The sequence below is a fragment of the Podarcis filfolensis genome, assembly GCF_964270895.1.
Source record: "Podarcis filfolensis genome assembly, chromosome: 3".
Lineage (NCBI taxonomy): Eukaryota > Metazoa > Chordata > Lepidosauria > Squamata > Lacertidae > Podarcis > Podarcis filfolensis.
In genome coordinates, this window is record NC_139606.1 from 13,822,280 (window position 1) to 13,927,270 (window position 104,991).

The following is a 104,991-nucleotide window of genomic DNA, read 5'->3' on the forward strand; positions in this document are numbered from 1 at the left end:
CCTTTACCTTTTACACATGTAATACAGTGGTACCTCAGGTTAAGTACGTAATTCGTTCCGGAGGTCCGTTCTTAACCTGAAACTGTTCTTAACCTGAAGCACCATTTTAGCTAATGGAGCCTCCCGCTGCCACCGCGCCTCTGGAGCACGATTTCTGTTCTCATCCTGAAACAAAGTTCTTAACCTGAGGTACTATTTCCGGGTTAGTGGAGTCTGTAACCTGAAGTGTATGTAACCTGAAGCGTATGTAACCCGAGGTACCACTGTACTTGTAAGATGTAACAGAGGCACTGTTTGTAAGAAGGAAAATGTGGCCAGCTGCAAGAATGATGTAACGGAGATTGATGGATAACAACTGAAAACTAAATAACAAATGATGCAGCGATGGGATGAAATGATGGACCTATGTTTGCAACAGGCGCAGGAAACCTGATTCTAAGAAATTGTATTAAAGTAATTAGGTTGGATTTGTAATAAGTTGGAAAATTAATAAAAATAATTGGTGGGGGGGGGGGAATAGTGGAACAAGTATGAGTCAAAGTTCGCCCCCTGTGAACCTATTTCCTTAGACTTGTAGTCCTGTCAAACAGTTCATGTCTATTTTTAGAATGCTTTTAAATTATTTTTAGAAGGTATATAATTGTACCTGTTTGAATGCTATGTTTCCTGCCCTGGGCTCTTTTGGGAAGAAGGGTGAGATATAAATACTAGTAGTTGTTGTTGTTTGTTTGTTTTCATTGGGGCTTAATGAAAAGACCATTCTGGCTTATTCCTCCCCTAATCTGTGAAGCATATTTTTTGTGGTAGTAACGTTTGCTACACTTTGTGATGGCTAGCAATATTACTACAGACACCCCCCCCCCTTTCTCTCTCTTTTTTTGGCCAAGGGGATTTGCATATATGACATGAGATTTTTTTTTTTAATACATAAGACACATTTAATAGTGTCTAATAGCAGATATGGAAAGTTCTAATGATATTGCTGTTCAGAGGCACTCCCCAAAAATAATCTTACATGGCCTGAAATTGTGTTTGTGTGTTAGGAGACTCACCGCTCTATGAACAAATCAACGTGTCATATCTGGTCCATTTCAGAAAGGTTTACATAGTTATGTGCCATTTCAGCTTATGGGTTACGTTTTTCTGGGCTCTCCAGCCTCCTCTTCCTAATCTGGCCTGGTTTGTTCCTACCTGCTTGATTTAGTTCAGGAGATAAATTTTGAGTTGTGCCAGTGGCCCATTGGGCCTAATTTTAAATGTACACCCAGTGCCTGGATAATTAAAGGTGATTTCCAGAAGTTAATGTGGGGTTTTTGAAAAGCGTGGGAAGGAGATCCACTTCTTAGTATTGTCTCCCAACTGAGACTTATTGGAGCTTATTGTGCTTCTATTCTTCTCCTTAGTGTATGTGTGGGGTTTTGTGTCAGCGTCACTTGTGTGGGTTCTCTTTCTATTCGCTTGTTGTGTTTCCTTGGTGGTGAGACAGGTGGCCTAGGGTGTGGTTGGTTGTCTCTGGTTGGCTGTAGTGAGATTTCTTTTTGTGTGTGAGAGGGTGGGTTTTTGGGTCAGGTCAGCCATATTGATTCTTATGCTATTGTTGTTATCTTGTTGGGCTGTGTAAGTGATAATGGGGAACCATACTGGGGTGAAGGTGTCTTCTTCTATTTGTCCGCGTGTCAGTTTCAGTTTATTGGTTAGGTTGTTTTTTTACTAGTAAGGCTGTTTCCCATACTATTCAATACCATTGATCCATATTTACTCCCGACAAGTCTCTCTAGTACTGGCAAGGATGCTTCTGGCTGCTGAGAGTAGGTGGGTTATGAGCTCTTTATGATGTGAGTGGGCATTATTATCTTGGAAGATGTTCAGTAGGGCCAGTTTTGGGGTGACTTCTAATACTCACTTAGTTATTTTGCATATTTCTTGTGTGACTGATGTCCAGAAGAGTTGGATTTGGGGACATTCCCACCACACATGGAGGTATGTGAAGGCCAGACAAGTTACTTTGATGGCTGAGACAGGAAATCCTAGAAGCATTCCCTTTCTTCCCATCCCTAACAAAGGAGGGAGGGAATTATAGTAACGTTACTACATTAGGCATGTAATGAATTTGCTGCCCTTTCATGAAACCCCAAATCAGCTGCCTAAAGCTGATTTCAGTGGATGTGACCTGTGCCTAAACACCTGTCCTGTACGTAAAAAAGGTAAAAAGTAAAGGACCCCTGGACAGTTAAGTCCAGTCAAAGACGACTATGGGGTTGTGGCACTTATCTCACTTTCAGGCCAAGGGAGTCAGAGTTTGTCCACAGACAGTTTTCTGGGTCATGTGGCCAGCATGAGTAAACCGCTTCTGGAGCAACAGAACACCGTGACGGAAACCAGAGCTCACGGAAACACCATTTACCTTCCCATCACAGTGGTACCTATTTATCTACTTGCACTGTCGTGCTTTCAAACTGCTAGGTTGGCTGAAGCTGGGACAGAGTAATGGAAGCTCACCCCATTGCACGGATTTGAACCGCTGACCTTCCAATCAGCAAGCCCAAGAGGCTTGCCTGTATAATACAGTTTTGTCCTGTATTTCAGGCCTTCTCTCTCTCTCTCTCTCTCTCTCTCTCTCTCTCTCTCTCATTCTCTCTCTCTCTCTCTCTCATTCTCTCTCTCTCTCTATCTCTCTCTATCTCTCTGCCAAGTTAGGCATCCTCTCCAACTGCATATGTTTGAAAGGGTGTGTGAAATGTCATATATTTAAGCTCCGAGTAGCCAAGCACAGACAAGAGTTACACATTCATGTTTATGTGCGTGTGTGACAAATTCCAGAGGGGCCATCCTGTTAGGCTGCAATAGATTGTAATGGATTGCTTTGAATTCACTTCAGCACCCAGATGAAAAAGAAAAAATCGCCCCCCAACTGCCCCGCCTGGCCCTGTCCTGTACTTTGCCAGAACAAAGGTGGCAGCCCTAGTCTAAATGATAGCATGAACTGCTATTAAATGTGGTTATCCCTCATTTGCAGGAAGGGCAGCAGAAAAAGCATGTTGTATCGATAGCTGTGTTGTAGAACATGGATGATCTGGAAACAGCATGGCTGTGTCTGCCTCCCTTCCTAACCTCTGATTTGGCAATCCTTTCAGTCTGCTCCTGGGAAAGAATGAGGCTTGACAATGGAGAGGATACAAAGCCTCAACCTTCAAAATAATTTTGCTTCCAGTTTGTTACCGTCACAGCAGCCCCTTTGCTTGCATTAAACGTGAAGATCAAGGCCCACAGAGAGAAGCAGCAACTAAGCGCCCATCCCTGGCAGAAGGATAACAACTTGGGTGAATGGCGTTTGTTGGATCTTTGCACAAATGGTACAAAGCGAGCTTCACCACCCACCCCAAAACCACAAAGAATGAAAAGGGTCTGGCCTCAGTTGTTCTAAAGCTCACGTTTAGCTGCCAGAACAACTGAAACAAAGAAGCAACAGGATTTTTAAGAAAGCCCTGGGGTAGCCATTCTCAACCTTGGACTCTTGGCACAGGTTCTGGTTATTCGGTGATGAAAGAAATGCCCTCTGCGCATGCTCGCAGGCACATCTTGCTCAAGTTCTAAAGCCGACACTGAAACCTGGTTTGAGCACTTCATCGAACCCAAGACACTTCTCCTGAGAATTAGGACATACAGTGGTACCTCGGGTTAAGTACTTAATTTGTTCCGAATGTCCATACTTAACCTGAAACTGCTCTTAACCTGAAGCACCACTTTAACTAATGGGGCCTCCTGCTGCTGCCGTGCCGCCGGAGCACGATTTCTGTTCTCATCCTGAAGCAAAGTTCTTAACCTGAAGCACTATTTCTGGGTTAGTGGAGTCTGTAACCTGAAGCGAATGTAACCTGAAGCATATGTAACCCGAGGTACCACTGTACTAGGACATCTCCTTATTTGGGGAATGTTTAAATTGTATCTCTCTTTTTTTCGGTGCACTATTAGAGTTGCTGCTTTATGCAACTTGATCCCTATAAGCCTGAAAATCTTTCTGCTTCCTTAAACATTTGCATCATACTGTTTCAGATCCACGAAGAAGGCGACCCTCCTTGCAGTATCCTATCCGGTTCCACGGGGAGAGTGTTCTGCTAGAGCTACTGCCCTGTGAAAGTTGCAGGGCTGAGGAATGGCTAGCACGTTGGGTGATCTGCTTTCTTTCATTTTGTCACTTTCTATTTGTCCTACCATTTATGCCCGCACAGAGCCCTCCGCTTTGGCCGGGAGCCTCCATTGAGCATGCAAGGGAGGCAGATCTGATATTGCCGTATTTGGCTCTAGTATAAATATTGCTCGCTTGGGTAGGTGAGTTTTGGTCAGGAAGGAACGGGCTGGATTTCACAAGAACAAAGTTGACAGAAAACAAATTTGTTTATGAAGTAACTCTAGAAGCAAACTTTTTCCAGCCTCCAGCTGACTCATTATCCAAAGCACAAACATTCATTATTCTGTGTGAGGCCTCTCTCTGACAGACAAAGAAAATCTGTGGGTGCCTCTTCCAAACTAGTATACTGTGAAACAGTAAGATGCAATTTCCACTCAGATAAACACAGTCAAGTCTTGTTTCTTAAGCTGAAACATTCTTTGCTTTCTTTTTTGTTTCTGCAGCAGAGGAAACAACGAACCGCAATAGTAGTTTCATATTTCAGAATCCTTTATTTTGAGTTCTCTCCTGCAGCGGTCAAGTAGCTATGTGAATATTCTATCAGTGGTCCCTCCATTATGAATTTGAATTTAAGGCTGCTCTTTGTCTTACGTTCTTTATCTTGTTTATCTTCCAACTGCAGCCCCAAACGTCTTGCAGACGGGGAACTGAAGCTAATTTACTCGGCCCAATAACCACATCTGTAGTTGGGATGCTGGCAAAGTTCACCAAGCTCAGAAAGAGGCTTTTACAAGTCCATCTCAAAGCAAGGAGAAGCTCTGCCATCCCCGCATTTCTCCAATAGCTCAGGATTTAATCCGAGCCAGAGAAGAATTCCCAGCTTCCTCTGTAAAAGGAGCAGCCAAAGTTGTGCCTTCCAGGTGTTGTTGGATTACAACTTTCATGGTTATGCTTGGCAATGCTGGCTGTTGTCGATAAAAGCTGTATAGTCTAACAACTAGAGCAGGGGTCGGCAAAGCACGCATGCGCAAACGCTATTTCCGGCGCTCCTTTTGGCATGGAGGAAGCGTGCGCAGCTTCCCATTGGCTGCAGAAGCAATCCCAGATGTCCATTGGGGAAAACCTCCACTTTATAGGGAGGTGAGAGATGTAAGAAGTGGTCCACATGGCCTTTTAATGTCGGGATGCCATGAGCCTGCCACACCAGCATAAGGGACCAGCATAAGGGACTTTGCAGCAGGCACACCAGCATAAGAGACTTCGCTCTTCAGCTCAGCATTCACACTGTACAAGCACTGCTTGCTACCCTGCAAAGGACTCATTATCTCTAATTGGTTTGTTTGAACCTGCAGTGGGAGGCAGCTACAAAATGAGCAACTGTCCTTGTGACTATGGCAGATACAATCTGATGGGAATGAATGAAGCCAGGGCTCTTTGCACTCCAAAGCTGGGAGTGGTGCTTTTAATCTTGAGAGCCATTTCCTTAGGAAGGCAGCAGGGCTACTGTAAGGAAGGCTTGCAGGAGGCAGCTGAAACATTACGTGATCCAGTAATTTAAACTCTCTTAAGGCCATTTCCTAAGAGCAGCGGGCCAGAATGCTGTTCACAAATCCTGTTTTGGATTACAGCTCCCATCATCCTAAAACAACATGGTGTGCTGGCTGAGGCGGATGGGATCTGTAGTTCAAAACACCTGGAGGGCAGCAAGTTGGGAAAGGCTGGTCTTAGATAAGAGAAGCGCCCATTCCCCGCAGCTATCTTAAAACTGGTTTTTAATGACGGGCTCATGCTTCTCCAGCGAGTTGTATGTTTAGACGTTTTGGCAGAGAATTCACTACCTTTATAAACCGGTTTGCTGCCACAGAATCCAGAGCAAGCTGTCGTGTGCTTTTTTGGGGGGGGGGGTGTTTGGGGAGAATAAATCTCAAAGTGTATTTTAACAAGAGCGACACCCCCACATCTCTTTACTGCTTGTAAGGGCGGCACTTCTAGCTGTTGGTACACATGGGGAATAGTAGAAACTCCTGACTCTTCAAGCTTAGTCACTTCAGTGCAGTAATTTTCCTTACCCGCTTATATTCCATTGCAGCAACAGTGTCTATCACAGAGGTGACCATTTTCCAGAATATGTGAGAAGGTTGGATCTTCTAGACCAGCGTTTCCCAAACTTGGGTCTCCAGCTGCTTTTGAATTACAGTTCCCATCTCCCCCCTGACCACTGGTCTTGCTAGCTAGGGATGATGGGAGTTGTAGTCCAAAAGCAGCTGAATTGGGAAACACTGTTCTAGACTAAGTTTCTACAAAACCAAAGTTCACCTGAGTCTGCATCTAACTCAGCCTTTCTCAACCTTGGGTCCCTAGGTGTTGCGGGACTACAATTCCCATCATGCTAAAGGGTTGTAGATCAAGAACATATGCGAACCTAAGGTTGAGAAAGGCCGAACTCAATGACTAGCTGCAGCACTGGGATATATTCTCTCCACCCCCCATCCCCCACCCATTCACATTTCAAAGTCAATATCAAATTGCTGTCGGCCACCATGCCCAATTTCAAGTGTGCCTGCCCTAAAACATGGAAGGATGAAGCTACCAAGAGTGGCTTTTTCCCTGCGGTGTGTTTTGCTCAAAGATACCCAATTAATCCAGAGCTTCTGAGTGAAGGTACAGATTTCAGAAGGGCAAGTTCCTGCTCACTTCCTACCATGATAATAAGCACTTTGCTGGCAAAAAGGATTCTGGGTTCAAGGCTTTCTTGAAGAAACCTTACAGAACAGCCTCAAGGGCATGCTAAGAAGGTATGGGATACCCCAACGCCACTGAAACTGAGCACCTCTGCTCAGTGCCTGGGCCACCTTGTGACCGCCATCTTGAGCTCCACGATGCAAGAGAAGTGAGACAGGGCCGTTGAAGCGTAAAAGAAACCAGGCCAAAGACCGTTAAGAGATAAATAAGGCCGTTCCACTTGCATCCATCACCAACACAACCTTGTTGGAGACAGGACTTGGAGAGCCCACAAAACCAGATTTGGAAAGGGGCTTTAGCCACCAGTGCTTTCAAAAACTGGTCATTAATACACTTTCATTGAGTCATCCTCTCAATCCCAGTGAGAACAATCCAAAAACAAACCAAGTTTACAGCCCTGACAGTTCTCCTTCTGGACCCGGGGTAGGCGGTGGGAATCCCAACATGCACATTATGTAGTCCACCGAGTATACCCCAATGAAACCATTGGGTTGCCCCATGGTAGGAGCTGGAAGTGAACAGCTTTATATTGCTTACTCCTATAGCGTAGCTCTGGGATGCGGGTGGCGCTGTGGGTTAAACCACAGAGCCTAGGACTTGCCGATCAGAAGGTTGGCAGTTCAAATCCCCGCAATGGGGTTGAGCTCCCGTTGCTCGGTCCCTGCTCCTGCCAACCTAGCAGTTTGAAAGCATGTCAAAGTGCAAGTAGATAAATAGGTACCGCTCCGGCGGGAAGGTAAACAGCGTTTCCGTGTGCTGCTCTGGTTCGCCAGAAGCGGCTTAGTCACGCTGGCCACATGACCCGGAAGCTGTACGCCGGCTCCCTCGGCCAATAAAGCGAGATGAGAGCCACAACCCCAGAGTCTGCCACGACTGGACCTAATGGTCAGGGGTCCCTTTACCTTTATAGCATAGCTATTGTTGGGGGTGGGGGAAGCATTTGAAGACATTCATGTTGGAAGCATCTCAATGAAGCTCAATCTTCACGCTATTTTTATACAAAAAAATTTAATAAATATTTTTCAAGATTTATTGCCAGGAATAAACACATCAGAGATGTATTTTAATGTCCGTGTAACACTAATATTACCATACAAGATATCCTCGTGATCCCGGTGGTTTACCCAGCGAGATTACTCAGTTTTAAGCCTTTTTGTTGTCTTTTTTTGCAATTTTGATTTTTTGATCTTCCAACTTTTTGTAATAGCACTTTGATTTCCTCACTCCTTAAGGCGGGCAGTGTAATCTATGGCAAATCTACACAGTGATCTTAACTGGACACTCTACTGTTCAAGTATTCAACAACTAGCTTATCGGAATACTTTCTACATGCAGTAGATTACAAAGAAAAGAAGTTTTTAAAAAAACCTACAAGTGGTTCAGCACCACCTATCTGTGCTGGTGGATGGGGGTGGGGGAAATCAAGAGTTTACAAAATAAGATTTCGGTGTTTCCAACTCCACACGCTAATTCAATATTTTTTTTCTCTTTAATTACATGCAACCGGTCACACGTTCATCTACAGAAGGTTATCGCTCAGTTGTGTTCCCTTAAACTGCTTCGCGGCAGATGATCTGCCTGCCCTCCTCTTTCCCCCTCCCTCCTCCCCCATGCCCCAACTTCTAAAGCAGCCAGGAGGGGGGGAATTAAAATAAAATTCTAATCTAATTCTAAACTGCCTCAGCTGGTACTTAAACAAATATTCTTAAAGTGATACTATCAAAGGTGTTCTCAAAGAATAAAGACAAAACGCGCACTCAACATCGTACAGAAAGCCTGTTTCAAGGCCCCAAAAGCCTTCTCTATCCTTTAAAAACAAACTGATTTTCAGAACACCTTAAATTTTGGCATGTAGGCAAACATGTAACAAAGGGGTGGGGGGGTAGAATAAAAAAGATTTTTAAAAAGATAAAGAAGCCATAAGCTTACAAATGCTATGGGGGGGGGGGGAAACACCTTCAACTCTAAACACATACATATAAATAAAAAAAAAGGAATGATATTTAAGGCTCTTGATTATTAAGTTAATAAATCAAATATACACAGTGATTAATAAAAAAAGGAATTATTTACATAACTATACAAACTTCTACTTTTGACACATTTCCTCTCAATTCTTCATTTTTTTTACCAGCAACTGCTGACAAGAAGTCCCCCCCAATCCCTCCCCACTTGCCCTCCCCACAAAAAAATACAATTAAAAAAAATAAATAATAAACTTTTTTACTTTTTTTTTCTCGATAGTTGCTGTGGTTCCGAGCTGCAAAGGCACTTTCAAATACAGAACTAGTTGTACGTCATCATAAAACCAATATACAAAAGAACTCTAATTTCAATAAATAAATAAAATTTATCTCCTTCCCTCCCCACAGGGACTGTATAAATTGTGACATCGAGAGAGAGAGAGAGAGAGAGAGAGGAAGGAAGGAAGGAAGGAAGGAAGGAATTCTTTGCTAGGGGAGGGAAGGCTAAATAATAAAAGGCTACATGATACCTTGATGAAACTTGCCAGGAGATGCATCAGCGGCGGCTGAATTGACGGGGGGGGGGCACTTTCGACTAGTTTTGCATAGATGTGGAATGCAGCGCTTGGTATTCCAGCCAACCACAGCAACTATCACTGCCAGTGTAAGCCAGCTTGTCAAAACTTAAATTAACACAGGGATTCTAAGCAAATAATAGCCTTAGACTCAAAATATTACACAACCGCTTTGAGAACTACAAGCTCCGAGTTGACTCCAACTGGTAAGTATGGATTAGGAGGCGGCGCCCGGCTGCCTGCTATACAATGTACTCCATGCGGTTCAAGCTCTGCGCGCTTTCCAAGTCCCGGTTGTCCTGCTTGTTTGTCCAGTTCGGGTGCTTTGCGGGTGTGCCGTTGGGGGGCTTTTCGTCTCTGTCGACCAGCGTGTAGGTCGCCTGCTTGGCAAAGCGGCTCTTCTGCTGGTGCTTGTCCATGTCGTCCTCCTCCACCTCGGAGTTGTGTGTCCTTATTTTGGCAATCTTGGAGTTCTTGTTCTCGTAGTCCTTGATGGGGATGGCGTTGGCGCCGTGCTTCTCAATCGGGTTCTTGATCTGGTTCAGCTGCTCCCGGACGTTGTTGGTGGTGTTGTCGTCCGACGGCGTGTGCGTGTGCGCGCTCTGCTTCCGGCGCTTGCGGATACACCAGTAGAAGGCCGTGACCAGACAGCAGATCCAAGCCACGGTCAGAACGGAGCTCAGCAACGGGACCAAGAAATCTGGAAGGCAAGAAGAGTTTGGATTTGATATCCCGCTTTATCACTACCCAAAGGAGTCTCAAAGCGACTCACATTCTCCTTTCCCTTCCTCCCCCACAACAAACACTGAGGTGAGTGGGGCTGAGAGACTTCAAAGAAGTGTGACTAACCCAAGGTCACCCAGCAGCTGCATGTGGAGGAGCGAGGAAGCGAACCTGGTTCACCAGATTATGAGTCTACCACTCTTAACCACACTGGCAAGGGTGACTCTCGTCAACAAACCCACCATCACTACTCAGCTCAGATAGCTCAGTGGTAGGGACGCGGGTGGTGCTGTGGGTTAAACCACAGAGCCTAGGACTTGCTGATCAGAAGGTCAGCGGTTCGAATCCCTGCGATGGGGTGAGCTCCTGTTGCTCGCTCCCTGCTTCTGCCAACCTAGCAGTTTGAAAGCACATCAAAGTGCAAGTAGATAAATAGGTACCGCTCCGGCGGGAAGGTAAACGGCGTTTCCGTGCACTGCTCTGGTTCGCCAGAAGCGGCTTAGTCATGCTGGCCACATGACCCGGAAGCTGTCTGCGGACAAACGCTGGCTCCTGGGCCTATAGAGTGAGATGAGCGCCGCAACCCCAGAGTCGGTCACAACTGGACCTAATGGTCAGGGGTCCCTTTACCTTTAGGGCATCTGCTTTGCATGCAGAAGGTCCAGATAATGATAATAAGAATAATAATAATAAAGGTTAAAAAAGGTAAAGGACCACAGATGGTTACATCCAGACAATGGCAACTATGGGGTTGCGGTGCTCATGTCGCTTTCAGGCGGAGGGAGCCGGCGTTTGTCCACAGACAGCTTTCCGGGTCATGTGGCCAGCAGGACTAAACTGCTTCTGGCGCAAGAAAACACCATGACAGAAATAAGAGCACACGTTTACCTTCCCGTCAGCAGTATCTGTTTATCTACTTGCACTGGTGTGCTTTCGAACTGCTAGATTGGTAGGAAATGGGACACAGCAATGGGAGGTCACTCCCATCGCAGGGATTCGAACCGCCAACCTTCTGATCAGCAAGCCCAAGAGGCTCGGTGGTTTAGACCACAGTGCCACCCACATCCCTACAACAACAATAATAATATTATTATTAATAATATTTTACCTAATAGTATATGCTGCCCATCTGACTGGGTTGCTCCAGCTACTCTGGGTGGCTCCAACAGAACCATATAGCACTGGTTCTGGAAGACCTACATTGGCTCCCAGTAAGTTTCTGAGCATAATTCAAAGTGTTGGTGTCGAGCTTTAAAGCCCTAAATGTCCTCTGTCCATATACCTGAAGGAGAATATCCACCCCCATCATTCAGCCTGGACGCTGAGATCCAGCACTGAGGGCCTTCTGGTGGGTTCCTGCCTGCGAGAAGCGAAGCTACTGGGAACCAGGCAGAGGACCTTCTTGGCAGTGGCACCCGCCCTGTGGAACGCCCTCCCAACAGATGTCAAGGAAATGAGTACAGTGGTGCCCCGCAAGACGAATGCCTCGCAAGACGAAAAACCCGCTAGACGAAAGGGTTTTCCGTTTTTCGATGCGCTTTGCAAGACGAATTTCCCTATGGGCTTGCTTCGCAAGACAAAAACGTCTTGCGAGTCTTGCGATTTTTTTCGCTTTCCCCCCCTTTTTCTAAGCCGCTAATAGCCTTTTAGCCGCTAAGCCGCTAATAGCGCTAAGCCGCTAATAGGGTTGCTTCGCAAGACGAAAAAACCGCTAGACGAAGAGACTCGCGGAACGGATTATTTTCGTCTTGCGAGGCACCACTGTAACTATGTAACCTTTAGAAGACATCTGAAGGCAGCCCTGTATAGGGAAGCTTTTTAATGTTTATTGTTCTTGTTTTAAAAACACAATAAAGCATCAAATGTCAGTTCAAGCCATTCGTTAAAGCTCAAATCAGCACTATCCTGTATTTGGAGGTTGTGTCTAACAATGAATAAAAGTAATTTTAGGGCAAACTTGAGATATGTTAGAATTTGTGCCGAAAAGCAAACTTGCATAAGAATAAGCCCTGCCGGGAAGTCTGGAAACAGGCTATGAGTGAAACGGCTTCCTATCCACTTGCAATTTCCATTCCTACTGCCAGCCCTCAACCAATGCATGAGAAAATGCAGTCCCCTCTTTTAAAAAAATTACCTGTTTTGCTTTTAATTGGTCGCCTCTGTACCCGGACTTCTGCAACCGCTGCGATAAGCGTGCTATTCCCATCACGCTTGCTCACCAGATCAATAATTTTGTCTGTTATTTCTTTTATCGGGTTCTCTTCCTCCTGGATATCTTCGGCAGACTACGTGAAAGAATAAGATTGCGTATTAGAGACAACGTGAAGAAGAAGAATCTCTAACCCAATGCTCACAAGAAGACCAAACAAACATGGAGACTCTGGTCTAACATCAAAATATGGGGAACACTGGCTTCTATAAGTACAGGACATGCATCAAGTTATTACCAAGTGCCAATGTCAATCCAGTGAATTGTGCAGAATGCCAACCCTTTCAAAACATCCTTTGGGAGGGAAGCTAGACTCTAGAACCCTCCAATAGGCTTGTTTGGGGATTAAGATCAGCATTGGCTGTCTTGTTCTTGGTGCTATCTTGCAAGATTCGATGAGTGAGCACAAGACAGGATCTTCTTTGTGGTGGTGATATGATCCCAGAATAATCCCCCCCCCAGGTTCTGGTGGTACATTCATTTTGATGGCTGAGGACCACAATACCGTCTCTTTCCATATGAACCTTCCCTGACATCATCTTCTGAGGCCCTTCTTTGTGCACTTCCTCCATGGGGGGTCTGGAGGGTGGCAGCACGAGAACAGGGCCTTTTTCGTAGTGGCTCCCCATTTGTGGAATGCTTTCTCCAGGGAGGTTTGCCTGATGCCTTCATTATACACCTTTAGGCGCCAGGCAAAAACATTCCTCTTTATCCAGACTTTCGGCTGATTGACATCAAATACGCTTTTAAAATGTTCTGGGAAGGGGGGGCAGAATATTGGGTTGTCCTTGGTTTGTGTGTGTGTGTTTTTATACTGTGATTTTATGTTGTGAACCGCCTTAGACCTGCAGGTATAGGGCGGTACACAAATTTAACCAATAATAACATTTCACTTCCACAATCTTCCAAATGTGTTAACATCCAAGATTCACTGTTGCTCATTTTAATGCACAACACCTAGCTTTGTTTGTACATGTTGGTTGTATTTTGTCATTGCTTTCAGAACCTGAATTGTTGCATTTGCCGTTTTATTGTTTATATCACATGTATTTATGTCTATGGGCGATATCCAATTAGATCGTAGTTAAACAGAGAACCCACTCTTCCCCACTGAGACAGAGCAATGTGTCTCAACGTTTAGAGAGATAAGTCAGGCATGCCAACCGTCAGACTTACAATCGCAACATGGATTTCATCGTGTGCCAAGTGCGACGGTTCACACGTGATGTAGATGGAGTATTCGACGGACACATTCTTCAAGATACTTAGGTTCCTCAGCTCGTTACAGATATGCTCAGTTGTAAGGCCCTGTGGGAAAAGAGCAAACACGGAACATGAGTACTTTTGACAGAAGAGGACACGTGGCAAGAACATAAATCAGTGGCACTTCTCTCGTTGCCATTTGCGCCTGGCTACAACTCCACAGAGAACGTTGCCTCTTAGGTCAAGAGTGGGGAACCTGTGGTCAACTCAAAGTCCCATCCATCCCAGGCAACGTGGCCAATGATCAGCGATGACGAGAGTTCGGTTCCCTCCAAAGGTTGTTCAGCTATAAAGTTCCCCATCCCTGATCTACATTATAACAGAAGCCATAATATCTACAATTGCCAATTGGGTCACTGGCAAGGAATAAAGGTCATTGCCCAGAGAAGGTCCATTTCTCAGTGGTACAACACATGTTTTGCATTTAGAAGGTCCCTGGTTCAGTTCCTAGCATTCCCAGGTAGAGGCACGCCCCCCCCCAATTTAAAATCCTGGAGATCTGCTGACAGTGACTCTTTATATGGTGTGGTCCAAGTGTGGACTCCATAGGGAACTTCAGACTGATCTCAACTCCCTGATGAGTACACCTGGATGGGACATGTTTTTAGCATTCATACTTTTCTAAACGCACGCCTTTATAACATGTCAAATGTGAGGTAGCCCCCGGTAGATAGGCTTGGCTTTGGGAAATGGCCTCGGCCCAGTATACCTGAAGGGGCGTCTCCACTCCCATCGTTCTGCCGGGACGCTGAGGTCGAGCGCCAAGGGCCTTCTGGCAGTTCCCTCATTGCAAGAAGCAAAGCTACAGGGAACCAGGCAGAGGGCCTTCTCGGTAGTGGCGCCCACCTTGTGGAATGCCCTCCCATCAGATGTCAAAGAGATAAACAACTACCTGACATTCAGAAGACATCTGAAGGCAGCCCTGTTCAGGGAAGTTTTTAATGTATGACATCTTAGTGTATTTTTTGTCTTTGTGGAAGCCGCCCAGAGTGGCTGCGGAAACCCAGCCAGATGGGCGGGGTACAAATAATAAATTATTATTATTATTATTAATCCCTTGCTTTATAAATGCCCCATTAGATTAAGGTCTGGTTAACTACAATAACAAATCCCCCCTTTTTTTGTAATGCAAACAATATCTTGTTTCTGTTTTGTTTTCCACACAGGTACTATTTCTTGTTTCTTCAGGTCTCCCTCTGTGCACTTGTACTTTTTATTTTTCAATAAAGGATATAAAATTTAAAAAGTTCAATCCCTTGCTCAACCGAGTTGCTGTGAGCAAGTCAAACTCCTTGGGCCAAAGAGTGGATGCCAGAATACAGCAAGACATACAGGTAGCCTAGAGAAATGGGAGGGAAGGGTGTGCTACAGTAGTTTGTGTGGTAGATGGCTTTTTTTAACCTCAGGGGCGAGGGAACTTCAGGGCTCAGGGCCGAATGAGGCCCATCAAGGCCTTGAGACTTTCCCCAGGCTGCATATCCTATACTGGCCTCATTCCACACTCTCCTCAAGTGCTTTTGCCTGGCTGAAATATATCACTGATCTATGGCGGTGCTTCTCGCTCGCCTGGGTTTAGAGCGAGAGTGGCCTTCCAACTTTCCCGTGGTTCGAATGTAAACCTGATGTCCAAAGCTAAGAGTCACATCTGCTGCTGCTCCCACTATTCTACCTCTGGTCCTCCCCATGGAGCATCCTAGAAAGTTGTATATAGGTTGTATTTCCTTGACATCTGATGGGAGGGCGTTCCACAGGGCAGGCACCACTACCGAGAAGGCCCTCTGCCTGGTTCCCTGTAACCTCACTTCTTGCAGTGAGGGAACCACCAGAAGACCCTCGGTGTCTAGGCTGAACGATGGGGGTGGAGACATTCCTTCAGGTACACTGGGCTGAGGCCATTTAGGGCTTTAAAGGTCAGCACACTTTGAATTGTGCTCGGAAACGTACTGGGAGCCAATGTAGGTCTTTCAGGACCAGTGTTAGATGGTCCTGGCAGCCACTCCCAGTCACCAGACTAGCTGCCGCATTCTGGATTAGTTGTAGTTTCCGGGTCACCTGCAAAGGTAGCCCCATGTAGAGCGCATGGCAATAGTCCAAGCGGGAGATAACTAGAGGATGCACCACTCTGGCGAGACAGTCCGCGGGCAGGTAGGGTCTCAGCCTGCGTACCAGAAGGAGCTGGTAGACAGCCGCCCTGTCAGTTTATACTTTGGAATTGCTTGCAAAGGCATTTGTGCAGCTGCTCTTTTCGAGACCAACTTACTGGAGTCATCATCTTTTTATTGAAGGTGAAAGTGATGTTGGCACAGTTGTCCTGATAGTAAGCATCGGAGTTGCATGTGCTTTTCACGGGCTGCTGATTGGAAGGCCAGCATTCGCCTATGTTGTCGCAGGGACCTACGAAGCAGTGGTCCTCTTTGACAGGGTGGCAGGTATGGCCTGTGGGACACTCGCTGTGACCTTTGGCGCTTATCAAGCAAGGCTTCGGACCGCACCAGACCTAGAACGGAAAAGACCATTCAGTTGGCAGCCGGACACTTGGAACGCATTGAAAAGGAGGCAAGCCGAGGCAGCCAGGAGTCCCAGGACAGTACCTTAGAGCACGTGACTTTTCCGTTCACACACTGACAGCTATTACACTCGTCGTCCCATTTAGTTCCATCTGGAATAATGTGCCCACTGCCGATGCAAGGCCTTCCTGAAACTGAGAGGGAAAGCGGTTCAGGGATTAACTCACAGAGATGCCTTAGACTCAACATTTTATGAATTATGAGATACTTTACATAAAGGAACCCGAGTATTGGGTTTGATTTTTTAACAGATGTGTACATATGTAGAAGTTTTTTCAACAAGCTGCTTTTTTTGGTATTTCTATTATTATTATTATCATTATTATTATTTTATTTTGACAACGTAATAATCATAAATAAAAAAGAAAACTGTGCACCCCGCCACCAAGACCATTCCATCGTAACTATCCAACCTACCAAAATTTCAATGCCTCTTGCGATAGTTTGACCTCTTTCTGTTTTAACAGTACAAATTCTGCAAACATATCTCCTCAAAATCATTTCTCCTGCATATTCCCCATCTTACCTTAATGGCACATGTTAGTTTACCATTAATAGCTATATCCCACACCTCTTTATACCATTCTTCCATTTTATATTCTGTTTGCCCCTTCCACTTCCTAGCTATAATAACTCGCACAGCTGTCAGTAAATTTCTGAGCAAGTCCTTGAAAGCCAGTGTACCTTCCACCCCATCATAAATTGATAACAATGCTACCGCTGGACTTTCGGTCAGCTTTAACCCGGTGATTTCTGTTATCTCCACCCTTTGCCATAAAAAATTGTACATATTTTACACCCCCACCACATGTGAACGTAAGTCCCGGTTTCCTGGCATCCCCTCCAACATAACACTGAATTCTCCATCTTAGGGGTGGTCCTCCAAATGATATTGGGACTCCAAAATCCCATCAGCACCAACGTTCAGGATGTGCGATGATCAGAGATGATGGGAGTTGTGGAAGGCCACAGGCTCCCCACCTCAGCTTTCGCACCAGCACAGATAGACATTCTGGAATTGTTTGCTCATCCATATTAACTACTGGGAAGGAAAGGAGGCTTTGTTTTACTTTATAAGCGACGAACTACTATATATATATATCCAATACCTTCTTGGCATCTGGGGCCAATGCGGCCGGCTGGGCAGATACAACGGTACCCGTTGATTTCATCGACACATGTTGCTCCAAAAGCACAGGGCGAGGACTGGCATTCGTTGATATCTGGTAAGGCAGAGGGCGGAAAGAAGATTAGTAGGAATAACAATGGTGTAATTAATTAATATGGGCTGCATAGATCAACCCCCCACGCACCTGAATGAAGAGTTGTAAAGCTGCGAACCTTGCTCAAAAATTTAAAGAAGATTTTAAAGGAAAATCAGGACACAAGCAGTTCATAGAATCATAGAGTTGGAAGAGACCACAAGGGCCATCGAGTCCAACCCCCTGCCAAGCAGGAAACACCATCAGAGCACTCCTGACATATGTCAAGCCTCTGCTTAAAGACCTCCAAAGAAGGAGACTCCACCACACTTCTTGGCAGCAAATTCCACTGCCGAACAGCTCTTACTGTCAGGAAGTTCTTCCTAAATGTTTAGGTGGAATCTTCTTTCTTGTAGTTTGGAACCATTGCTCCGTGTCCGCTTCTCTGGAGCAGCAGAAAACAACCTTTCTCCCTCCTCTATGTGACATCCTTTTATATATTTGAACATGGCTATCATATCACCCCTTAACCTCCTCTTCTCCAGGCTAAACATGCCCAGCTCCCTTAGCCGTTCCTCATAAGGCATCGTTTCCAGGCCTTTGACCATTTTGGTTGCCCTCCTCTGGACACGTTCCAGTTTGTCAGTGTCCTTCTTGAACTGTGGTGGCCAGAACTGGACACAGTACTCCAGGTGAGGTCTGACCAGAGCAGAATACAGTGGCACTATTACTTCCCTTGATCTAGATGCTATACTCCTATTTACTTAATAGTTTTCAGCAAAGCTCATATGCTAACCTACAAAGCTGCCTTTTACAGTACCAGGGCTAGCTCTCTGGGGTTTCTTGCCAAGTATCTTCTGTCTTGGCTAGAGTCAAGTGCGCATTTTGCACATTTGCTACCAAGTGAAGATGCCCTGGCATCTGACATCTCCACCATCTGGAGGTGCATGCCAGAGGATCCTCAAATGTTGACTTTTTCCACACACTAGCAACACATCCTGTAGAATTCTACCAGTTATATTTTATCTGCGCAAGCGGAATGAATTTCAGGAACCAAAAGGCTTTTTCTGTGCAGCAGGAGCAGGAGCAGCGAACAACGTTAGTTGCTTGTTGTTGCTTGTCTTTGCCTACCCCCTTCCCACTGACCTGCTCATAGGTTGTGAAGAATATTCCTACGTTATAAATGGTCACCATTCAGAAAAAGAGGCAGGAATAGGCCAGTATATATGTAGACTGTCCCTGGATCAGGTGAGAACTTAAAGACGTTCTCAAAGTTCTTAATCTAGCTCATTGTTTCTCAACCTGTGGGTCCCCAGATGTTGTTGGACTACAACTCCCATCATGCCTAGCCAGCATGACCAGCGGTCAGGGATGATGGGAGTTGTAGTCCAACAACACCTGGGGACCCACAGGTTGAGAACCACTGAAGGTTGTCATCTGAACTAGCCAGATGTGTAACTGATCAATCAATCACAGCCAGTCCATCATTTGAAAAATAAGACTTTAGAGTCGCCTTGCCCCCAAAATGGCAACCAGGCATTTCACTTTGGCGACTGCAACCTTGGTTTTAAGGAGCTATTTGGAGCCTAGCTTATATATCTGAGTTTCTAACACTGCTAGAGAAGCTAAGGGGGTTGATTCCAGGACGTGGGACCTGCCAGCCATTTTCTCCCCTCAACAAAAATGCCCTTCCAATGTGGCCTCCATGTCCAATTTGCATTATTGGCACAAACTTTTTCTTGTTTTCTTGTTGCACTTCTTCTTAAATCCTTGCTTTTAACACATATGCAACCTCTAGTTCTGCAGGCAAAAAAACACCTCTGCTACTAATTTAGGAAACATTTTTATTGGGCAGAATTCCTCATCACCGGAGCTCTGAAAGGGCCCAGTCTAAGGGGGGCTTTGAAGCCCCATGAAATGCATCGACAGGGTTCAGCACACTTTTTCACTGTCCCTCAGACCTTGTGGGGAGCCTGACCTATATTTTTTTGGGGGGGGAGGGGGAATTAAAAATGAATGAATTTCTATGCTCCACAAATAACCCAGAGATGCATTTTAAATAAAAGGGCACATTCTACTCATGTAAAAACACGCTGGTTCCTGGACCGTCCGCGGGCTGGATTTAGAAGGCGATTGGGCCAGATCCAGCCCTCGGGCCATAGTTTGCCTACCCATGCTCTTCTTGACACTTGAGGCTTCCAATTCACAGATTGCTAGCAGTCACCAGAACCCACGGGACTCTGGGCAAGTTAAAACCAACTTAGGTAAAGGTAAAGGGACCCCTGACCATTAGGTCCAGTCGTGGCCGACTCTGGAGTTGCGGCGCTCATCTCGCTTTACTGGCCAAGGGAACCGGCGTACAGCTTCCAGGTCACGTGGCCAGCATGACTAAGCCGCTTCTGGCGAACCAGAGCAGCGCACGGAAACGGCGTTTACCTTCCCGCTGGAGCAGTACCTATTTATCTACTTGCACTTTGACGTGCTTTCGAACTGCTAGGTTGGCAGGAGCAGGGACCAAGCAACGGGAGCTCACCCCATTGCGGGGATTCGAACCGCCGACCTTCTGATCGGCAAGCCCTAGGCTCTGTGGAGTCTCTTGCCAAGCGACACAGAAAGGGCCCTATGTGCAAACCGTAATTTAGCAAAAACAACAACATATATTGCACCTCCTGTCCTAATGTAACTTTAGGCCAAAGTTAAGAGCTGAAGGATTGCAAACACATACTTATCCTGCAGTCGGGACCTGCAAAGCCTGGAGCGCATTCGCAGCGGTACCAATTGTCTCCATCCACACACGTCCCACTATTATAGCTGTTTGGGGAGAACGAGAAAGAACTTTGCTTAGCCGACGCTCTCTCACTTTCACAAATGCATGTTCTTTAAGCCCTTTAGCAAAAAGCAGCTTACACAATTGTAACTTAAGCAACACCGGCCCGTTTTGATTTTAAAGTAGAAGAGAATACTGTTGCACAAATGGGACCTGCGACAAAATGTTGCAGCATGGACTGCTTCTGTATTTAAGCTTCTGGCCACTCCAGTCCTTTCCTCCCACCTGGTTCCCCTATCCAAGAGGTCCCCTATTCTGGGTCCAATGAAAATGATCAGTGTCCACTGGGGATGTTTCTGGGGTGCTGGGGGTGGGAATAGACACACTGAGGCCAAATCGCAGTTCCATTAAAACCATGGATTTCCCCACTTATTTCTATGGGCGGCCTTCAACTTCCATCCTTTAGATCATTTAAAAGCAGCTTTTAAAGAGTTCTTATCGCAGCTAAATGGAAGAGTAATGAAATTCCCTCTATACAAGACTGGATCCAAAAACTGACAAAATATGCCGAATTAGATGGTTTATCAGAAAAAAATAAAGAATAAATCAAACCAGGAATTTGTTTCAAAATGGGAGGTTTTCAAAGAATATTCGAAATATAAATATAGTAGTTTAAACTACTTTTGAGGAACTTCAGTAATAGTTGTAAGACAGATATAAGAATTAAGATACATTAAGAAAAAGTTTAATTACGATAAAAGTGTGTATTGGCAAAAAGTAATACGAAATTGAAATATGGAATAGACGGGAGGTTGGGTCTTTAGTGTTAAGACCATTTTTTGTTTTATTGTTTGTTAACACCTCCACCCCGGTTTCCACCCAGAGGTCCCTCAAGGCGAAATCAAAAGGGGTATTTCGAAGGAAAGTTGATCAGGGTGGGCATATGCAAATAAAAGTGCAATTCATTCCCAGGCCCATCTGCTTACCAAGGATGAGGACTGCAATCGTTGGTATCTGTAAAGAGGTAAGAGACAAAGATGCACAATTAGCACTCCGGATTTCTACAGGCAGTGCTTTTTTTTCTTAAGAAAAAATAAGTTTAGAGGAACTCTCATTTTCCTACTCGTATTGAAATACTGCCCCTCAATGAGGCCAAAGAGAGTCACAAAATGTTTAGGGGTATGCGTCCCCCCCCCAGAAAAAAGCACTGTCTACAGGTGTCCCCTTCCAAAACAGGTTTGAACTAAATTGCTAAAACCCACACACTAAACAAATGCACATGGGATTCTTTGCAAAGTATTGTCAGGAAGAAACACCAACAGATTCAAAAGTGGCCAGGCTGCTGCAACCAAGGAACAGATGAGAACGAACCAGAGTTAATGCTTTTTTCCAGGGTGGTGGGTGGGTTGAAGGGAAGCGGCAGTGTGAACACGAAAACATCTGTCTCCACTTATCTCATTTGCAACTTTCTCAGGCCCAGGTCAAAGCTCCAGTCCCACAATGTCATTAAAGCCCAATGATTCAGGTGATGCGAACACCCCACATCAAACAGCTTCCCCCTTCTGGTTTTAATCTCAAATCCCCGAGGGCAATGAGATGAGCCAGTTTTCTCATCGTCAGCCACCGCCACTTCAGAAAGAGTTTGGGTATATGAGAGAGGGGGAAAAAGAGAGAAAGCGCTTACTCTGAGTGCAAGTCGGTCCCTCCCAGCCCTCTTTGCACACACACGTGAAGGAATCTCCACTGACGACACAAGTCCCGCCATTATGACAAGGGTTCGGGAGGCAGCTGCTGTTCCTTGCTGGAAAAAGAAGAGGCAAAACAGAGTTTCTGGCAAAGTTCTCAAAAACGGCACAGGGTTTTAAATCAGGGATGCCAAACATCTGGCCTTCTGAATGTGAACTGCCCTGAGATGTACGGAAGAAGGGAGGCGTAATAAATTAAATAATAATAATAATAATAATTATTATTATTATTATTATTGTTATTATTATTATTAATTTACACCCTGCCCATCTGGCTGGGTTTCCCCAGCCACTCTGGGCAGCTTGCAACAAAACATCAAAAATACAGTAAAACATCAGAGATTAAAAACTTCCCTAAACATGGCTCCCTTCAAATGTCTTCTAAAAGTCAGATGGTTGTTTATTTCCTTGACATCTGATGGGAGGGTGTTCCACAGGGCGGGTGCCACCACTGAGAAGGCCCTCTGCTTGGTTCCCTGTAACCTCACTTCTCACAGTGAGGGAACCGCCAGGAGGCCCTCAGAGCTGGACCTCAGTGTCCGGGCCGAACAATGGGGGTGGAGACGCTCCTTCAGGTATACTGGGCCGAGGCCGTGTACAAATGTTACAAGGAAATAATGATGCTGAAATCCCGACACCCGCCAGCCCCCAGCTAGTATGGCCACTGGTCAGCCAGGACAGAGAATGGGAGTCCAGTCACATCCAGAGGACCGCAGGTCCCCCTACCCATCAAAATACATTATGATGAGCAGAGCCCACAACCATTTACTAACCGATGTTGCAGGTGGCTCCTTCCCATCCTGCGGGACACATGCACTTGAAGGCATCTCCCTCGTCATAGCAGGTCCCTCCGTTGTTGCATGTGGCTTCGTCACACTGACTGTCGCCTGCAGGCGTGCAAATGGAAAAGCAGGATTAGTTAGAAGCGAACGCGCTCCCCCTCAAGCCGTATGTGGAACGGGCTCAGGGCAGACAGGCTCTCCGGGAAATCGTTGCAGAAACAGCTCACCCGTTTCCCTGAGAGTTATAAGCTCATGGTCTTATATATATATATATATGTTTTATTAAATTTTCTGTTTTACCATTTAAAGTACTCATTTTCACATCCTTAAGATATCAATGACTTCCCCTCTTCTCTTTCCATGGTTCATTTTACATATCATAAATCCCTGCATATTTTACAGAAACTATACCATTCAGTATTCCATTATTACATCCATCAAAATTTATTTACACTGTTGAAATTATCTCAACGCTACCAGCGTTTTCAGCTGTACACAATTATTTTCCCTATATTCAATAAACGTTTTCCAATCTTCTCTAAACGTATGTTCTTCTTTTCTATATGTTAAGTCTGCAAGTTGTGCATATTCTGTCAATTAGGTTGCCATTCTTCATTGGTTGGGACCTTGCTCGTTTTCCATTTTTCGGCTAACAAAACACAGGCCACAGTTGTTGCATACATAAATAGCCTTTTTTGACACCTGGGAATTTCAGTCTGAATTATCCCCAACAGAAAGGACTCTGGATTTTTTGGGGGAAAGTATTTTTGAACTTTTTTTTCAATTCATTATGTACCATTTCCCAATACTCTTTTACCCTTTCCAGCTCATGGTCTTACAACATGAACGCCAATCTCACTACATGTACGTGCATTCGAGAACTGGTTCTTGGGAACGGCCGTTTGATTGACAGGAGGCACAGAGACCATGAGCTTTGACATTCCCCCAGTTTATCTGTCCATATATAGCACCCGGGAAATAAAGAGAATAATCTTAAGGAAGAACTTTGGCATGTGTGCCTATAACGCATCTAGTTTCGAGCTCCTGATCTGATCCTTTTTTTAAAAAAAAAACCCTCAATATACTTTGGGGGACAGGAAAAATGACACTTCGTTGCACAACGCAGCCAGCCACGAACCACGGCTTGCTGTAAACAATGACTCCGGCTTCGCTCCCCTGCCTGGCGCAAGGAAACAAACCACAAAGCTTGGCTCCTCGCGATGTCCCAAACCCAAGACTGTGGTTTGCTTCTCCCCAACGAAGCACAATCGCCGAGCCAAGTACACATCTTGGCTTGCTGATCGCAATTTGTTTATGGGGAAGGGGGGGGAAACAAAACCACAATCTCAGGTTCCGACATCAAGGTAAGCCAAGCGTTGTGGTTTGTTGTTCCCATTAGGGGAGGAGTGAGACACAGGAGCGAGTGGAGAGGCTGCCTTTTCACCGTGAGCGAGTTTACGGCGCACAGCAGCGATCGGCCAATGAGGCTATTATAATAAGCCGGCCCCATTCATAGGCCAAACTAGGCACCGCTGAACTTTAGTGGTGGCACCGATTTAGGGTATCTCCCAAAAAAACACTCACGCGAGTGGCAGGTTTTCCCTTTCCAGCCATTTTTGCACTCGCAGAAGAAATCGTTCACCAAGTCTCGGCAAGTTCCTCCATTGTGGCAGGGGTTTTTGCTGCAGTCGTTGATATCTGGAAGGAAGAGGGGGGAGTTAAAGGGAGAAAAAGAAGCGTTGTGGCAAAGGAGCTTGCTTTTTATCCTCAGGCATGTTGCAGCCCTCCTTTTGGCCTCCCATCCCAAAGTCTGGATTAAGCGCCTTAATGCCACCGCTGACGTTATCATGTTTATTCTGCACCATACCCCACCGCTCACTTTCAACTTCCCTTGCCAACACACACCACTCTGGCTCCCTCGAAACAAATATAACAGTTAAGCTGAAAGCAAATGAGGCCTTATTACATAATGATTCTGTGTCAAGGCCAAAGGCTAGCAGTTCAGCCCCTCCTCTGCCTTCTCAAAGCAGCGCAGAGGAAAAGGGAGAGATTTCAGAGATGGGAAACTCTGTGTTTGGATTAGGAGCTAGTCATCATCTCAAAACTAAATGACAGCAAGAGAAAACCTTACAGTAAAGGTTTCTACTGACAGAAGCCTCATAAACCAGGGCTGGTGGATGTTTGGACTCAAATTGTTGGACTACAACACCCATCGTTCTCAAGCACTGCCCATGCTGGCTAGGGCTGATGGGAATTGGAGTCCCAACATCTCGAAGGTACAAAGTTGGGGGATGCTGTTCTACGATGCCAAGATAGGAGCAATGAGATGTTCTGTCTTTATAGAGGAAAATACATGGATATAAAACATTCAAGCCCTTTATTCAGCAGTACTGGGGCTGGCAAAAAGATCACTCTAGTTTAAGTGACCCATTCCCTTCTGAACTCAAATTACTGGCAGCCAAGGTTTCATCACGTGTGTCATCCCTAAACGTACATTTTTTTTCAACTTTTCAAAACTTCTCCAGTTTTAACAAGGCAAAAATATAGTTTAAGCAACTCCAGAGTCACTTAACCCCAGAGTCAAAGGAGCCAGCCAGATCATTTAAGTAGATTGAATGGTTCCATGAACTGTGGCAAGGAAAGCAACTTGTGCTGAGAATGTTACACGCAAGCAGACTGGCAACCCACAAAACATTTAGTCGAGTCGAAAAAGGAATCTGACATACAGAAACTTTCTTCCACTTGGGGAGCGATTTAGATCAGAACAGCCAGCTGTTTTGATTTTTACTAAAGAAAAAGTGTGGTTTGCCAATTCTAAGATGAGTTTGTGCATCACCACTGGAATACAGGTAAAGTTAAAAGGTAAAGGACCCCTGGATAGTTAAGTCCAGTCAAAGACAACTATGGGGTTGCAGCGCTCATCTCACTTTTGGGCCGAGGGTTTGTCCATAGACATGGCTAGCATGAGTAAACCACTTCTAGCGCAACCAAACACCGTGATGGAAACCAGAGCGCACAGAAACACCATTTACCTTCCCGCTGCGGCCGTACCTATTTATCTACTTGCACTGGCGTGCCTTTGAACTGCTAGGTTGTGGCAGGAGCTGGGACAGAGCAACGGGAGCTCACTCCATCGCGGGGATTCGAACCGCCAACCTTCCGACTGGCAAGCGCAAGAGGAATGCAACTCTTCTGTAGCTTATGGTGCTGCATATGTAGCAGAAACTCAGCAAGCTGGCTGTCTGCTGACCCAAATCAAGAACCAAAATCCAGGCAGAGATGGAGAGGGTGCCATCTTGGCTGCGAGTTCTAGAAGGCCTGCTCCCTGTCTGGCAGGCCTCTTTCCACCTAGCCTGGGAGGGCAGCACCCCAATTAACTCCAGCTACAAAAGCTCAGAGACCATCTTGGCTGTCTCTTAGTGCAGACCCAGGTCACTGAGCCTGAGCTTCCACAGCCGCCATCCGCCATGAACCACCATTGGCAGGACTGGCAGCAACTGCAGCAGATACATTCTTTGCTCATGATAACATTTAATTCTCTTGCTAATTATGCTGTTTTAAATGTGCATTTTATAATTAGCAATGCTTTCAATGTTCAAGGTTTTCTCGATTCACTTTGCTGTATTGAATGCGCATTCTGCAGTTAACCTCCTTTGTAATATTTCATTTTGAAATCTTTTGAGATAATCTTTTAGTTTCCTGTTAAGTAGGTTGCTTTGAGTGCATGCTTGATATTTGACTTTCTTCAGCAATGTTTTATTATTCAAGTAGACTTATAAATCATTAAATGTGTCAATACGAATGGAAGTTATAAATATTGCAGCTGCTGTATAAGGGATTACTATTATGACTGGAATGTAACTGAAATCAATAAGATTTGGGATTTTCTTAAAAATATAAAGCAGTATCAAAATGAAATGAATATGAATAAATGAATGAATGAATGAATGAATAATAGGGTAGCGTCTTTCTTTTAAGAACAAAAAACACCCATTGCTCCTTAAGATGATCTTTTCAGGACTGCAGTCCAGACAGAGGATGTGAAAAGTGTCAACACGAAGAACAACAGAGTCTCCATCCCTCAACCACCTCCCTTCCAGTAGAGAAACAAAGATCCGCTTACTGGCTTCGCAAAAGGTCCCTTCCCATCCATCGCTACAAATGCATTTGTAGGAATTGATGCCGTCAATACACGTGCCGCCATTCTTACACGGGTTGCTCTCGCAATCGTTGATGTCTGCAACAAAATTAAAAGAGATGAAGCACAAAAAAGGAAGTTTAGAAAACTGGGGCTGGATGGAGGAGGTGGGTTAACCATTGAACCCAGAGCTTGCTCTCTCTGGACCCAAACTGCAACCCAGTGCAAAAAAAAAAAAGACAAGCGAAAGGAGAAGGCTCCTAAAAAAAGTAAGCCAACTCTCCATACCTTAAAAGGTTTGAAAACATTCCTTTAAGACGGCTCATAAAACCCCCCATCGTAAAATTTGCCATCTACTGCCGGAGGCCTTTTGTATGTTTATAAAGTTGGCGTTTATTTAAAAAAAACAAAAACCCAAGGTGCACCTTCAAGGCTAAAGGTAAAGGTAAAGGGACCCCTGACCATTAGGTCCAGTCGTGACCGACTCTAGTTTTGCGGCGCTCATCTCGCTTTATTGGCCAAGGGAGCCGGTGTTTGTCCGCAGACAGCTTCCGGGTCATGTGGCCAGCATGACTAAGCCGCTTCTGGCGAACCAGAGCAGCACACGGAAATGCCGTTTACCTTCCTGCCGGAGCGGTACCTATTTATCTACTTGCACTTTGACATGCTTTCGAACTGCTAGGTTGGCAGGAGCAGGGACCGAGCAACGGGAGCTCACTCCATCGCGGGGATTTGAACCGCCAACCTTCTGATCTTCAAGTCTTAGGCTCTGTGGTTTAACCCACAGCGCCACCCGCATCCCTACCTAGGAGCCTCTTAAAACGAGCTTCCTTGAGGCCAAGGGAATACCAGCATCGACTGGCCCACCAAGGAGGAAGCAACAAAATTGCAGCAAAAGTCCAAAAGTGTCCTTGGTGACTGCAGCCAACCCCTGGCTCCCAAGGCCAAACAAGCTGTGGCGTTCAAGGTGGCTGTGGAGAAAGGGAGAGTCGGGTTCACCACAAAAGCAGGGTGAGGAGAAACTTACTTTCATGGCAGTAGGTGCCGGTGAAGCCTTTGCTGCATTCGCAAGTGAACTTGCCTCCCGCCTGGCTCTTGCACTTCCCGTGGGGACCGCAGACATTGGAAGAGATGTAGCGGACGCCTTCCGGGGTGCTGTTGGACGCCACGGCAACCGTGCAGCTGTCAATGACTGCAGGGGGGAGGAGACACGGACCATAAAGCTCTCGAAAGACCCACGCCGTCCCCGGCCTCCTGTGGGTCGAGGGCTTTGTGCTTTCTCTTAAAACAAGCAGGCCATATAAAACAGCAGGGGCCAGATTTCTTCGCCAACGGGAGCCACATTCCAGCGGCGGGGGGCACCCCACTCCCATGTGCAAGTATAGGACACACTGATATGCAACCGCCCCTCTCAGCTAAGCCACGGAGATCATCTCCTGCCTCCTCCTAACTCAAATTCTTAATAGGATGATTGGGGTGGGGGCACAGTTGTCTTCTCCTGTGGGCCAGGCAGGGAGGTTTAAACTTCCCCACCTACCCCCTAAGCTGTGTTTACTTCCCCCCTTCTGAACTGTCAAAATTCGTGGGGGTCTTGAAAGGTCTAGGAAAAATGGATGGGGCAGGGGGCTGAGGTTAGCCACCTGAGGTCTAATGCAAGCCTTTTTCAAGTACAGTGGTACCTCGGGTTACAGATGCTTCAGGTAACAGACTCTGCTAACCCAGAAATAGGACCTCGGGTTAAGAACTTTGCTTCAGGATGAGAACAGAAATTGCGCGGCGGCAGCGGGAGGCCCCATTAGCTAAAGTGGTACTCAGGTTAAGAACAGTTTCAGGTTAAGAACGGACCTCCAGAACGAATTAAGTTTTAACCCGAGGTACTACTGTACCCAAAAGCCTCAGGGCCACAGCGACTCGTACCAAGGAACCACAGTACACCATGATGACACAGCTGAGCCACGCGTGAAAGTCCCATTCTGAGCCACACATACAAGCCTTGGCCTAACAAGGGTGACATATAGTGCTGCAGAATTACTACTTGCCACACACACACACACACACACACACACACCGAAAGCCAACACTCTGCAGTTTTTGCTTTCTGTACGACAGAGCTAGGAATACGGTAGTTAAAAGAAGATGCCCTAAAACAGAGGTGTAAAACAGTCTTTGAAGCCACCATCCTTTGTGGACAGTGTTTCAGGCGCCACATACCAAAAGGTGGCTGCAGGAAAGAAAAGGTAATGGACCCCTGGACGGTTAAGTCCGGTCAATGGCCACTATGGGGTTGTGGCGCTCATCTCGCTTTCAGGGCGAGAGAGCCAGCATTTATCCACAGAACACCATGACGGAAACCAGAGCACCTTCCTGTCACAGTGGTACCTATTTATCTACTTGAACTGGCGTGCTTTCGAACTGCTAGGCTGGCAGGAGCTGGGACAAAGCAACGGGAGCTCACTCCGTCACGGGGATTCGAACCACCAACCTTCTGATAGGCAAAAGCTTAAGAGGCTCAGTGGTTTAGACCACAGCACCAACCACACCTCTTGGTGGCTGCAGGTGGGCACCCACCATGCAGGGTACGATCACAGATCAAGGACAGAGTCAAGCCAGGTGAAATTCTTACAAGAGGGCCGCCCACCTGAGGTTCCCCACACCCTTGCCTTATAGTGGGACCCTTGGCCTTCCAGGTGTTGCTATACAGCAACTCCCATCATCCTTGAAAACTGGCTAATGGGATTTGTAGTGCAGAAACACCCAAGGGGCAAATGTTCCTCACCTCTGCCATATCAAACCATTTGCCCAGTAGGTGCCAGTTCTCTCCAGGATGTCAAAAAAGGCGTTTTCCCAGTCCTGACGGAAAGTGTCAGGAATCGAACTCAAGACCTTTGAAGAACAAAGCATCACATTCCGCCAACCTCCCCGGAAAAATAGCAGGCCGCGACGTAGCGGACCGGCCAGATGCAACGTCTACCTTCGCAAGGAGTCGAGCGGCAGTGATCCTTGAGGTGCGAGCAGTTCTTTCCCTCGTAATCTTCGGGGCAGTTGCTGCAGAAGTAGTCGTTTTCGTAATTGAAGCACTGCGCCCCGTTCTGGCAAGGGTTGGGCTCGCAATAATCTATGTCCAACTAGGAGGAAAAGGGGAGGCAGGAAAAAAAGAGATAATGAGACAAAGGGCTCATTATCATTACACAGCCGCAAGCAGGAAGCGGTTACAGAATCTGACCTTTTTATTATTATTATTATTATTATGATTCCGTCGCCCCCGATCACTTGTGTACAGCATACAAAACAACACTTGCCAACTGCACTAAAACGAAAAGTTTATCAAGGAGGGGGCAAAGGTCTAGCATGCAAGAGTTACTGCAATTTTTAATGGCAATTAACTTTCTCAACACACCAGTTCTGAGAAAGTTTATGAAAGAGTACACACGTGAAATGAATTTTATATTCATGAAAAACAACAGAGGTGCTGTATAGGAAACTATAAATGTCAACTGTGAGAATGGACTAACATCAAGAGAAGGATTAAGAGGAGATTAAAGAGGAAGGAAGCGGTACATGAGGAAGCAATGGACATATGTTTGCAACAGGAGTGGGGAAACCTGATTGTTTTAGGAAACTGTATTAAATTTATATAATTTGGGCTGATTTCTAATAACTTGGAAAACATGCACTGCAAATTTTCAGTGTACTTTACGGAGCCCTGGGTTTCTCTGCCCCACAGCTATTAAAAAAAAAAAAGAGGGAGAGGGTCCATAGCACTACTTGGTGAATACAGGTATTCAGGACAGCGGTCGAAGCTTTGGGGCTCTTATCTGGAGCTTGCGTTTCAGCAGCCCTCACCTGACAGACATTTCCAGAGAATCCAGCCGGGCAGAGACACTGGAATCCATTGATTTCATCTTGGCAGTGGCCCCCATTCAAACAAGGGTTGCTTGCACATTCATCGATGTCTCTCTCACAGTGATCCCCTGCATAGCCAAGTGGGCAGGAGCATCGATAACCATTAACCAAGTCCTGAAAAAGGGCACAGAGAGGAAGAAAATAAAGAAAAACAGTCCGCAAGATTCTGAAGGAGCAGAAACGACTATTTATGTACGCGACGACAGCAGCACAAATACCACTGGCCCAGGGATGGAAAGACGATAAAGTTCCGACCAGCGACGAATGGTTGATGAAGATGAAGGACTACGCCGAAATGGCAAAACTGACCGGGAAAACCAGAAACCAGGAAGAGAAGAACTTTAAGGAGGAGTGGGGAAATTTTACAATGTACTTAAGAGAGCACTGTAAACAACTAAAAACTTTGGCAGGATTTGAGTAATGCTTGTAATATACGAAGAACTATGGTAAAAATGGGTCATTTGTTTTTAAAAATAGAGAAAATAAGGGAGGCAGTTGAAAAAAGGGGCAGAGGGAAGTCAAAGGATTCAGGGGATCCTAAACGACGATGTTTGAATTCAAATTGGTTATGTAAAACTCAATAAAAATATTTATAAAAAGGAAAAAATAGCAAAACAGTTCGCTTGGCCCATCAGAAGCATTCAACGGATACACACACACAAGCTGGAAGCAAATTAATAACGGAAGATAGTAATTCACAGTATTCCAAATGTGGGGGGGGGGGAGAACAATGATTTGACAATATCAATTAATATAGTTCTATTTTCACTTTGCATCGTGCAAAATAATTTAAGAGATCATCCTATGACACTGCAAAGAAGGCCACACCCCCGGTAAGCCTTTGGAGAGCCTACACTGTGCCTGTTGAGTCTCAAATACACACTCATGTTTGTTTTAAAACCTTCAAGGGATCAGATTGTGAAACCTCCTTGTCTCCTTAGCCCCAAGTCCCAGAAGCTTATTCAGAGAGGAATCAGTGCCACAATATGAGAATTGGTTCTCTGCTATAGGAGTGCTCAAGAAATCCGATCATCTATGCATTTCAATGCAGACCATGGGTGTAGCCGGGGGGGGGGGACAGGACTGCCCCCGCCTAAATCAATACAAATCAATAAAATACACAGCTAACTGAGGTTCTGCCCCCCCACCCAATCCTGGCTACATCCATGATTCAGACCGACCCAATCTGCAACTCCCAATCTCAACTGTCAATTTTTACACGTCACAGTTTTTTGCTGTAGTTCTCAGCTCAGAAACCATTTTTAAAATGTGCATTCCGACAGAGGGGGGGAAAAGAACCCTGTTCATTTTGAAACGCGTATTTTAAAGGTGAACTTTCAACCAGGATTTTCAAGCGCGAAGACCAGCAGATTAAACACAGAAGGCGGAATGGGGTGGGTTTCTGGGCAAACGCATTCAAAAGCAAAGTGGATCAGATGCAAGACCGATAGAATGTGGCTGATCCCTATTCTGCAGTACTGATTACTGTTGAAAACATACATGGCAACCCAATACATTTCTTGGATCAAATCATATACATTTCTACCGAGAGTCAAGTCCTGACGAGATCAATATGCTCCTGCATAATAAGTGAACGGAAGACTTAAAACTTGGTCCCTTCCCATTTAACTACGTTAAGACGAGCCTTGCTGATTCAGGCTACTGGCCCACCCAGCACCCTGTTCTTGCAGTGGCCACCCGTGGGTGCCCATGGGAAGCCTGCAAGCAAGGGGCAAGTCCAACAGCGTTCTCGTCGCTGCAATTCGCAGCCACTGCTCTCCGCAACTAATCTGCAACTTACCCTGCAAGATCCTCCATTCTGACATTGCCCAATGCAGTCGTCAATATCTGCAAGTCAGAAAATAGCATCAATCACATAGGGGAGTAGGCGAGCCTTTAGAAAGGCAGCGCGCATAGGAAAGGCACGAGAAAGAATTCAAGCGGGCTTCGAAACTCTAGGCTAGATAAATCCCTTTGTCCAGCTTCCTGCATGCTTTCCTCCGGATAAGGCCAAGATAATGGGTGGGAACCCCGAGCCATTCTTACAGTGGAGCTAAGCGGAAAACTTCACATCATTGTTTCAAGCCACCTTATCGGCATATAGCCGGTGTCGTGGACTAATGGGTTTGAGAAAAGGGCCTCTTATTCATGCCAGACGGACTACTCCCTTTCTAAAAAACATTGGCTGCTGACCACCACCCTTTGCTGGCTATTGCCAACAGCTGAGCCTCAAAACTCAGAACACAGGTGACCTCTCGCCCGCAGAAACCCAAGCAAAAAAAGCAGCAGTATCGGGAATACAGAGGAAAAGATGCCTACTTATATCACAGTTCTGGCCAGTCCAGCCAGGGACACAGTTGCAATAGTAGTTGCCAATCAAGTTCCTGCAGGAATTGGCATTCAGACAAGGTTTGCCCTCGCATTCGTTGGCATCTGAAAAGAGAAGAGAGGAGGGGGTGCTGTCAAAGGGAGAGACACAGACCACGCACTCTCGTTTTCACAGCAAACGCAGTTCGTTGGAAGACAAAACAGTTCCTTCTCGTTTTTAAGCTCGCAGGAGTGGATTAGCAAGACTTCAAAAAAAGACGGAGGCGAGGCAATAGTACAGTGGTACCTCGGGTTAAGTACTTCATTCGTTCCAGAAGTCCGTACTTAACCTGAAACTGTTCTTAACCTGAAGCACCACTTTGGCTAATGGGGTCTCCCGCTGCTGCCGGACCGCTGGAGCACAATTTCTGTTCTCATCCTGAAGCAAAGTTCTTAACCTGAAGCACTATTTCTAGGTTAGCAGAGTCTGTAACCTGAAGCGTATGTAACCCAAGTTACCACTGTACTGCGGGATTTTCAGATTTTATTTCCCCAATTATGGCACTGGCAATCACGGAGTCCTTGGCCTTAATTAAGAGCAACTTTTTTAATTAAAAAAAAATACAAAGGGGAAAAAGAGGGTGGGAGGGAGAAAGAAAGGGAGGCAAGGGAGTTGGAGAGTTTCAAAATGACAGAGCATCATCCCCAGTCATTGGGATTAATACTGTTGGATGAAGAATGCAGACAGCTCATTCTTCATGAGATCATCCACAGCTCGGAATGCAGCTGCAAATTCTCCCTCTCCTCCTCTAGTCTGAAGGAGTTAATGTGAACAGAGGGACGAGAATCGCTTTCCCACCAGGCTGACGGGGAGGTGAGGGGGGGAGAGAGAGAGGTGGGAGAGGCAGCAAAAGGACACCCTGTCTTAAGAAGAAGAAATGTCAGCAGGAGTCATAGGAACACTCATCACAGCAGATCCTGCAAAGATAAGTCTCCAGGCGGATAAGCTCTGTTGCAGCAAAGAGCCTTGTGGAAACTTAAAACTACTTATTTCAGATCCACACCCTACGTTCAAAGCACTCTTACACCAACTTCAAGAGTCAGGGCTTCCCCCTGCTCCCCAAAGAATCCCAAGAACAGCAGATTGTTAAGGGTGCTGAGTTTTGTTAGGAGAGCTACAATTCCCAGCACCCTTAAACTACAGATCCCAGGATACCTCTGGCTGGGGAAGGCAGGGAAGTACAGTCATACCTTGGATCTCGAACGCTTCGCAGGTCGAATGTCGAAGTCAGTGTTCCGGTTTGCAAATGTTCTTTGGAACCCAAACGTCCGGCGGGGCTTCCGATTGACTGCAGGACCTTCCTGCAGCCAATCAGAAGCCGCACTTTGGTTTCCAAACATTTTGCAAGTCAAACAGACTTCCAGAAGGGATTCCGTTCGACTTCCAAGGTACGACTGCAGTTTGAGAGCAACTTAAATCTGAGCTGTGACCTCAATTTGTGGCATAAGCCTTTGTGGATCGCGGTCCCTTTCACCAGACATGTGACATTTCCAAATTAAATAATAAGGGCTCGCATGAATGGCAAAGGATCGCTGCAGAAATTACTCTGCAGTCTAAAAGTTGATGGTGGGTAGCTGAGGACATGGTCCTCGATCAGAAGGTTCGTACAAGATTCGGCTAAGGCTCTTCACAAGTTTCTTTGCACATGCATCCAGCTCTCAACAAACACAATCTTGTTGTGTTATGCTATGGAGCCACTCCACTGACATACAACCAGTGTCTCCTGTTATAGCAGCTTTTGGGGGGAATGGAGAAGCAAAGCCATAGGGCCAGCACAGTCACCAAAACAGCTTACGGGAGGAAACTGCAGTCATGGAAAGACCAGGTTCATGCACTGGGTTCTCTGCACAAATTGTCCTTTGGGGACAATTGGGATGAGGGAAAGAAAATGTAGGAGGCTCTACAGATACCACACAGAAACATTTGCCCACTGTCCCCATACAAGAGCCGCCCAGAGTGGCTGGGACAACGCAGTCAGATGGGCAGGGTAGAAATGATATAATCACAGTTATTATTAAGAGGAATAGAGAAGATTGCTGTGATTTAGACACAGAAAGGCAAGAAGAAGCCCAGAGACTCCCATGCCTCATATGCTCAAGATCACACATTTGAAACATGCTGGAACAGGCAGTTACACCATTTACCCTTTACACCATTTACGGCAAATGTTAATAATGTCAATTAGAATCCCATGTGCTGAAAGGGAGAGAGAGGGACAGACATCATTGTCATTCTTTAAAAGATCCCAGTTATTCCACTCCCGGCGGAAGCATCCCCAGTGGCTTCAAAAGCACGGGCTGAGCCTGAATAATGTCAAGGTCGCAGGTTCGAGCCCCATCAGAGACAACTGCATATTCCTGCATTGCAGAGGGTTCTACTAGATACTCCACAAGGTCCTTTCGGTCTCTATGATTCTTACGAACTTCCACTAGGCCAACTTCTTCAAAGGGAAAGACGACCCCCAACACTCACAAGCACCACGTTACCCCATTCAATTCCGACACAAACATTCCTCAGCACGAAGCGCGCAGCGACAGGCGTCCCCAAATCTGGAGCAAGTTCTCCAATTCCTTATTTCCCCCTTCCATAAATCTACAGTCCAATACTTACCAATCTGACACGTTTTGCCAGTCCACTGAGGTGGGCAAATACATTTAAACCCATCGACCAGATCCTGGCAGGTCCCTCCATGGCCGCAGGGGTTTGGAGAGCAGTCGTCGATATCTACCGAGAGAGATTTCGCTTTAGTATGCGTGTCTCAGTATCATCAAGAGCAGCTAGGCTGGCAGCCACACTAGGCACAGGCCAAAAGCCATTGCTATATTCAAAAAAGTGAGACCAACGCTGTAGACAATGCAGAAGAGCAAGCCACCTCTGATGTTCCAACTCTGAGGAGATTACCCACAAGGGCCTGCAGTACCTGGGCAGGGGGAAAGGTTTCCCTGGCCCTATCCAATATGAAACCATGTCTCCCGGTTTTCATTCCCCTCCCCCACCCACCCTGCAGTTGCAGCTCCGGCAATGCTTACACATTTTGATCATCTGAAATACGTTCATGCGCAGACAGACAGCACTTTCACAACTGAGCAGCCTTTAAAGCAGTATTTCCCAAACTTGGGTCTTCGGTTGTTTTGGGACTACAATTCCCATCATCCCTGACCACTGGTCCCGCTAGCTAGGGATGATGGGAGTTGAAGTGCAAAAACAGCTGGAGACCCAAGTTTGGGAAACGCTACTTTCGAGAAAAGATGTCAGCCAAGCCATTTTTGCCCTTGCCCTCAGAGAGAGACGACTAGCCCGACAAGGCTATCCAGGTAAAATATCCATTTGTGGACGTTCACAAAGGACCATTCAGACTTCCAGATTCGAGCGGCAAGACATTTGGGATAGCGAACTGGAATTGTCAAAGATCTGGAGGCCCAGCGTGCCAATTTCAAGGAGAGAGCAGAAAGCTGAAGCGTATTACAAGCCCAGGCAGAAATTTCATCGGACCATTAGAAACCACTGAGAAAAGCCAGCACGGCAGTTTGGGTTCAGCAAGCTTCGAAGCTTTTGCTAAGCTGGGAAATTCTTGTCCACTTACTGAGTGTGCAGGTTGGTGCCCCCCAGCCTGGAGCACAGACACACTCAAATCCCGTCGAGGTTTCGAGGCAGCTTCCTCCGTTGTGGCAAGGATCCGAAAGGCAGGCGTGTTCCGCTGCAGCAAGAACAGAATCCTCTTCAGCTTGGCCAATGCCGGTGACACGGACAACCTCATTTTTTAAAAAATCACCTGTCCTACTTTCCCTGTCCCCTCCATCTCTTGGGCTCTGAGCCGGTGGGGAACACAGTGCCCAAAACTCCTGAAAGCGGCTAGGTTTAGAAGGGAAAAGCATCTATTTGTGGGGTGAGCCATCTGAGGGCCCCTGTCTCCCTTTCCAAGCAAGTAGCTCATACTTGCTTATGGCAGAGTTGCCTCATCTCATGGCGACTGTATTAAAGGTAAAGGTAAAGGGACCCTTGAACCTTAGGTCCAGTTGTGACCGACTCTGGGGTTGCAGCGCTCATCTCGCTTTATTGGCCGAGGGAGCCGGCGTACAGCTTCAGAGTCATGTGGCCAGCATGACAAAGCCACTTCTGGTGAACCAGAGCAGCGCACGGAAACGCCGTTTACCTTCCCGCCAGAGCAGTACCTATTTATCTACTTGAACTGGTGTGCTTTCGAACTGCTAGGTTGGCAGGAGCTGGGAACGAGCAATGGGAGCTCACCCCATCATGGGGATTCGAACCACCGACCTTCTGATCGGCAAGTCCTAGGCTCTGTGGTTTAACTCACAGCGCCACCCGTGTCCCTATTGGCAACTGTATTATCCCCTACTAAACCATACCCAGACAGGACACTTTAGGGATGCCCACGAGTCACAATGTAAACCTTTCTTGAGCAAAGTTAACTCGTACATGCCAGATATCATTGGCAGAACCAAAGACACATCCGAGGACCTGAACTCGGGGAGGACCACAGCTCAACAGCAGAACTATGTGTGCCAGCTGTAACTCCAACCTATTCTCCCTCTCTCCAAAACAAAATTGGTCAGATGCAACAATTCTGTCCCCAGGATGTCCTCATTACTGCTTGCTTCCCGATTTTCGCTCTCTCCTGACCATCTCTCCAGCACAGCCCAGAGCGCACAGCCCCCAAAAGCAGCCAAACCAACCAACTGCAGAGATCCTTACCGATTTCACAGTTCTGTCCCGAGTAACCCTCTGGGCAGGAGCACTGGTACTTGTCCGGTCCGGTGTTGCTGCACGTTCCCCCATTCAAGCAAGGCGGGTGAGTTCCGCAATAGTTGAGATCTGCAAGGGACCGTCCGGAAAAATGAGAAAGGAACTGCCTTCCGGGTGAGGGTTTGCGGAGCGCTTCGACAGCCGCCCCACAACCGAGCCAGAGGCCAGCGTTACAAAAGGAGAGGGGCTTTTTCCCCCGGCAGTGCATCCTTGACCTGCAGCTCCCCCCCCCCCTTCGCCGCCTCCCCCAACCTCCATCATGTTTAACTAGCATTTCAAAGCCGCCTCAAGAGTGTACCTTTATTGCAGAACTGGCCACCCCAGTTGGTTTCGCAGAGGCATTGCCACGGTTCGTTGCAAGTTCCATGGACACAGCCCGGGTGAGGAATGCACTTGTCACAGTACTGACCTTGCCAACCGTACTGACACCTTCAAAGAGAGAAAGGGAGAGGGGAATTAGTCACTCGAAAAGAAAGAAACAGGGCCGACAAATCCTTATTTATTCATTTATTTATTTGGGGGGAATTACAGTGGTACCTCGGGTTAAGTACTTAATTCGTTCTGAAGGTCCGTTCTTAACCTGAAACTGTTCTTAACCTGAAGCACCACTTTAGCTAGTGGGGCCTCCTGCTGCTGCCGTGCCGCCAGAGCACGATTTCTGTTCTCATCCTGAAGCAAAGTTCTTAACCTGAAGCACTATTTCTGGGTTAGCGGAGTCTGTAACCTGAAGCGTATGTAACCTGAAGCGTATGTAACCCAAGGTACCACTGTACTTGATTTTACAAGCATAAAATTATAACAATACAACCATACACACCCACATTTACAGATTCCTCCAAATCTCTGGACTTCTCCCCTCCCCTCTATGGTTCCTATTTTTAAACCATTTCTACTGCATCTTTTCCAACAATCTCTATTTTATGTGACTCCATTGTCTCCATAGTACTTGCTACATTGCAAGCGTTATTGCAACCTCTGCCAATGTTTTCATCTGCTTACAGTGGTCTCCTAGATAAATTATAATTTTTCCCCCATCCTTTGTTAAAAGTTTTGGTCTTCTTGGTTCCTGAGCTTTCCGGTCAGTTTTGTCATTTCGGCATAGCCCAACAGTTTAATTTGCCATTCTTCTCTGGTAGGGACTTTATCTTCTTTCCATCTCTGGGCTAGTAGCACCCATGTACAAATCCTTATTTTTATTTTAAGATTTAAAGAGAAGCCTCCCCCACTCTCTGCTCAAAAAAAGGGGGGGGGAGAGTATTTGGTGGTTTCTTGTAAACAAACCAAGTTTTTTGTTTCCCCTCCAAGGTCTCTCAAGACTCAGCCTATTCTAGGAAAAGAATAACTGTTCTGGGAGCCCCAGTGTGGTGCCACGGAAGACAATACTGTTCTGAAACTCACACAAATGGGAGGGAAGGGAGAATGGGTGCAGGCACACTATAGATCAATCCCTGGGGTTTGACAAATGAATTAATAAAACAGGGGCAAGGAGGAGAGGAGAGAGGAAGAATGAGGATTCTCCCAAGGATTCTCATGAATACAAGGGCTTAAGGATACTTGAGCAGAAAGAAAAACAAGCAACCAATATAGAACAGCAAAGTTACTAGAGAATTTCCTCTTGGACCGCAACTCAGTTTGCTTGGGCTTTTTTTGGGGGGGGGGAGAATCACATGTTCGAATTAGGAGGACAGGAAGCATCTTCTTTCAAGAGAGATATTAATCTGGCAGCAGTCAGAAGATAGTTAAAAGTCCACTGATGTTTCCACTTTGATAACATATAGCTGCATACATAATAAATCAGTTATGTGCTTAAAGAATATCTATATTCATCTGACATTTTTTTCTCCGCCAGATAATTTCAACCTAGCGAACCCAATTTTTATCCGAAGTTTGGCTCAAGTGCCTGTGTTTATGTTCTGAACGTATTACTTTAAGCTCAAGAAGCCAGGCTGGTGTAACAAAGCAAGAGATGTAATCTGTTATCCGAAAAGCTCCCTTCCTCAAATGCAAACACAGGGCATTAAGGAAAATCTCCAGTTTAAATACATTCCACACTGAGACACTGCCATTTTTTATTTGAAGCGAAGAATATGAAGGGGAGGGTGGGGGTGGGGGAACAGACAAGAAAGGTTGAAAGCATGAAATTGTGGGTTAACTGCAAAGTTCACTTCATTACTGGGACCTGGGAAGAAGTGATCACCGGCAATTACTTGCTAAGCTGGCCCTAACTTATTAAAATAAACCTTTCCATCCAAGCCAGTTGGGCTTTCGGTTTTCAAAAACTCTGCCCAGCAAATCCTTGTCATGGGAAAAGCGATAGGGATCTTTCCAAGGGCTAATTGCTTGCAGCAACTTTTAACTCTCCATCTAAAAACCTCAGACAGCAAGCCACTCCCCTAATTAATTTTACAGAACAGGAGGGGGGGGGAGAGCAAGTAGTTCAAAGCCTCTGGATATATTCAATAAAAGAGAAATATTAAAATATATCTGTTGGAAGCCCAATTGACAGAGTCATCTCTCTGGGCAAGACAGAGCAAAGGGGAATGACCCCCCCCCCGACCTTTTTGATATGGAAGTCAAAAAGAATACAAAAATTATAGATTCTTTTCTCAGCCTGAACTCTGCAAGCATTAAACAGAAGTGTGGACAAGAAGAGAGTCAGTAGCCTTCACAGTACACCATGCTCAGAAATGGAGGAGCAATCATTTCTTTACAGCAGGCATGTTCAAAGTCCGGCCCGGGGGCCAAATCCTAAAAACAGCTCAACAACTTTGGGATAAAATCCTAAAATAAGCTCAACAACTTCAATCAAAAAGCTCAACAACTTTGGGGCAAAATCCTTTAAAAAAGCTAAACAACTTTGGCCGGCCCTCACTTCATCAAATCTGGCCCTCTTTGAAAAAAGTTTGGACACCACCGCTTTACAGGGTCTCCAAACGCCCACCCACCCCCAAAATTCTACTTTTAAATGCTAGGCACAGCCCATCTTGATAGATCTGTTCCAAAGAAGCAAACGGCAGCCAATTTAAGAAAGAAAGCAAAAAAACAAAAACAAAGCAGTGCTAATTTTAGCCCGAAGCATTTATTAAGTCTTTCTGCGTTAACAACATAACACAATCGCATTCTCATGCGGAGAAGCCTGGCTCACATACAGGGCTTCATTTTTATTATTTTTTTAATCAGACCGTCTTCTTCTGCTGCGAGTGGCTTCCAAAACGAAATTTGGGGCAGGGGTGGGAGGTAGTCAGACTCTTCTATGCGTTCTTGTTTCAGATCTAGCCGGTTTTGAAAATTCTTATTTTTAAACGATCGCATTTGCAACATTAAAGAGACTGTGACTCATTCCCTGACCCCCCTCCCCAAACTTAATGGAAAAAGAGTTATAATCTTGTTTCCCTTCGAGTCCAAGAATATAATTGAGGCTGGGGTATCAGGAAGGACAGCAACATCGCTGGAGAACTTTGCAAAGGAAGTGTGGGAAAATTGCACCTTAAGTAAATAAGGGCACTAGAGCATGTCTGGGCAGAGAGTGGGAGGTGAGAGACAGAGGAAGGCTTGAACTCTGGAAACAAAGCCTGTTGTTCTGGCTAGCGAGGAATGTGGGCAAACCCCATAAGGCACTTTCAGATGGATGACAGAAGCACAAATCTCTGGGAGCTCTGGCTCCAGCTCAGGCAGCAAGCTGGTCTCCGGCCCAGACAAAAATGGGGGCGAACAAAACACTGCAGCCCAACCGAAACACACAACACACACATACACAAACACACAAGCCTCTCTTCTGTTATCAGGGCTGGTCAGATTTTTGCATCGCCCTTATCTAGGAGTGATTCATGTATGTTCTCAAGGGCTGAAAGGAAGTGGACCTGGGCTCCTCACCAAGTTTGCAGGGCGGAGGGGCAAAGCAAACCCCCCATTTTGGAACGGCATGCCGTAAGGGTTCAAGCGGATCTCATCTCCTTTGGCGTGCTCGAGTTGCACACACAACATGCGTGCCCCAAACATGCTCCATTTCAAAGCACGTAACCTGAGCTCTGTCGCCTGAGGTGCCATTTGGATTTGGGCAGAGTGCCACAAGCGCAGCAGGGATATGCCAGGGGAGTCGCTGAAATGAGGCAGAGCTGTCCGAGTGTGGCACAAGATGGGGAGGCTGCCTCCAAAAGTCTCCTATGCTACAAGGAACCATCAACAAACCAGCTTTCTGCCAGCCCCAGGACCAGCGTAAGAAAATTGCCTGATCTCCCCAGCTGGGAGAAGGAAATCAAAAATCTGTATGCATTGCCACCAGTGTTTGAACCCATGCGAAGACCGTAATTTTGGTGACAGGGCATGGGGCTACAGAAATCTGGCTTCGGGTGCGGCACACTCACAAGAGTGAATGCTACCAGGACGGGCCGGGGACTATGGGGAAAGGCTCTTTGCATGAAACACACACACACATACACACTGAGGTCCAGCGCCGAGGGCATTCTGGCGGTTCCCTCGCTGCGAGAAGCCAAGTTACAGGGAACCAGGCAGAAGGCCTTCTTGGTAGTGGCACCTGCCCTGTGGAACGCCCTCCCACCAGATGTCAAAGAGAAAAATAACTACCAAACTTTTAGAAGACATCTGAAGGCAGCCCTGTTTAGGGATGCTTTTAATGTTTAATAGGTTATTGTATTTTAGTGTTTTGTTGGAAGCCGCCCAGAGTGGCTGGGGAAGCCCAGCCAGATGGGCGAGGTATAAATAATAAATTATTATTATTATTATTATTACCTAAGAACATTAGTCCCATTTGGACTGCAGACAACCAACCAACACCATATTCGAACATGTACACAAGTCAGAGCATTGTTCCAGTTAGCTCATAGAATTGTAGGCGGGCGAAAGGTCATGTAAGTCCAACCCCCTGTGATGCAGCCAATTCTTGGTGGGCTTGGGTCACCGTCTATCCTGACTGACAGCAGCTGTCCAGAACTTTAAAAAGGGGATCCTCTCCCAGCGATACCCGGAGAAGCTGGGGAATGAACCCAAGACCAAGAAGATGCTGTGCCACCAAGCTGTGACGCTGGCACAAGCACAACCACAACCCCACGGATGGGGACACAGGTGATGTGGCACATAACTGCCGCAACAACAACAACAACAATAATAATTTATTATTTATACCCCGCCCATCTGACTGAGTTTCCCCAGCCACTCTTGGCGGCTCCCAATCAAGTGTTAAAAACAATACAGTGGTACCTCAGGTTACATACGCTTCAGGTTACAGACTCCGCTAACCCAGAAATAGTACCTCGGGTTAAGAACTTTGCTTCAGGATGAGAACAGAAATCGTGCTCTGGCGGCACGGCAGCAGCAGGAGGCCCCATTAGCTAAAGTGGTGCTTCAGGTTAAGAACAGTTTCAGGTTAAGAACGGACCTCCGGAACGAATTAAGTACTTAACCCGAGGTACCACTGTATTAAAAACTTCCCTAAACAGAGCTGCCTTCAGATGCCTTTTAAAGATAAGATAACTGCTTATTTCCTTCACATCTGAAGGGAGGGTGTTCCACAGGGTAGGCACCACTACCGAGAAGGCCCTCTGTCTGGTTCCCTGAATGTCTCTCCAAGACCCCCCTCTGCTATATGTGAATATTGCGTCTTGCTTGAGCTGCTGCTCGAAACATTCAAACCATCACATCCAGCCATGGGGAGCGGCAGCGTCATAGGGGAAGCGCCCCCTCGCCCATGCAGACAAGCGCTCAGACACTGGCAAAAGGAGGCATGCCACCCCAAATACTGCATAGATTCACAAGCATTCCTTCCGGGCAGAATCGAAGCCTGCAGCAGCATGCACAACCAAGGCACATAACACGGTGGCTTTCAACCAGTGTGCCGTGGCACCCTGGGGTGCCGTGAATGATGGTCAGGGGTGCCGCGGGCATACTGGCCTCTGGCCTCCTTTTCTTCCCTCCCTCCTCTGATGCCCTCCCACGTCTCTGCATGGCTATTTGTTGCAGCAGCCCTGGCTACAAGCATCCCAGGTGTATGGTGCCTCTGGGGCTGGCCGGGGGGTGGGGTGCTTCCCTGGTCCCTGTGGGGCAGTGTGAGGAGGCACCGCTCTTTGGGGCAGGCGGGGCAGTTCAGAGGCCAGGGGTGGCAGCAGTAGCTGCCCAGAGGACTCCCAAGGAGAGGAGAGGAGGCTGAGGGAACACTTCACAAGGGAGCATGTTCGAAAAAGGGTGAGGGGCTGCCAGCTCTGCAGGCGAGGGGTGACATAACCGGGCTCCTGAGCCCCACAGGGGTGCTGCAGAAAGAATGTACAGTGGTACTCCGGAGGTCCATTCTTAACCTGAAACTGTTCTTAACCTGAAGCACCACTTTAGCTCCGCTGCTGCTGTGCTGCCGGAGCACGATTTCTGTTCTCATCCTGAAGCAAAGTTCTTAACCAGAGGTACTATTTCTGGGTTAGCGGAGTCTGTAACCCGAAGCATCTATAACCTGAAGCGTCTGTAACCCGAGGTACCACTGTATTTACTCCAAGGGCTGCACAACTCCCTCCTTCCCACACCCACTGTCCCTAAACCTTCCCCATTGAAGGCTTTGTATTCCATCATACGACACAGGGTGGATTCACCACTCTGGGTCTGCAGATCTCAGCGTCGCAGGACGCAGGAGAGGAAGCAGACGCCCGGAACTGGGCTCAAAGGACTGGTGAAGCTTGGCCTGGTTTGGTGACAGCCCACGTTTCTGTGTCCAGTTTATATTTGGGGATGCAAAGTGGGAAAACCAACCCCTGGGAATTAAATTCTACCCTGTGGGATCTGCAACACCATAGCAGGCTTCATGAGCTAAGAAGGTTGATGCTTATGCAAGAGACAGATAATTATGCTGGCCTTAAAAAACAAAAACAAAGCAGTGGCCTTATACAAACAAGGATTACATAACCCCATCATCATCCAGAAACCCTACCTGGATACGAAAGCGAAAACCGATTATTAGAAATACATGCAAATGAGATTCTTGGCTTTCTAGTGGGATCCCTTATACTGTCTGGCTATATACAAGCTCTGCCTCTCTCTCCCTCCCTTTCTCCTTGTCTGCTGGCCAAAAGAGAAGAGACTTCAACTTCAAAAGACTACGGCAAAAGACTCTGCCTTCATCGGTATCTACAGACAAGATTCCATCCAAGCTATTAACCTCTCATCACTCCCAAGTCTGGCTCCCAAGACCAGAGGAACCAAGAGGCTGCATTAATCCTATTCTAAAGAATGCTCAACTTTTGCCTATTGATGGGGGACAAAGTTGAGGGAATGGGGAGGGAGGGATGAAAGCAAGTCATGTAATTAAACACACTATAGAGGAAAATGCCTCGATCAGCAGATTTTGCACACGGGGGGAAAAAAGTTTGCGAAGAATTTCGGCCGCAGCTCATTGCGAAACATCCACAAATGCATTTGTCCTCTCGCCTCCATGCCCAACACGGAGAGATGCTGGGCATTTCGAGCGAGGGAAACGTTTCACCTCACTGACGCCGGGAATGGAGAACACGCAATTAAACATTTCATAATGAAGCGGGAAGAAGGGGTAGCGTTTCTTTCTTCCTCCCTCCCTGCCCCCGGCTAGACAGCCCCCTGTTTAATTTGAAAAGTTACGATTGCTTAGCCAAAGGAAGATTTGTTTGGTTTACCTGCACTCTCCGGGAATTTTGCAAGAACCGTGTTTGGGGCTGCAACCCTGACGACAGATGGCTGCGGAGAGAAGAAGGGGGGATTAGAAGGGTGGGTTTGGGGTTCCCCTCCCCCCGAACAGCACAAGAGACCCTTTCCCTGGACTCTCGCCCCTCGTGGGAACGTTTTAATCTCCCGCTAGAACTGTAATCCTACCAAATCCAAGGTTTAAACAGGTCCCTTGGATCAAGTCTACTGGAAAAGAAACTGGGTAGGTAATGTCTCATGACAGCAACTCCATCATCCCTGGAGCAGAAATTTAAGTCCCGTTTTCAAAAGCCTGCCATAATGTGCGAAACACTCTCTTTCCAACATATACATTATAAGTCTCCACATTTTCTCAGGAAGAGAGTCCATTCCCTTTCAAAAGAGCCAAAATGTTCTAACGCAGATCCACCCCTACTTCTCATCATTGCAAACCGATTTGCATTTGAAAGTGAAAAGGCACAGCCCCACAGCTGAGTATCATTTAGGATGCAGGCTCATTAACCTAAAAAGAACCTTTCTCTTGAGCAAGCACCTTTCTCTTGAAGCTTCACTATCAGAGAAGAAGAAACCTTGCTTCTTCATACTATGAAACGTATCTGATTTACTGTCATGTATGTGGACTTATGAAGCTGCCTTATACCAGGGATGGGAAATTTGTGGCCCTAGGGATACTGTTGGGACTACAGATCCCATCAGCCCCTGCTGCATGGCTAGGGATTATGGGAGTTCTTCTGCTAGGCCTCCATTCTTACCTGCATCTTGTTTCCAATTTTGACTGGCAGCAGGTAGATGACTACTAAGCTACATGGACCAATTGCCTGACTTAGTAGAAGACGGATTCCTCTGTTCAAGCACAACATCGAATACTTCCATCTCAGTCTCCACCATTCAAAAACCTCTGTTATATTGAGCTGCGAAATCAGTTTTTCTTGACCCTGGAGTCTCCAGCTGTTTTTGGACTACAACTCCCATCATCCCTGACGACTGGGTCCTGCTAGCTAGGAATGATGGGAGCTGTAGTGCAACAAAAGCCAGAGACCCAAGTCTGAGAAACAATGCACTAAATTGAGGTTGCAAGACCCATTATCATGCATCGTTAAACGAGGCCTAAGAACCCTCCAACTTTGCTTGGGATGGTGCAGGACTCTCGGTTAAATAGCTGACCTGTTTGCCCTTGGCTTGCCTGAAATTAAAGGGAGCAGAAATTATCTTTGGTGCTCCCTAACTTCTAGAGCCACACAATACCCAGGGAACGTAACACGGGCATCACAAACCTTTGTGACAGTCCAGACCCATCCAGCCTTCCAAGCACGTTTTGTTGCCGTTCTGATCGCAGGTGTAGTGCCCAAAAAAGTCATCTCTCGGCCGGCAAAACTTGTTGCAGCCAAAGCCGTAGTAGTGCTCGTCGCAAGTGACCCGGATCTGGTATTCGAAGTGAGCCACACCTGCGTTCTGCTTCAATATCTGCCACTGGCGGCTCGGGTTGATCATCCCAGAGTGAGATGCCTTTTCGATGATGCTGTCGGCGTCTTAAGGGAGAAAGAAAACAGAAATCAGAAGGGAAAGAGCAGCCTGCGGGTCTCTGTTGCGGCACTCCTTTTCATATGAATGGAACCCCCTCAAAGGAAGAAGAATCAGCGAGGTTAAGTCAGGAGACACAGAAATATCCCCACCAAAGTGAAGCAAAGCTGAGAAGCCTGGAGAGATGACTTTCCTTCGAAGCTCACACACTTGTCCCCTCATGGATGCCAGTACAGTCGTACCTTGGATCCCAAACCCCTTGGTACTCAGATGTTATGGCTCCTGTACACTGCAAACCTGGGAGTACCTTGATTTGCAAATGTTCTTTGGAACCCAAACGTCCACAGCTTCCGATTGGCTGCAGGAGCTTCCTGCAGCCAATCAGAAGCCGTGCTTTGGTTTCAAACGTTTTGGAAGTTGAATGGACTTCTGGAACGGATTCCATTCGACTTCCAAGGTACGACTGTATATGGTTTTCTTGTACACAAAATAGGGATCCATAACCCTGTGCAACAAGCACACACATGCACACACCTTGCATGGTTTCTGCACACGGCAGCAACTGAAACTGTTGCCGGCTGCTGAGTGTTTATGCAGATGGGCAAGCACTAAGCGTTGCCTCATTTACCCAACATCGCCAAAACCACTACGAGGACTATTTACACAAGATTAATCTGACTGTGGGATAGCACTTATTAATATTTAAACTCCACATTATCATCTGTCTTGAAGATTTAGGCACCGCTATCAAAGTAAGATGCAGGCCCTGCCTGAAGGCATAACAATCTAATGAGTGGAGGATATTAAACGTTTCATCTTTTTAAACATACTTCCTTTTTTCCCCTTTTACTAGCTATGCCAATTCCCATTATGCGCACGCAGACTGAAGCCGTAAACACATAGGAAGCTGCCCTTATCTTCTTCTTCTTTGGCGATCGCTTGTAGCCAAGTAAGATTGTCTTCCATGAACACAGTTTTAACAGTGAGTCCGTAAGTGACTGTGGAGGCCAATTCTGGATCCACACGCCCTTCCACAGTGGGGACATAGGCTTCGGGGCAGGAGTTGATCACGGTGTGGATTTGCCAAGCATGCCTTCCTCTTAGGACATTTCTCCCTTTCGTCCTGAGTTCGAGAGTCTTCAAAGTCCATGACACCTTTGGTAAAGGCTGTTCTCCAACTGGAGCACTTGCAGGCCAGTGTTTCCCAGTTGTCAGTGTTTATACTACATTTTGTTAGATTTGCCTTGAGAGTCTTTAAACCTCTTTTGTTGGCCACCAGCATTACGCTTTCCATTCTTGAGTTCGGAATAGAGTACAGTGGTACCTCGGGTTACATATGCTTCAGGTTACATACGCTTCAGTTTACAGACTCCGCTAACCCAGAAATAGTACCTCGGGTTAAGAACTTCGCTTCGGGATGAGAACAGAAATCATGCTCCGGCGGCACAGCAGCAGCAGGAGGCCCCATTAGCTAAAGTGGTGCTTCATGTTAAGAACAGTTTCAGGTTAAGAACGGACCTCCAGAACGAATTAAGTACTTAACCTGAGGTACCACTGTAGTTGCTTTGGAAGACGATAATCAGGCATCCGACCATGACCAGTCCAACAAAGTTGATGTTGAAGAATCATTGCTTCAGCACTGGTGATCATTGCTTCTTCCAGTACACTGGCATTAGTTCACCTGTCTTCCCAACTGATGTGTAAAATTTTTTGGAGACACCATTGATGGTATCTTTCGAAGAGCTGGAGATGGCACTTATAAGTGGTCCATATTTCACAAGTCTATTTAGCCCTGAACTGTATCCACAGAGGCTGGTTGTGGCTCTCTCATATGGAGTGAGCGATATATTGTCCAAAACCAGTTTGAAGTCCATATCATGATATTGGTTTCATAACTTTTGACCTGGCAATATATTGCGTGTGCCATACAAAAATCTCAACGTGGGGAAAAACGTGAAGTCAGCCACTCAGTGCCTCTACATAACTCCACCCTTATTTCAGACATCACAATATATTGTTGTATCGCGGTGTTTGGCTGGTGATTTATCGTGATGTCAAAAACCAGATATTGCCCAGCCCTACTCTAAGATGCCAAGAAATGCTTGCTTAAAACCTCTAAGCCAGAGCACCGATGCAAAGCCCAAGAGAAAAATGGCTTCTTCACAACCAGAGGAAAGCAAAAGGCAGGAGAGGCTGTACTCTGCAACAACAAGAATGCAAAACTCTCTGCTTGCAAATGCCCTGAACTTTGTTCCGATTATTCACCCATCTGCAAGATATCGTTTCACATCTGACTTATAAACGCCCTCAGGCCAACTACAGTAGAAGTGTTGCAAAACCCTATTTGCTCTGGGCAAGATTCATGCTAGAGATTTCCTGCCAGGCAGGTATAAGCTGGAAACACTTTCCCTTCTGAGCCAAGCAGTGACATTGGCACTCCACTTTCAGAAGTTCACCTGGTTTTCAGGTTTTCTCTGCCCCCACCCTCTGCAAAAGCAAGCCGTCGTATTAAATTACCCCCTCCTTTTTAGTCGTAGTAGCCAGGGCTCAAAATTCTTTTTATCGCTCTGGACAAGGAAGCAAAGATTCCCCTGGAATCTCCTTCAAAGACACTCTGGTTCTAGGACGGCCTCCCAGACTTTTCAAGAAAACCCAAAACAGCTACGCAACAGACCAGCAAAAACCCTAATATTTCACACGTGCCTGGGACCTGGTACGTATCTGTGGTATTTCGCTTGCTAGCCCGGCCTCGAGACTTCAATGATCTGACAGCACCTTACAACCTGCTGGACTGCAGACCGAAAATCTATCATAAAACAGCCAAGAGCTGCCTCTGTAGACTAAGGGAGGGAGAAGGGAAAGATAAGAGGGGGAAAGCATCCATGCTAGCTGGCAACATTGCTTAAGTATAAGTAAGGTGGCAGCAGGGCAGTATCCAAAATATTAAACAAAATGAGGAATGCCCATGAAGTCAAGTTTCCCCCTGACTCAGAAGGACTAGGGCTGTTGTTCTTGTTTACTGAGTTTTCTACTCCATAAGACTGTAGTGGCTTTCCAGTGTCCCAAAGCCAGGATCTTTCCCAGCTTGGCAAGCTGAGAACCTTTCAATAGGACGAGGTTTCAGCAGCAGAACCTGAACCCAGGGCCTTTTAAATGTAAGCCACCACTGAAACAACCTCTGTTTTGAGAAGCAGGGCAGTGGGGGAGAGCAAAGCCTCGAAGTGTCTCTATTTTCCAGGGGTAGCCCCATATTTACAGAAGCCATCCCAGTTTCCGATATCTCCCGCTTTTCCTTAAAGGTAAAGGTAAAGGGACCCCTGAACATTAGGTCCAGTCGTGGCCAACTCTGGGGTTGTGGCGCTCATCTCGCTTTATTGGCTGAGGGAGCCGGTACACAGCTTCCAGGTCATGTGGCCAGCATGACTAAGCCGCTTCTGGTGAACCAGAGCAGCGCACGGAAACGCTGTTTACCTTCCCGCCGGAGCAGAACCTATTTATCGACTTGCACTTTGACGTGCTTTCAAACTGCTAGGTTGGCAGGAGCAGGGACCGAGCAACGGGAGCTCACCCCGTTGTGGGGATTCGAACCGCCGACCTTCTGATCTGCAAGTCTTAGGCTCTGTGGTTTAACCCACAGCGCCACCCGTGTCACTCCCGCTTTTCCTTAGGACGTCCCCATTTTCATCGGAGAAATGTTGAAGGGTATGGGAGAGAAAAAGGTGAATAGACGCTATACATCCGCTATTCAAAGAAAGATCGTTCGGGACAGGACACTCTTTTACTTAAGGTACTTCTATGCCAGCCTTCAAAATAAATTCCATCGGTTTACAACAACAACAATATATGAAATAATTTGTCTTGCTTGCCTTCCAGGTTCCAAGGAAAGGATCTGTATGCTGGTGCAAATCACCATGCAAGACATAAATGGTCCCCCCACTCTCAAATTAGAGCCAGTCACAGGCTATTTGCAAATCCAGCATGAAATAAGTACTATGCATTTTCAGCCAGCACCAGGCCTTGTGTTCCAGCTCCTGCTGTCAACCAAAGGCCACAGCTGACTATTTTGGGGTAGGGCCAGAGAGCCCCCATGTTCCTGCATTCAATCCTTGCCATCTCCCGGTAGCACAGGGAGAATCCCTTGTCTGAACCGGAGAGATGCTTCCAGCCAGTGCTGATAATACTGATCTAGGCAGAACCAATGGCCTGACTCAGCATTCTCATTAGCAAAGGTAAAAAGGTAAAGGACCCCTGGACGATTAAGCACAATCAAAGGCGACTATGGGGTTGCGGCGCGCATCTCGCTTTCAGGCTAACGGAGCCGGCGTTTGTCCACAGACAGCTTTCCGGGTCATGTGGCCAGCATGATTAAACTGCTTCTGGCGCAATGGCAGAAACCAGAGTGCACCGAAATGCCGTTTACCTTCCTGCCACAGTGGTACCTATTGATCTACTTGCACAGGCGTGCTTTCAAACTGCTAGGATGGCAGGAGCTGGAACAGAGCAACGGGAGCTCACTCCGTCATGGGGATTCGAACTGCTGACCTTCTGATTGGCAAGCCCAAGAGGCTCAGTGGTTTAGACCACAGCGCCACCCACGTCCACACTCATACGGACCAGTTCACACCGATGCTTCTTCGCACAATTCTCTGTCCAGGGAAAACTAAGTGGGATCATGCGGCGTCACAGAGAAAAGTGACTCCTGGGATGTGGCATTACTGGCCAGTTATTAGCAACCACACAGGGGGAAGCAGCAACAACCACCACCACCAAGGACACTCTCGTAAGCAGCTTTGGTAGGATTTTCCACATATTCCTCGCTCCCTCTCCCCGCTTGGCAGCGTGCACGAAACCAAAAGGAAATTAGTTCAGAGTTGTACAAACCTGCCATTACCGGGCCGCAAGGATGGAAGGTTAAGGACTGGCAATCCCATGGCGGCAGACAGTGCAAAGAGTCAAGTCAGCCAGCTTGGAGAGAAAGCGATCCTTACAGCTCTCATTGTTCCACACACAGGAATCATATGATTTGAATCAAAGGGGTCAAAAAGGAGGAACTGCAGCAATTAGGAACTGAACGAAGGGGGCGGGGGAAGGAATCACATTCCCAGGAATACGCTTTTGGCTTCGCTTTGCAAAACCCGGCATAGCCTGTGCAAGAATCACAGAAACCACAGTAAGGCTTTTGTCCATGTGATGCAGTTTCAGCTCCACTGTGCTGGAAGACTGGAGCAAGCTCATGCAACTCAGTACAGTGTGGTACACTGGTTAGAGCCGAGAGACCAGGGTTCAAAATCCCTATTCAGCCAGGAAACTCACTAGGTGGCCTTGGACCAGGCATAGCCCATCGGCCTAAAACCTACTTCACAGGGTTGCAGGGAAGGTAAATGGGGAGAAAAACGACGTGTGCTACTTTGGAGGGAAGGTGGATATAAATAAATCCAATATATGAATGAACAAACTAGGTGAGTCGTGTCAGGCTTTTAGGAGGAGCTACTGGCGAACTGACGTCGGGGGGGGGGGGGGGAGCCTGAATAAGATAATGCAGTTAATGTGACCGGCTGCAACTGTGGAGGAAGTGAAACACAGAAAGCCAATTCAGATAATACACAGAGTCACAATCGTTGGTCCAACGTAGCCTGATATTGCATCCCCTACCAGGCAGCAGCTCTTTCAGGCCTCAGAGAGCAGCCTGGCTATTCAAGGTCCTTCAAAATATCCCTGTGGATGCTACAGATTGAACCTGGATCTTTCGGCAAGCTAAGAAAATGCTCTACCACAGACCCCTTCCAGCACTCGAAAAACTCTTGGTGGTCAATTTGTTCTGTTTTTTTAAAAAAAGCTATCCTGGGGCTCTGGTAGCTTCGAAGCTCCTTCCCCTTGTAGCATGCATATATAAGTTTTAAGAATAGAGTGGTACCTCGGGTTAAGAACTTAATTGGCTCTGGAGGTCCGTTCTTAACCTGAGGTACCACTTTAGCCAATAGGGTCTCCTGCTGCCGCCGCACCGCCCCTGTGTGATTTCTGTTCTCATCCTGAAGCAAAGTTCTTTACCTGAGGTACTATTTCTGGGTTAGCTGAGTCTGTAACCTGAAGCATCTGTAAACTGAAGCTTCTGTAACCCGGGGTACCACTGTAGTCTCTCAGTTGTGAAATGAGCACCGTATTTTCTGCTCTATAAGATGCACCCGACTATAAGACGCACCTAGTTTTTAGAGGAGGAAAACAAGAAACAAGAAAGCAATGCAAAGCCTCTTGAGCGAAGAGGGAGGAGCACTCCCGCTGCACTCAAGAGGCTTTCCGTGGCTATCCCGGAAGCCAGAAGAGCAAGAGAGATCGCTGCGCACCGATCCCTCTTGCTCTTCTGGCTTCCAGGATAGCTGGGCAGCCTGCAGTCACTCCATAAGACGCACACACATTTCCCCTTACTTTTTAGGAGGGGGAAAGTGTGTCTTGTAGAGCAAAAAATACAGTACTTTTTAACCTGCTCTAAAGACCCATGCAAATCATCTTTCCTACAGCAGCGCTGTGACTTCACACCTTCAATGCTGAAGCCTAGCCCTGAGCAGAATGGGCACTTTAGTTGGGTCTCATCAGGAACTGACTTTCAGAAATCTGTCTGCCATTTCCCCTTTATGACCCTCACAACAGGTTTCAGATACGCGGGTCTGCACACACCTGCGTCTAACATGCTGCCGAAGTTCAATACGGCACTCAACTGCGTCACAACATTCCTGTTCTTCCAAGCACACACCTCAAGATGGAGAACAAACGTACCGACTCCTGAAAGTTCTGCTCTTACAGAGGACAAACCAATGCTTCACACTAAAAACCTACAAATCTTCAGGATATAGTGCCTTGACTTCAATTTATGGAGAAATCCTGACCAAACATTTGTTCCTACGCTACAGAATCAGAAGGCAGAACAAGAGAGCTTGGAGTTAGTTCTTCAGACAAGTCCCGTCTTCAGAATGGCTTCTCAGACACAGCAGCAACAAGTAAAACACTGGAGGAAGCTCTCTGGTCATGCTGCTTACCAGCAGACGACCCATGACCACTGCCCTGATCAACTAAGAACAGCTGCCAAGGGCCAGAGGAGGTGGCGGTGATGATGATGCCAGAAGATAGCATCAGGAAAGCCAAGACTTCAACCAAACTTTGCAAGCACATCCAGCAGTTTCTGCTTGAAGACAAAGGCCGCAAAGTATCTGGAGAAAGCACTCCTGAGCTCTCATCCATTAATGGAAATTTATTATTGCCTCACTTCAGCCCCTAAACCGATAAGCACACATATTTGTGTACCGTTCTTAACAGGGTGGTCCACCCTACGTCCGGTTACGTTCTCTTTTTCCTTTATAATTTAGCTTTTCAGATTATAGAAATTTACAATCCATTATCCAACAACCAACATAAAAAGAGAATTTCAAAGAACTTTTGTGGGTTCCTCCTTTGTGGGTCCTTCTATTAACCTTTTCCTCCTGCATCTTTCCTATTAATCCAAATCTTTTAAATCTTCATTATACCCAAAACTCAACATTGAACTACAAGTCTTATTCCAATCCTACTAATGATTTTAATTGTTTACAATGCTTTTTCAGGGAAATGATGCGTTTCCCCCATTCCTTATTAAAATTTTGGTCATCCTAGTTTCTTATTCTTCTGGTTGTTTTTGCCAATTCGGCATAGTCCATCAACTTAATCTGCCATTCTTCTCTTCTTCTTTCCATCTCTGGGCCACTGACATCTGAGCAGCAATGGTCCAGTTACGTTCTCAAAGGACAAGGATGGCACAGCTGAAAACCACAGCAATGGCACACAGAGATGCATTCTTGTTGGCTAACCCAGCAATAGCAGATCTTTCTGGCCTTTTTGAATAAGAGGGCATCTTCGCTTGGGGACGGCTGTCGACTCCATGCCTGTGTGAGGGCTTCCCGGAAGTAACTGGCCGGATGCTGCTGTAAACAGGATGCAAGACTAGACAGACAGGCTACATGGAGAGTCTGCAGCTCTTCAGATATTACTGGACTCCAGTTCTGAACAGCCCCAGGCAACATGGCCCGTGGTCAGGTAAAACAGGCACTGTTGTTCCAAAACATCTGGGAGGGCCACAGGACCCCCATCCTCAAGACACACCCTTAACTATTTCCAGCTGTTCCTATGGATTTGGTTTAGGAGACTGGTGTTCACCATCTCACCTGGAATAGCTCAGTCAGTAGAGCATGAGGCTCTTAATCGCAAGGCCATGGGTTCAAGCCTCATGTTGGGTAAAAGATTCCTGCATTGCAGGGGGTTGAACTAAATGACTCTTCTGGTCCCTTTCTACAACCCCACAGTTCTGCAATTCTTTAAATAGCCAAGTTTGAGGTTTGCAATTCAAAAAAAAAAGGTTATCCAAGTTAATCACTTTCAGGAAGGGGCAAAGCACTCATTGCAAATCAGAGCACACTAGGCATCTGTAAAATGCTCTAGAAATTGAACTATCTTATTATTATTATTATTTTAAAGAGCAAAAAGCAGGAAAATTGTACTCTATTCACCAGGAAGTTCTGCTAAATGTTTGCCAGTAGTAAATAAGAGACAAAACAAAAAAAGAGAGGAGGCGTTCTTCATTGTAAGGGATCTCTAGTGTGATCCCTTTAAAATATACAATGCTCAATCTATTGCAAGTTTAAATTGCAAACATACGCAGGGCCACATCTGAACTGGGTCAAACATTTCTGGTTCAGAAAATGCATTTTGACATTTTGGTTGGAGGACATCTTTTGCCTCCAGAATGTTAAGGCGAAAGAAAGGGCTCATTGTGAAGCTTTGGAAATTTCGGTTTCATGAAATAAAGATGAGATCTATTCAAAGGAGAGATAGTAAAGGCTCTGAATGAAAAGGACTGGGATCCTCCGGCAAACAACAGCGTCTTTCAAACGCAGGCATTTCCTCACAGGGGTCAATGCAGAAACACCTGTAAAAGATTTCTCCTGTTTTCCATTTGAGGTTAACATAAGCATGAATATCTGCGTGCAATCCATCATCCAATGTCACCAGTGTCCACTGTAAGATGCACTTCATTCTGGAACCAAAGTGTTTGGGTGACTCTTTTTGCAGTACCGTAACAACGTCTTTTGTTTTGTTTTTATCTTTACTGCGATACCTTAATAAGCTGCCTCTAACAAGACCCATTTGGACAGGTGCTGCTAAGACAGCTTTCCCTGGAAGATAATTTTGCACAATGATTTGGGGAAGAGAATGACCAAGATTGCATGGATAGGAGAGAAGAGTTTTACAATGAGCACATCGCCTGAGTTTCCCCCCCTATAAAATGATCCACATCTATGATATGTGAATAGTAGCAACACCAGATTTACAGGATTCTCTTAAAGTCAAGCACAATTACTCTAAACACTTCATATATGTTAGGAAAACTATTCTGTGCAATTGAAGTACGTATTTTGGCCATGTCACTTCGCCTGCCTGTATCCTAGCCGTGGAGCCATTTTTGTACAAAGCCTGAAAAAGTTGGAATACTTTTATTATTATTATTTGTATATAAAATATTTTTTGAGATTTTACAAAGACATAGGTTTACAAAATACAAAGAAAACATATGGAAAGAAAGAGATAAAAAAACATACAAAAATACATAAAAAAGAAAAAGGAAAAATAAAAATACAAAATACAAAAAACGAGTAGATAAAAAAGAATTAAAAACAAATCCGTTTTTTATAACTTTAAACTCATTAGCTTGCTTCCTTGACCTCCTCACACCTCCCCTTTTTGTATTCCCATTTAAATAATCAAATCAGCAAATCCTTACCCTCTTTCGTTTATCTTAACTCTGTAACTTAACATATTATAACTCTATATTTTATCCATTGTCAATTCATTTTTGCATATTCTTATTAACTTTGTTGCTAATACCACTTATTTTCAATCCAACATCATTTTAACATTCATTAATTTAAAAAAAGTTGGAATACTTTTAGCCTCGACAGGGGAAACCCAAGTAGAACCTTCCGCCCAACTTGGTGCAAACATCACGACAGATAATACCGTCAAATATTTATGGTTTAAGAAGGGCAACAGCAAGACTGAGAAAACTGTCAACTTCTGAGCATAGGCCAGGGTGCCAATAGCAAGCAGCCTTTTAAGACGCCAGGCAGTTGCAGTGTCAGCAGTAAGAGATGAGGCTGGGGCACATCTGGAGAAAGTACCGCAAGCTCTCATTTACCTCTGAAAAGCAAGGGCAGCTACAGATGCAACCAATACAGTGGTACCTCGGAAGTCGAACAGAATGCATTCCAGAAGTCTGCCCGACTTCCAAAACATTTGGAAACCAAGGCGCAGCTTCCAATTGGTTGAAGGAAGCTCCTGCAGCCAATCAGAAGTTCAGTTTCCAAGGAATGTTCGCAAACCGGAACACTCACTTCTGGGTTGGTTTGTGGCGTTCAGGAGCCAAAACATTCAACTCACAAGGGATCCAAAGTATCTCTATGGGAAAAGGGATCTAATCAAACGCCCATTAAGCAACAAGTTTCGATGGCAGTTTAGCCAAACCCATCTCAACACGTTGCCATTCCCACCGTCCGTTTCTTTCGCTACATGGGAATCACGCAACGTTCGTTTGGGGTATGCTTTGGGAGCCGCCAAAAGGTCATCTGTAAATTGGTGCTTGCACAACAAAACTGCATGAAGGGGCTGTAGGATGTTTGTGGAGCACATGGGTCGCAAACATAGGGTGAATGTGAGTGCGAATCCAGCAAGATCTGGGGGGCACTAGTTTGAATGCCCCTTGAGTCGTGGAAAAGGGACAGCAGAGACAACCACATGAACCAAATTTTAAAGCTTTACTTAAAGATGAAAAGGATTCTGCAGAATGGTTTCTTTGAATCGGAATTTTTATAAAGCACACTTGTTTGTGAGAAATTCTGAATCGACTGCACCTACGAGTCCACTGCAAAACCTGTTTATTTCCACACAATTTTGCAGCCTTCCGAGAAATGGCAGGGCGGACTGCTCGTAATCTCATGCACAGAAATGAGTAGCGCCATTGTTGCCAATGTCAAACCGAGATGTTGTTGGAAGACTACCCTGGCCTCTCTGGAGGCTGAATAGCATTGTTTTCAGTCACCTTTACCACAACACACCAAAGAACTTCCACTTGCATGGAGATCTTTGGATTTCAGCTCAACTCGGAAGCACAGAACACTTGCGATTTTCTGGGGGACATTCCCCGCCATCATCCTAATACCCGCTACTGGAAATGCACCAACCGACCCATGGTCTACTGGTGGATTCTAACATAGCATGGAGATTGCTTCTCCAAACAGATGGGTCTTTTCAGCTCAGAGGCTCAGGCAGCTGCCATTTTACTGGGCAACCCTCGCTGTGTGCAGATCATCTCAAGTGAAGCTCACCCTGGAATTAGGGGAATTTAAGTTTGTCTTCTAGGGTTTGCCAATCAGAAGTTTGGTGGTTCAAATCCCCGCGACTGGGTGAGCTCCCGTTGCTCGGTCCCTGCTCCTGCCAACCTAGCAGTTCGAAAGCGCGTCAAAGTGCAAGTAGATAAATAGGTACCACTCTGGCGGGAAGGCAAACAGCGTTTCTGTGTGCTGCTCTGGTTCGCCAGAAGTGGCTTAGTCATGCTGGCCACATGACCCAGAAGCTGTACGCCAGCTCCCTCGGCCAATAAAGCGAGATGAGCACCACAACCCCAGAGTCGTCTGTGACTGGACTTAATGGTCAGGGGTCCCTTTACCTTTTTAAGCTTGTCTCCTGCACAGAATTCAGGCTGAAACAGACAAGCTCCACACCAACCTCCAACATGGAACCGTCTAGATGTTTTGAACTACAAAACACCAGGAGGCTCCCACGTCTGAGGGGGCTGGTTCATACCGTTCCATTTGCCCCTTCCCATAAAGGATCAGTGCATACTTCTTCCAACCCAGAATCTCTGCAAAGATCCAGCCCCTTCCTCTATTTAAGCTGTCCTTGCTGCTTGCTTTTAGACAGCTCGGTGGCGAAGGGAGGAGACACACACAAAAAAGGCCATGTGCATACTTACTAACACTGTCGTTACTGTAATCCCAGGCTTCAACGAGCAACGTGTAGGATCTCTGTAAAGAGAGCAAAAGATACCATGTTAGTATTTAAAAATAAAAATAGAAATAATGGTAATGAGGCTCACTGGAGCCGCTGCCATCTTTTTATTAGAGCGTGCTTTGGAGAAACGACTCTGCACGCATCTTCCTGACAATCATGTGCTCCTCTAAACATAAATAGGCAATAGATTACAGCCGAGACAAATGTGATCCTCTTGCAGCTGCTTAAACTACCTTATCCAGTCTGACTAAGCTACCTTATCCAGACTGACTCGAGCAATTTAAGGTGAAAGGTCTCTTTATCTTTGTCATCGCTAATGCATCTCACATTCTTAACCAGGAAGTTCTGCATCCACCGTTTGAGGCCTTGCACAGCTGAGATGTCGCTGTGGTTTCTAAAGCACACTGTAAAGGAAGGAAAGTGGCCCCCAAAGGAGGAGGATTTATTTTTTTTTAAAAAGGGGGGGTTTAAAACTTTTTTTTTTTTGCAAGATCCCAACACTTCCCCATTCTGCATGCCCAAAGCCAGGTTGCTAAGGATTGTAACTGTCAAGGTTCAGAACCATAATCTCTAGAGACTCTGCTTTTCAGCACCTCTTTGAACGCTTTGTCTGTGGCAAAGCCATCACTGCTCCCACAAGTATCAGGTAACTAAAGGAAAGGACGGGTGAATCTAGGGGGGGAGGAGGAGGAGGGAGAGAACTGCATAAAGCAGCCTTAAAAAGAAAAAGGAAAGGGGTGGGGGACTTCACAAGCCAACCCTAAACCTATTTGGAGTAAGAGGGAAGAAATAAAAAGGCTAACTGCCACCTGCGCACTTGGGATGTACACAAGCCAAACATATTCAGGCAAGAAGGATGCTAACTAAACCAAAGCACCTATTATCCCTAGCCTTGAGCAGAGAAAGAGAAAGAAATCTTCAAGAGTTAATCACACTTTCTTCATGTGTCCCTCCTCCTTCCATCCCATAAGTTCAGAAAACTTCATTTAAAAGTGTGGCATGGGGAGGGGCAAGCAAGGAGGAAGGACACACAGACACCAACCCACGATAATTCAGGGACAGGGATGTTTTCTACGAAGCCTACCATCAAATGCTACAGGTCTTAAGCGATGTATTTTACGAGGCGGCAAGCTACAACATGCTGTAAAATGTTGGTGAGAATTGTGGGACACGCAGGTGTACGATGCCAAGGCAGCCCCTGGTTCATCTTTCTGCACATTAAAATGACACATCTGGAGTGGTTGTCTGTGTTTTAAATGGTCTTTTTAAAAAGAAAAAAGAAAGAAAAGGGGGGGGGAGAGAGAGAGAGAGAGAGAGAGAGAGAGAGAGAGAGAGAAAGAAAGAAAGAAAGAAAGAAATACCAAGAGTCCTGTAGTCATGCAAAGATTGAAGTTGTTGTGGTTGGAAAATCTGAAGTTTTTACAATGACCACAAGGGATAGAAATTTAGACACACACACAATGAACAAGCTTGGTTTCTCAGCCGGACAATTCCACAAGCCTACACATTGGGAGCGTGCCAAAATATTCCGGTGACCAGGTGTCAGTGTTCAGTCACCTTAGCTTCGTGGGACGTGGGCGAAGGGAAATTACTCTTAAGACTCTAACTCAGGCAGCAGAAAAGAAAGTTGTGACTCATAAGCTTAAAGTTTGCCTTCTGACTAATGACATTGTTAGCACTGGCTATCAATCCATTTGCAAGGGTGGAGGGAATTAGGTTTTTTGCAGAGACAAACAGCTTCCCTGAAAGAAAAGTAAACAACTGCAAGGTGTAAGGCATAACGCTGACTTTAAAAAGAGAGAGAGAAAAAAGAATTCAAAAGCAAATTCATTTCTCACGACTTAGCTCAGCATGCAGCCTCTGAATTGGGGGGAGGGGGGGAGTCTAGCTTGCTTTTTAAATAGACAGTGTTGGATTGCAGCCTAAATATGTTTCATATTGAAAGCAGACGAGGATTCCATTTCGTTCACTGATAACTGTGGGAAAATGCTTGGAAAAGTAAGCAAAAGTTGGGCAAGTAGAGACATGTGCCCCATCTTGCAATGAGTGGCCAAACTTTTTTTTATTATCGTTATTTATTATTGCATTCATATTTCATTAGCGCTGCATACTGTACAGGCCTTTCTCCCCGCGCAACATACAGACGTTTTTTAAAGCACACACTCGAGGACCCTCCTTCCATCAAGTGTACACACACACACAGAGCACAAGATGCCAGAGCCAGAACATAAATATACATTCAGCTCAACTTGGAGGCAGTTCTATCTGTCAAGGCAGCCTTCCGCCTTGGATTAATTGCAGCAACACTCCTCCTGAGTCAATGCACAGAGCCAAAACATGTTAGAGCAAGTTGGAAGCATACCACACCAAAAAACAAAGAGCCAATTATGGTCACTCCTGCTACCTTCAGTTAAGAGGATGTTTTCACTGCAGCCTTGCATAATCGTTTGGGAAGATGTTCTGTTTTAAGGCATAGCAACAGTTCCTGCTCATTCTTAGTATTGTTTACTGGCCTGCCCCACCCCGGGCAGATGGGGAGGGAGGAAAAGCAGAATATTTTTGCTGAAAGTGCTACTGTTACTTCATACCTGGCGTTGCCACATTCCAATACGGCCCTTTGCAAATTTGTTTTGGGGTGTTTGTTTTTTTTGTAGTTTTGAAATAAAACAACCAGCCGACAAACACACACTCAAGAAAGTCATTTTCTGCACTGAAACAGAGTCTCGAGACACCTCAAAGGTCTGCCAGATTTGTGGCATTTGTGAACCATGGTCTACTTCACTAGACAACAACACTGATCACTTCTACTCTAGCAGTGAGTGTCCACCCTCAACGATATCGGGAAAGGTCCGATACTCATTAATTTCAGCTCAAATTAAGAGTGTGTCCACTCAGAAACTTGTAGCAGTAAGCAAAAGAGTGAAAAAACAATTTTTCACACAGCAAGTTCTCCTGTTCTTGTAGACCAGTCCCTTCCACAATTCAAACAGATACCCAATTTGCATTCTGGGTTCTTTTCCTGTTAGGAACTGGGGTGGGGTGGGGAATTCTGCTAGCACCCAAATACAACCTCCTTGCTTTCAAAGCCATGCACCTCAGAGATGATAGAGGGTTAAGAGGTGTACATCAATCCCCACTCTAGAGATCAGCAATTAAGATAGCTGAGGAATGCATGCATACGGCACAGAGGCTTAATTTTTCCCATGCCATGTCTGACCCTTGCACATCTTTGAATAAATACACCAGTCAGGCACAAGAATTCCACATCCTGAATCTTATCCCATCAAACCAAGCTACTAGGCAACGAGTCGGCACTGAGCTAGGAGACACAAGGGACACCCAATTAGCTAGTAAAACGGGGGACCAGAAGGCAGGAGGCTAATGAAAGAATCTAAGAGGGCTCGACAAAAGAAAACAGCCTACCTTGAAGTTTAGGTTATGGGAACATTTTAGTGTGGGAGACCAGACCTCTGTGCTTTGCCCGGCACCAAAAATGCACATGTGTCATGTCATCGAACTTGATGCACAATGAAGACCAGGGATGGGGAGCGGGTGACCCTCCAGAATCTGATGGACCACAACCCTCATTACTCCTGACCACTGGCCATGAAGCAACCATCAGTGTTCAAAATTAGCCAGGCGCATTTGGCATCCGGGTATCAACCACTTGTGACCAAGTGAAGCTGCTTGGGTGCCACCTGACATCACCACCACCTGGAGGTGCATGCCTGGGGATCATTGGATCTGGACTGTTTTCACACACAAGCAACACATCCTGTTGAATTCTACCAGTTATATTTTATCTGCACAATCGGAATGAATTTCCAGAACCAAATTGCTTTTTCTGTGCAACCTGAGTAGCAGTCACCCATTCAGAAAAAGAGGTCAGAATAGGCCCCCCTCCCTCCCTCCCTCTCTCTCTCTCTCTCTCTCTATATATATATATATACACACTTGATCCTGGAACACAGTATACACACACACACACACACATATGAACTGTTCCAGGTTCTAGTGGCTTTTCTTCTTTAAGTTCTCAAAGCTCTTAACCGAGCTCAAGGTTGTCATCTGAACTAGCAATCAATCACAGTAAGGTTATCTTTTGAAAAAATAAGACTTTGGAGCTGTCTTACCCAAAAAATGACCACTAGATACAGTGGTACCTCGGGTTAAGTACTTAATTCGTTCCAGAGGTCCGTTCTTAACCTTAAACTGTTCTTAACCTGAAGCACCACTTTAGCTAATGGGGCCTCCTACTACCGCCATGCGACTGCTGCACGATTTCTGTTTTCATCCTGAAACAATGTTCTTAACCTGAAGCACTATTTCTGGGTTAGCGGAGTCTGTAACCTGAAGCGTATGTAACCTGAAGAGTATGTAACCCAAGGTACCACTGTATTCCATTTTGGGGACTGTGCCGTTGGGCTAAGAAGCCATTTGGCCCCTAGCTTTTATACCCAAGTTTCTAACACTAGCAACAGCCCATGTGGTGCATCAGGGAGTTCATGCAATGGATGGCTACATCTGCACCAGTTTGTTTTTGCATGCTGCAAAACCATGGGTGGGGAACTTGCTTTTCTATTTGATTAAATTTAATTATGTACCCCGTCTTTCCGACAACGTCCTTCGAGTTCAAAGCAGCTCACCATCATGTGGCCCTCCTGGTGTTACTGGGCAACATCTCCCATCATCCCATTGGTCATGCTGGCTGGGGCTGACCAGAGTCCAACAGCCCCCGGAGGGCCACAAGTGCCCCCAACCTTTCACTGTCTGTGCATGCACAGGGTTCCCAGGTATATCTTGATATGACAATCCCAAAAGATATGCCAACCTCTGTCTAAGCTGCACCACTTTAGGCTGTGAATGGTCGAAAAAACCACCAACAAAAATAACTTCCACATAGCAGACTAGATCTCGGAGAATCCTTCTCTCCAACTTGTTGCTTTCCATGTGGAGCTCATACACATGAGCATGGATCGAGCAACCCAGTCAGAGCCAGGCGACCACCTCAGGCTGCAGGATCCACAGGGCAGCAGATCCCCGATATGCAATCTGGGTGCCAAAAGGCTCCTTAAACCAGAGTTAGGTAAAGGTAAAGGGTAAAGGGACCCCTGACCATTAGGTCCAGTTGTGGCCGACTCTGGAGTTGCAGTGCTCATCTCGCTTTACTGGCCAAGGGAGCCAGTGTACAGCTTCCGGGTCATGTGGCCAGCATGACTAAGCCGCTTCTGGCGAACCAGAGCAGTGCATGGAAACGCCGTTTACCTTCCCACCGGAACGGTAGCTATTTATCTACTTGCACTCTGACGTGCTTTTGAACTGCTAGGTTGGCAGGAGCAGGGACCGAGCAACGGGAGCTCACCCCATGGCGGGGATTCGAACCGCCGACCTTCTGATCGGCAAGCCCTAGGCTCTGTGGTTTAACCCACAGCGCCACCCACGTCCCTAAACCAGAGTTACAGTCACCAAAACAGAAAGCCTACTTGCCATTTTGGGCCAGACGGCTCAAAAGTCGCATTTTTCGAATATGACATTCTGTTTTCCGAAATTCATTTCAACTGCGCAGATAAAATACAATGGACAGAACTTTACAGGAAGTGTAGCTTGTGCGTGAAAACAGGCCAGATTCTAGGATCCTCAGGCAAAGACCTTGAGATGGTGGAGACATCAGGTACCATCCTGACAGCTGAGCATCTTCGCTTGGTCCCAAGAGCCAGGTGCAAAATGCGCCTGGTGAATTTCCAATGCTTGGAGGGGGGAGTGTTGCATATGAGCTCACACCAGTAGCAGAGACGGAGCAACCTAGTCAGAGCCAAGAGCTGCTGCCTTCGCCCACATATTGGTTAAGGAACGGGTGACAAAATCTGTTGAGGGCCCCCCAGGGACCTGTTTCTCCAATCCTCTCTGCATCCCTTTCATGGCAGGGCAGGTTTACCTGGCTCAAGATGCAAAGCCGACCTTCTTTGCTATGGTAACAGATCATGATGCAGGTAGCACCGCGCTCCCCCTGCAACACTGCCCGCTTCTGTCACAACCCTGTCAAACCACCACCACCACCAGACCACATCACCGCAGCCCCATATCACCAGCAGACCTGGCCCTGTGTTGCTAATTCAAAATGTGATGCAAAATGTGTCCTTGTGCCAGGACAAGATGCACAGAAAAAGACATTGGTGAAAATCACAGAAGAAGCTGTACTTTGGTTGCTGTTTACTATTGGATTCCAATGGATTGCTGAATATTGCTTTGATTTAAGTTGTTTATTTTAAAGTTATTGTGACTTTTTATATAGTATCTGATTGTTACAATTATTTAATTGTTGTTGTGGTGGTGGTGGTGGTGGTGGTGTGTTGGAATCCACGCAGAGTGGCAACACAGCCAGATGGGCGGGGTAGAAATATAATAATAATAATAATAATAATAATAATAATAATAATAATAATAATTCATGCTAGACACAGCAATACAGGGGCAGCATAGGAATGAGAGAGCTAGTCTGTGGCCCTCCATATGTCATTGACTCCAATGCCCAGCAGCCCCCAGCCAGGATGGCAAATGAGCTGACATGATGGAACTTGTAGTTTAGAAGAATCTGGAGGAACACAGGTTCCCCATCTCAGATGTAAAAGCTGGCCACAGCAGAGTAGGACTAATGGAGTCCAGCACAAAATTGAAACAAAAAACTACTGATAAGATCTCCTTTAAAAGAGCAAAGTATGGCTGTTAAAGTGGTAACAGGTTTTTTTTTTTTTTAAACGACACAATCCTAGTCTCTCCCACACACTGATATCCTCATTGGGTTTTCACGGGCATTGTTGGTAGCTAACCACACACTCCCGGGTGTGGGGAAAAGGAAAGGATTATGCTAAGCAGGTGATCAGATTACAGGTGAGAACTTTCAGGCCCCAGGCCAGAAGTGGGGAAGATCTGTGAATCTACAGATGTCCTTGGACTACAACTCCTATAATTCCTGATCACTGGCCATGCCAAACCTAGGCAAACCTAGGCAGAAATTTAAGAGGACTTGCAAATTCTGGCCAAGTGATTGTGGAGGCGTTTCAGAAAAGGGTGCCCCTGGTTCCTGCCCAAAATGTTAGAAACAAAATTAAGTTGGGTACCATTTGAAAACAAAAGACTATATTGATGCATACATATACCCAGTTGCACCAGAATTCCCATCCAATTGAAAGGCTTTAGGAGTCCCCGCAGGAAACAACCTCAATGCACCTGCTCAAATCCAAAACCTTCCTTCTCAAGTCATTTTGCAGCGTTCCCCCTTTCCGCAACTGGTAAAGAGATCTCTGTGGCCCAAACTGCATTCCACAAGCCTGGGAAAAGAAAGGATTCGACTCCAACTCTCGCTGACTGTGGTTCGCATTCCCACGCACCTCACCCTTGTTTTGTTTCCCCTCAGCAAAGAGCCAGAATGCCTTACTGTACTTTGTGACTCAGATTTTATCTGAAGGTCCCGAGTTCAAGTCTGGCTCACGCTGGGTGACGCAGCATCAACATGCGGCAAGTCTGGATTTACTAGCTCTCAGCCAGATCGGCTCTCCCACGACTTGGGACCAAGCGTTTAAAAGTGCCTCAGAACAATGCATTCTGCTGCAACACTCAATGCAGCAAGAAATCCCTATACAGCCGTACCTTGGTTTTCAAATTTAATCCGTTCCAGGAGTCCATTTGACTCCTGGAACAGTTCGAAAACCAAGGTGCGGCTTCTGATTGGCTGCAGAAGCACCCTGCAGCCAATCAGGAGCCGCGGAAGCCACAAAGGAAGTTCAGCTTCCAAAAATCGTTCGAAAACTGGAACAAAAAAGTGGTTCGCTATGGTTTTGCTACGGATGCCGAGAGTTGTAAGGAGACCCCCATTCCCTTCACGGACCGAGAATTCCTATCGGGATTTAAGGATCGATCTCTCTTCTGCAGGGAGTGCTGGGAACCACAGCTCTGCAAGGAGATTAGGGGTCTCCTGACAGACCTCAGCCCCTTAGGAAGCAACAGTTCCCAGGATGCTTTGGGGCAAGTCTTGACCATTTATGGCGCGGTCATGTTTTGAAGGTATTGTGCAGATGGAACCCTGAATAAAGCAATCCGCAATCAGAAGCGCACTCCCCAAAACCGCTTTCCAGTGGAGACAACATTTTGCACTCTTTAAATTGGGCTTCTTGGCCGAAAAAGAGTACAGGAGCGCTTTGTTGTTGTTGCTTTAGAGCACAAGTGTGTTATGTGCAAACACATGTCCGCTCTGTGCACCAGGCCCCCTCTCCCTCAACTTTGGGATAAGGAGCAAGGTCAGGCATGGTGACTAATTCTTCCCCTCCTGGTCCCACCTCTGGACCAAGCCAGGTATCACTTTAACAGCTCAGCACGTCCATTATTTCGTGGGGAGGGGGCATTTCCGCAGGGCCACACCACATGGAGAGTTTTAACCCTTCCTTCCCCAGCCACAACCTCGATGAGGATCCTCCCCTATAAGGCTGAGATCACGGGTGGGGAATCTTCTGGGCGTTGCTGGAGTACAAGAACTCCCATCACAACAGACCCCTGGCCATGCTGGCTTGTACCGATGGAAGATGGAGTCCAACAACCTGGACAGAGTGAGGGAGGAGCACAGATTTCCCACCCCTAAGAAAAAAGTCTCCCATTGGGCCAATGAGAACTTTGACCCTATCCCAAGCTTCATAGAAGTGCTCTCTCTGTGTGTGTATGTTGGGATCAGGGCTGAAGACCTCCTGATTCAGTGTAGCCCCAATTAAATGGGGTGGTGGGGGCGCTGTGCCCCATATTTAATTAAAACAAACAAACAAAGCCTATGCGGTTAGAAACCATGCTATTGATATCCAGTTTGGGCCTCTATTCTGAGAGAAAACATTGAAGGAGACCCAAAACCCAGAAGGAATCTTAAGGGGCCAAAAATGGATTTGCCCAAATTCCTTGGGTGGAGACGAGCTACCCATAGGTTGGCTACCGTTACAAGGTTTTTGTTCGAGTGCATCTTGCACACCTGTTCTCACAGGGCGGAAGGAAGTAGGAGAGTCATGTGCAGAAGCCCGTTCTCTGACAAGGACAATACAGAGCAGAGCGCCTCTTTTGACTTTGAACGCATCTCCAGCAAAGGACAAGCCGAAAGGGTTAACTGCGGTCCTAGCCAATCCTTCTGCTTCATGCCTATAGTTAGGGCCGTGTGCCAAATCACAAGAGTATTCGTTTCCTCGTTCGGGGACAGAAAAGCGAGCCAGGGAGTTGAAACCTGTTGCGCTACTGCCCCACGTGGAGGACTACTTGAACATAATAACCTGGAAAAGACATAAAAGAAGCTCTGAAGGCTTTCTTTCCTGCATCCACAACCCCCTGCTTCAGCACCTACAAGGATCCCAAAGGAAATCTGGCTGCAGGGCAGCTTCAGATTCTCATCCCATTGCCCTCAACCCAGAGCAGCCTGTGTTTGGACCAGTTCTCGCTCAGCTTCACATAGTGCCAAAGTGAAGACATTTGGTTAAAACACAGTGCGTATGGCAATCCTCCAGGTCCCTCGGGTCTTGAGAACAAGGAGAGAAAGCACACAAACTGCTGAACACTTTGCCCCATGGCATTACAGAACTGCCAAGTCAGAAGGGGCCCCGAAGGTCATCGAGCCCAACCCCCTACAATGTGTGTTCCTTCCCAGCTCACATGACACCCACCAAGAGAGGCAAGTACACAGAACTTGAGGAATTGCACCGCCAAGGCAGCAACTGGGGATAAGGAAGGAACACAGGCAAGACCTGCAAAGGCCTTTGGAGGGGGGAAAGCAATACAGTAGTACCTTGGTTCTCAAACGCTGAAAACCCGGAGGTGTTCCGGTTTTTGAACGATTCTCGGAAGCCGAACATCTGATGCGGCTGTTGGCTATTGTTTCCGGGGCGCCTGCACCAATCAAAAGCTGCACCTTGGTTTTTGAGCATTTCGGAAGCCAAATGGACTTCCAGAAGGGATTAAGTTGGGCGCTTTTGTTTTTGCTGTTTATTTTATGGTTTTTGTTTCTGAGGCGTTTTTTTTTTGTTCATTTGTTTTTGTGACTGTGGAACCCAGTTCAGCTACTAATTGATTGATTGTGTGACTGCGGAAATGGATAAAAGCCCCCCATCCAAACAATGATTATCATCAATGCTGGTAAGGAAAATAAAAAATAATTTTTATCTTCTACACTTATTTTATAGTACAGTACATTGATTATTTCCTGCCAACCTAACAGTTTGAAAGCACGTCAAAGTGCAAGTAGATAAATGGGTACCGCTCCGGCGGGAAGGTAAATGGCATTTCCGTGAGCTGCTCTGGTTCACCAGAAGCGGCTTAGTCATGCTGGCCACATGACCCAGAAGCTGTACGCCGGCTCCCTCGGCCAATAAAGCGAGATGAGCGCCGCAACCCCAGAGTCGGCCATGACTGGACCTAATGGTCAGGGGTCCCTTTACCTTTTTACACTGATTACTGCTTTCATTTTATGGATCAATGGTCTTGTTAGATAGTAAAATTCATGTTAAATTGATGTTTTAGGGGTTGTTTTTAAAAGTTTGGAATGGATTACAGTGGTACCTTGGGTTACATATGCTTCAGGTTACATACACTTCAGGTTACAGACTCCACTAACCCAGAAATAGTACCTCAGGTTAAGAACTTTGCCTCAGGATGAGAACAGAAATCATGCTCTGGTGGTGCAGCAGCAGCAGCAGCAGGAGGAGGAGGCCCCATTAGCTAAAGTGGTGCTTCAGGTTAAGAACAGTTTCAGGTTAAGAACAGACCTCCGGAACGAATTAAGTACTTAACCCGAGGTACCACTATAATCTGTTTTGAATTACTTTCTATGGGAAAGTGCACCTTGGTTTTGGAACGCTTTGGAATTGGAACGGACTTCTGGAACGGATTACGTTTGAGAACCAAGGTACCACTGTATTTAAAGAAGGGATCCTTGTAGTGCTTCATGTCATCCAAGGAAGAGGGCAACTTAAGTGTGCCTTTCCCTTCCCCACTTCAGAAGAGAGTCTTCGCCTTCCCCAACCCCTTGCCCTTAGGACCAAGCACTTACTGAAACCGGAGAAAGAGGACACCACTTTTCCTAAGTATTATTTTTGAGTGCGCATGCTCGCTGCCTCTCATAAACCGAGCCGATGAGTGTCCTGGCAAGCCTGCTGGAATAATGACTATCCTGCAAACGCATGATGTGCTGAAGCAGCCATTGTGCAAAGCAAGTCCATGGTTTGTCCGGGAGCCAAGCTACGCCGAGTCTACTGCTGCTTCCTGTTGCTTGCCCTGTCCCAGCATTATTTTTGGACAGGCCCCATTATGCTCTGTAATCCTGCCTGCAGTCAGGATGGCCACATTATTGTCATTGGTTAATATTAGCCACCACTGCCTCCGTCTGGGTGGTCGGACTACAATTACTCCAATGACCAAACTGGTATGTTTCGAACAAAAAGGAAGAGGGTGGGGTCTTTTTTTCCGGGGGAAAGGCTTTAATTTTAAGAAGGAATTGGGGCGCCTCGTTTTTCATCAGTTCTTGCAAAGAAGCCCCCAGCTGCAAAGGGGCTCAATAGCCGATCACTGTTAAAAAACCCCCGAAATACCATCTCCCCTTATCCCATAGCCAGACGGCCTTCTCCTCCAGAAGCTTCGCTCCCATCCCCCTCACCACCCAGAGAAAACGCTGCAAGCAGGCCAGGATGTCAGTGGGCAGTTTAAACCCCTCAGCAGCAAGGAGATTACCCGCTATTCTCAGCATTTAGCCTCTCTACCTGTTTAAAGCATCGCTTTTGATAATTAAACGCACCAGTTACAACAAGGTGACAAGGTTAATAGACAGAATACCTAGCAGTCAGTCAAGCAGAGAGTCAGGTTTGCACCCAGCAAGCCTGAACAAGACTTTTTTTTTCCTTCTCCGGACTCATTTACCTGGAGAAGAGCTGAGTTGGAAGGGACAATGTCCCAATTCACTTGAGCCCCTTTAACCATTTCAGCGAATGCCGTGCTCTTCTGGGGGCACACTATTAAGATCCCTGAACTGCAGCTTGGCCTAGATCTATCCCCAAATACATGTCCCAGCTCCTGGATCCATTCAGTCGCAAGAACGCAGATAAGCACCTTCTTTGGGGAAATAAAAACCTCTGGCATGGCGAGTGTTATCCTGGTCATGGAACAAAGCAGCAAGTCTAAAAATGCATGGCTTTATTTTACTAAGACAGTGAGTCACCACTGGAGCAATCAGGAACGAGAAGATTTATGGGACTTCTGCCTGATCAAACAGAAACGTCCCCTGGAATTGACTCTTTCAAAGTTAACAGAATCACAGCCGTTTCTCCAAGAACACAGCAATTCAAGAAAGTTATTTGGAAGCTGCTCCCAAGCTAAGAGGCGGATCCTACGCAGAGTTAGGTACACTTAGGCCGCAATCCTAAACGCACACTTGCGAGGGAGCAAAGCCCTACTGAACAAAGTGGAACTTTGCTCCCAATAAGCACGTTTAATATTGGCACAATCTGCTTTTGCTGCGGAAGGATCTGAGAAAGGAGTCAACTTAAAAGACTCATATATTCCAATGCAAACTCATGGCAATGGATGTAAAAATATTGCCACAGTCTGATTGCTTGAAGTATATGCACTCGACTTCAGAATACCAGCCTCACCCAACGGGCTGCAACCCAAGGCTGGGAGAATTGGTTACTTTTCAAACACTTAATGCAAACAATTATCTGCTCCACTGTAGTCCCTCTCTCTCTCTCTCTCTCTCATTAAAAATACCACACATTTCACGTTCTGTTCCCATGATGCACTCAGTCCTTCTACCAAATGCAAGTTTCCTCTAATTCTTTGTTTGTTGTCACAGATTTCACTTTCGGAAAGTTGAAGTCCTCTCATAGGCTCAAAGATAATCTGATAGCAGTTTTTCGCCTCCTCGGGTCAGAGACCCTTTGATAGATCCAGACAAAAGGCCTTTGGGGAAGGGCTGTCTACAAAGAAAAAGCCTGGCATAACTCAGCAAGGTTTTTTTTTTTGCTTTTCCTCAACAGCAGATCTTAGAACAAAAGTCAGCCTTAGCAGCGAGCCAGAAAACATCTTTGGAACGGGAGTATGGTTTAGTAGAAGAGCTGGCTGCTGCTGCTGCTAGCACTTTTCCAGCCCAGGGGTGTAAAGCATACAACCAGGAGATTCAAAACTTGTATTAAAAAAACAACAACAACCATTTGCAACAAAGCACTTAAGATCTTTTAGCACCTCAGTAGGCAGCCAATAAACGTGACTCATAAATAAACAAATAAGGTGCCTTATATTTGCAAACTGCAAGGTCACCATGTAAACGTGGGGGGTTTTTTTGGGGGGGGGTCGAATTTTGAATATGCATTGGGAAAAAATGCCAGCTCTAACCTATACAATGTTCCCGGCTTGCCTGAACACGGGGGGGGGGGGGCGGGGAATGTTTTACGAAGAGAGAAAACACGAAATTCTCACCGTCCTATTTAATGAATAATGGAGGCTGACTTAAGTGAAACAAAGAAAGTCACGCACTGGAAAGCATTTCAGGGTATCAAAACAGATCATAGATTAAGCCATTGGCATTGTGTGGGAGAGGGCTTTAAACAAAGGCATGCCAATGCTTGAACCAGCAATAAAACAAGGGGTTTCCTGAGGTGTGTGGAGCAGGCCTCCTTATGGGAAACACACACACACACAAAGGCTTACTCCACAAATATCCATTGGCTAAAGTGCAGGTCACGCTTCTTTCAAAAATATGCGATCGCATTTTTCTGTATCATTTTAGCAGTTGGTGCAGGTGCAGCCTTGTGGATGATGGCTCCTTTCTTTCCTTCATGCTGGTTCGCTGCCCCGTTTCCTAGCAACCTATTCAAACCTCCAACCTCTTTAAAAAAAAAAAAGGAAATTTACAGCCCTCCATCGCCACAGCCATTACTCACGAGGGTTACATAAAAACCTAGGCTGGGCAGGGGGAAAGTTTTAATAACAAAACTCTAAATCCTAGTCTCTACTTCATTTAATTACACATGTACGTAGTTAACTGTGTGTATGTTAAATGGAGCAGAAACCACGCAGGTTAGAATCTACACTATATATATATATATATATATATATATATATATATATATACACACACACACACGTTTTGATTTACTTGAGGAAGTATAGATTCTATCCTGCATGGATTACAGGGTATGTAGAAGGAAGAGACCCAAAGGGCTTTTCACTTGCAAAGCAATAATGTTTTAGAACTATTTCTTGACAGAAAGCATGTGGATAACACTTCCTAGCAAGGAGAAGATGCGGGGCCCGCATTTTTTATTTTACTTTAAAAGGAGAGCCTTCTCCAAACTCACAAAGGCTTGAAAAGTTAACAGCTAGCCAGATTTTTATTTTTAATATTTTTTTTGCCAATTGCCAGCTGTAAGTTAGGAGGCAAATCTGAAATTAACACCAGCTCCTAACAGCTTCCAACGGGACTGCTCAGTTTGCACCAAACAAGAAAAAGCTGAGGACCAACTGGCTCATCCTCAGTTGAAAGGAGACCAGAATAGAGAATTAACCCAAGTCTCAGCAGTGACTGCTTAGCTAGGGAGCTCAGGGTTGCCTTTGGAGATAACACAGCCTGGAACATATGCTTGCATGGGATCTGGGATGTGTCATTCCTACCACAAAACAACGAACAAAAGATGCCATGAGAACCTTGAGGAAGAAGGCAGATCACTCCAAACCAACTGAGCTAATGGAAACTAGGAATTTCATCATAAAAGCACCTTGGGTCCAGCCAGGTGGATTTTTTTGTGCACAAAGGTGAGAAAGAAATCCACACTCAAAACGCAGCTTTTTCTTGGAATCAGATTCCCTGAAGGAGTTTTCTGCTAACCTACAGCTGCTTATAGTATTATTCCATACACACACACACAAGAATTAGGATCCCAGGGCTGTAGATGGCAGGAGATTATGTGTGAATCAATAGGTAGCAGCCTGAGAAGCACACCTGGTGGAATTACCTGGCAGGACAAGATCACCATAGGATTTACTCATGCCTGACTCACCGGATATGCAGACATGCCATAAAAAAAGCAGACGGGTGTTGAGGGGGGGTGGAATGTTTTGGGAAGGAGAGAGATGGGATGCTGTGCAGGGAGGAGGCGTCGGCTGCCTAATCACATGCATGGTTTATGAAGCAAACCCTACAGGGCTCCATAGAGGTTTCTTCCAGGTGTAGGGCTGCAACTTCAACTGGGACATGAGCGCCATTGCTCAGTGTGACTTACTCCCAAGTAAACACGCCTAGGATGGCTCTGTGCACAGGGACTGCATCTTTACTCAAGGCAGCCTCAGTGTTTGCGGATCAGATCTGCTGCTTGCTTTCACAGAAGCACCGGTCACTTTTAGGATTATGGGCTGGTGGTGGAGGGAAAGAGATCAGTTTCATGACACACACACAAGAAAAGATTTGTCTATCCCAAAAGGGTCCTGGATGAACCCGCTCCTCAACAAAGACACAGAGAGAAAGAAAGGAGGCCGAATTCTTAAGAGAAGGTTGACAGCCATTGGCAGCACTTCAGATACCACACATTTCCACTAAGCTTTTTTTATCCCTTTGATGGCAGATTTGATAACAGTTTTATCTCCCTGCAAGCAAAACCGAACTAGCAAGGCTCAGAGTATCGAACAGAGAATACTTTTGTGAGCTCCGCTATTGTACTTTGTAATGCAATCTTCTTAAATATGTGCACTTAGTTTCACCCTAAATCATAATGATCTTTTTTTAAAAAAAGAAAGAGAAAGACAGACTCAGAAGGATGTGTGTGTGTGTGCCGATAATTGCAGCAGAGACAGATAGGAGGCAGCACAAGAGCACATGGTTAGCATTTTGTGTTGTGCTCCGAGTTGCTGGGATCACAAGAGAGAAACGGGAGGAGGGACTTGGCTGTCCCTCCCACTGAATCCTCCCGAGATCTCCCTTCGCGGGCCAATCAGAAAAATGCAATCTAGTGCGTGAATATTCATTTGGGAGACAACAGTTGCACCTCTTCCAGAAGACCAATAAAGAAGGAGACCTCTATTTCAAGAAGAGGGAGGGAGGGAGGCAGGGCTCCCAAAGCTGTTCTTTCAAAAGCTCTCCCTGCCCATTCACACAACTAGGACCTGCTCAGCACCCATAAAGAGGGATCTTAGATGGATTCCACATGTCTGGCTCGGAGTTTAAAAGGATGCTGTCCAGCTACGCCCCTGAAGGGAGACGGCAGATTCCTGCTTTACAGTGCTGGCTGGCTGGCAGGCAGGCAGACAGAGACCAACAGCACGGCCCCTTCAGCATTATCAAGAGCTCAGTAGTGACTTAAGCAAACATTCATTTGGTGAAAGTGTGACCCATTTGAAGAGTGGGTCATTCGCAGCCAACTGGATTAAGGACCAACGCCTTTCCCAAGTGCATGCCCTTGTTTCCAGGTGGAGGGTCTGGAACTGCTACCCAAGCCAAGGGAAGACGGTTCCAGCTCTCTTGCCTTGCCAGGCAAAACCGTAAAGCTCTCATAGGAAAAGGGGAAACAAGGAAAGGATGGTGGTGGGCATAAGGCAGAGGGAGTTATGTCTCTCCTCTCGATTGAGCTCCCAGAGATTCTCCAGGGTCTGGGCTGGGGAAGGAAGCACGCTAACAGGATTCCTGGGGAAGCTGGCAACCGGGAAGAGCTAGCAGCTCCCACGGGCACCACCAGAGATGCCACTGGGTAGGGCAAGAGGGGTCCCCATAGCATTCCACCAAGGGGGTCTCCCACGCACGGCCTGTTGCCCCCCACCCGACCCTCCTGCCTCCACCTAGGCATGAGAACTAATTGGGAGGGGGGAGCAATAAAATAAATAAATTGCATGAACTTCTGACCTTTTAAATTCTCCGGGGGGACGGGACACTGGGGACAGGGGATGACTTGCATATACATGTAACACACAGGTTTTTTCCCCACCCCCCAATCCACTTAGGTTTTTCCATCTAGCTCCGTTGCAGCTTAGCCGGACGGAGACGTATGCAGCTCTAAGCCTGCGACCGCAAGGCAGCCAGCCCCCATGCACAGCAAGGCGAGGAAGAAGGAAGATGCTCTCAGAAAAGTCAAGTCACTCACCGGCCAGGCGAAGCTGAAAGGGAGGACAATCCGGTTCCTTTCGTTATTCTGATTGTTTTTCAAACTGAAGGTATTCCCACCGACGACTGGGGTAGATCCGGACCCAAAGCTGCAAGGGCCCCCAGCGGAAACCCTCGACTGATACTCCTTCAGGCAAACTTTGAAATAAGTATCGCATTCATCTCTGGTGCATTTCTTATCGGCTGGGTTTCGGGTCCCGTCACAGCAATTCCCATTCTGCAATTCGCCATTGACATTTTGCATGGATATGATCTCAAACTCGAACTGGCCTGATGTTAGGGTCACCTGTTTTGTTTTTGCATTTTTTTAAAAAAAAAAAGTTCCCCCAAAGGAAGCAGAGAGGAGAAGGAAGCGTTAGCACTTTGCTTGTAAATAAACATTTTTTTAAAAAATAAATAAATCACTGACAAGTTTAGCAAAAATGAAAGGTTTCTATTGCTCCTTGATTCAACAGGTTAAAAAGCGAACAGGAACCCTCATCTGCTACCCACCCCCAAATTCTGATGTTAGGGGCAATTCCCAGAGGGAAATCGTGTCGCTATTTGCCTCTCAGCGCTCAAAAAGAGTTAAAGGGTCGTTAGCTTCAAGCAAGGGAACACCGCGCAGAAAAAGCATTGCACAGCTCAAGCGAATAACTCTAATCAAGTCAGACGCACTCCTGAAAACAATCACGGAAAAGTCCGCTTGCTACGAGGCTTTCAGAAAGCAAAACCGTCTGGAAAAAAGAAATGGAGCGCTGACGGTATAGGGGGGAGAAGAAAGGGAAAGTCCTCGGGGAAACCTGGCTTCCCCCTAGAAATCATCACCCCGAATTCAAAAACGCATAGCATTTTTTTAAAATGCAGCTGACGGGGGGCGGTGGGGAAATCGGTCAAAGCGAATGTCTTGGGGCGGGGGGTTGGGTAGGCGGGCAGGAGCTCTGCAATCGAAAGCTTTCCTTGGGAGACAAAAACCCCAAAAAACCGAAACCTGCGAAAAGCCAGCTGCTGCGCTGCGGGAAGCAACGCCCGAGCCTTGCCCCAAAAACGTACCTTGACTCGCAAGCATAACAGGGCAAGGAGAAGCCGTAAGGAGAAGTCCGTGAGCTGCGGTCCCTTTGAGCCAAGCATGCCTCTTGCTTGCAGAGTGCCCTTCGCGCAGAGACGCTCCCCGGCTCGCTGCCGCTCTTTGCAGCCGCTGCCCGGCTCCCAGATATATATATATGCTCTCCCGGTGGAAGCGCGCGCGGGTGGAAGACGCCACTTCTCAAAAGGTTTTCAATAGCGCCCCGATCTTCAATGCAAAGCAGCCCAGCCTCCTTTTATTCTCCTTGGCCTCTGTCTCTTAAAAACCCCCACCCTTCCTTTCTTCCTTTCTCATTAGCGATGGTTATTCCGCGCGCCCCCACCCACCCCCCTCGCCCGCTCGCTTTTCTGTCTTTTGCAGAGCTCACCGGCCAACCCCTCTCTCTCTCTCCAGCCCGGCCAGCACAATAACCCGGCCTGAGCCCCCCTCCCCACCCCCCGCCACACGCACATAGACGACACCCCTCCGGAGAGAAAGGAGGGGGCCCACGGCTATTTGCACGCGCGCAACCAGCCCCCTCCAAAAGGAGAAAAAAAAAGAAGCCAGAGGAGGAGGGATCCGATCGCCCGTGCTGCAAGCCCCACTGAACTGACTGCTTGCTGCTGCTGCTGCTTGCTAGCCCATGGCTACAGCAGGAGGAGGAGGGGGGGCGCAAACGTCAGGCAGCGCATGCGTTGCTATTAATATGCATTAAGGGGGAGGGTGGAAGGGCAAGCCGCAGCCCCGCCTCGGGTCCCTGGAGAGGCTTGCCTTTTTTCCTTGGAAGGGTGACAAGAGGTGGAGCAACCCTGGGAAGGCAGGGCTGGGCTGAGGGGGGGGGGGGACGGGGGCGGCGAGGGTTGCAGGAGGTGAGGAGCAAAGCGCAGCAGGTGGGCAAGGAGCCTTGAGAGAGGCGGGAGAATTAATAATGCTTGACGCGCGGCAAGAAAACCGCGCGTCTGTTTGCAAAGCTAAGCAGCGTCCGGGGTGGTTTCAGACGGGATGGGGGAACCCCGCGGGTGGAGCAGGTTGGACTGCACGGCCTTGGGAGGGGGTTCCCTTCCCCCCCCCCTCTAGGTTCCGTGATGGTGATGCCAACAGGAGGGTTTGCGTGGCAGGGGGTTGCGCTAGATGACCCTCGTGGATCCCTTTGCGCTCTGGTTCCATGACGGCTAATAGCAAGCCTTCGATCATTGCTGTTGCAAATATGGGAGAGCGCGTTTGGATTGCTGATCGTGTCTGCTGAGCTGAAGACAAAAATTGGGTTTTTTTAAAAAAATAAAATTAAAACGGGAGGGGAGGGCGGAGGTGCCCGTCAGGTGTGCAGCCCTCCTAAGATGGGCGTGTTTTGGAAAGCCTTCACGGAAGAAGCTGGCTGCCACCCAAACGCGCGTGCACGGAGGTTTCAGGAGTGGGGAGTTGGCTTTGCGCAGAAACGCCCCGGACCTATTAGCGTTTCAAGGCTTTGGAGGGTCTCAGTTGCCCGTCCGTTCCTTCTATTCCCTCCCCCGTCCGGGCCCACCCGCCGCTGGAATCGTGTGCCTAGGTGATCCGCCAGCCCGGGATAGCATTCCATATGCCTGTGCCAAACGTGGGATCTAGTGCACGATCGCTCGTGTTGCAATAAATCTGCTAGTCTTTAAGGCGCTTTGTTGTTCTTCCTTCGTAAGGAAGCGGGCGCGCTCTCCTCTCATTCTCTCCCTCCCCCTCGGGGGGCCACACAAGCTGAGCCCCTTTCTCAAGGCATGGGAAGGGGAAATGGATTACTTTGGAGTGGGGGGGGCTTCAGAAATGTCCCACGCTCCCCTATCACCCGTGGGAGAGCTGCAAAGAGAAACTTAACTACGCGCTCGCAAGGAGGAACAGCTCTTTGGCGCAGGATTGCAAAGTTCAGCAGCTTTTAGTATCGAGAAAACCTGGACGACGCGTGAACGTCGCATGATCGAGCCGTCTCGGGAGCTTCCCTCCCAAACCACAGGGGCAAACGCAGCCTGAATGCCTCGGTGCTGTGCTCAGGCTGTGGAATTCGACGGGAGACTCTTCGACTTCAGAGCAAACGCGCAGACTCGCACTGTTAAGTCTCAAGGTGGTCAATGGAGCTTCTTACTCCATAGTTCTCGATCAACCTGCCTGCCTCTGGGCGGTCCAGGTGAGGACTCGCCTGATTGAGCAACGAACTAAAGCAAGTGTCCCTGCACGCAGAAAGCTAGTATGTCAGGGAAACGGCTGGGCTGGAGTCCTTTTCCCTGACGTGCTAGGTTTTTTTTAGTGTGGAGGATTTTATATGGAAAGCTATGAAATCACGTGGAATAGCTCTACCCCGCCCCCACCCCAACTTTTTGGGGAGGCAGACCACGCACAGGTCTTCCTTCCTATGCCTTTGCCACTAAATAGCTATCGCACATACCTATGTGGGTTCTACAAGGGATGGCATTACTTTAAAAATGGTGCGGGAGCGACGTGGCTTGAGGCTTGCTTGCTCCCTGTGCTTCTGATCGGTGAGCGCAGCATTTTAGATAAAAGCCTGCCGGTGTGAATAATGCACGCAAACACCATTTTCTGCATTGAGGGCAGCTGTATAGGTTTGGGAAGTGGAAAGAGGTTCGCCTTGAGTATGTGTGAGGATACGCGGGGCGGTATGAAGTAAAAACACGCAAGCACAAAACACCGAAGTTATGAAGCTCTGCTCCCGAACCTGTCACTGAAAGAACAGCCTCTGAGCACATCAGGAGTGCTTTCCCCACATGAATCAGCCGCCCCAAGAGCCGAGGAGAGGATGGCTTTTAGAGTCCCAGCGGAAACGCCCTTGGGCCGGATCCTGTACACTTTAAAGCATCTTTTCCTCTTCATAGGAGTTCTGGGAACTGTAGTTTGACAGCTTCGGAGTGACAATTCCCTTTAGCAAATGACAGTGGCCATAATTTATTTTTATTTTTAAATTTTTTTTGGGGGGGGAGCGCTTCGAATGTGCTTGGTGGCGCGTATGCAGCCTATGTTTGGAAAGATTCCTGCATTGCATGGGGTTAGACTAGATGACCCCTGGGTCCCTTCTAACTCGTAAGATTCTATGATTCTATAGTAACACCGGGGGGGGGGAGCCACACCTGAAAAGCCGTGATTCGACGGTTGCCCTCCTGCGCACCTCTTTTTTTTTACTTGGCGGGGGTTGGGTGCGTAAGACGCATGGTCCGCAGTGGATGGCAATCGCTTTGGGACAGGTTGTGTGTGTGTGTGTGTGAATGCGAGAGAGGAAGATGATCACACTGGGAAAAGGAGGCGTGTGCTGGAAATCAGTGTCTCGAGACAAATCGTCACCCTGGGGAGAAAAGGGCGTGCGTTAAGGGTTACTTCTGCCGTCAAGCCGATCGCGCAGCAGCAGAGAGCTTCGCTTGCTGAGATCTGGCAAGATTTGATGGGTTAGGCACCAGGAGAGGAAATCCTTTTTGGCAACGGGAGAGACTTCTCCAGGAAACTGATCACCTGAACCAACGTGGTGCGCTGACACACACACACCCATTAAAAAAAAAAAACCCGAAGCAAACAATCAAGCGCCTGGAGGCAGGCTTACTTCTGAGTAGCAGTATTCCCTGCGCTTGCTCCGCAGCCTGGTTTTCCCGTTTCCAAAAGTTCAGCTGCTGCGCAACTGCACCTCTAAGGGGGCGCTGCTCTGCGGCGGCTCCAAGCGTGGTGGCTGGTTAAGAAGGTGACAATCAGCTTTCGATCTGTAGCCCTAAATAACACTTATTAGGAAGTGAGTCGGATGGGCTTCCGTGGGACTTCCGAGAGAACATCTGCTGCGTCCAAACGATGATTTAAGAACAAGGATTCCGGGCAAGGAGAACACTTTAAATCGGAACAAATCCAAGCCTGTTCGCACCTGTCAGCCATGCTTTATTTTTTTGGCGTATGAGTTGCAGTCATTAGTAAGAGCAGTTAAGCTTCCTTTTAAGTGCTCAAACTGTGTCATGTCTCAGTTAATCCTTACTATGACCCTGTAAAGCAGGCTAATAGAATCATCCCCATTCTCCAGATGGAGCTGTGGTGGAAAGGCAGACCTGGTTCGTGCTGATGTAGTCTGGGCTGTACCAGTGGTATACTGGTGCGGGGAGGGTTCGGTAGCCATATTTTTTAAAAAATTAGCTGTCAGTGAAAGCGTATCCCAGACATTGCTGGGTTAAAAGAAGGACGGGGGTGGGCAGGTATGTAGTCATTTAAGCACCTGCCTGCAATCTGAAATGACACAGCTTGAATACACAGCTGGGGTAGCCTGGTCAGTAGGACATGAGACTCTTAATGCCAGGGCTGTGGGTTCGAATCCAAAGATTCCTGCATTGCAGGGGGTTGGACTAGATGACGCTCTTGGACCCTTCCAACTCTGCAATTCTATGGTTCTATGAGAACTAGACCAGAGAGGCATTCCCCGTGAAGCTTGCTATCTGCTACGTGACCTGCGACCCAGACCACATCCATAGGTAAAGGTAAAGGTACCCCTGACCGTTAGCTCCAGTCGCAGACGACTCTGGGGTTGTGGCGCTCATCTCGTTTTACTGGCCGAGGGAGCCGGTGTACAGCTTCCAGGTCATGTGGCCAGCATGACTAAGCTGCTTCTTACCTTCCCGCCAGAGTGGTATCTATTTATCTACTTGCACTTTGACGTGCTTTCGAACTGCTAGGTGGGCAGGAGCTGGGACCGAACAACGGGAGCTCACCCCGTCGCGGGGATTCAAACCGCTGACCTTCTGATCGGCAAGCCCTAGGCTCTGTGGTAGCGCCACCCACGTCCCCTCCAGGCCACATCTATACCATACCTTTAAACCTCTATTATACCACTCTAACAAGTCATGGCATCCTCCAAAAGAATCATGGGAAGTGTAGTTTAATGCCATTCAAAGAGGGATTGATTGTGAAAGCATTCTGAGAATTGTAGCTTTGCAGGGGGGGATAGGGGTATCCCAACAGCCCTCAGCGTCTTTAACAAACTACGTTTCCCAGAATTCTGAGGGGAGGAGGAAGTCATGGTATTTAAAAGTGGTTTAAGAGTTCTTTAAATCTATGGTGCTGATGTAGCCCCAGTCACCATCTCCCACGAGTTTGTGATGACGATGAAAAGGGGAAACGGACAGAAAAACGAATGCCCTGTGATCTCTGGTAATGCGTGGCAGTAAGATAATTTTTTTAAAACCCATAAAGTGTGACATTCTTGTAACATGTGACATTATAATAAAGTAATACGCTCCTTGTGTTATAATAATTATAATCATGTATTCATTTAAGACCTTTATATGCCAGTTAATCGTTCACATTTGTAAGCGGTGCACGCAAAAGCAATTCACAGAAAACGGAACAATGAAACAGTACAAATTCATCATAAAACCAAATGCCACCTTCACATGCCTACTGGAAGAAGAAAGTCATAGCCCTTGAAGTTCAGCACAAGGAGAGTGCTTGTCTAATCTCCACTGGGAGACAGTTCAACAGGCTTTTGGTCCACTACAATGAATGTGTGGCTTCTGAAAGCTGTGCATCTGAGCAACAGAGATTCCCTCAAAAATCTCAGCGATTGGCTGAGATATAAGGGATCAGGTAGTCATTGAGACATCCTGGATGCACAGTTAGTTAGTGGTTCCCTAGATCAGGTGGATGGGAGGTTGCCTGCTTTTGATGGGGTTATGCGTCCTCTAAAAGCTTGAGGTTCCTTCTAGATCAGTTGCTGTCTCTTGAAGGTTCAGGTGGCCTCAGTGGTGCAGATTGCCTTCCATCCGCTATTACTTATGGCCCAGCTGAACTCCTATCTGGACAGGAATAGCCTAACTTTGGTTGTCTATGCTCTGGTAACCTCTATGTTAGATTACTACAGGAACACGGGTTGGGGTGATGGGAGTTGGAGTCCGAGACATGGAGACGGCTACACACGTTTCCTAAACCAGGCGTATAAACCATAGCAAAGTCAGTCACCAGGTGGCAGTCCCTGTGTAAGCACAGAATGCCAACTGACCACTGGGAGCCAGGAGGCAGTGGCGCTGGGAAACCGGTGAAGAGTAGAAACAGGATGGCATAACCTGGCCAAAAAAGTAACCCTCTGTGTCCACATGCATTTTGTCGCAGGTGAATGTTTACCATGTTCCTCCCGACCTCAGTTGGTTTTAGCTTGGATGAACTAAATGAGGATCTCATTGCTGCTCAGCGAGGTTTTCGTGGTCTATAAGACCTCTGGCCCATCAGATCCCATTCAGTAAAGATCAGTCAGAGATTATGCCTGTGTGCCAAAGGGCAGAGGTAACCCATCATGGCCCGAGGTTTATTACAACCGGCAGCTTTCGGATCACTGCTAATGTTCTACTTATCTGCTCATCTTTCTTGTTCTGGTTCTAAGCACTGCTGGGACATTGCTGGCATTAGTAAGCATCCTTCATAGTTCGCCCAGGAAATAGGTTCATTTCAGCACTGGAGGAATTGAGGGCAGCATGAGCCTGGTAGATTGTAAACATCACTCATTTTGCCGGCAGCTTTGGATTTCATGCAGGTTTATACTATGCAGGGTTAAGTGGGTTGAACTTCCCGGGAGAAGGGTTTATGACCTGCTAGACTTTCTATGAATTCTTTCCTGTTCTTATTACCTTTTAAACGAGTGGATTCTATTGTGGTTGCCAGTTCTTGCACCTTAAATTGCTTGATGGCAAGAAGGCCCAGGAAAGGCTCGTTCATCATCCTGCCGAATGGAGAAGCTTCAAATTCCAGATTGTCTCTATAAAAGGGCCCACAAGAGATGGCTTTTAAAGGTCTTCTCCAGCCCTACATCAGATTAACATCCCATGATTGTACTGCAACCAAGAGAAGTGGCAGCTTTTGAAATTCTGCCTTCTATGAAATCGTTTCTGTTTTGCAATTTTGAATACTCATTTAAACATCCTTGAAATATCAAGGACTTCCTTTCTTCTCTTTCCGTGGTTTATTTTGCATATCCTAAATCCCCGCATATTTTACAAAAACTAAACCATTCAGTATTCCATTATTACATCCATCAAAACTTATTTACACTGTTGAATTTATCTTAATGCTGCCAACATTTTCAAGTATACGCAATTTCCCCCATATATTCAATAAACATTTTCCAATCTTCTCTAAACGTATGTTCTTCTTGTTCTCTTATTCTATATGTTAGGTCCACAAGTTGTGCATATTTCATCAGTTTCAGTCAGGCTTCCTCAAATTCGGCCCTCTACATGTTTTTGGCCTACAACTCCCATGATCCCTAGCTAGCAGGACCACTGGTCAAGGATGATGGGAATTGTAGTCTCAAAACATCTGGAGGGCCAAGTTTGAGAAAGCCTGGTTTAAGTTGTCATTCTTCTTTAGTTGGGACCTTGCTCATTTTCCATTTTTGGGCTAACAAAACATGGGCCGCAGTAGTGGCTTACATAAATAACCTTTTTTGACACCTGGGAATTTCCATCTGAATTATCCCCAACAGAAAGGAGTCTGGGTTTCCCCCCTGAAAAGTGCTTTTAAACATTTTTTTTTTCAATTCATTATGGATTATTTCCCAATACCCTTTTACCCTTTGACAGGTCCACCACAAATGAAAGAACATTCCCTCAACATTGTAATTATAACTTCCGATGCAGCTTGAAGATGCTGCACATAGCAAGCCAAGTCTGTCACAGACAGCTTGGTTGTCTTCCCCCAAAAAGGCAGAGAGTCACTGGTAGCTCGGTTGGTTACAGCGTGGTGCTGATAATGCCAAGGTTGCAGGTTCGATCCCTGTATGGGATAGCTGCATGATCCTCAGGGTCTCTTCCAACTCCACAATTCTATGATTCTATGTAAAAGCAAAAGAGGTACAATTCTCCCTGCAACCACTAAAACCTGGGTTTAATGTGAAATCAGTGAAGCCGTACAGAATAGATGCCAAGTGAGATACTGCCATATATCGGACATTTCCTGGGACATTAAAAATTGAGTGCAGGGTTGCTAAATTATGACTGCTACAGGCGTCATTTAAACTGCCAACTAAAAATTGAAATGGGGACTTAGGGTTTAGCATGAATGTGAATAAATAAGCAAAAAGTGGTTGTCAATGCGCAACTAGCTCTTCTAAGCACACTTACCTGCAGTAAAACTTCCGAGTAAACCTTGCTGGGATTGCAGGAATTCTACTTTCTGACTCATCTGGGGAGTGAGAGAGAGATAATGACAGAAGTAAGGCAATAGGTCCCTATTCAAACACACTAACATGACACTAGCTCTGATATCACTTGTGTTGCTTCTAATGGCCATTAGTGTTAATCTTGGTGACTGTTTCATCTGGCCCCATTTTGCCAACGTCTCGTCACACTCTGGCGTGACCAAGAAATCAAACCCAACACGGAGCTGCCTGGCGCCCACTGCGTTTTATAAGGCTAAGGTTGCACATAGGGTACAGTCGAGGGCAAAAACCTGCTTCTTCCTTTAGTAACAGGAATCGCCAATGGGTGAGCTTCAATTCCCTGCATCCACAGCTCAACTTTTGGACCAGGAGGGATGGGGATGCTGTCTTGGTTGGGAGGAAGGAGATATAGGTCAAAGCAGTAGTCCCTTGCTCCTCTTGAGGCAATGGCAGATGGTGATATTGGGGGTGGCAAAGGAAGACAATGGGGTGAATAGAGGAAAATCTGAGAGTTTGTCCCTTTCTCTCTTCTCTGCTTGCCAAACAGGGGTGCCAACTTGAATAAAATATTGGGGGATCCCAGGTAAGCCCTACCCCATATAATTGGTCACAAGATATGGCGCACACACACCATTTGAATGGCAATGCCCATCAAATTGGGGATGGGGCAGCCCCCTCAAATACTTCATTGGGGGTCCAAAGAGACCTCAGCTCCTAGGAGTTGCCTCCTCTGCCGCCAAACCTGACCGGTTTTCGACTAGCAAACGATAACAATAGGTTGCCATTTGGGCACAGATCTGAGGCCACATTCCTAAGACAAGTCCAGAAGTGAAATCGGGCGTGGTTATGAAAGTGAATTTGGGGCTGCAGTCTGAAACCAGTTTAGGATGGGATAGCCAGCAAGGTGCCCTGGAGATATTGCTGGACTTAGCTCTCATCAGCCACAGGATGGCTGGTAGAATGGGAGTTGCCATTGAGTTTCACCTGGAGGGCAGGTGGCTAATGCATAGATTTTAATTGTACCCTAGACCAGGCAAGTAATGGGCATTTTAATTTCAGTAGGCCCTTACACTCATCATGCCTGTAGCCCTTTCCCGTATTTGAAGTGCCTCACATTTCATTTATCCTTATGTGAACTTGAGAGCCTCGGTGGATCATATTTCATAACATTGGCCAATGAGATGCTATTATTATTATTATTATTATTATTATTATTATTATTATTATTTTCCATTTTATACATTTCAATAATTTTACAATCATTTTAACATTATAGAACTCGACTTCCTTCCTCCTCTTTCCGCGGTTCCTTAAATTTATTTTTAATATTTTCTGCATATCCTAATTAACTTAATTGACTCATTTATTCATCTACTTTAAAACTGCAGCTTCTTACAATAATCCTGCCAATGTTCTGATCTGTTTACAGTTTATTTGTAAATATTCAATAAACCATTCCCATTCTTTTATAAAAAGTTTATCTTGATTTCACATTTTTCCAGTAAGTTTCACCATTTCTGCATATTCCATAAGTTTTTGTATCCATTCCTCTTTTGCTGGGATTTCTTCCTCTTTCCATTTTTGGGGAGGTAACATTCTTGCTGCTGTTCTTGCATATTCATGGAAATGACGCTCGATTCCTATGACGCAGCTGTAAATTAATGTTACAAACCAGGTCAATATGAGCTTTGGCAATCAGGAAATTGGCCTGAACCCCTCAAAACCAGTATTCCAGGTTATGATGTCCATCCAATTTAAATGTTCAAAATATGTCTCAGCTTCCAGTCTCTCTCCCCTTCAGGTCTTGCATGTCTTCATCTTCTTTGGATAGATAACGCTCATATTAAGAGGATTTAGATTTTAGAACAGGTTGCATGGGTCATCGGCCAATATGGCATGATTCAGTATTTTGAACGCAAAAGGTTCACCCAAGGTTTTCTTGTTCCCAAATCAGAGATGTCGTAGAGGTTCAGGATGTGAAAGGAATCAAGCTCAGACTTATGAGAGAGAGAGAGACAGAAAGTCTGCACTCTGAAGATCAGGTGCCATAAAAAAGCCAGGGCATTCTTCTGTGCGCTAGGGAAATGTGTAATTTCCTTTGCAGGTTCTGTGAGTCATTTGGGTTATAGCTGTAACCTGGCTCTGTGAATATCATGATAACTTCACATACATATACACATTAGGCTGTTTTTCTTCTTTTTCATCATATAGTATCAGGTTGACTCAGGTTCCTGGGGCTGTGCCAGAGAATGGAGGTAAGCAGCAATAGACAAATTTGCGCATTGAGGTCCCCAAGCCACCCCAATAAAACACAATTCACACAGAATTTTTGTTTAAGGTTATTGGCATAATTTTGGCCACAACTTTATTAAAATACAAAAAATGTGAGTGGTTGCTTAGGCATTGGTTGCGACTATCTGTCTCCGCCCGGGGGACAGCCTGACATTTGCACGCCTGCGAAAGTCAGAAAGGGAAAACTTTTTGGGGAGAAAGATGGAGCTGGGAACCATGCCCTCACCTCTCCCCAAATGCTCCCAGGGGCTCTTGTGTGGCCCTAGCCCCTTGACAGGGGTTCGGACAAAAGCATGGTGAGCCCCTGGATTCCTTTAATGGAATACCCTTGCAGCAGCAGCATTGGAGGGGCAGGCACAGCCAATCCATGCCCCTCCACCAACCAATTCATAAAACCAATGCCTAACCGCAACCTTACAAATCATCTGTAACCTGAAGCAACTGTAACCTGAAGCATATGTAAGCCGAGGTACCACTGTAAAGAAAGGAGATCCTGACTAAACATCAGGAAGAACTTTCTGATGTAAGAACTGTTCAACTGTGGAACCAATTCCCTCAGAAGGTGGTGGGCTCTCCTTTCTTGGAGGCTTTTAAGCAGAAGCTGGACGGCCATCTGTCATGGATGCTTTAGTTGAGATTCCTGCATTGCAAGGGTTGGACTAGATAACTCTTGGGGTCCCTTCCAACTCTACAATTCTATGATTCTATGATAGTATGTTTGTGTGGCTAACTCTTCAATCCGAGTTCAGGGGTTTGGGATTATTCTGTTATGCAGATCAAGAGTACAATACATTTTTAGAAAAAATATTTTATTTGCTGTGTACAGGTACGTCACTGATATCCATTGTAGGTAAGTAATGCAAAGGAGCATACAGAGGTAAACAATGCAAAAAATGGTAATCCAACACCTATAAGAAGAAAATAACTAGTAACAAATATGAAAAACGGCCAGATTTGAGAATTACAGAAACACTGTATTTGTTGTCATCTTTTTCTGTTAGTCACAGTCCCAAAGAAAAGTCTTGCAGCCCAAGTAATTCTTCAGCTAAGAGTAAATTTTATCATTGAGAACCAGGCTGCTGTTTTAGTATTTGCCGATAAAGATAAATCCCTCTCTTCAACTATATCTCACGGACAATTTTCATTTCAATTTGGCAGCTGTCAGCTTAGTACCAATAAAATAACTTCTGGAGAAACCATGTAATTGGCTCAAATGAAGCCAATTTCTGGGATCCAGCAATCAGTTTGGAAGAGTGTGACTGAAATCGCTCATATAAGCATATCCTTGGGAGCCTAACCTCTGGCATATGCATTAATTTAAGCCAGTAGCCAGCACAAATAGGCTCCCTTTTCTGCTGGAGGCATTTCAGTCCAAGTTCTTAATACAACTGAAGGTGTGATCCCCGCGAGTCTCCAAAATAGCATTTAGCATTTTGTTCCCGAAGCACTTCCTGATCGCTTTCTCCCTGGAACCCCAAAGCTCAAGGATATAGCTTTTTTCCTACAACAACCTTGGAACTCCCAAAATTTTGGACCACAAGTCCCATTCATCCAGTGGCTATGCTAGCTATGTTTTTGGCCTCAGCACTGAGCAATAGCAAATGCTGCGTTTTTAATTTCCTAGATCTCCTTTATTGCAACAAATATTTCCTATATATGCACCTAGTACTTTACAGTTATGGGGACTTTTTTGTGGTTCAGGATGCAAAGGCACAGTCATGTTAGTATATGTTAAAGGGTTCCTTTCCGAGCACAATTCAAAGTGTTGGTGCTGACCTTTAAAGCCCTAAACGGCCTCAGTCCAGTATACCTGAAGGAGCGTCTCCACCCCTATCGTTCTACGCGGACACTGAGATCTAGCGCCGAGGGCCTTCTGGCGGTTCCCTCACTACGAGAAGTGAGGTTACAGGGAACCAGGCAAAGGGCTTTCTTGGTAGTGGTGCCTGCACTGTGGAACAACTATTTGACTTTTAGAAGACATCTGAAGGCAACCCTGTATTAGGAAATTTTTGGATGTCTAATGTTTTACCATTTTTTATGTGCTGTAAGCCACCCAGAGTGGCAGGGGAAACCCAGCCAGATGGGCGGGGTATAAATAATAAATTATTATTATATATTCGTCTATGTCAGATTTTATGCGGTGATTTTCTTTGAGGAGTCAGATTCCCCATCCCCTCCATGCCCATTCTTATGCTCATGGTTTGCAACGCCTCTCTTCTCAATAGTGACAAGTGTTTCAACTGTTTGATTCAGCACCAAAACATAGTGATCTCTACTACCTCTCTGCTGGGCCCATAAAAGAATATTGTTACTACCTTGCTCACCGCTGAAAAAGACACGTTTTGTGCCATCAATAACCTTGGGAAACAGAGCTGGATTTTATGCACAACGTGTCAAAGAAATTCAGTTACCAGCTCTGTGATGCTCATAGCAAGTACCATTCAGCACGTCCTTCAGAGTTTCGGTTTTTGAATATACCAAACTGTAGGAGACATTTTTGACATCTTGTGCTATTTGAAAAAAGAAGATGTCTCCTAAACTCTACTCCCTTGTGAGAGTTTTGCCACACCACAGCCATAAGAAAAGGACCTGCCATCCTCATATGAGGCAGGGGGTGCATGTGTCATGTTTTAGGCTCTACAGTTTAGAGTGAACTGAATGAATGAATGAATGAATGAATGAATTGTACCCCACCCATCTGGCTGGGTTTCCCCAGCCACTCTGGGTGGCTCACAATAGAATATTAAAAACATGATAAGACATCAAACATTAAAAACTTCCCTAAACAGGACTGTCTTCAGATGTTTTCTAAAAGTCAGGTAGTTGTTTATTTCCTTGACATCTGATGGGAGGGCGTTCCACAAGGCGGGCACCACTACCAAGAAGGCCCTCTGCCTGGTTCCCTATAACCTCACTTCTCACAGGGAGGGAATAGCCAGAAGGCCCTTGGCGCTGGACCTCAGTGTCCTGGCTGAATGGTGGGAGTGGAGACGCTCCTTCAGGTATACTGGGCCGAGGCTGTTTAGGGCTTTAAAGGTCAGCACCAACACTTTGAATTGTGTTTGAAAATGTACTGAGAGCCAATGTAGGTCTTTCAGGACTGGAGTTATATGGTTTCGGCAGCCACTCCCAGTCACCAGTCTAGCTGCCACATTCTGGATTAGTTGTAGTTTCTGGGTCACCTTCAAAGGTAGAACCACGTAGAGCACGTTGCAGTAGTCCAAGCGGGAGATAACTAGAGCATGCATCACTCTGGCGAGACAGTCTGTAGGCAGGTAGGGTCTTAGCCTGCATACCAGATGGAGCTGGAAGACAGCTGCCCTGGACACAGAATTGACCTGTGCCTCCATGCACAGTTGTGAGTCCAAAATGACTCCCAGGCCATGCACCTGGTCCTTCAGTGGCACAGCTACTCCATTCAGAACCAGAGAGTCCCCCACACCTGCCCGACCCCTGTCCCCCAAAGCAGTACTTCTGTCTTGTCAGGATTCAACCTCAATCTGTTAGCCGCCATCCATCCTCCAACCGCCTCCAGGCACTCACACAGGACCTTCACCACCTTCACTGGTTCTGATTTAAAAGAGAGGTAGAGCTGGGTATCATCCGCATACTCATGAACACCCAGCCCAAACCCCCTGATGATCTCTCCCGTTTGGCACATAACCCTTTCCTTCCTGCGAAAGCTTCCACAATTCATTTGACTTTCTAATTATGGATCCTGATTTCCCCATTTGTTCAATATGTAGTTAAGGGGAGTGGGGACCACCAGTTAAATCCCTTCCAATTAGTTCCTCCCCGCAAGTGCAAGGTGGTGGCAGCAGCAATGGAGGCAAAATTCCCATCCCGCACAGGCGATGAAAACTTTTGCCGGAGTTCAATCACACTTGGTAATTACAGAAATTAGCTTTCAAGTTTAGATCACTCGGCTGTGCAAATGGGCTCCTCGGGTGGAATGTGCTGCTGTGAAATGCACGTCAGTCAACCATGAAGCTGGATAAAGCACTATCATTATATTTGACACCGTCACATTCATTCGAGTGAAGGGGATCGGTTTCAGCAGAAGAGCAAGATAAAAGTGGCCCCGGGGCACTTAGGGAGGCCTCTTGAACTAAAAAGGAAGCCTTGCTCATCATGTTCCTCATGAAAGCACACCTTGACATACAGTAGCTTTAACTCCTTGTAAAGGGATTAGATGCATGGCTGGCATTTACTTCTCCGCTAGGATCTGCACCACAGGCAGAAAATCCTAACTGTGCCTGTTGGGTGTTTGCCTCTCATAATAAAGGCCTACTGGGCCCTGCCAGGGGGAAAAAAACAACAACATGGTGGCTTCATCCAATTCAGAACATAAGAGTCTTGAACCAACATCCACTTCTCTCAAAAGCCAACCAAATGCCTGTGTGGACCCCAGACCCTCCAAGTGCCCCTATTTTCCAGAACAGTCCCAGGATGACCGTTGCCTTTTTCATCTTTAGCTTTTAGGATAAGTCAGCGCCATCTCACAAGTCAGGCAAAAGAAAAACCCTCTGTCCGACCTGCAGTTGCTATTTAAGATTCCACTTCCCCACTCCCAGGTCATAGGAACATTTAGCATCTTCAGACAATGAAGAGTTGACCGAGGGAAAACCTGCACCATCCTATATTGTCAGTGTCGCATTTACATATAAGCTAAACAAGCTATAGCTTAGGGCCCCAATCTCTTGGGGGCCCCCAAAAAAATTTAAAGAAAAAAACTGGATGTACATTTCCAAAATATAAGATAAAAAACAAATAAAATAAAACCTACATACAGCAACAGTGTTTTGTGTTGTGTAGGCTCCTATGATGTAAGTAATGGGCCCCGCCTGCTAGCCTGCTGCCTAAAATATCACTGGTTTGCTCATTTCTATATACACCTCGGGTTACATACGCTTCAGGTTACAGACTCCGCTAACCCAGAAATAGTACCTCGGGTTATGAACTTTGCTTCAGGATGAGAACAGAAATCGTGCTCTGGTGGCGCGGCGACAGCAGGAGGCCCCATTAGTTAAAGTGGTGCTTCAGGTTAAGATCAGTTTCAGGTTAAGAACGGACCTCCGGAACGAATTAAGTACTTAACCCAAGGTACCGCTGTAACTTGAATCCATTGTTTCGGGTTCTACCCTCTAGAGCAGGAGAAAACAAGCTTGCGCCATCTTCCATGTGACGGTCCTTTAGATATTGAAGGTGGCTATCATATTTCCTCTCATTCTCCTCTTCTCCAGGATAAACATACCTCATAACTGCCTTATAAGAATTGGTTTCCAGACCCGTATTCATCTTGGTTGCCTTCCTCTGCACACATTCCAGCTTGTCAACATTCTTCTTAGATTGTGATGCCCAGAACTGGACACAATATTCCAGGTGTGGTCTGACCAAGACAGAATAGGTAGAGTGGGACTATTACTTCCCTTGACCTGGACATTATACTTCTGTTGATGCAGCCTAGAATAGCATTAGCTTTTTTTTGCTGCTACATCACACTGTGGACTCACGTTAAGCTCATGGTCTACTGATGATCCTATTCACAGGTACTATTAGCAAACCAGGCATCCCCCATCTTATATTTGTGCAGTTGGTTCTTCCTGTCAAAGTGCAGAAGCTTACATCTGTCCCTCATTTTGTTAGTTTGGGCCCAGTTCTCCAATATGTTAAGGTCATACTGAATCCTGATTCTGCTGATGAAAACATGGATGGTTAAGAAGCTATTTCTGACAGCCTTCTTGGTGGGTGGGATGTGGTAGTCAATTCACTGGTCCCAGCCAGGGTCTACTTGGAGAGAATTTTGAACTTGGTTAAGATTTTGACAAATGGCTTCTCCTGCATTCAATATGGTAACATGATTTGCAACACAGGCCATTGCATTTGTGGTGAGGAGGTAACCAAAAATATTCTGCACTATATGTCCTGCTAGTCCATTTCTGGAAAATGTGTGGAATAGTTTTTCCCCTCTGTTTATTAGAGGATAAGAAACAGGGGGTCTAGTTAATGAAAAATGGAATATTTGCTTGCTAGGACTAATATGGAAATTACTCAGAGTGTGGTCACCCTTGTCTTGGCTGCTGCAAGACAGCAATAAAATTATTTTGTGACATAGGTAGCAGATTGCAAGTAGGATAATGTATCATTAAAAGCTAGATACTTTATGTATTTTCATATTTTAAGCTGCTGTCATTATGCTATATTTACATTTGAACGGAGCTTTCAATATATGCAACTCCTACCAGATTTGCATTTAAGATAATTCCACTGAAAACAATGGGATTTGCTTATAAGCTGCCCAGAGTGGCTGGGGAAACTCAGCAGGATGGGCAGGGTATAAATAATAATAAAAAACATATTCTTATTACTTGTGACTAAACATGCACATGACTGCACTATATGGAGCTGACATTTCTTGGACTTGATCCTCTCAATGATGCTTCTGACCCAATCCAGACCATCTTTGAGTTGAAATACTTGAAATTGAAATCTTTGACTTGAAATACTACGGAATTGATGAAATACCCAGCAGTGCCTGTGAAGAGTGTCACAGTTACGTCAGTGAAAAAGTGCTTCAGATGGAAGTGGGATGAGGAAAGTTCCTTAAATTTTGTTATCCCTATTGTGTGATCCATCTTGTTTATTCTCCTCTCTTGTTTTTGTTCAAATTTAAAATACACCAAACTTTAAATTTAAAAAAATGCTGGAAAAGAAATCTGGAAGTTGTTGCAACAGCCACAGCAGCACCGTAACACCATGAGATTAAAAAGTACAGTGGTACCTCGGGTTAAGTACTTAATTCATTCCGGAGGTCAGTTCTTAACCTGAAACTGTTCTTAACCTGAAGCACCACTTTAGCTAATGGGGCCTCCTGCTGCTGCCACGCCGCCGGAGCACAATTTCTGTTCTCATCCTGAAGCAAAGTTCTTAACCTGAAGCACTATTTCTGGGCTAGCGGAGTCTGTAACCTGAAGCGTATGTAACCTGAAGCATATGTAACCTGAGGTACCACTGTATTGAGTTTCACCAAATAAACATACAATTTCTTATTCACTGCCCCAAATAAGATGCTAAACTCTAATTTTACCAGTGCTTTTTTTCTGGGGGGTACTCAGCACCGGCTGCTTTTTATATTTTTCTAGAAGAAAAGCACTGGTTAAAAGTGTGGCACTTACTTTAACAACTTAATGGTGAGTACCGGAACCTTTTTTCTAGAAGGAAAACACTGAATATTACACGTTTGTTCAGCTTGCAGGATGTTGTCAAGCAAAAATTTGTAGCTTATTGCGGGGGTGGTACATGCAGCTACACCAAGCTTATATCTTCTTCCACCAGTCTGGGTGTGAAATTTAGGTTGCAATTTAGTGTTGCGCCATTACAAATGTTCTGTGCAAGCATATCAACTTGCCAGATGGAACAATCCCTCCTTGCCCAGGACTTCTGCTGACAGAGTTTGTTAGGAGAATCCCCCTCATATATCCTAGAATGGCAGCTAATTTCATCGCTGCCCTTGCTTCCTTCCTTTCCTTCCATCTATCTTATATAGACTTATTCCTCTGTCTTTCCCCAGCAACCGCACATCCATTCCGAATCTGAAGCTGCTCCTGCCGCAAAGATCAGTGAGAAGGAAAAGCTACGCTTGCTTAATTTCTGCAAATCAAATTGCTGATAATGGCACGCAAACTAATCCAATTACTTCTCCCCCGACCCTGTCCCATTGCTGGCCAGCTTAGCAACTCTTATGACCAATGTTTTTATTTCATATTTAGGAATTTCAGGATTCAGTTGGCCTGTGGTAGGTGGAAGGAGTCAATAGCTAGATCAGCTGGCTCTCTTTGATTGTGCCTAAGCCTACGTTGTAGTTGGGGGTGGGTTGCAAGAGTTCATCAACCTTGTTTAGACCCTTCTGTTTGCAATTCAAATCTGTCGCTTCCTTCCCACCTCCTTCCAGGATATTTATTGGAAGCACGTGCTGAGGAATCTGTGCATTTGATATGCTAATGCGCACAAGGCTTCGGACGAGGTAGGACTCAGATGGTGGGCCAAGGGGTCCATCCCATCAGCAGAAGTTCTGGAGACCCATCTGTTCTGTTTTGTGAGCCCACAATGAAGCCCGTTGCAAGAAATGGCGGAGGGCTCTGAATTTGGATGACTGCATGCATGCTATTAACCTTCAACAAGTGCAATCCTGCAGAGAGCAGCTTGTACGATGGGAATGGCCTTTGTTGTTGTTGCTAGATAATGAGCCTGAAAACACACACACACACACACACACACACACACACACACACACCACTTTAAAAGAGGCAGAACTGCCCTCCCCTCCTGGTCTCCTAACCTTGCGGCTGATCAATAGCGGATCCCTCGCCACAAAAGCCTGGATTCTTTTATTCTCAAATTAGAGCAGCTGTTGCAGCACCAGCTCAGCTCATTGGAAACCTATTAGATTTGGAAGGGCTTAATCCACTTTGAAAACACCAGCGCTTCTGAATCTCTCTCTCACACAGATTAAGAGGCAAGACACTGAGCGCTTGCCAGGCTTTTCAATAAGGTAACCTGCATCGTTGACACCGGACGAGGTGATGATAACTCGGTTCTGGGTGGTACACAGTGATCCACGTGACAGTCACCTCCAGGCTTGATTATTGTAACTCGCTCTATGCAGGGCTGCCCTTGAAGCTGCCCCAGAAACTCCAGCGGGTGCAGAATGCCACGGCGAGGCTCCTTATGGGGTCTTTGCCATGGGATCACATTCATCCAGTGCTTTACCAGTTGCACTGGCTCAGGTTTAAGATGCTGGTTTTGACCTTTAAAGCCCTGTGCGGCCTAGGACCCTCGTACCTATGGGACTGCCTCTCCTGGTATGCCCTGCAGAGGACCTTAAGGTCCACACACACACACACACAAACCACTTTGGAGGTCCCAAGTGGCAAGGTGGTTAGATTGATCTCAACTAGGGCCAGAGCCTTTTCAGTACTGGCCCCGACTTGGTGGAACGCTCTGTTGCAAGAGACTAGGGTCCTGCGGGACTTGACATCTTTTCGCAGGGCCTGCAAGACAGAGCTGTTCCGCCTGGCCTTTGGTTTGGACTCAGTCTGACCCTTATGTTTCCTTCCCCTTATGGTTTTGATTTATGGGCTACTATTAAAATGAGGCTGCATTTTAAATTATATTTTAATAAACACAGTTATTTCCCATACATTCAATAAACATTTCCTAATCTTCTCTAAACATATGTTCTTCTTGTTCTCTTCTTCTATATGTTAAGTCTGCAAGCTGCGCATATTCTGTCAACTTAAGTTGCCACTCTTCTTAAGTTGGGACCTCACTCGTTTTCCAATTTTGGGCTAACAAAACATGGGCCGCAGTAGTGGCATACATAAATAACCTTTTTTGACACCAGGGAATTTCAGTCTGAATTATCCCCAACAGAAAGGACTCTGTTTTTTGGGGGGAAAGTACTTTTAAATATATTTTTTTCACTTTGTTATGGATCATTTCCCAATGTACCCTTTTACCCTTTTACAATTCCACCACATATGAAAGAACGTCACCTAAAATGTTCCCCAAGATGTATTTGGGTGGCCCTGCCTATGAGTTCTCATTGTCTTTCGAGCTGCTTATGCCCCCTGCTATTTTTAATTATAAGGATGTTAAAAACCCCACCTGTACCTTCTCAGCGAAGAGTTTCACACAACGAAGGAATGGGTATTCAGGAACACACCGGCATAATCTAATGAGGCATTCTGAAAGTAGAACAAAATCTTAGACAGTGCATATAAGGGGGAGATCGAACCTAACACTGTGGAATAGATGGCGACTGATGCAGAAAAAGCATGAGGAATCAAAGATGATTAGAGGAAATGAAGGAAAAACACACTGAGCAGAATCACAAGAGTGAGAGAGATTGAAAAACAGAATGAGGATGCTCGGATGAATGGAGCAACAAACATTTGCATCTCATTTCTTAAACTCCGAATGAAAATCTTAAATTGAAATATTGGGCTTTAAATTATCATTTTTTTTATCCTCTTCAACAGAGGAAATGAGGAAGAGTTGGCTAAGCTTTCTTTATGCCTATTCATGAGTTTCAGGTGGTCCGCCCCCCCCCCATAGCAATGAACAGTTTCAAGATGAATAGCTCTCTCTTAGAATTAGTGCTGTACCATTCATTCAAAGGCATTCTGCGTTTAATTATTTTTTTAAAAAAAACACACACAACCCTGCTGCCATCTTCCTTCATTGACATAACAATGGTCTCTGTCTGCTCATGCTTCTCGATACTTGGAGAGCAGATGGGAGTGCTGAGTACGAATGTGTCTTACCATGATAGAAATATTTATATGAGGAGCAGGACTTTTTTTCAGTGTTCGTGTAAACCTCCTGAAAGTAATTGAATCATGCTATGCCTATTTCAAGGCATGGAAATTCCACAGATTAATGATGATGATGATGATGATGTCGTTACTTCTTCCTTTTTTCACCTAGCGACACTTGGGAGGGAGGCAGATGTAGGGAGTGGAGAACATAGCCCAGTGATGGCCATACTTGGCTCGCCAACTGTTTTGGGACTACAGTTCCCATCATCCCTGACCACTGGTCCTGTTAGCTAGGGATGATGGGAGTTGTAGTCCCAAAACAGCCGGAGGGCCAGGTTTGGCTATCACTGAGTCATAGCCCTCCCTGCCAGAATCGCATGCAGAGCATCCTGTTTCTAAGTCAAGGAGTCATCCCAAGGATGTGGCAAAATAAAGCCTGTCTTCTTTTCCCATTTGAAGATTGTTATCAATATGTGAAGTTGTGTCTATAGGCTATTTCGAGTCCGGCGCTCACGCACAATGCATCATAGGGCAAGAATATATGGCATTGTATTCATCGTTGCATGCTGTGAAAGGTGACCATATTGGTTCTAGAAAACCCTCTCTAAGTCAGCCAGGGGCTAGTCCTAGGTTCTGTGGGACTTAACGGCATTAAATACTAGAAAAAGTTTTGAAGTCATTGTCCGGACAACCATTGTAGTGTTTTAGCTTTGCGCTAGAGTGCTTAAACGACAGCTTACCAAACCCTTTTCCAAAATGTGTCAGTGTCTGCGCTGTGGCCCTCATTAAATGATGAATGTCTTCTTAGCACAGATTAGGGTCTTTCCATTTCCGTGCTATATTAGAGACAAAAAGAGACACACCATACATTTGAAGGACATGACTTCTGCCACAGAATCCTGGGAATTGAAGTTTGTTAAGGGCGCTGGGAATTGTAGCTCTGTATGGGGTGAACAGTCCACAGGATTCTTTGGGGTGGGGAAGATGTGCTTGAAATGTACAGCTTGCACACACCGTCACGATATTGTGGTTATTTTTTCTTAGGATAGGGGGGCATTTTTCGCCACAGAGGATGGCACCACAAACTAGAAATAATATAAAACTATAGTATACAGTGGTCCCTCGGCTTACATACCCTTCAGGTTACATACACTTCAGGTTCGCTAACCCAGAAATAATACCTCGGGTTAAGAAGAAGAAGAAGAAGAAGAGTTTGGATTTGATATCCCGCTTTATCACTACCCTAAGGAGTCTCAAAGCGGCTAACATTCTCCTTTCCCTTCCTCCCCCACAACAAACACTCTGTGAGGTGAGTGAGGCTGAGAGACTTCAGAGAAGCGTGACTAGCCCAAGGTCACCCAGCAACTGCATGTGGAGGAGCGGAGACGCGAACCCAGTTCCCCAGATTGCAAGACTACCGCTCTTAACCACTGCACCACACTGGCTCTCAACTTAAGAACTTTGCTTCAGGATGAGAACAGAAATCAGGCAGCAGCGGGAGGCCCCATTAGCTAAAGTGGTGCTTCAGGTTAAGAACAGTTTCAGGTTAAGAACGGACGTCCGGAACAAATTAAGTATGTAACCAGAGGTACCACTGTATATAGAACTGAAGGCTTTGCGCAGTCACATGGACGTAGCCAGGATTTATGTCGGACTTTTGTTCAGGGTGGCAGAACCGAGTATCTGTGACGCAATTGGTCATTAAGTATTTTTATTGTTCTGCTTGATGTCTCCCCACCTTCCGCATGTATGGGATTCTGGATGAACACTCTAATGGTCAATCTGCCACTGGAATCGCATGGAAATAATCCCTTATGAAATTTAAATGCCTTCTCGGAATGTAGTGCAATTTCCACTCTGCCTGTAATTAACCCTAGAGCTAATTTCCTCCCCCAAACTGGTGCCCCCCAAAACTACAACTGCCATCATCTCCAGGCAGCATGGGCAATGGACAGGCTGTGTGGTTCAAAATATCTGGAGCGCCCCAGGTCAGGGAAGCCTGCTCCGAAGGTATGAACAATGTTGCCTTAAAAGCAACTATTTTCTTTTCAACGAAAACACAATAGTCGCTTTAAACCAAAGATTCATGCACAATTTACGACAGCTGAAAAATTGACTGAATCCGCCAGGCAATGCATCAGAATGTTAAAAGGCCCCTCTTATTAAAAGGCCACTCCGATTTCCTCTTTTCTACAAGAGGCATCATTGCTTGTCATAAGCCATTCTTACACTGGTTAAAAATAGATGCTTCTGCCCTATGAACCTTTGAAACCTCCTTTCCCTCCCAAACCCCACCGGTTTCTCTTTTGATTAGTCGAAGAGGGAACAGAATATCCAGGAGGAATGTACATCAAAGCGGACACTCTAAATGATGGAGAAATGCATACAACAACAAACAAGGCCAGCGGGAAAGGGAGAGATGCTATAAGCGGGCATGTCTTCATATTACACCGAAGGTCAGCTCGCTGAAGATTCAGGAGGTGATCTCTGCAAAGCCGTAGCAGAGTTTCATGCTTTTGCTGGGATTTGGAGAGGTAGGCAGGTAGATGTGCATTACATTCCTTTGAAATAATGGCTCTCTGCCTATTTTCTTCTTGGGGATGATGATGATGATAATGAACATTTCTATACTGCCCTTCCTTTGAAGATCACAGGGTGGTTTACAACATAAAAACACAAAAATACATACCATAATAACAAACAAAACCTGATGTGTCTTGGCTGGCCGTCATGCAGGCTTACATACTTAGGTAGCTTGTGGGCTTTGGTGCAACAACAATTTATTACTTATACCCCGCTCATCTGGTCAGGCCTCCCCAGCCACTCTGGACAGCTCCCAACAGAATATTTAAACACGATATAACATCAGACATTAGAAGCTTCCCTAAACAGGGCTGCCTTCAGATGTCTTCTAAAAGTCAAATAGTAGGCTTCAGGTGGGACTACACATGAGTAGGGGCTAACCAACTGATGAACAGGAAGAGGTTCTACATAACCCTTCTCCTGATCACTGATTTCCAACCGGAAATGCCCACTCCGCCATTTTAAGTTGTTTCTCCATTGCAAGTTTATAGTGCTGTGGCCATTGAAGGAAGGAAATTGTCTCCATTGATCTACAGAAATAATAATAATAATAATAATAATAATAATAATAATAATAATAATTGATCTACAGAAATAATAATATATAAATACTTAGTCATTCGCAAAACCTTGATTATGTGACCAGTGACCTCATAGGAGCTAGTAAATTATTTGAGGCCTAGAACTCACCTCTAGGAAACTAGAATTAAGATGGGATTTTAACATCCCCCAGATGAGCTCAAAGGAACTTAAATGTATTTGACTTTGGCTGGATTCTGACAACAACAATAAAATTAATATCAATACTTTGTACAAATGGCATAGGCATTTTGTGGGTCTCTCACAGGCAGCCCCATCTGTAGAAAAAGTCATGACAACAGCTCTAATGTGTCTCATTAAGGAAAGGGTGTGTGGTTTTTTGGTCTTTTAAATCCTGCAACCCATTTTTCTGCCCTTCATATATTTTGCTGTGCCCTTATTAATCTGTGCCAGCAGCCAGACATCCTCTGACAGGGATAGTGAATGAATCGCTTCAAGGGAGTCCTTTTTATATATACTGAAGAGAACAGGAATGTCTCCAGTATGTCCAGAACAACCATCTTTTTGTTTGTGGACTCCGAGCTGTAAAATTGAACGGGACGTGAGAGCAAAAGTTGAAAATGAGAAGAATAGAAATAAGTGGAGTGGGGGGAAAGACAAGGGACAGAAATACTGAATAATGGCTCTGTACACAAGAACAGCATCTCCTCTCCAAGCGAGCTGTATAAATTGTTCTGTGTTGGTTTCCCATGTGGTGTCAATTCATTTGGAATGATTTGTCGACACCCAGGCTAACGCTGGATGTTAAGCATGGCTTGCCCAAACCCAAACGCTTGCTCAAGTGATTAAAACCTTCTGACCATGGATGGGCTTACACGTTGCAGAAGCCACATGGATGCTGCCAGGAAGCAATTCTGGTGGCTGTAGCTTTAAGTGGTGGGATGGGAAGCGGGGCAGTAACACAGAGAGTTAATGCCACATTGATCTTCTGAATCAGAGGCATTCTCCAGGACAGTGCCACACATTTCTGGCCGTGGCTGGTGTAAACTTTCCATGGGACCCAGAGGGTACAAGAGACCGTGCACCTCCTAGGGAAGGGTGGATATGTCAATTTATCTTATTTCCCACCAACCATAAATTCAGTTCAACATGTTTCCCCGCAAGTTCGCAATCTTAAAAAATGTTCTCAGCATTTTAGTACAAAAATTCTGCTAACATAATATGCTTACAAAGGTAGAGGGACCCCTAACCGTTAGGTCCAGTCGTGGCCTACTCTGGGGTTGTGGCACTCATCTTGCTTTATTGGCTGAGGGAGCCGGCGTACAGCTTCCGTGTCATGTGGCCAACATGACTAAGCTGCTTCTGGCGAACCAGAGCAGCGCACTGAAATGCTGGTTACCTTCCGCCGGAGCAGTACCTATTTATCTACTTTCAATTTGACGTGATTTTCGAACTGCTAGGTTGGCAGAAGCAGGGACTGAGCAATGGGAGCTCATCCCGTTGTGGGGATTCAAACTGCTGACCTTCTGATCGGCAAGCCCTAGGCTCTGTGGTTTAGACCATAGTGCCACCTGCGTCCCTAATATGCTTATATTCAGTTGCAATTTTGCAAAATGTACACTTTTTTTTTTTTTTGCAAAGCAATTTCCCCTAATAGAATATATTTTGGACATCTTGTTTCCACCAATCTTTGCATTTTTATTCACACCTTACCCTAGTATATGCAATTTTCTACATGTTGTTTAGCTGGAGAACTACGCTGCAATATTCAGAGAAGTGGAAATTTCCAAGAATGGTTGGGTTTCAGTTCGCCTTTGGTTTCTTTAAGTCTAAAGTGAGTTTCCTTTTAAATGGAAACTGAATCAACTTTCTCCTCCATTCTAACCACCTCTTTATGTACGTGTGTTTCTTACTATTTTTTATCCAACTGTTTTATCCTAGTTCATTTAACAGCTTCATTTTTCTAGCCACTTACAGAGTAGTTAGACAAAGGCTTCCTCTTGATTCCTATATATGTTGGGCATTTTAATCGTCATTCAGATCATAAAATGATCAACCCGTTGGTTAACCTCTTTCCATCATTTTGTTGGGGTGGAAGGTAATCATGGGGGAGAATCTCAAGTTTTGCTTGCGAATTTTGTAAGTGAAGTTTATACAAATATTCGTCCCTCTGCCTGTTTATGGCATGAATACGAGCCTCCCAAGGGTGAATTACATACAGCGTTCGCATGTCTACTTCATTCATGCTTGGATTTTATACCAAATGGGGAGTATGAGTGAGGGGAACTGATCCCTCCTCCACCTGACCTCCTCTCATTCCCTTGGTTAAGACACTCCCCTCCCCCCAGCTTGGCTCAAATGCTATAAGTAGCCCATATATGGAGAAAAATGTGTTTCAGATGTTGTGGTATAGAGAAGGCAGCTCCCAAAATGTGGAACTCCTTTTCCATGAAGTTGCACCAAGGATCCTCATTATATGGCTTCCTCCATGCCCGCTCCCGAAAGCACACTTCTTTACCCTGGCTGTTGACATTTATGATGTTTCCCATTTTTTTGTGGGACCCCCTCTGTTGTTTGATGTACATTATTTGGCTTGTTTTAAATTGTTTCATTGGGTTTTAATGTCATATGATTATATGGTTGTAACTTGCCTTGGGACCTCGTGGGGAAGGGCGGGTGAGAAATTTCTTTAATAAATAAAAATGAGCAAAGAGGTTCAGCTCCCCCTTTCATATAAAAGTCACATCCCACTTCCTGCTTAATTTACAAGTGGGGCAAACATATGAATAAGGAAACATGAGCACTCCAAGAAAGTAGAAATATATGACTAAGAACGCACCAACCATCTCCACATCAACATAGCTGAAAAGGTGCAGGAAGCATGCATATAGCTCCTTTCTTTGAAGTACCGCAGTGTAGAAACAATAAAAGAAGACAGCACCGGATTCTTGACGTGAGATCACCTCAGCTCTCAAAGATCTACTGGCATGAGATTGCCATTGCTGAAGGTAGAACTTGCCTCGGAAGAACATTGCTCTCATGAAAGCAAAGGTTACATATATTATTATTGTAACCTAGAAAGTCTGCGCCATAAAAGGATCTGACAATTTTATGGGTGTTTCCCTTTCTCCATATAAATCTCTCCCTTTTCTTGGCAGAAAGAGTGAAAACGATGACGGCCAGCTGTGAAAGCGAAGGGCTCCTCTGTATTTTCTTCTCGATTTTGCAGAGGGAGGCGTGTGGTGGGCAGAGGCAGGTGGGGGGAGGAGGTGGAGAGACTGATTTAGTTAAAATGCCCAGTGGATTCCCACATATATTTTGCAATGGTTTCTCCCACCAGGAATCTCGCCCACTCCCCATGCTTCTCCGATGCAATTAATGACATGCAGAAGTGTCAAACAAAAGGAAGAAAAGGCGCACTGCTGCTGGGAACGAGCAATGAGTGTAGTAATGTGATTATGGTAATGATCAACAAGTCATAGTCTGCTGCTTTTGTTCCCTGTAATTAACTTCTTGGAAGGGCACAGTGGCTTTCTCTGTACTCATCAGATGGCTCTGTCTTTGTGTCCCCCAACCTCACCCTCTCTCTCCCCCCCTACAGAGACTGTCTCCCTGCAAGTGCATTGCTAAACGAATTCATTGCAGGAACAAAGATGCGGCGGCGGAATAGAGATTGATATCGTTTGTTGTCAGAAACTCAATACCATATAGCAATCCAATTACTTAAGCTGTTTTTATCGGTCTTATTGCTGCTCACGGCCGAGGTATGCTCTTAAAGTGGGATAATT

General features: G+C 46.0%; 1 protein-coding gene and 1 long non-coding RNA gene across 3 annotated transcripts; both read right to left on the reverse strand.

Moving 5' to 3' along the window:
* Positions 1 to 7,862: 7,862 nt before the first annotated feature.
* JAG1 (jagged canonical Notch ligand 1) lies at positions 7,863 to 77,983 on the reverse strand. Its single transcript, XM_083606827.1, has 26 exons — positions 77,311 to 77,983; positions 76,259 to 76,564; positions 59,086 to 59,137; positions 46,790 to 47,044; positions 45,488 to 45,548; positions 38,140 to 38,270; positions 37,791 to 37,910; positions 36,661 to 36,774; positions 35,688 to 35,801; positions 33,029 to 33,142; positions 32,511 to 32,557; positions 30,650 to 30,823; positions 29,778 to 29,931; positions 27,834 to 27,998; positions 26,792 to 26,905; positions 24,253 to 24,366; positions 22,660 to 22,773; positions 21,826 to 21,942; positions 21,128 to 21,155; positions 20,100 to 20,185; positions 17,282 to 17,395; positions 16,197 to 16,306; positions 15,866 to 16,102; positions 13,519 to 13,650; positions 12,268 to 12,418; positions 7,863 to 10,110 (listed from the first exon to the last, which is right to left on the reverse strand). The coding sequence occupies exons 1-26, from the start codon at positions 77,386 to 77,388 to the stop codon at positions 9,653 to 9,655; spliced, it is 3,660 nt and encodes a 1,219-aa protein (XP_083462953.1). The 5' UTR covers positions 77,389 to 77,983; the 3' UTR covers positions 7,863 to 9,652.
* A 4,633-nt stretch (positions 77,984 to 82,616) lies between these two features.
* LOC310759603 lies at positions 82,617 to 93,075 on the reverse strand. Of its 2 annotated transcripts, XR_014546454.1 has the most exons (4): positions 93,016 to 93,075; positions 85,432 to 85,492; positions 83,941 to 84,115; positions 82,617 to 83,115 (listed from the first exon to the last, which is right to left on the reverse strand). It is a non-coding gene; the product is annotated as an uncharacterized lncRNA (long non-coding RNA). The 2 variants fall into 2 exon arrangements; XR_014546455.1 differs by lacking the exon at positions 83,941 to 84,115 and having other exon boundaries at positions 93,016 to 93,068.
* Between the last annotated feature and the right edge of the window lie 11,916 nt (positions 93,076 to 104,991).

What these genes read in the sequence shown, in the direction of transcription:
- JAG1 (XM_083606827.1), bottom strand. Translation starts at nt 77,388, where the DNA reads ATGCTTGGCTCAAAGGGACCGCAGCTCACGGACTTCTCCTTACGGCTT. An exon ending in GGGACAGAACTGTGAAATCG is followed by an intron (nt 36,775 to 37,790) that starts GTAAGGATCTCT and finishes TTCTTGCTGCAG; the next exon opens with CGGAACACGCCTGCCTTTCG. An exon ending in GGCACCAACCTGCACACTCA is followed by an intron (nt 35,802 to 36,660) that starts GTAAGTGGACAA and finishes CTCTCTCGGTAG; the next exon opens with ATATCGACGACTGCTCTCCA.